This window comes from Pyrgilauda ruficollis, unplaced genomic scaffold (genome assembly GCF_017590135.1).
Source record: "Pyrgilauda ruficollis isolate IOZ18807 unplaced genomic scaffold, ASM1759013v1 scaffold95, whole genome shotgun sequence".
NCBI lineage: Eukaryota > Metazoa > Chordata > Aves > Passeriformes > Passeridae > Pyrgilauda > Pyrgilauda ruficollis.
In genome coordinates, this window is record NW_024531599.1 from 965183 (window position 1) to 1090086 (window position 124904).

The following is a 124904-nucleotide window of genomic DNA, read 5'->3' on the forward strand; positions in this document are numbered from 1 at the left end:
ATCAGCAACTGTGTCCCAAAGAACCAATGCCTGCTGAAGCCTCACACGTCAAACGGCAACACTGGCAGGAACAGAACAGGTTCTACAGTCCTGAGGCAACTGTGGCTTTAAAAAGCTGAAGAAGCAGCTTTATTAATTTCATGTGACACTAAATCAGTTCTGTAAAGCATTAAATAGGCTGCTGTGAAATACTTTGGTCAAATAACAGTTCCCAAGGAGGCCCATGTGCATGGTTAATTTCGAGCTCTGTGTGTGTGTGATTCTCCAGCTCATCCAATGCTGTGTCTGCAAACACATAAACACACCAAACACCCCACACAGCTCTGGGGGTGAGCCCTGTCACACCTGTGCTGGCTAAATCAGTAACTCTGCACCTGATCTCAATTCCTGCAACACTCCACTGTCTGAGGTGTAACCTCAGGCTGTGTATTTGTGTGCACAGCACACACACACAGAGCATCCCTCCTGCAGTGCAGCTCACACCCTAAACCCACTGTGGCATCAGCTGCAGTACCTTAACATGGCTTAAGGTGAAATCTATGCACATTAATAAACACAATGAATGCTGTTCCAAAGCCAGGAACTACACACACTGGTATGGGCTTCAGGGAATGACTGCTTGTGCGTTCTGGGATGAAATGATCCTCACTTACGTGACCTGAAATATGCACTGAAACCAGGTGAGCCCTTGGGCACTTCCACCTGGAATACAAGCTGATCCCAGACAGGATCTGTGAGTGTGCTCTGAATAAAAACCAGACATTTTATCATACAATTGCTGCCTTCATGAGTAGCAAATAGCAAAAGAAACAGATTGATATGTTAATCTTTCTTTTCTTTTTAAGTATTGTCTCATTTGGAGTGTTTCCTTGGCACTTGGTGGTCTACAGCCTTTTGATGTCCATGTGAAAACAGACATTTTAAAATTTGTATTTCTTATTAATGGAAGTATGTTAAAACAGCCCTTTCTGAGCCTCCATATTACTATTTGCCAGCCACACCTCTATGTATTATCAGAATTTATAAGGTTCTACGCACATGGCATTACAGAGACAAATCAAATCTTGTGTAGTTTTGAATTCTGCTTCAAGAGGCTCACACAGCCAACCAAAGAAGCACTGGTACACACTGAATTAATTGTTCATCTTTTAACTGAACAAATGATTGAAATGCATATCAAAGTGTTTCATGGTATTTCTTTAAAATGTGTTAAGAGAAGTTTTAGATGTGTCAACACTGATTAATTTTTAAGGACTGCTACCCACAATATTTGAGCTGATTAACCATCAGTGGGAAGGAGTTGTTACTATTCAGCTAAAAGCCAATGCTCTTGTCAAAAAGTGTCCATGGCAAAAAGAAGTAGCAGAAAGAAAAAACACAAGCTGAAAGCTGTACCTCACTGTCTGGGCTGGGCTGGATCACCTCCCAGGTCTGGGAGTCCACGTCGTAGCAGTGGAGCTCGTTGGGCAGCGTGTTGTCCGCAGCGCCGCCGAACACGTAGAGGTGCCGGTCGAAGGCCACCATCGTGTGCCCGTACCGCCGCTGGGGAGGGGGCGGCGAGCCCCGCAGCAGGTGCTCCGTGGGGATCCGTGTCCAGCTGGGACAGGAAACACGGGAGTTTCTTACAAGCTTTTAAATTTTCTAACTCTACCCTTCATCACCAGGAGACAGTGTTCTCCCTCACTGCCCTTAAGTATTACATTTTGCAACTCAGGCAGTCAAGGATTATGTGGATTTTGCGCGACTTAACTGTCTACACTTACATCTTTTCCTTGAATTCAAACTGGAAGAGATTATTGGTAATCTTTGCTCCACTCTGGCCAGAGAAAACAAACATCTTGTCTTTGCAAACCGCCACGGGAAAATTACAGCAGGAAGGAGGAATTTCACCACTTTGCTCAATCTGAAAGGTAATGAAGTTCAGAATCAGAAATGTACTGTTAAAGTGCACAATTCCACATGCTGAGGACACTGCAGGGTGAGGGGACACAGGTGCAGCCAGGGCGAGCACGTGGCATGAGCCCTGTAAAGCTGGAAATCAACAGGTAATCGACTCCGGCTGTGCTTACGTGTTTGATTTTCCCTGGATAAAAAGGTTGGGAGGCCACATTTTTAAAGCTCCCAGTACTTCAAGGATCAGGACTTTGGTCAGCTGGCCAGCAAAAGCTCCCAGTCTGTGTCAGTGGTCTGAGTGGGAATGCAGTCCCTTCCACAGGGGGCACAGCAAATCCCCACGGGAAGTCCAAGTCCAGTTCACAGATTCACAAGCAAAAAAAAAAAATCACTCTTTCATACACACTTGGTTTTCCAAATACTCAAACCAAATCAAATTTGAACTGTTTCTTTTCACTGTGGATCAAAAACACATTCTGGAACATAAGAAGTGCAGTCTAGAATGGGAAATTTTAAATAATTGTGCATTAAAACCAAAAAAGAGAATTTTATGTGTTAGTTAAAATTAAAGCTTCTTACCTCTTCCCAGCAGGTCAACTCTCTGTCCTGCAGACCTATTGTCCACATGTCATTTAATCTGTGCCATAACACAAAAAAATGCTTGATTTGAAACAGTTCATTTTTTCTAACAGTGTTGAACGGACAGAAATCCTACTTCATCAACATTCCTTCTGCACAAGAACATTATCCTACTTCCACTGACAGAAAAATAATTATTAGAATCCCTTTGTCCTATACCTAAATTTTACAGCCTCACCCCAGCTTGCTTCAGCAAGTACACTGCAGTTAACAGCTACATACAGCAACTCAATCTGGAGCTTAAGGATTTGAGCTATTTAATCTTCAGGATTTTTACAAAATACCCCTTTTTACCCTGCTCCGTCTGCTCATCCCTATTAACTACTGAGACTGACCACAACAATTATTTACGTGGCTGAATCCTTCCTTAAATACAGAAAGGAGCAGGTAACCTGACACATCTCTCACTGTGCTGTTCCCAGAACAAGTTACTCACAGTAACTACAGATGTTTCCTTTGTTCAAATCTGCCTGGAGGCTCAAGTTCCATAAAAAGACATTTTTTTAAAGTGATTCGACATATTTAACATAAATTAGACAGCTCCTCTCACCCACTCCTTCCTTACAGCTAGCCAAGGCCCAGGGGGACTCCCTAAAGCTGGCACTGAACAATCCCACAGAGTCATGCATCTTATACCAATTCCTCCTCCAGAAATAACAAAGACATCCCATCTGTATTCCCGACTGTCAGCAGTTCTCTTGGAGACTTTGTGGAGCTGGATACTTTTCTGAAGATTCTTCTCAAAAGAGGAGGCAACCCAGCACCTCATTTGTGACAATCCCTGTGTGCTCTCATTACGCAAATATTGTACATCAACATAAATTACTCCTCAAGCTCATCACGACAGAAAAAAAAGGACACGTCCAGAATTGACTGTTCCCTGACAGACCAACAGCAAATACAAGGAATGACTGTGAGACAAAGCACCAGGCTCCCTCTAACATCTCAGCACCACTCCTTTGCAGTCTTTCCCCATAAAAAATCCCACCTCCCTTCAACCTAAATATTACATCTTTCCAGAGATTTCTGAGAAAAAACTGACACGTTTCTCTTAGTTCTGTCAGATGACTTCATAGCAAATCCAGGCTTTGCTCTCTAAGTATTCAGCAACATCAGCCAGCCTGTGCTGGAGATCGTTCAAGAAATGTGCATTTGCCAAACTCCAAAGATGATTCTGCAGCCTTACAACCAAGCATGCTGTCAAATTACACATCCACAGCCACTCTGAGTAACCAGATCTTTAGGCTTTACGCACACACTTATTTGAACATGAACCAGTGAACTGCAAAAGTGCAATGCTCAACAACAGACTGGGTTTGCAAAGCTCCAGTTGAGTGTTTAAATCTCTTGGAATATGGAAATGTCTCTACGAAGGTGGAAACTGAGGGGTTGGGATTTCACAAAAGCAGTCAAGGAGAGGGTGATAGTGTCCCATACCGTGCGTTGCCATCGTATCCAGCAAAGATCCACAGCTTGTCACTGTACACCGTGGCACCATGAGCTGACCTGGCCACTGGCAACCTGCAAGGAAGAAAATGCAGACAACAATCTTCCCTCTGCAGCTGCAGAGGGGCTGCAGAAGGATCTAAGAGCTAAAATGCACATGTAAAAAGAAGCAAGTCCACTACACAAATTGTTTCTGCCATGCACCCTCCAAAACTGAGTGAGCCTCTGAAGGCATGTCTTAGTTTTGCACTCTGCTGCCTTCAATGCAGACAGGAAAAAAAAAGAAAAAAAGTCCCAACTAATTCCTTGCCAGGACTCAAATACTCTCAGAGTATTTTGCATAAAGTAGTTAAATAATGGGAAAATTCATAGCACCACTGGTAGAGCAAGGTGGCAATCAGCTCTGGCTATGAACATCCCACATGTGTTCCCACAAAAAAAGCAGGACAAACACAGAAACGAGACCAGGACAGAGCTCAGGATGCTCATTTGGGATCATTCAGAGTTGCTCCCAAGATGCAGTGCCCACAATGAAAGATCAAATCTATGATTTCTCTTCCACAATCTTTGTTGTTTTAACTAAATCAGCCGGGTTGAACAAACCTGTGATGCCACAAGGCATCTGTCGGCTTGTCTGAGGTCATTGTGAAGCATGAACACTTACTCTGGGGAACAAGCAAAATGTGAGCTTGTAAACTGAGTAAGAACTGCTCTCCAAAATGTCCCAAGTTACCAGAATTAACCAGAAATTACTAATACGGTCTCTGTTCTGAAATATAATATGCTCATCAGAGGTGAGCAACAGTAACACAAGAATGGAGGGGACATGCCTCATCCCTCTCCACAAATCACAATTGTTCCCTTCCCTCTCCCCACTGAAACCAGCATTCCAGAAGCTTCAGCCCTGTATAGGACAACCCTTACTGGGGAGTGGTAAACACAGAAATGTTTGGGGCAGAAAAAGACCTCGAAGTCCATCCAGCCCCACCCCCTGCCATGGGCAGGGACACCTTCCACTATCCCAGGTTGCTCCAAGTCCCATCTAACCTGGCCTTGGACACTGCCAGGGATGGGGCAGCCACGGCTGCTCTGGGCACCCTGTGCCAGGGCCTCACCAACCATACAGTCAAGACTTCCCTCCAAATATCCCATCTATTCCTGCTCTGCCAGTATGAGGCCATTACCCCTTATCCTGTTCAGGCCCTTGTAAAAAACACTAAGAGTTGGATCACAATCACTGTCAGAAATGGCATTCTGAAATGTGCACAGAGTCAACTTTAGGAATGTGCTAGTGATTTTGATTTTCCTTGACCACTGAATCTCAGGAGCCCTTTTTTTCATAAGGGATCCACTATTTCCAAGCTAGCCTTGAAACTGAAACAATTCAGAAAAAAACCCCAGCTCCCTTTGCTCCCATTCATTCTGTCATGGATCTGAAACAAGAAGAGGAGATTTTGGACAAATTTCCATTATAGTGCATTTTGGAATGGAGGCCTTCCAAAAAAACTCCTGCAGAACCAAAAAATTGAGAAAGCAGAGCAGCAACCATGCTGCAACCCTAACATCAGCACTGTAACTAGGTCTGACTGTGCCATGTGAAATGATGCCAAGCTACCCTCACTCCCCCAAAACACGAGGCAATGATACCAGCTCTTACCTTCCCTCAGTCTTCCACTCTGTCCACTGCCCAGTTGCAAACTTATACTCAAAGAGGTCGTTTTTATTCTTCAGGTTAGAATTGGAATAGATATCTCCAGTATAACCACCTGGACAACAAGAATTCCATTAGACTGCCAGGCAATGGAGCACACATACTCCCAGGCGTTGCATTAGGAGAAATTTTAGATTGCATTAAATGTTTGGCTGATGGACTACTACAGAAGGAGATTTCTTTTCCACTCATTCTCCTAAAGAATCGATGAGCTTCAAGTTGTCTTTCAACAAAACAGCGCCATCTTTCCAAACTTAAGTTGAAATCACAGCTATGAAAAACACTGGATTTGCAATGGACTACTACAGAAGAAGACTTCTTTTCCACTCCTTCTCCCAAAGAATCAATGAGCTTCAAGTTGTCTTTCAACAGCGCCATCTTTCCAAACTTAAGTTGAAATCACAGCTATGAAAAACACTGGATTTGCTACTGAATGCAATCTTTGACACCTCCTAAAGTTCTCCCATTCTTTTTTCAAACCAGTACAGCAGCACATCTACCATTTCCAGTACAACCTGCTGCTGCCTTACCAAAAACGAACATGCTGCTCCCGTAGACCACGGCGGAGTGGTGGTACCGTGGTGCCGGCGGCGTCCCCGTCGTGAACGCCCTGCACAGGTTACAACAGCAGCAGTCAAACACTCTGGTCGTGCCTTGGGTACCCAGAGCTACTGTGCAGACTCAGAAAATAAACAGCTATTAGAAGTTATTTTGTTCCCAAGTGTTTCCCTGGTTTTGGATAGTTGATTGCACTAAGATTTTATGGAACAGCAACATAGTGTAAATGGTTACAAATATGCTGCTGCGGAAATCTATTTGTAGAGCTGGAAAGTGAGACACAGGTGAGATAAGACAGACTGCCTACTGCAGAGCAAAGGAGCCAAGAAAGGTGTGAGGATCCCTAACACCTTCCCTGGCCCAAAGGGTGCAGCAAACCTGGTCCCTCTGCCCTCCCACAGGCTGCAGGAACAGAGGTGACCCTGGTCCTCTCCCTCGCTGTGCCACCCGGCCTCCCCTCGGGCAGCATCCACAAGCCCGATGGCCCAGCACACAGCAGGCTGGCAGGGAGCAGCTGTGACAGCGCTGGGCGGAGGTGACACTTCCTCTCGGGTACTCAGTAGTGCCACAAACTTCTACACCCAGCCCGAGGTGCTGAGGGAATCCGCGGCGAGTCCCGGCCCCGCCAGCGACCAGGGATGGCGAGGGGCCGCGCTGCCCACCTGCACCACGAGCAGTCCTTCACGTCGAAGCGCAGCAGATCGTTCAGCATCGTCTTCCTGCGGGCAGAGACGGGAGAAGTGGCTGAGCCAGGCCGGGGGTCGGACAGGGGTGGCCACGGACCCTCAGCCCTGCTCCCCTCACACCCATCTCCTCTCACACCCTGTTCCCCGGACACCCTCTCCCCTCACACCCACCTCCCCTCATACCCCGTTCCCCTCACACTCATCTCCCCTCACACCCATCTCCCCTCAACCCCACCTCCCTTTACACCCTGTTCCCCTCACACCCATCTCCCCTCACACCCATTTCCCCTCATACCCCGTTCCCCTCACATCCATCTCCCCTCAACCCCGGCGTTCCCGGCTCCCCTTACCCGTTGTCCCCGCCGAACACGTAGATCGCATCCCGATAAGCCACCACAGTGTGTTTGCTGCGCCTGCGGGCGGCACGGACAGGTCAGCGGCGCCGGGAGCCCCCCTCCAACCATCCCGTCCGCTCCCTAGCTCACCGGGCCCCCACGAACTCGTCGCAGGGTGGGAGGCGGCGCCAGCGGTGCACGGTCTCGAAGGGCCCGAAGTTGAGGGTGAGGTACTCGACGCTGTCCGAGCAGCTGTGGTCGAAGTCCACGCTCGGGGCCACCTTCGAGCGCCCCGCGCCACCCGCCGGGGCCGCGGCCGCCGCCATGGCCCACGCCTACCCACCCCGGACTACAGCTCCCGGCGTGCCCCGCCCCGCGCGCCCGCCTTCCGGCGCGCCTGCGGTCCAGCCGTCAGACCACAACTTCCGGCGTGCATCGCGCCCGGGCCGCCGGCCTGGCAGCTGCCAACCCCTGGACTACAGCCCCCAGCATGCACCGCTAGGTGGGGGTTGCGAACGCCCCCGCGGAGCCCCAAGTGCCGCGTTCGAGGCCGGCGCGGGGACCGAGCCTGACCGGCGCTGCCCGGGTAACGACGGGGAAGCCGGGCGGGATGCTACAGTACTAGGGTTTATTTGTTAATTCAAAAACCAGAACAATACTGATGAATATGCATAAAGGCTCATTCCAGGGTCCGAGCTGGGCGGTTCGCTGGTTAAACACGGTCCGTGGGCTCGGAGGCTCGTGCTTCTCCCCAGAGAACACTCAGGGAGCAAACATGGCCAGTTCATCCCCACGGAGGCGTCCGGAGCGGGATGTGCGTGCCACGCACCGAGGCAGCAGTGCCCTCGGCTGTGCAGTCCCCCACAGCCCATCCTTTGCTTTCCCTTAGTTTATGTTTCCTCACACGGTGTCAGTCACCTCTGTGACTATTAGTTTAGCTTCTTCCCAACAGCAGACAACACAAGTGGTCCTGACTCAGACGCTGCTTCACAGAGTCCAGCAGTTTCCATCCTGAGCAATCGCTGTGTGACTGGCCAGAGGTTTTTCAGCACAATTCCTGCAGCAAACACAGGAATATTGTGTATAAAGACACATCACAGAGTGAGCCTTCAGAATTTTATTAGGAAAGATGACAGTGGTTAAGCAGAAAAGCAACTAAGTCATGAGCACCAGCAGGACTTTGCTGAGGTCCCTCAAACCATCTCCCTCGTGCACTCTCAGATCCTATCCAGCCTCTTCCTAGGGACTGCTTGAGTCAGAGTATTTCTTGCCAAGACCACCCTGCACACGGTGAGGGTGCTGGCAACAGTTGCTGCACAACCACACCATCTGCCAGCCCTGCCCCTCGGGCTGGTCCCAAGCTTCAGCTGCCATGCAGCAGCACCATGCCCAGCCAGCTCAGGCTGCATCCGAGCTCAGGATGAAGGAGGGAGAGTGCAGAGCACCAGTTCAGCCAAGAGGAACAACTTTCCCACTTATCAAGCCATCTGTAAGGGACACAGTGCCTTTTTTCTGTCCATCTGTGCAATGCGAAACTCAGGTAAGTGAATCTTCACACGCAGAGACAATGCCACTTATCCCCCCGCATCCTTCCCTTCTCACACTCCTTGAAAAAGCACTGATAACTGCAAATCAAAGCTGTTTTTACCCAAAACACGGATGAGCTCCAGCAGGAACATGGCACTGACCCATCCCTTTTGGAACTTACAATGACACAGACACCTTCAGATGTTTCAGTTCAGTGTCAGTACTAATGTCAGCCCCATTTCTCATGGACTTGTTTAAATCTGCCCTCTGACCTGGCTAAAGCCCCCCCCGAGGCACAGGATTCCAGCTCCCACTGGAGCACACACGAACCCCAGCAGCACCTCTGTGAGCCCAGGCTAACCAGCCTTCAGTGTGCTCTTTGCTCCTGACACCCTGAACACACCTCAGTACTTCCAGACATTTGGCATCCACTTTTGTCCAAGTAGGGATGGCTGGGTTTGTGCCTTTGCTGCTGATGCACACGGCAAAAAAAGCTGGTCCTGCCTCTTCCCAGAGCTGGGACCAATTCCTCTGAGGACACTCCTGATCCTTCTGGAACAGCCATGTGGACACACCACAGCAACCATCAGCTTCTTGGTGGGTTTTCAAAATGGCACTCTTTGGTTTAACTTGTTGGCCCTTTCAGCAGAAGCTGAGAGACAAAGGCCTCAGAACAAAACTCCTTGTGGACTGTATCACAGGAGGGTTAGGGCACCCCTTTTGTTACATATTCTTATAGACCACAGAATCCCCAGGGAAGAAAGACACTGAGACACAATGGCATGGGAAGAGCTTGTACCTTATTAGACACATAAAAATCAGGCTTCAAACTCTGCTTCTCATGGAGTTAGTTAGGCACTAAAAAAATTGAGAATGGCTCAGAGGAGTCTGCAGGGGATGGGGGGATCCCCCCTGGCTCTGCCCACTCTCAGGCACAACGTGAGACCAGTGAGAGACAGAAAGACTCCAGGTTATGGAGTTTTGGATACAGTGACGAAGCAAATGATTCCACAAAGGAACAGCAAGTGCCTTTCTTAAAAGGAAACTGTAATGGCTCAGCCCATTTTAAGCAGCAGATACATACAGCACAGGACTCCCTTTCTGTCCAGGTGACTCCCATGAAACACCCCAACATCCTCTGGCAGCACGTACAGAACATGTCCTAAGGAGAAATATGTCTTTAAAAAGTGACTTCAGGAAACAAGCACAAGTTCCTTTTAAATCTGTTTTATAAGAAGGATACCAATGTCCATTTTAATAGTTTTATTTCATTTTCCCTGAAAGGGAACCAAAGGCAGAGAGGTGTTGTGAGATACATCACGCTGTTCTCATGGGGAAATAAATTTGCAAATGTTATTTTACCACTCTATAAAAATACACACAAGAGTGTGAAAAAAAACAAAGTAGTTCAGAGTGGCTGTCATGGAGCAAATCTGTTAAATACAATCAGTTCTTTATTTTTTTCCCCTAAAAGCTGTGGCTCCTTGTGTTCCAGAAAACCAGTCTTTCATAGCCACATGCCACAGGAACAGAAATTTAAGTGATGGCTTCCTCTGAGCATGTGCACACACAAGTGTTAGTGAAGAACTGCTCCCATGGGAGATGTGAGCGACAGAACCCCATCCACACCAGGAAAGAAGAAACGCACTCAGGTTCATTGTCTCAGCTTCCCCTCCAAACTCCTGTGAACTGGCTCCATCCCATCCAGGCAGCTCTGAAAAGAGTCTGTGGTTCTATAAAAGAAGTCACGTTGTAGGATCAAGACATTTACCCTGTGTTACGTGAGGAGGAACAAGAGCCAAGAGGAACAACCTTCCCACTTCTCAAGCAATCCGTAAGTGACCCAGTTCCTTTCTCTGTCGAACTGTGCTGTGGGAAACTAAAAGTGCCTCTTCACAGGTAGAGACAGTTTCCTTCAAAAATATTAAGGACACATTATTTCTTATCTTTTAAGAACTTCCTGGAAAGTTACTGTGGAAAATGAAAGTGCTCCTGTGGTGAGACCAATGTGCAATGTCCTTGCTGCTTTCTCAGGCTTCCTTTCCTTAGCATCCTTAGATGTGCGTTAAGATGAGGCTCAAAACAATGAGGCCATTGCCAACCTGGAACAAGGCAGGCAGACACTGGAAAATGTTTTATGTCCTATCATAAAACGTGGAATTAGCCAAAAATAACCTGTTGTTCAGATCTGGCAGGTGTGGTCTCTGGAGTGGGTCTATATCCCGATGGCCTGCAGCACTCGCTTCTCGTTGTCGTTGAGGTGGTCAGAGAACATGGCATAGCAGGGCTGCTGTGCAAACTGGCACAGGAAGTCGGTGAGATAGGCCTGGGAGGGACAGAAACACCCTGTCAGCACCACCCTCCTGGGAAACCCTGCTGCTTCCACCTGGCAGGACACACATCCCCACATGCAACAAGTAACACCCTGGGATTGGAGGGAACAGAAAGGAGCAGTGCAGGAGGACTGGAATCAGAGGGAAGGGTTGGAGCAGAGGAAAAGGATGGGAGCAGGAGGAAGGGCCCATCAACAGCTGCAGGTGGTGGGAAAAGCAGGAGCAAAGGGTAACACAGGGGGCTGACTGGGTGGGATCATCTCCAAGTGGAATATTAAATTCTGTCATATTCACTCTCAAACCTACTCCTGACTTCTGCCAGTAGCTGTGAAGCTCACAGATAGAAAAGTCTCATCTCCCTCTGTTCAAAGAGTTTTGTTCATTCACATTTCCACATTACAGATATTAATGATAAAGAAAAATAGCTCCAGAAATTCTTGGGACACTTGGTCCCTTCCAAAGTAATTTCAATTAAGAATGCCTTCTGGATGACAATAACTGGTGTTTCCACTGCTTACATATTTGTTAAAGTACAGCATTTAAAAAATTAAAGTTTATAGAGAATGACAGGAATCTGATAAAACCCCTCATTCTAGAGCATCACCTGGAGATCTATTTGGTAAAGAGGGTCCTTTAATGCATCTGGATCATCCTCTTCATCATCTTCATAATAATCTTCATCTGTCAGAGGCAAATCAGCAGATTTTAACATCAAAAAGAGCAGACTATCTCAGGAAATTTTCTATTAAGCTACTGAAACCCAAGGATCCAAAAGTAAATAGTTTCAGCATTGCTGGGAAAAAGAAAATTGTATCCAGAATATTCTCCTTTAGGTGATGTGATAGAAGCCAATGAAGCCCAGAACCAGGGTCAGTGGAGGCTCAAGGAACACACAGGTGAGCCAAGCACATGTGGGACACTCACAGGCAGGTTTGGGAATCCCATGCACCAGGATCTTCTGCCTTAATCCCATGTGAGGGTGACACTTTGCCAGTTCTGAGCTAATGTGAGCAGTGTCCCTCGCTGTTTCCCTGTAAAGTTCTCCCTTCTGAGGCTACATGAACCTGAGGGATGATGCACCCCCTCAGCTCTTCATGCAGCACTTGCTCCTCAAGGTCTCTCCACAAAGGAGCTCACCCACCCCTAGGACACCATCACACTGAGGTCACACCTACACCTTGAGCAGCAATTTTCTCTTTAGAAGAAATACCTGCAGGAACCTCCCAGGTGTGAAGCCTGTGCAGTATGTGGACTCCCAGGTGATGTTATTTATAATGCAGCAATTTAATCACCATGCTGCTCAAAGCCATGGCTTCTCCAGAAAGTCCTTATTCACAATCCCAGAGCAGAATTCCTTCCCCATACCTGCAGCCTTTTTTTTGCTATTGGCAAAGGAAGGAAACTTTGACTAGGATGTCACCTCCTTGTTTACTGCTTTGAAGAAGGACTTTCAAGCTGTTACTCACCATACTTGTTTGTGGAAAGAATATCTGATAAGAACTGTCCTGCTAAGCCTTCATCTTCATCCTCGTCTTCTTCCTGATCCTCCCACATATCATTTGAATCATCTGTTTAGAAAAACAAAATTTCTAGAAATTATCCAAATCCAAGAGGTCCAAGAGGTCTGTGATCACTCTATAGGGGACTGGAGTTTGTAGGTGGATGAAGAGAAACACCTACAATCCTCCTTATCCCTTTGGAATGATTCCAGAACAGGAGCCAAGCAAAATGGACTGGAGCAACAAGAATGGATACTTGAAGTAGGAAGAAAGGCAAACCAGATACCATGAAAGGGTAATTTCATTTGCATGTGGTCAGATTCCATCTTCCAAACTAGCCCTAAAGAATTTTTAGGTCTAAGGATACACAACACTGACTGATCTTATTCTTCCATTTTATTTATTTTTTCCTGGAAGAGATTGGTAGCACTTAAATACAGCACAGGGAAGGAAGAGATGTTGTCCTAATGAACTGTGCAACAAAACAAGAGATCTGGAGAGGGACTTGGACAAAGAGGAAAGGCTTCCCACTGGCAGGGGGCAGGGTTAGATGGGACATTGGGAAGGAATTGTACCCTGTGAGGGTGGGCAGGCCCTGGCACAGGGTGCCCAGAGCAGCTGTGGCTGCCCCTGGATCCCTGGAAGGCCAGGCTGGACAGGGTTTGGAGCAGCCTGGGATACTGGAAGGTGTCTCTCCCCACGGCAGTGGGTGGAACAGAATGAGCTTTAAGGTCCCTTCCAACCCAAACCAGCCTGGGATTCTGTGATTCCATGAGCTTATCCTTTGGATCACTATTCAAGCCTTTGTAGGATACATGATTTACTGTCACATGGTTCCTATACCACAAATTCTTCTCAAGAGAAGATCAAGTAGATTTAAGCCATGCAAAGAGAAAAAGCAAATACCTTGGCTCCAGTCTGCAGTGGTCTGTCTAGATGCATTTGCTTCCATGGCATTAGAGAGTTCATTGATTATTAATTTTAAGATTTTTACTAACAAAGGAATGTTTGTCCAGCGCTCAGGATCTTTAAGAGAAAAAAATACACACATTCATGTTGCTTTTAATTAGAAGTTATAAAACAGGCCCTTTTTTGTTGAGGTGGAGTTTTTTTGTTAGGGAGGTTGGGAGAGAAAACCAACTGACATAAAACCCCCAAAGCTTCTTTCCATATACCCTCAGAGCTACATTCCCAAAGATCTCAATGCAGTATCAACCTTGCCTCCAAGTGAAGAGGAGGCAGGGGGAAAATCTTCACAGCTGAATGAACGTGTGACGCTACTCCTGCAGGCTGCTTAAGAGTCAGCTGGAGTCAACCTTTCTTTCCTGAAGTCCATTTGCACATCCACCAATGCTTTCATGTAAATAAGCAGTGCATGCTCTCAGGCATGGCTATGCCCCTTCTGAGGCACTGTAAACTCCAACTTTTCCTTACCAGTGTTCCTGCAGGGCTTAACTATCCCACAGGGACAGCTAGACAGTGTATTTGCCCTTAACTGCTAAAGTAAAGATTCTATCAAATAAAAAATCTGGGAGCATTAGTTTTAGCTCTTACTAATGCTAGTATTAATCTTTGTTTAACTCAAATGGCAGTTGCCATTTTTCTGTCTGACCCTCATTAGTTTGGTTTTTTTAAGCCAAGAATAATCAGGTAGCAAGTGATTTGTGATCACCACTCACCTCTTAAAATCCCTAGTGCTTGCCCCTGTTCATCTCCTTAGCTGTCACCTTAGTCCTTCACTGCATCACTGCAGATCCCAAGCCCATGGCAGCTCAAGGAGCACTGACTGTCTGGAGAGGCTCCCAGTTTGGATCTGTACAGCCTCCACATCCCATCCCACCAGCAGTCACACACGAGCTCTAGCACAGCAAGTGGCACAACCAAAGTCTGACTGGGGACTGAGGACAGCAGACCCCAGGTGTCCTCCCCTGGAGCTCAGTCCTCAGGAAAAACTGCCCAGGGCTCTGCTCTCTCTAATTTAAAAGATTAATCTCAACAGCAACCTCCAGTCAAAGACCTTGGGTTCAGTTTATTAAAAATAAGACAAGTCTTATGCAGGAGACTGGTAAAGTTTACCTTAAAAGAAATCTCTTAACTTGTTGAATCATTGCTTTTTGTGAAAGTGTCTCATTGAAAAAGACATCCCTTTGTTTTAAATCTCTGCATGCACTAAAGACACTTTCCTCTCAGAGAAGCTACCAGGCATCCAGAAATATCAATTCTGTCTCATGATGCAAAACAGCAGTGAAGAACTCCCCATCCCATAACTGCCTCATCAGTTATATTAAATCAGACATCAGGAGTCCTCCAAAGCAGTATTTGGCAGAATTAAGCTAAGTAGATACAAGTAAACTGATATATTAAGTACATGATGTATGAATTAGCTCTAAAAACCAACATGTGCCTTCTGCAGGAACTATCTCCCACAGCTCTGTGTGATCTGCCAGACCTATTTAAGGCCTTTCATAGCATCTACTTACAGAAAAAAGCCCCGTTAAACACAGCAAAATGACTACTTACTTTTGGCCGACTTGGATCGTGTCCGAATTCCCTCATCCATATTAAATATTTCTTCTCCCTTCACCCGAATGTCCTGAAGTCTCTTGTCATCTGTGTTGATGCCATACTGCAGGAGTTTGCACAGTGCTACAGAGCTGGGAGCAGAGAATAGGAAAACTAGAGATCAGAATTTCCCTGAACTGTCTGGTTTTCATAGCCCCTTTGTAACAGGGAACACACTCCAGAGCAGACACCCCGATGCCCTTTCTTCAACATCTTTGCCAAGAACAAGCATGAGAGAATTTTCCCATGTCTCCTGCTTTATGTCAGCATCCAAAACTGGACTCAGCTCCTGACCTGCACAGCAAGCTGGGCACTGGTCAAGCTTTGGATTTAGCACCATCAACAGTACAGACATCCACCCACACATACATCAAAGGTTTCTCCAGGTCAGAAGGGCCACCAGGTTAAACGTTCCCCTGCAGCACCATGTGCACACAAGGATGGAATTAAGAGAAAAGCAGTAGCAACAAAGCAGTAATTTGGCTGATCTGTAGCAAAGATCTGCCCCTTTCTCCAGTCTCAATGCTCATTTTCACTTCTGGTCCTTCATGGCTCTGCCACACTCAGACCCTCCAGCTTGCTCCTCTCCTTTACATGTTCTTTCCATCTCTGGTGCTCACATTTCTACTCCACACTTCAAACCCTCTCCAGCTCCATGCTGTTTTCAAGCACATTGAGGATGATGCTGACTACAGGTCAAGGTTAACAATCTATGCTTGGCACCCCCAAATCTCTCTCTCTCCTGGCTCCACAAATCTCAAACTGAAATTCTGGAGTTCTGTGAAACTCTGTTTGTGATTTCACTTCTCACCCTCTCTCTCTCCCACACTATGGCTCTGATTCTGCTGGTTTGGACCCAGGTCTTACCTGCTGCCCAAAGTTTTCCCATAATTTCATCAAAACCCCACAGCCACTTCTTCAACCTGCCCCAAGTGGCTGGGGACTGTGCACACAGGAGGTGTCAGCTGCCTTCAGGGTCCTTCTACTAACCCTGAACCTCTGCTCCTCAGAGCAGGCCCTGCTTTTCCTCAGGACACAGAAACTCCAAGCATTTACTAATGCATGATAAATGTCACCACAACCAACTAAATCCAAGTGTTTAATACAGTGTGGAGTCCTGTTGCATCACTGTACACAAACATTTCTCATTTTGGACAACAGAACTCTGAGCAATCACCTTTAACCTTGTTCTGCTGGTCAGCCTTGGCTTCTCCCTGTGCCATAAACCTCAAGAGATCCTGCAGACAGGCCTGCACTGTCAAAATGGGGATAAACCACCAGGCTTAGGGATGAAACCAACAAAATATAACCAAAAAGAGCACTGGATACCCAAATCTGCTGCTTGTCCTTCAGGATTATTCACTAACTTCCATTTTGAATCTGCTTTTTCTCATTATTTATTTCACAGGCTATTTGACAGCCCATAACAATGACACAACAACACACACTACTGAGTTAACAGCTGGTGAGACCCCTAAGAGTGGTCTGTGAGGCTTCCTGATTAAAAAAAAAATCTAATACAGCAGCCGTGACAAAATTTAAATGAATACAGAGCATCCCATGCTTTGGAATACAGCACTCAGCCTCCAACAGAACACAAATATGCTCCCAAAGCAAAAGGGAGAGAATACTGAAATGAACTGCAATTGATTTCTTGATTGACTTTTAATAGATCAATAAATCCACAAGAAATCACCAGATTCTCTTAGGAAAGCCTCTACAACACCCCAGACCTCTACAGTAGCCTACAAAGGCAATTCCAAGTGTGGAAGCTCTTCTCATCTCATCCCATTCACAGAAATTCAATCCCAAAAGCAGCCCCGTATTTGCAGGAGACACCCCTTCCCCCTCGTGTCTCTGTTCCAGCACAGGAGCAGGAGGCAGCAGGAGCACTGATGAGGAAGATCAGAGCTTGCTCCAGTTACCACAGCTCTCCTGAGCAGAACTGACAGTGCAGGGAGCAGCAGTTCTGCCCAACGCTGGCACACCCTGCTCCCACCTGAGCCAGCTCCCCTTCCCTACGGCCAGCACTCAAGGGCAGTGGGATGAGGGCAGCTAACAGGAGTATCTGTGGGTCCCACCTGACTTTGCCTTCATACTGCCCGTAGAAGAGGTGCTGCCTGCTCATCCACTCGGCCATCACAAACTCTAAGGCAGGCTTGCCAGTGGGGCCAGGCAGGCTGCACAGGAATTCCAGGAGTGGCTCCAGTTGTGAGTGAACCAAGTGAGCAAACACCATGATCAGGGACTGCAGGAGGAAAAAGGCAATGTTAGCTGTACATAATTTAATAGCTGGAAATGTTTTATCAAATATTTAAGGAGCTGGAGTGAAGCTGTGCTTACTGAAGGAAGCTGAAGCTCCCTGCAGGAGTGAAGGCTGGGCTTACCAACCCCAGGAGGAAGGGAAAGTACAACCAGCTGCAAAACACTGTGCTACAAATGCAGGAAATAAACACTACAACATCATCACTCAGCAGCACCTTCCCAATTCTGAATGCATTTTGAACATAATTTTAGGGAAAGAACTACAACTTTTGAAAAGATTTCATAATAACATGCAATTTTGCAGTCTGCCTCCTAAAGACCAGGGCAGAACTCATTTGCTGTGTATGTCTAAATGTCCCTTTCCCAGTCTGAGGGCATCTCTGTAACCCTCTTCAGGAAAAAGCTGCCCATCTCCAGAGACCCATCTTCCATGCTAACACAGCAGATCCAGCATTGCAAAATGGTTGGCTACAAGGGCTGCATGGGACTGCTTCAGATTTAAACTTCCGTATCTTTTAAATCCAAAACCAAGCAAAGTGAGAGCCATTCCAAACAATTATCATCAATATATCCTGGGGTGAAAAATCCTAAAGCATGTGAGATCTGCTGACATTGAAATGGCCATTGTGGCACCACATGCTGGCTTGAAAAATGCACTTTCAAAAATCAGAGAAATAAGACAAAATGGTTAGAGCAGAGTGAAGCTCAGCTGAGTGCTGCAATGGGGGCAGAGATGGGATCTTGCTCAGCAGTGCCAGCAAAATGTCTTCCCCCAGCTGCTACCAAGGAACCAGGGCAGTCAGCATGAGCTGTTTTACATTGAGGGCACAGTCAAAAAAAAAACAGGAGAGAGAATGAAGACCACTGGGAAAAAAAATCCCTCCAGAAAACTGTGTCACTACAAGTAGGTCAAGGCTAGAAGAGATGGTGATGTGCTTTGTCTGGTCTCTCACCTCACTCAGGCCAACTATGTCTCCCATCCACAAAAAGCTCAAATCCCAGCATTTATCCTTGGAATACAGAACAAATCCCTCAAAAATAAATGCTGCCTTTGCCATAACATTTCTACTGAAGCAATTCCTATCCCTTCAAAGAAGGCTTGCAAGTACAAGGGCATGAGGGACGTACTGAAGGTATGTTACATGTAATCCAGGTGAATCTTGCTTACCCTGTAACCTAACAAAAAATTTTGGACCTGAGGTACAGCATGGAGCTGTGTCACAGGAGAGTCAGGTTGGGTGTCAGGAAAAGGTTCTTCTCCCCGAGGGTGGTCAGGCACTGAACAGGCTCCCCAGGGAATGATCACACCCCCAAGGCTGCCAGAGCTCAAGGAATGTCAGGACAGAGTGAGACTGTTGGGGTGTCCTGTGCAGGGCCAGGAGTTAGACTTAATGATTCTTTTGGGTCCCTTCTAACTCAGAAGATTCCATGAGTCTCTGAGCGGAGTAGGCATTTTCCTGACTACTTCAACAGGATACACAGACCCACCAATTGCACGAGGCATAAGTAAACAGGCATGGAATGAAAGAAAATTGTGACAGTTTCTTCTCCTGGTGCTTCTCCTTACTCTCCTGGGTGCCAAGCCTGCTCACCTGCATCACACTAAGTGTCTCTGCTTGCTGCATTTTACTCAGGATGGCTCTCAGGATCTGGTCCAGATTCTCTCCCAGCTCACTCCCGGCTTTTGAAATTAAAGTGGATACCAGTCTGCCCACAAAGGCAGCGGTGAACTCCGAGGTCCGTGGGTCCAGGAGCTGGCTCACCACCTGCATGACGTACCAGAGCCCGTTGTGGCCCTGCTCATCGTGCCACTGCGCGATCTGCTCCAGCGCCACCGACACGTACGCGCGCAGGCACTCGCCGCCGTTCTGCAGAGACAAGCAGGGGGTAAGGGAACGGGCAGGCACGGAGACATCCCCTTCACCATCCCAGAACCTCCCTGAACCACGATGAAAGCAAGGGGAAAACTGCTGCCACCTGTGAAAGATTTACAGGTAATTCTACAGACTCCAGCTCATTAACACATACACTACTCCTCACTGTCCAATCAGCAGCAATCAAGATAACTAACAAATACAACAACAACCTCAAGTAGCTGCAGTTTTGTGCCAATCTTGGTACATAAAGAAATTCAAAGAGTTTTAAACAAGTGAGAGATGAAGACAGAGAAGTGTGACATGACCAAAACACAACTGAGCAGCTAAGCTGCAGTCCTTTTGAATTCTTCTTAGCACAAAGATCCAGCAAAGCAACTAATATGCTGGTCTACAATTTCTCCCTGCTGGTCTCTCACCTATTCTTACTGGTCTGTTGTTCAGGCAAAGACCACATTCCCATAGTCTGTATTCACATGGCAAAGAGTAGCTGCCACTATGGAACTCCTTACATAAGGAATGAAACCACCTTTGTTATTCATATGCCAGTTAGGAGCTGGAATGAAAAGGCTCCCTGCACTTCTAGCCTCAGATGCTTTTTCCTTCTTGCTAGATACTCCAAAGACATCAGGCCATAGCCAAGCCTGCCAGCAAGCAGAGCTCAGGCAGTACTCATGGTGGAGACGATTCCCTGCTTTCCCTCCATCCCACACCTGGCTCAATCAAAAAGAAGTTTGCCTTCCCCTTCTCCTTCCCCCATAAATGAGTACAGCAGAAAGCTGCTAGAGGAGGAGGGCTAGGAGGACTTTTGTTGTTCTGTGCCTGTGAAAGTTCCTGAAAATAGTTCCTGCCATTGCCAGGTCTGATAAATGTTATGGGGGCAGAAAAGCATTACAAGTTTGCTTGGTTGTCTGTTTTTTGAGTCTTTTTTGTATTGTTGGGCTTTGGTTGGTAGGTTTTTTTAACATGCTCCAGTGCACTAAAATAGAAAAAACATCCAGGCTGCTGCCTTTCTCACTGTAGTTCTCCACGTTCAGGAATGATCAGGAAAAGTCACTGTAGGCTCTGAACAACAGGACTTTCATGGTAAACTGGAGGTGGCAGAGGCTCTGAAGGCTGCTGATACAGCAACTGGCAAGCACAGCCTGGGCTTCCTCAAAGGCTGTGTCACCTCTCTTGGACTGGTACAGCGTCACAATCCTCTCCCTCCCCACAGTGTCACCAGCCTCCTCCTCCCCACAGCGGTACCTGCATAGTAGCATTGTCATCTGTGTTCAGGCTGCACTGTGCCACTGCAGGGAATGCCTGGCAGATGAGGAGCTGGGACAGAGGGGGCTTTGTATTCCTCACAACTGTGGTCAGTATATCAATAGAAGTCTGAAAAGAAAGCACAAACTGTCACAGCACGAGCCACAGAATTCGAAGTCAGCGCTACTCACCCCTGCTGCAAACATCAAAGGTGTGAACTGCAGGGATGTGGCCGCTGCTGCAACCACACCCTGAACTCACAGTCTAGAATAATTTTTAAATGCAAGGACCCTGGAGTCACACACCCAAGCATCACTGCTGTGAGCTGCAGAAGTTCCCAAGACAGTTCCCACATCAAGAGCAGTGTCACCACTCAAACATGGCAAACAGATGCATGCTAATCAGAACAGCCAGAGAACTGTTCTAGCTGACTTGTTCAATTTCGGTTATATTGATTTAAATTTATTTTAATTACTCATAAGCAATTGTTACAGTCATACCAATTAACAGATAATATGCATATTGATATGGATGTTTATGGATTTAATTCCATACAAACATTCTACACAGTCCGTGCTCCATCTTTTATTAGGGCACCTGTATAATTTATCTCCAATTCATACATATGTGATGCATAAATCAGAAAAAGCCTTAGGAAGAAATGCAAGGAAAGTTGTACAGTCTGCTGGGAGAAGAGACGGTTCCTGCTGAAAGATGGCAATGTCACAGCAAAATGACTGGGGATGACTGATACTGTGGAAACTAGAAGAAGGCCAGAGGAGCAGTTTAAAGTAAACTTTTGGAAGCATCTTCCTGCACCTGCAGCTTGCCTCCTCCACAGAGAAACCTCCCCCAGTGACTGAAGCCATTGCTCCAAAGCATGTCCACAGCAGCCTTTCTGCCCTTTGCAGAGCAGCCCCCCCAGGTGTTGCAGAACAGGGAACACCTCCAGCCCAGGCCGTGCCCCACTGAAGCACTTACTGCACACAGCCCTGCCGGGATCTTGTCAGCTGGGGCCTGCATGATGCTGACAAGGGTTGGGATCAGCCTCATCTGCATTGGACCCTGGCAGGCTTCTATTTGAGCTAGCTCCTTAAAAATATCCTGGGCAAGAGAAGCAACAACAGGATCTGGAGAGAGAAAGCATCATTTACTAAAACACACACACGCATCTCAATCTTTGCCACCACTATTTTGGCTGGGCAAGGCAGCAACTTTCCCCCCTACCACAGGAATCAGTGTTCATTCAATTACCACTGATTAAGTTTTCAGCAGCAGGATTCAACAGCAAAACCAACTGTGCTTTGGGATGTAAATGGAATGCATACCGTTACTGTACTTGAGGAATATTGCAATGGTGAAAGGGCAGATCTTGTTCTCCATGCTGGCTGTGAATGCTGCATCCACCGTGCACACAATGCACAGTGTCTCCATCACCAGGTTCAGCACCTCGGAGCTGAACTGAGTTGCCAAGTGGATCAGGCCATCCAGAATGCTGGGAAGGAAAGGCTGCAACACGTGGGTGCTCTCAGAGATCTTCAGCTGGTCACAGTAACTAGACAAGAAATTTGTGATACAAAAATACATTCTTAATTTACTGAAGTAACTGAAATATATTCCATTCTGGATAATACATAAGGGGTTGTTCCATCCTGTTTATTCTTATTCCTTAAATTCACTCCTCTAGGACTTCTCTCCTTCAGCCCACTACTGCTTGACCTCCCAGCAGCTCAGCAGGAAAGAGGAGGAAAGCTCTCACCAGAAATCTTCCCTCTGCATTGCACACAAAGCAGAGGTGAGCCGAGTGATGTTGGAAGCTTCTACTGCCCCTCAGTGACAGATCTCTCCTAAGAGCTGCCCATCGATGAGGAAAGGAAAGAAGTCCAGGACAGACACTGCTTACAAAGTGTTTTGTTACCATGTTCTACGAGTGAGCTGGGGTGTGATAAAGCAATTTCAGGAATAATTAGGTCATAAATCTCTGACTTTATTTATTCATTAACATTTCAGTGCAAATAAGTCAAAGTGCTCTGTGTGGAAGTGGTGATCAGTTAGGTTTTAGCAGATTTTTTTGTGACAGTTTTTATTTATTTTACAGTAATGTTCATTGAGTACAGCAGAGCTTCCTTCTGACAAAAATGGGATAAGAAAATCAAACCCCAAACACTCTTTATTGCTGTGATTGGCTCTGTAGGCCTGTATGATGTCAGTCACCTTTATGACCAGACAGGAATAATCTGGGTTTCATCCTTGTGCTTTCCAACACTACCTAGTGCTGCTCCTCCCTGTGACCATATCCATCACAACATTTTACTGTAGCAAACCTTGAATCTCAATTCTATATTCCTCATTAGAGTTATTCTATTTTGAACTTGTTTGCCTACACTTTTTAAGCTGACATCTGTTTCATTCAAAGCAAAACCTCCCACAGCTCAGACAGAAATGCCATTTTAACAAACCAGTGTATCAGTGTGATTTACACCCCTGTCTGTGGAATAGCCCAGGGTTTGCTTACCCCCAGATGGCTCTGACTGCAGAGATCCGGACAGAGGGGGGCTGGGTTTCGTGCAATCCACTGACAGTGGCCTGCAGGAACTGCTGGATGAGCTCTGGTGACATGGCCACGGTGAAACGGCTGGCGGCCCACAGGGCCCGGCCCAGGAGGAAAGGAGACACTGCAGCAAAACAAAATACCTCAGTTGTTTCAGAATAAGCTTTAGGAGCTTAAAATCACAGCTGCTTCCATCCATTATTTAAAATCTTGCCATCCCAATAGGAAAACACTGAAATGTGACACACAAGACAAGTGTGCTGGCATACAAAGAATTTTTGTTTGTGGGCAGAATCCAGTTTATTTTCTTAGTTATTTCAAAGAGTAATTTCTCATTTATTAAAAAATCTCCTCCCTTCAACTATTTACACGTGAATTTGGTCATCACTGAACAAAAGCAAAGGAAGAGAACAGAGGCTTTGCCACTAATTCCCATTTATCCAGCTCAATATTCTGTCCCCAGCTGAAGAAAGCAGCATCTTAGGGAGAATCATTAGAATAACAGAGCTCATACCCAGGGACCTTTCACAGATTACATTACTAGTTTGCAGCCATCACCCTGCAGTTATAGAATGGAATTCTGGGGTTCACCAACACCACAGAAGCAGTGGACATTCATTATCCACTCACCTGCTTGCACTCACTAAGGTATGATATATCTTTATCACATTTAATCCTGCTGCCTTTTCAGACTATGAATCTCCTTACCTATCTAGGCTGGCCTCAAAGTGATGATGCTCTCTGTTCCTCAGCATCTTTACTGCCATTATTTATGCTCCTGCAAGTACTAATTTTAAGATGAGGACATAAAACACTCTGTGCAAGATGTACAGCAAGAGAAGAGCTTTGTTTTTTAAGGCAGTATCATAAAACACAACATTTCTTTGTCTGTACCATTACTGACCATTAAATGGATATCCTTGGAGAGCCATCAACACACTGATTCTGGGAGCCCTTCTAGAGCACAGCAGCTCATTTACAACCCAATGCCACACATGTAAATGAATGCAAATATATGTAAATTGCTGAGGTTGGTTTCTTACATGCATTGCACACTACGCACTTTGCACACTAGTTCTTCACCCAACATTAACACAAAGAAAAGAAAAAACCCTTCTTTGTAATGGGCTAAATAAGTGTTTCTTTGATGAAAAAGGAACCGGGGAACCGGTTTTTTCTACACTGACAACTCAATGTGGACTCATCAATGCTGCTCACATTAATGCCTTAAACTTCTAAAATTTTAATTTGCAAGGACTTTTGAGGTCTGACTTTCAACAATTCCTCTAATTTTCTTGCACATTGATGTAAGATAACACAGAGAGCAAAATCCTGCTGAGTTCCCAATAACAGAATCCCATTTAGCCAGGAGCATTACTTGAATTCATGTGCTACAACTAGTGTCAGCCTCAGCATAAAACAAATGGGATGACATGGTGCAGCAGGAATTCTGAAGGCGGTTAAACAGTGCTGGTGACTTTCCCAGGAACAGACACAAGACATCAGAACAGCTATTTTCCACCCAGCTCCTCGAGCCCCACAGGCTCATGCATCCAGCCAACACTGAGATCCAGCTGAAAGCACAGTGCCACATATAAAGGACTTACACCAGAACTGGGAGCATGTGGGAACTCACAAAATTTATTTTTTTCACATAAGCAAGGTGCACAAGTGTATTTTCCAATACCTCATGCACACATGAACCTGACTGATTCATCAGAGACTCCCAGTGTCTGGCACCCAGCAGTTATTCCCAGGGATGCAGGGTCCCACATACCTGAAAGGTTGAGGTCTGCCAGGACAACATTTGTCAGGAAGCCATGCATATCAAAGTGTATTCTCCCATTCTTCACACTGTCTGTTATTATAGACTTGACTGAGCCCAGGGCCAGCATACAGGCTTCATGTATTTTCCACCTGCAAAATAGTTCAGATGCCTTAAGACTTTTCCTCTGTCATCACTCAAGAAATAAATACATATTCTGAAGTGAAGTCACAAGTAATTTTCTGGTCTAAGCTACAACAACTATTTCCTTGATCCCAAAAGAGAATTTAAAAATGCCCTGAAAGAGATTAACATTCAAAAACTGCAAGATGGGGGCTTGGAAACTTCCTCAGGATGGGCAGCATTCTCAGACACTTCCTAAAATATTGCTGGACTAGTTGTTACTTGTACCAATTTTGTTCTCATAATAAAAAATAACTTCTTCCATGAAATCTTGGTTTCAGCCACGCCTTCATAATTTATATGCAGAAGCACTGGGATACCCCAGTACATTAAAGGTTTAAGAACACCTAATTTTGCATTAACATTTTGTTAATTATGATGATATAGAACTCTGTGCAAATACACTTCTCCTTGGTTTTATTTGTGAAGCCAAGAACCTACTTTACAACTTCTCACAGCTAAGGCAAATGGTCTGATTTTGCAGCCATTCCATTACTGCTCATTATCAGAGGGGCTCATCTGACACTAATATTCAAAATAAACACAAACACTGAACCAATGCCCTGTAAAACCAGGAGAGAATCACTGTGGACCAGGAACCAGGCACTCCTGCAGTGGAGTTTTCTTCTTCTATCCCCAAAGAGCATTAAAAACTGCAACTCTGAAGGTCTAAAATTGGACACATACATCTGCATACACCACCACTCTTCTTGACATCAAGTAAAAAAAAATGTTTATATATATTTCCTGAAAATTTTATCCCAATTAACCAAACATGAAGTATTGCAAATTTCTCTTCTGATTTTCTATAATTATCATTGCCCATGAGATGTTTTAAGGAACATCAAGCTCTGAAGGGAGGGAGCCTTGGCACAGATAACTTGTGCTAGGAACTGCCCAAAGTACTCCACATGAAGACTTCACCATCTGGCTCAAGAACTACTGTGCTGTCTTTTTCTTCTAATCAGAGCTCTCCAGCTCCATCCTTGCTCTTCAGTAGCATTTTCACAAATGAAATGTGATTAAATCATGGTGCACCCAGTGCTGCAGATGAGCTCGACACCCATCCCAGCACTGTCCCCTCTCCGCCCCAGCAGTCCCCTCCCGGCCCCAGCACCGTCCCCTTCCTGCCCCAGCACTGTCCCCTCCCGGCCCCAGCACCGTCCCCTTCCTGCCCCAGCACTGTCCCCTCCCGGCCCCAGCGCCGTCCCCTCTCAGCCCCAGCACCGTCCCCTCCCCCAGCACCGTCCCCTTCCTGCCCCAGCACCGTCCCCTCCCGGCCCCAGCACCGTCCCCTCTCAGTCCCAGCACCGTCCCCTTCCTGCCCCAGCACCGTCCCCTCCCGGCCCCAGCGCTGTCCCCTCTCAGTCCCAGCACTGTCCCCTCCCGGCCCCAGCCCCTCACCAGTGCTCAGCACCGCTGTTTTTAGCCTGCTCAGCTTCCTGCAAATGCCGGGTAGCTGCTGCAGCCAGAGCAGTTGCACTCTCATTCTGGAAATCAGCAGCCACAGCCTGTGCACAAGGAAATGGTAACACTCACTTGTACGGACTGTTAAAAGTTGGCCTTTTCTCTAAATGCCCTTCCTGAGGGCAGGTTTGATACTTGTTATTACTACTTCAGTATCTAAATGTGGAATACATTTCATACCAGCAGGAGATCCTGAGCAGCAATTCTCACTGTGTAGGAAAACGTATCATCATCTTCATCCTCCACAAACTGCTGTGGATTTGCAGTCCAAACTTTTATCTAGAGGAGACAAAAAGGATAGGGCAGCTGAGAATTCAGGACACCAATGTTTTACCAGGCACCTTTTCTGTTCCCTGCAACCTGTTTTGGAGAACTACTTTCAGAATTTTTCTCTGCCGTAAGAAGTCTTCACCCTCAACTGATTTTTCTTCTATTCCATTGGAGAAACATTTGAAAAGCAGAAACTCTCTTTGTTCTGAGCTCATCTTGCTCTTCTGCCCCTCATTTGAGATAAGAGTTTGACAGAACTAATGACTGACCTGGAATCAATGCTACACAGCTTTATTTTTAGATGAGGAATGGGAGAAGCAGATAAATCTTTTAACAGAGTGCTTGTTTTTATCAAATCTACCTAAACTAAAAGATGACGGTTGTCACACTTGAGAGGCCAGGAGCTATGCAGAATTTCAGTACAAATTATTTCACCCTACTAGTACAACATTTTTGCTTCACAGGAAGCTGTTTATTTCTTTCAGCATGAAAATCTTCATTTTCACAGCACATGGAAGAACGAAGGAAGAAAGCCTGAAAGAGCTGAGGTTGTTCAGCCTGGGGAAGATTCCAGGAGGATCTTATAATTGCCTTAAAAATAAAGCCCTATTACCAGGGCCTCAGGACAAGGGGCAAGATGGTAGGTTTAGATTAGAGAAGGAATTCCTTACTAAGGGGGTGCTGAGACACTGGATATGCTGCCCAGAGAAGTTGTGAATGTCCCATCACTGAAAGTGTCCAAGGCCAGGCTGGATGGGGCTTGATGCAACCTGGGACAGTGCAAGGTATCCTTGCCCAGGGCAAGGGGTGGAACAGGATGGGCTTTAAAGTCCCTTCTGACCCAAACCCTTCTGTGATTTGTGATTTGCTGTCCACCTTGTACCATTCTGGAAGCTCTAAGTGCTGCCACAGCAAAGTGATGGAACAGCTTGTTAGATTACAGCAGCTTCCACGCACTGAAACTCTTCCCAGGACACTTGCTGGTTTAAATCTCTCCTTTCCTTTGTTTCCTACACAACACAAAACATGCTCACCTGCTCCTCCGTGATCTGCATGTAAAGCAGGATGTAATAGATCAGGTCTGGCAGAGCCTTCTTCACTGTGCTCTTAAATTTGTTGTTTTCCAGCAAGGCGTGAACAAATTCAAATATGCTGAACACCAGATTTTCAAAGCCCAGAACTTCACCTGAACGAAGTGGAAAAAACCAAAAATAACGTGACTGAATATGCCAACACACAAAAAGGTACAAATGGATGTGAAAATAATTATAAACTGTTAGCTTCTCTGAGCAGATATTTATTAATTCTCCTGGACTAGCAAGTGCAGCAGCAGCCCCAGGAGGATTTCGGACCTCGTCACTTTCTGCTCTCTTCCCACCACACAACCCTCATTAAAACTTATCAAGCTCAACCTAAAACCTATTTGATTTTCTTTTGTCCCACTACTTTTACCTCAAAATTGTTGCCAAACTTACTCCTAAGCCATTAGAAAACTTAAATTGTGTGCCTTCATTGAAGACAATCACAAGTAATTTGCAAAGAAGTGATGGACACCGTTCTAACATGGTAAATGCACTTTTAGCACAATCTCCCATGGTGTTTCAGTCACTGTTTTGACAGCAATGTTTAGGTAACTCCATTCCTCTTCAAATAGCAGAAGTGAAGTGCAAGTTCTTACCATCAGAATCCACAGGATCCTCCACCTCTTCTGTGTAATTTACTTCTGTTCTCACATAAGTGGACGGAGTTAAGGAAATGCTTTTTTCTAAAGAACAACATCTATTTTGAATTAATCTGTTCCCGTCTTAAAACTGCTGATAACTTGGGAAGGTTCTTTAAAAAACCTTTGATTTTGTGTAGAATGCTGTGCTTCAGGACACAGAGACAACAACCCCAGGAGCTCTTGGCTTTGTGCATTGCCCAAGTTCAAAGACCAGTTTCCACAGACCACTCACACATCACTTCAGCACATCTTTCATATTATTTGAATAACTTAGATCAAACTTACCAAGGTAACCCAAAACTTCATTTATGTTAACTTTGCAAGAACAGAACCCCCCAGACTCGTTCTTTCAGGGGATGTGAGCCAATTCAACACCTCACTGCTGCCCAAGGGTGAGGAACCACCCCATGTTCCCACATCCTACCTTAGGGTTGGCTCTGCTCCCTACCAAGATTCTCCACAAGCACCAGCCCTGGAAAATTACAGAAAACTAACCTGGGGGTAAGAAGGAAGGAGCTATCTTTGCACATGGTGAACTGAAGATCCAACAAGTACCAGAACAAACACAAGGAAAGGAAGAACAAGACTCTCCCCTTTTGCAAACAAAAGCCCATTTTGTTTGCCCATACCAACAGGACTGTAGTAGGAGTCAGAACAGGAGAGGGAGAAATACACCATCAAAAATCCAACAAACAGCTCCTTGTATTTTCATAGATTCACAAAATGGTTTGGATTGGAAGGGATCTTAAAGGCCCTGTAGTTCCAATCCCCCTGCCATGGGCAGGGACACCTTCCACTGTATTTTAACAGGGGTCTGAAAAAACAATATGGAGAGATTTGAGTTGTCAGTCTTCAAGTACCAGGCAATGCACCCACAGACCACTCTGACACAGCTGAGTGTGCAGTGGAGCACTGACTGAAAATTCAAATAGAAATCAGCTTCTGCGGCAAGTGCAATCAGCCATTAGTTCTGCTGCAGCAAGGATTCTCCTTCTCCTAAAATCTTTACACTGTGACCAGCACCTTTTTAAGAAGACAATTTTTACCAAAAAATATCAGAAAAGTGCAGAGCTCGTGGCAGTTCTACAGGGCACATGCATCAATCAGCATACATTTTAAGCTAAAAGAAACTTAATGGAGCCTCCAGAAGTAACAGAAAGATCCTGTTTTGTCTGGCAGAGCAGAGCACTCCGTGTATTGTGCTTCTCCAGCAGTCAGGTCATTACTGGGTATGAGACTGAGCTTGTCTCGTTTGATTCCAGGTAAACACAAACACTACCAAGGATATAATGCAGCACTTTCCGTAAGGGTGTTCCAGACGATGGGCAGGATCTGCTGCATTGATGAAATCATGTGCTTTGGGTAGTTTTTCACAAGTGCTGTCACAGCCTGGAACCAAAAAGAACATCAGTCAAAAGTGAAACTGGGAAAGCCATCAACACACTCAAATCACAGGCCCCTGTTTCATTAACAACTGAGAGCATCCAAAGGCTTCCTGTCACCGAGGTCACCTCTCACTCCTGACCACACAATCCCCTCTCTTGCTCAAACACTCACCAACACACTTGGTGTTTCCCCTTTGGCAGGGAAGCAAAGGGATAACACAAGATGTGGCACTCTGGAGTGAAGACAATGCCATAATGCAGTGGGTAAGACAATGACTCAAATCCAAAGCACATCACTGTGCAGCACTGTCTGGATACAATTATCCTGCAAGTGTCTTGTCCCAGAAAAAACCTCTAATGTAATGTAAAACCAGACTACTGCCCATTTTCCACAATTCTGCTCATGCAAGCAACACATCCACTGTACATCCAAGGAGTAGCTGGAGAAGCAAACACTCACCCAGATCAATTCCCTTCCCATTCTGGCTGTGGGCACCAGTGGCTGTGCCAGCCAAGCACAGGGGCTGCTCTGGGAGCAGCTTAGCAGCTCCACAGGGGATTGTGCCTGGACTTTCATGAAGCTGATCCCCCTGACTTAGGGGAGCCCTTCCACTGACACTTGCCAAAAGCCTTTTGGGACCCACTAGGAGTGAGAGAGCTCTTACTCCCCCCTGTCCTTCCCAGGGGCACAGCTCCAGCTGTGTTACACTTGCTACGGAACAGCCCCTCACAAACTGCCGGAGAGGTGGCTGCTCCCAGACACACAGGTGTCAGTTTGTTTGGGCTTACACAATACAACCCACTCTGTGCCATTTGTTTGTTCTGGGTACATTAACAGAAACAAAAAAATAGTAATTCACCTTCCAGAAAAACAAGAGCAATCTAGTATCAGTATTGGAGATGAGCAGGCGTCAGGGCTAACCCAGCTACATGGGTTTGGGAATGAGTCTGGCAGGTGCTAGAAGGAAGAATTACAGAAAAGTCCTGCTGAAGTCTCCGGGAAAAATAATTATGCAGGTGCTGGCAAAGGATGTGAATCTGATCTTCACGACTGCTGCAAACTCAACACCCTGCCTAGGGCCACAGGAACATCCAAACAGACTTGTTCCATATGCCACTCCATATGAACCCCATGTAAATGTTTCCAAGCTCTACGCCCAACCAACTCTGCAGGAAGTGCTGCTGGAGTGCTAAGGGAGCTCTTCAATGGCTCTGCAGTTGTAACAATAGAAAGCTGCATTTGCAAGGTCACCACAATCCTGCATAGCAAGTCATTAAAAAACAGAGCACTCTCCTGTCAGATGTTGTACTTCAACCCCTGGCCCCTCATTCTGACAATTCCCACTGCTTGTCTGAACTCAAAGAACTGCTTCACAGATCCTCTGCCAATCCCCACGTATTGCTCCACCACCTATTAATCTTTCAAGAAAGCCCTCATCCTTCTCTCTTGAGAGCACTGCTCCTTCAAGTCACTCTATCAAAGCCTTTTATTGCTTCTCTTCCTGTCTGCATCCTTAAACAGAGAAGAAATCCCTAAATTTTTGGATAAAAAGCTTAAAATACACAGTAGAGAGCACACTAAAGCTGACTGTCAGTCAAAGTTCAGAAGTGGCAGGTGAAGTACTTTGTTCATCAAACTGGGAAGTTTGTCCCAAGACACAGATTCCACCTCATCTTCTATCCAAGAACCAAGAGGTTATGATTAATTATTTTTTCTAGCTACTTATTTGTTTCAGCGTCAGGAAAAATGTAAGGATAACTTCTCTGACCCACAGGTGTTGAACAGCTTCTAAGCACAAATGAAGAAGCACAACAGCAAGGCTGCAAGATGCTTTAGATTGTTGGTTAATTGGTGTTCCTGATATATTACTGCACACTAAGTACACCATTGTATTCCAATTTGTATTCCATTACTGTGAAATTTGCCTTAAATCTGTCACCTGTCATGTTTAATCACTCTGTTTCTCTCAAAACAATCAATAGTAGCATGTTCAACACTGGAATTAGGATTCAAGAACTGCACAGTTGCAGCTGATTCATCCTTAGAGAGACCAATTTAATTCATGCTGAACTATTAAACACAACAACAAATTACCCCATGGGTATTTCCTTCTAGTCCTCACACTTGGTATTTTTGTTGTAGCCAAACCTCCCATCTCCTCCAAGAATAAAAGGCCCTGATTTCCTGCTGATAGCTGCTTAAAAACTTGTAACTATACTGGGAACAACTTGGGAACACATTAACCATCAGTGGTTCCACTTGATGTGATCCAAACTATTCAGTCCCCTAACCAGGATAACTGTCCCAGTGAATCAGGCAGAGGTGCACACTGCAATAGCATTCCTTAAAGCTTCTGCCACTGTCCTGCAGAACATTCTGACATGGACAGCACAACAGTTTAGGTCAGGACTGCCTGTGACTTCCATCAAGAACTCCATGCACCTTGGAGTACAAAGCTCTCAAGTGACAGGGAAAGGAAAAAAAAGTCTTCCTATCATTTGCCGCACAGCACTTCATTAGAAAGAAGATGGAATTGAGTTTGCATCTGGTTGAAAATGTGCTATAAAAAGTCTCAATTCCCTCTTCCATTGCATCAGCTTTTCAAGGGGTTCCTGTAATGACCTCATCTGTAGAGCTGGTTTAAATAATCCCCTACGGTTTCTTACTTGTGCATTACAATGACTGTAAAATCCACTTCTCTGGAAGTGAAGGCAATTCATGGGTCTTTCACCTGAATCCCTTTTTCCTCAGAAAATTGCTATCATCAACTTAGAAACCCTAAGTTACAAAACCATGAATTCCCTTAAGTCAAAAGCCAGAACACTCATCTCTTCAAAAAGAGCCTCCTACAAACCACTTGTCAGCAGCAGATCTCCTGAATTTCCTGTTTAAATCCACACCGATTCTCTGCTGCCATCGATGCCACCCGACACACAGCAATGTATTCAGATCCAAATCCTCTTGTGCTGCACCTTCCCTGCAGAGGCCAAAGGCAGAGGCTCACACACAGCTAAGGAGCAGAGCAAGAGCAAGGTGACATTTCCTCAGAGACTTTCCCAGCCTGTCACATTGTTCAAGAACCTCCTGGTGGGACCAGTGCTGACATACCCATGCAAACAGCCCAATGCCAGCTAGCACTAATTTAAATAACAGAAAGGGCTGCAGAATGCATGGATGTAATGAGAACAGAACTGGCCTGGCCTGGTTTAGAGTGAAGCCATCAGTTACAACTGCTTTCTGTGGAGACTGAAAAATACCACTCATTAACAATCCAAACTCATGAACAATCCAAATGTGAGTATCTGGAGTAAGAGGTCCAAATATTCTTGAGTTGCAGCCTGTTCAAATCGAGATGATACCCTGCAGTGTTCCTTTCATGTCGGTGTTCCTATAAATCACAGCCCCAGGAATCCCAGTGCACAAGCAACCGAAAGGAAAAAAAAACCCACAAGAGACACTCTCTTAACAGAACTGCCTACATCCTTCCCCAAATTGCTTTCCAGTAGTGCTGCACAGCAACAACAGCTCCAGCTGTTCCTAGAGTATGAGACACGCAGCCCCTCACTGAGAAGCCACAGGATGCCCAGACCAGGTACTGCTGCCTTGAATAGGATTAAGACAAGTTCCACAAGACAGCTCAGGAACTGCTGGTTTGGTAAAACAACAGCACCCTCCCAGCATGTATTTTCACTACTTCACCACAAAGCTGGTCCATCCTGAAAAACTTTTGACACTTGTTTTCATAACTTCCTTATTGTTTCCTTCATGGAAGTGAATGGGCCTCAGTGCCCATCCTCAGAAACTGACCTGAGTGTTGCTCACCCCAGCACACAGGCAGGGAAATTAAAGATCTGGATTTGATCCTACATCTGATGCTTTTGGCTCTTTGCTCTCCCATGCTGCAGGCAGCACACCTTACAGCTCCAGTGCTTTCCAAGCCGTTACAGGGTCTGCACTGGCCCTCATCCCCATGCACACAGAGCTCTCCAATCCAATCTTCTGTCTACAGGAAACCAGCACAGCACAAAGACCTTCCATCTCTCTTTCTCAGAGATCATTTAGCATTAAAGAGCAGACAAGTTCCAGAAAAGCACCTGCACTTAATAAGCTTTTACAACTTCACTGCAGCAGAATTCTACAGCACCTTTAGAAAATATTGGTATTTAACTACAGATTATGATGTCCAAGATACATCAGATCAGCAAACGACAGAGACAGATGGTCCTATGGACCAGATTCCTGTGGATCATTTTACAGACAGATCCTCATGGATCTCGTCATAGGTATCTTCAGTAAAGGTGGACAACTTGTTTCACTGTTGATGGTGCTGGGAGCCAAAAGCCTTCACTGTTCATACCATGAGCATACTGGGAGATGTGCCACTTGAGTTTGTTTTCCAGCACATCTGAGTGTGTGTTGGTATTCAATTCTTTCTCCACTTAACCAGCCCTAAGTGACTCACCTTTAAAACTTCCATCTTAAACCCGCTATCCGATGTTGGTCCATCAGGCATCTGCAGGGCCTGGACAAAGGCTTCTGTGAACTGCTGCACCACAGGAAAAATCAGGACCTTGGCAGCACCCTGGTAACAGACAATGCAAGCACAGCATTGAATACCAGATATTGAACCCCCACATCTGACAGGTAAAGCACTAGAAGCAACAGCAAATGCACTTTTCTGTTACAAAACAGAAGAGGAACTCGTGGCAACTGCAGAATATTGCAAAGTCACATTAAAGCTGCTTCAGACATCACTTGGGCTCTCTCTTTAGCTAAGGAACTAAGCACAGTGAATCCCACTCTTCAGAAGCCCACAGCACAGGCTCCCACAAAACACACACTTACATCCAACTTATCACTTTGGAGTCTCAACAGAGATCCAGACAATCCAGTCTGGAGAGCCCCAGGAGCAGTGGGGCCCATCCTAGAGAGGCATTTCATTTGATGAGCTGAATCCTGCCCTGCACCCCCAGGCTTCAAAACCAACCTGGGGTGGTTCCATCACACACACAATCACCCCAAACCCTGCAGCTGGCATTTATCTCCCTGCAGAGCCTCTATCTCCCAAACCAAACAAGCTGAGTATCGACAGCTGGCCTGAAGATTAACAGGACGATTCTTCCTAGGAAAATGCAGCAAGTATTTTTCCAGATGTCAGAGCACTCCATAAGCAGTCCTTGGCAGAGCAAGTAATAGAGGACCAAAATAATTTTATTGAGATTATTCCTCATAAATCCATAGCCAGGACAGCGAAGTCCTATGTCTAAATCAATTAGGAAATGCCATTTATAAAAAGATTCCCTTTTTCTTTTTTTTTTTTTTAAGTAAAATTTCAACAGAAAAGGTTTAGTATTCAATGTAAAGGACACTTTCTCCAGAATAAGAGTGGGGAGCTACTACTATCTCTTAGATATTGGTATCAGCTGCATGATACAGTGCATGAATAACCTTGCCATGGCAGTACAGATACAATGTAATTACCAGAACTTTCCAAATGTCTGCACTGGATTGCTCCGCGTCCAAACAAGGAGGGAAGAGCCACTAGACTGAGAGTCACCCTTCCCTATCCTTACACCCCAAAAAGTTAAAAATAACCATTTATTGTCTGGGAGTGCTGGAAAAGCCACTTGACAAAGGCCATTTACAATGCAGATGTACTCAGTTAGAGCCAGACAGCAGACTCACGTCAAGCTGCTTGACTGCTGTGTTTGTTTCTTAACAGCTACTCTTCCAAAACCGGGCTGGGTTTGGCTTCCCCCACCCCTTCAGGAACACAAGGCCAAGGTGCCTCCTGAAGTACAGGGTGAAGCTCCAGGAGCTTGGAACCAAAGCCTCGCCCAAGGGTCCCCCGGCGCCCAAGGCCTGGGAGGTGACCGGGACACGGCTCAGCTGAAGAATGGAAGCCAAGTCACGGATTTCCAAACAAAGGGATGATACTCCATCTCTACACTTCCCCATGCTGACTCCCCCCTCTCCTGAGCTCTTACAAGCATGTCTGTTGATAAAGCATAAATTAACCTTAATTATGGAAACCAAGTCCCACTATCAAGGCATGCATGTAAAGCAGGGAGTCAGCTACTTTACATGTACTAAATTACAGCCTCTTCCCCTGAATTCCAGCTGACACAGTATGTAATTTTCCAGTATTCACTTCCATATTAACAATTATTTAGAACCTCACTCAGTTTGAATTCAAAGCATCTTGTATGTCAAGTTAAATTCTTGCCTTTTCCAGCTCCTCCATGTTACAGATCATGTGGGCACACGTGGTAAATATCTCCACTGCGCGTGACCTCGTGCGAATCCCATACACCTAGATAGAAGTTAAACATTAGGAACACAACATTCTTCTTACACAAGATACTTCCTTTAATTATCTTTTAATTGTATTTAATTTTTGCTTTAGCTTTATTCTCTTATTTTATTATTGGCTTCAACGTTTCTCTTGAAACATTAGCTGCCATCAACTATTATATCTTTAAGAAAATTCTTTAAGTCTAACTCATACTACAGTATGACTTAACCATTAAATCTGGAGTTTCTCTGTTCCAAGAAACATTCCCACTAATTTCATCCAATTTCAACCTCACTGTGAAGATCATACCTCTGCCATTGTGAAAATTTTGTACATCTCTGGAAGAATAACTGGAGCTACAAGTGGCATCTGTATGTCTGTCACTTCTCGGGTAAATTCTAAAAAACGGAAAAAAAATAAAAGAAGTTCTTATAAGAAATCCAATTTGTAGGGAACAGCAGCAATAGAACCATTGGGAAACATTAAGTCATTGAAACATGCTGATTTGCACTTCACTAGACTAGGGTCATCTGATCTACCTGAGGCAATCCTGAAAGGCAAGCAGAAAAATATCACACTAAAAACTGCAGGTATCTGGAAAACAGGGTGTTACAGTCAAAGTCCCTGCTGAGCTCTATCCTGCAGCACAGCACCTCCTTCCCCAGCTCTCATAACACCTGCTGAGCACAATTCCACAGCCAGCAATAGGCACCAGGCCCAGGGGAAGAGAGCAAGAAAAATCCAATTTCTTCAATTTGGATGAAACGCAACACAATACTGGCACAAGGAAAAGCCTAAACAGCTTCCTACAGCAGCCTTGCCCAGCCATGGCACCACAGACCTGTGAGCACTCTCATGGCTCCGTGCACGGCGTTGACATCCCCGCTGACCAGCATCTCCATGAGCAGGTTGAAGAGCTCGGGCCAGGCCTCAGGCCAGTCCCAGTGGGCGATGGCTGACACAGCGTAGGCGACGCTCGAGCGCACCTTGCTGATGGACTCCCTCAGCCCGTTGGGCAGCAGCTCCCTGATAGCAACTTTTGCCTGTAGAAAACAACAGCATTCAGAATAGATCCACAGCCACAGCACAATCTAATAAAAAAAAAAATCTAGACCTGTGACTGCATCCTGATATTGATTCAATGCTGGTTTTATAAAATGAACATCCAGGAGACAAAAACACTCCTGCACACTACACCCCGTAATTTTTTAGGGAAAACCGCATGGTGTCTTTTAACATAGCACCATCTCACACACAGCATTAGACAAGCACAGAGTAAATAGCACACAGCTGCAGCTACACAGGATGTACATGGAAAACATCCAGAGTTAGCTGAGATAAATCCCAGCTCCAGTGTCAGGGACTATGTTTGCTTACTTTGGAAGATTTCAGTAAACAAGAACAGTCACCCAGCCCTGAAGGGACAGGAAAAAATAAAAGCCACTTCTGGGACATAATTCAAGCAATTATCTCTGGATGGGATGAATCATATTCTAGATATGAAAGATGCTCCAGTCAACAGTCAGAGTGGAAAGGGCTGGAATCTCTGGCCATCTTAGCTGTTAAATACTCCTGCTGAACAGATTCTTAATGAAACCCAGCAGCTTTAAACTAAAATTTGTCATGGGAAAATAACCTTTAAGTCCCAAGATGTATAACAAAAGATATAGCAAATCTCCAAAAAAAGACTGCCAGAATCAGTATTTGTGAAACTTAGGAAGCAGCTTTTCTTCTAGTTTTGTTCTGAGAGTAGCAGGAGCATTGTGGCTGAACTTTCCCTACAGGAAGCAGCCCAAGCTTCTCAAGCCCAGTGTTGTTTTAAGCAAATGAAAACAGATTTTTGAAGTGCCAAATGTCAAAAAACCTTAACTGAAGCCATTAATCCTCAAAATACACATGGGTGCTGGTACTTCTTTAACTGTCTAAAGAATTCATATTCTTGATGGATAAAGTGTTTCAAATCAGACAATGTGAAACCAAGTCTTACCCTTTCTGTGGTCTCTGGAGGTCTAAACTTTTCAGACTGAGAGCACCAGTGAGTTTCCACATACTGTTTGAGAATAACAGACGCCAGCTGTATCAGGAGAGAGGTCAGGAATCAGGGACATATCCTGGAACCACTGCAAGGATCACCCCTGACCCATTTGCTCAGCCTACTATCCCATCATGCTTCTTTTAGAGGGGCATCAGGACTTGCCAAAAATGCAAAAAAAAAATCCATGAAATGGACTACAAAGTTACTGTGGTAAAAAGAACTGCTGGGTATCCATGGAGCAGCAATGGCCTGCACAGCACTGACCCAAGGCAGCTGCTCTAGAAAGGCACAAGATTCAGGTTGCAGAGTAACTAAAGAAATACTTCCTTTCCAAGTAGGAAAATACCTACAGAAAAAGTTTCTGAAAAGAGAAGCCACACTTCTGCTTGCTGATGTCTACCACCCACCTCCTAAGTTGTGTCTATTTCCAGTACAGTATTATCTCAGCACCAGGTTCATTAAGTCCAAAAAAAATTTTTCAAAAGATGTTAGAGCATAACACCAGAATAATGTTGAAAGAAAGACTCAGAAAGCTACTCCCAATTTTTCACCTGAAAACATGGAAGAATCTTTTAACAACCAAGGAAATTTATATTTAAATTCTTTCTGCAGTTCCAGGAAAACTCACCTGCCGGATAGCCAGAGCTCCCTGAGGATCCACAGTCAGTTCTGCTAAATGAACACCAAATTCTGCAAGGAAAAAAACCCAAATATTGGTATTGTAACTTTTATTGCCACACAGTAAAAGTCATTAAGATTTTTGGAGAAGGACATCATACCAATTGAGTGACTCATATGCAGGAAGGAGAAGGCAATTCCAAAGCACAGCTACTCAAATAAATCATAAGCATTAATTCTCTCCTGTGCTCTTCACAAAAATTTCATTTATTGTCTTGGCATCTTATTTTCTTCTCTCATGGGCAAAAAGGTTTGCAATACAGGCTAATAACAAGCAAATTATTTAAATACATATATAAAACTCTTATCTACAATGTAAAATCATTACTCGAGTTTCTACAGGAGAAATGCATGGAGCAGATCCAGGATGGAGTAAGACAGCAGCAGGCTGGCAGCCAGCAGTCCCGTTGTGGACACCCTGGGTTCATCCACAGGGATGTGCAGGCATCGCTTCAGCTGTCCCAGCCCTCACCCTGCCACTGCCAGGACACACAAACACCTTCCCGAGCAAACCCTGCCCAGGACAGTGACACCAGCACTGCCTGGACAACCCCTGGGGCTGCGGAACCTTCTCCTGCAGAGAATCTGCCCAGAAAAAGCAAGAGCTTCTTGTGGCTTCTTGCCAAGCAAGCTCCATGACAAAGGCAAAGTTCAAACACTTGTAACAATTCTGTTGATGCTGAGCACAGGAAATAAAAGCCTGGAAGAGCAGCTGTTCTGGTATGGTAAATCCATAGAACTCAATAAATTTGCTTAAAATTGCTATTTTAAGTTTCAGGCAGCTGATAACTGTCCTAAATACTTCATTTAATTTCACTAGTCTGCTTAAGAAATACATTTGTGATGTTTTAGTTCTTAGAAGCCGTGGAGCAGAAGTTATGCCCTGGGGTCCTGTCAGCACACCCTGCCTCCTGCAGACAGGCTAAACGTGCTGACAGCATCCCTGACAAACACAGACTAAAAATTCTTCTCAAAAGGAGTTCTGTGACTTTCCTCAGCAGCACATCTGAGTGCTTCACAAATGGCTGAGTGTCTCCTAATACTCACTTTACTGCTAAGAGGCTTTTCTGGGTTGGGAGATAATTGCCTCTCATTTTCACTGGCACACACTGAACATACCCAGTTCCTTTACCCTTTCTTCACAGATCATGTATTTAAGAAAGAGGAAAATAACCCTCTTATCCCAGCTGTGAAAGCAGGGAGCCTCATTCCATGACATACTTAACATAATACTTCTCTTAACTGAAGCAATCATTATTCTATGTGCTATCTATGATTTCCATGATCAAGTGTGGCATTGCATTTCAGCCCTGTCTTTAAAGGGTGAGTTGCAAGGGTACAAGGAGTATAAATGGAAAGCTTAGAAGGTTAGAAATAGGTATAAAGGAAGCCAGAGTAACTGCAACCGCTTCACACAGCTACAACTCAGTATATCAGTTCACAATCCTTAATTTGTTTACATATATGCATTTCATGTATTCTCTCTGCATACACTGGAAAGGTGGAATGGACCCACAAGGATCATCCAGTACAGCCCTGTTGAATGGCTTACACCCTATGGAGAGGATCAGTGTCTGCCACACAGTCCTCTAAGCTATGTGGATAAGGAGGTTTAATGGCAGGAGGAGGAGGTTTAATCATGGCCTGTGATTTACAATATTTAGTTTCTCCATTTTCCAACACCTTAGTTCTGCTCTCCAGGCAGACTGCAGTGCCATTGTTGGGACACCAGACCTACTCACTGCTGCAGTGACCAAGAGTTCTGTCCTACAAACCCCTTGGATCTGACAATAAGCCACTGACATCCCCCCATCAGGTTTCCAGCCTGATATCCTGCTTTAAAAAATATATTACAAAACTGCATCTTCCTAACTGATAAATTACCATTATGGCAAATTCTTATCAGGAATCCTGTTGAATTCAGATCACTCACACCCAGCACTTGTTTAAGGAGTAAGCCAGCTCTCCCGTCAAACCAAAATTAGATGGATTTATCAAGAACAGATCACATAAAAAAGTACTAGTTGTGTAGCAGCTATTTATCCTAATGTTATAGACACAGACAAGCTGTTTAATGAGCTGCTCCAATAATATTTCCAGGGACTGATATTACACTGATCCTTGTACAGCTCACTGGCTCCTCTTTTCTCAAAGGATGGTTTATTATTGGGTTCTTTCCCAGTTGGCTGGAAATATCATGGGTAAATGCAGTCCAAATGGACCTTGATAGGCGATTCCTTCACTTATATTCTGTAAATTTCAGATATGAAAAATACCAAGTCTTCTCCCCAAGATAAAGTCTGTAAACCACAAATACTACAAGCTTTTAATGAAGCTTTTTTTTACATGCTCTGGCAAAGACAGCACTTAGCAAACACATTTTCTCCCAGCTCTGCTTCTCCTCTTCATTAACCTCAATATTAATAAATTCAAACTCTCCTCCTTTATCTACCATGTAACCAGTTTATGTAACCTCTTCACCCCCAACATTTTTGCAAAACTAAGCCACATGAAACCAAAAATTACTTGTAAACAAGCAGGAAGGAATAAATGGGCAGAAGTTTCTACTGAATCTTTGCAACTACCTGCCTAGTCAAAAGGGGCCAGCACTGACCAAGTCCAGCTCAGCACATGCACGCAGAGCTGGCTCAGGAGCTGCTAAAGGTCCCTTTCGTTGTCTCTGCTGAGGGCAGAGACAGGGTGAGGTAGAGAAAGGACTGTGGCAGTCTGGTGAATCCAGGTGGCCCATGGCCACTGACACTCCAAACTAAAGCAACACTTGGTCTGCAGAGGCTGGATCTCACCACCACCACAGCAACACCAGAAACTGAGTTCCCTTTACCAGTACTTGCCCACCTTTGTGCCTCATGCTCCTCAGCCACACAGGCACAGATGTTTTCCACAGACCTGGCTTTCAATAACATCATCATAAAGCAACTTGGGTTGAAAGGGACCTTGGGTGGTCACCCAGTCCAATCCCCTGCTCAAAACAGGGCCAGCCAAGAGATCAGACCAGCACAGAATGAAATGAGGATCTGCAGACAGACTAGGAGGAAACACCAAGCAAGAATCTAATGCTTAACCAGAGTTCTGACACTCTACACATGTGCTGCTTTGGGAGCTTCTTCATCCTCCGTCATGATGCTCAAGAACTGCTCCAAAAGCACTCCTGTTGTTAGCCACCTCTAAAAACTGCATTCATATTTTCTTCATTTCTCAGCAAAAGACAGAAAGATTGAGGTCACTCTTCTCCAGAAGCTGGGCTGTTTTTAAGTATCTCCTTTGAAATCCTTCTTCACAACTTCTCCCTCCACTCAACATATCTGCAGCATTTCACAGAGCAAACACTAGTGTTTGCTGCTGGGAATAACCTTTCTTCCCAACAGGCAGTATCTTATGTTGCAATGTGGTCATTTCTTGTTTCAACTTCCCTGTTACAAATCAGTTCAATAATAAAGTTTACCCCTGTTAAGAATTCAGCTCAAGCCACACACAGGACTTCCACTCATCTCTGCCCATCACTCACTCTACTACAATTCAAGTTAGAGCCAAAAGAGCACCACAAAACCACATGTTGTGGTCATGTCTATATTCTCCATAATCTCTCCTTCCAAACAATGCTTGAGTTTATGGCATAAAATCATGTACTCACAGAGTACCTGATACAACACTGAAATCCCTCCTGAAGCGATTTTAAAGCAGTTCTGTTGGGAAAAAGCTGACCATAAGCAAAACCACACTGAACCAGGAAAGCTCAAGTGATGCAATATGTTTTGTGCCATTATGATACCTGTAGGTGCTTTGGTACAAATGGACAGCAAATTGTATCATGAAAATACCATCAGAGAATCAATGAGTTTTAAAGCAACAAACTGAACGTGCTGAGCCACCTGCTCTGGAAGAGGAGACAGTGAAGGAACATTTACAAGACCCATAAAGCCAATCTTCCATTCTGAAATCACATTCAAATCAAAGCACTGGTGGTCTTCTAGAAAGGACTAGTCTCAAACAAGATGGACAGGAGGGTCAACATGCCCAGACCGACACAGGTGTCAATCTGCCAGGGTCAGCACCATCTTCACAGCCACCTGCACATCTCAGCTTCTGGCAACAAAGAGCCTTGAAAAGGACTGAGCTGAAGGCTCCTTTTCACACACAGGGTGTCACAACATAAACCATGCTGAAGATGGCCTTATGATGCCTTTCTACCTGCAAAAAGGACACACAGAAATACATAAGACAGACAGACAAAAGAAAGGCAATTCTCCAGCCTGGAGCTATTCATCTCTCACCACCATGTTTCCAGAGCACAAGAGCCGACAGCTCAGAAATTAAATACTGTCCCCATAAAACATCAGACCTCGAATCTAACCTGGCAAGCAGGGAGCAGTGTTTTCCAACTGTCTTAGAAGCTGCCATTAAACCTCCTTATCCACATAATTTAGAGGGGGTGTAAGCCATTCAACAGAGTTGGACTGGATGATCCTTGTGGGTCCATTCCAACTCAGAAGTCTGTGATTCTCAGCAGTCTGAGCCCTCCTGCAGGACATGAACTCCTCAGTGTGCCACTGCCCTGCTCTGGCATTCCTGGAGATGACTTGGGCTCCACACATGTTCTCCAATACAGTAAGACCTAGAGGAAGAGACCATCTTCCCACAATGGGTAATTATCCTCAGGTGATATGACACTGGCAGTAGTGCACACCATCGGGGTGGTGCGTGGTGCTACCTGGATGGACCAGAGAGAGGGAACAGAAGCCCCACTTCACCAGCAACACACTGATACCACAGTGGAGCCAAGTCAGACACACAGCAGCACCACTCCACAGCTGCAGCTCTTATTTCTCTGCCTTCCCCCTGCAGACTCAGGCACTGCTTTTATTTATGTTCCACTAAAATCTAGAGACAACAAAGGTTACCAGGTGAACTCTCCTCCAGAGACGGACAGTAATGCATGTGCCATCCCCAAGCTGCCAAGTGGTGCCTGTTTCCTCAGCAGACAGAAGATGCAGGAGCAGGTGAGAGACTGAGTTGTTGAGATCTATCAGTTGCCAAAGGGTGACATGGTGGGAATAAACTTCTACCATGTCCTTAATCCAGATTAGACATCCCCTATTCCTCCAGAGCACATGTACGGAATCAGACAGGACACTCCCCTTGAACAGTTCAGCCTGTTCCAGAGGCTTTGACTGGGCACTGCTACTCATCTTGTGCAAGCACTGGCCAGATCCACTGTCACCATGCTGCAGGGAGCTCAACTGCATCCTCCAAACACCTGAACCATCCTGACCTGGCTAAAACCTGCCTGGAAGAGAGAGCAGCACACACCACACAGGAGAGCCAACAGCTGCATTGGCCAAACCACATTACACAACCCAACCCATGAGCAGCTTAGGAAAAGAGGTGGGGGCAGAGCAACGCTGCCCCAACACACCCAAGAAAATGGCATTAGGAACCTCCTGAAATGGATGTTATATCCAATCCTTGTGTTCAGTGGTTCTTGAGGAGTTTTTTTCCTCCACGAATGCTAAACCATTTTAAAACCACTTCTAACATCCAGCAGCAATGAATTCCACAGAATTTGCACACTGGGGCAACAGCCTAATTCTGTCTGTTTCAGATTAATTTTCCCTGACAGCCCAGGATATTCCATGATTCTGTGATCTCAGCTTTATGAAAAGTTACAAACAATCCCTCCTCACTCACCTTCTCTGTAGCTTAATTATTTCAGGGCCCCCATTTCTGCTAACCCTCTCCCAGGCAAAAAAGCCAATGAATTAGGTCCTTTGAAAATAGAAGCTTTTCTACACCTCTGTGAGTGTCTGTGCTGCCTTTTTGCTGCCCTGCTTGATCCCTGCAGGAGCAGCAGGCCAGTAATGCATGCAGCACTGGCTGTGGAAGCATGAGGAATTTATATGGCTTTGTTCTCTGTTCCCTCCTTAACGGTCCATTTGGCTTATTGGAGCACGACAAAGCAGTGATTGGGTATTTTCAGGGAACTCTCCACACAGACAATGGGATTTCTTCTCCCGAGGACAATAGTTAGGACCGCCCATAACTTTTTAGGGCATTATTTGGACTGGCTCCCCTTCCCCCAACACTGCTCTGCTGACCAACACTGACTAGTTACACCTTCTGTGTCTGCACTCAACACACCTTGTGAAATCATCCTGTAAGTTGTGTCACTGATTCTCACTCTGGCTGAGCAGCACTATCACCAACTTTGTACAACCACTACTCACTCTGCTCCACATCATTTACAGATGTGCTGAGCAGCTCAGCTTCAGCTGGGACTCCTGACCCTGCCAGTCAAGAGCTGTGGTCAGGAGCTCAGTTTCTGCAAAAGTTTCAGCAAGTGAACTTTCTAAGAGCTTTCTGGGAGTCCCAGGACTCCTTCAAAGAATTCTTCTGACACAACAATTTCATGTGGCTGTCTCTTCTAATTCCAACTGCTTGATTTTAACCATAACAGGCAGTGCAAAACCCACACCACTCCCCTGTACCAGCCCCTGGTGCTCTTCACCTTGGAGCCCTCACTAAAGGCTGTCCCATGTTTACCAGCTAAGTATTAAGCTGGTCCCTAAGTGGCAAGTTTTACAGCCCAACTTTTGCACAGTGATTGAATGTTTGAGTCCCTCTAAACTCTGAGAGATCCATTCTTTAGCACTTGCTGCTTATGGCAAACTAGTAAGTGGAATTGCTTCTACTCAGGCTTCAATCTGGAAGCCCTGGTGTGTCTCCTGCAGAGGCTCCTCAATGTTGCAAGTCAACATCAGCACAAGGAATTTGGCTCTGCAGTCCTTCTGTACTGAATGTACCTTCCCAAGCACCTTCGCTGGCTTTGAACACTTCTGAAACCTTTTCTGTTTCTGCAACATTTGAAAGCATTTTAAGTTTTTATGACTTTAACTAGTTCTTCCTCAATCTCTTTTTGCCCTACTTTCATTTGTTTTGCATTAGAAGTGCCAACACTCTTTCCTACTCCTTCACTTCTACTTCAGCATCTTCTTCATGGTGCTTAATGATACATTTTTTGCTCTTTTAAAGCACTTGTGACACACACGATCTGCATTTCTCTACTTCAATAATACGGTGCTGGCACACACCATAGCTCCTCCTCTTGGTTTTTGCAACCTTGTCCATATCAAAAACAGCACAGAAAGGAGAATATAGTTTATTCTTCCCATGCTGCCTGACCAATACAAGAGAGGAGGAATCAAAGGTCTGCAAAATAATTCCCTGAAAGAGACCTCAGGAGCTTTCCAGACAAACCCCCATGATCAAAGCAGAATCTGCAGCATTAGATCAGGGTGCTCAATTTTCCAGGCAGATCTTGGAGATACTCAAGGATGGAAATAACACAGTTTTTACAGACAATCTGCTTAAAATTTTTCTTATGTTCAGTTGGAACCTCTTGTTTCAAGTGCCCATTTATCCCTCAACCTCTCTCACCTCTCAGTGTCCCCACAATCTCCTCATAGTTACCAGAAGCTGCTGTCAGACCTACACCCAAAACCCTCTTGCTTCCCCAGTGGAAAACCCCTCAACCTCAGCATCACCTCAAGCAGTGAGTGCTGCAATTCCCCCGCCCAACCCCTGCCCTTTTGCTGAACTCACTCCCCTTTGCTGCTGTGTCTCATCCTGGGGGGTGGGAGCAAAACTGCCCAGGTATCCCAGGTGTGGTCTAACAAGCACTGACTGGACAGGGCTGATCACTGCCTCTGATCCTGTGCTCCAGGGCACACTGCTGGCCCTGTCCAGCTCACCAGGCACTGGTATTTCCTGGCCCTTTGTCCCAAGGCTGCTCCCTGGCCAGGCAGTGCCTGACCCACATCCCAGCAGTGGGTTCTCCTGTCCCAGGAGCAGAACGTGCTGTCTGTCCTTGCTGAATTCCTCTGGCTCTGCTCCTGCAGGGCTCTCTGGAGAGCAGCCCTGCCCTCAGGACATCAACTGCCTCCCCTCCAGTCTGGTGTCACCTGCAAGCTGCTTGTGCAGGTGCCCTGCAGCCTCCTCCAGGTGACAGGGACAGATCCTGCACCAGACCTCAGAGTTCTGGCACTACAACCACAGAGAATTATCGGGGACTTCAGCAGATTTGTAAAAGCAATAGAAGGGTGGATGACTCCATTCCTCTTACCATAACATCCACTAAATACAATTCTGCAATCCTGGGCTCTCAAAGGCACCTCAGGGACATCCATTGCCTAGAACCCTCAGAAAACATTATTCTCTGGGAATCTGTCACTCAGACTGTGGAAAGGTTCAGACTCTTTGGGGAGAAGCTGTCACTGAAGTAGTAGCTGTGAAGGCCAAGGCTCCATGGTCAATGAAGTTCCCAGCACTTCCAGACTTGTGCTGCTGCAATGTCATCAAACCACTCCATGAAACACCAAGAGCTGTGGGGGCGACCCACAGAATTCCTGGTAATGCCAGGAAGAGCTAAGCTGAGTGTGGTACAAGCACTTTAAAGGAATGCACAACAACAAACATTTTATCAAACAATCTGCCTGCCTTCACTCCCAGAGCAGCAAAATCACAACACCACTCTTGACCCTATCTCACCCTTACACCTTCCCTCTTTGTACCACAAACTGCCTCTGGTAACACTTCTGAGCTGAAGTTCAGGAGCAGAAAGAGTTCACAAAACACATCCAGAACAGTGCAATCAGACTAAAGGTAAAGCAAAATTTCCAGGAGGGTCCACAAACAACCAGCCCATCAAGCTGCCAGGCCACAGGCTAAACTTCAGGCCCAGGGTTGCAGTGCTGCACTATCCAGCTCCTGTCACAGCAGATCATCTCCAATCTTCCCATGGTTTCTACAAACTCCAGTGATTTGGGCAGAAGCAAAATAAAATGTTAGCATTAATAGGTTTTTTTAATGTATCTTCCACACAGAAAAAGCAGCCAGCGCATGAACTAACCTAGTGCCACCATAAAAAGGCCAAAAGAGTAATGAAATTATTAGAGACACTGCTTGAACTTGGGGTGTTTCCTCACTTAAAATCTCTCTTTCCAAAGCCACAGGCCAGTTGGCATCCAGCTCCACTGTCCTGCTTATCCTCAGCTTTCCATAACAGACAGTGGGGCTCTGTCACTGGAGTTTCACACTGGATGGGGGCACAGCTACATCCTGGCCACCCTCAACCTCAAACACACCATGCACAGATGACAACCTGCAGGACATGGGCACATGTGGGAGCAGGGCAGGGTCTCCAGATGGAAGGGCTCTCCATGACCCTCATGTGACCATCCTGGGGACTCCAGCTGAGGTGGACCAAAGTACCCAGAGCAACAGCCCTGCTGCTTCACCACCTCGGCCCCTCCAGAGCCTACCGTGGTGAGCTCAGAGTGCTCCTTCGTGCCCAGCTCTCACACAGCCCCCCAGACGCAGCCGGGGGCAGAGCCCTCCTGCCCCCCTGCCCAGAGCAGAGCCCCGAACACGCCCGCTGCAGGCGGGGGCAGCCCGGCCCTGCGGCACCGAGCCCTGCGGCGGGGCAGGGGCTGCTCGGGAGAGAGACACGGAGCTACTGGAGCGGGTCTAGTGAGGCCACAAAGATGATGAGGGGTCTGGAGCATCTCTCTGGTGAGCAGAGCCTCTGGGAGCTGGGCTTGTTTAGTCTAGAGAAGACTGAGAGGGAAATCTTAGCAATCCATACAAGTACCTCCACGGCGGGTGCCAAGAGGTTGGTGCCAGACTCTTCTCAGCAGTGCCCAGCGACAGGACAAGGAGCAATGGCCATAAACTAAACTACAAGAAGTTCCACCTCAACATGAGGAAGAACTTTACATTCAGGGAGGCAGAGCACTGGAACAGCTCCCCAGGGAGGTCGCTCTCCGCAGACACTCCAAACCCACCGGGACGTGTCCCTGTGTCACCTGCTCCAGGTGACCCTGCCTGGGCAGGGGCTTGGCCTCAATGATCTCCAAAGGTCCCTTTCAGCCCCAACTATTCTGTGATTCCGGGAGAGACATCGGGCGCACACCGACAGCCGGCAGGAAACCAGCCACAGCCGCCCGCTCCGGCCGGCTCGAGCGACGAGGCTGGAAGTTTCGGCCGAGGCCAAGGCGCAGCCATGAGGCGCCGGTACCGGGAATGGCTCTGGCGGCGGCCTGGGGTCCCCCCATCGCCTCAGCGCGGCCCTCACTCACCCTCCGTCACCTCCAGCACCTTCACCTGCTCCTCAGCAGCGGCTCGCACTGCCTGCACCGGGCACAGGATCCCCGTCAGCGTCTCCACCAGCGCCTCCTTCAGCCCCTGCGCCACCGGCCCGGCTCCGGGCCCGCCGCCGCCTCCCGCCATCGCCGCCCCCTCCGCGGGCCGCGCGCGCCAAACGCACCGCGCGCCGGGGGGAGGGGCCGGGCCGGCGCCCGCACACAGCGCTCCCTGGCGGCGCGGCGGACCGCGGCCATGGCGGGTCGAGGAACGGCGCCGAGCTCAGGAAGGGCCGGGAATGCCGGACCCGGGCGGGACGAGGGACGCTGCCGGGCCAGGGCACCGCTCCTCCGGCACAAACCTCCTGGCCGGGCTCCCGGCGGTCAGCACAGCCCGGTGCGGCCCCGCGCAGGGCGAGGCCGGCAGGGCCGTGCACGGCCAGCGCCCTCACAGCCCCGGGCCCGCCCCGCGAGCTCCGGCCGAGCGCGGAGCTCAGTGCACGGGAACGAGAGACCTGGGAAACTGGCCGGGAAATGCAGCCCCCAGGCAGGAGCCTGCACACCCCACGGGCCGGAGCGGACTGCAGGATCCCCGTGCTGGAGCCAGGACTGCTGATTGACTGATTGGTTGATTGCTCTCTCCCTTTAATTAATCTCCTCATTTCTCTCTTCCCTTTCCTCCTACCCCCTATCCAAACCCCACTGCCTTGGGCTTATAGCGTAGAGCAGAGATTAACAGAGCAATTTCTATGACAAGTGTGTGATTTACTAATAAAACTTTGATTTTTTGTGGACCCTCTGACTTTTGTCCTTTTCCACCAGGAGCATCCAGGGCTCTTGGGTGCTCGCTGCCCTGTAAGGGTGGGATGCCTCAGGGGCAGCAGGGACTGAGGCAGTGCCCAGGGTCCTGTGGAGCACCCGGAGCCCCCAGAGAGTGCAGTGAGCCCCGGGGTGCAGGGACCAGTCACAGGGAGGAAATCCCCACAACCTCTTTCCCAACACACAGATGTGGTGAACACCCAGTGTGAGTCTTGAGGAGCCCACCTGCGTTCTCAGCTCTGTTTATTTAGGAAGTATAAGCAATTTCACAAAGCATTATGAGTATTAAAAAGCAGTATTGACCCATACAAAGTGGGCTTCTTACCTGGGGATGGTGATGGAGCTGTGTTTTGGGATGGGGACAGCAGTTCCCAAACACTGTGAGAAAAACACTGTGACATTTTCTGTATCCAGTAATGGTTTGGTCACTAAGTCCCCAGAAGTATGACAGCAATTTGTCTACAGACACAGTCCAGTAGCGGGGATGAGCCTGGCAGCCACGTTCAGAGAATCACAGAATCACTCAGATTGGAAAAGCCCCCCAGGATCATCCTTGTCACCAGCCCAGAGCACTGAGTGCCATGTCCAGTCATCCCTGGGGCACCTCCAGGCACGGGGACTGCAACACAAGCCCCGGCAATGCTTCATCACCCTCTGTGTCCAAGGAGCCCTGTGCTGCTGCACTTCTGCACTCAGGCCACCTCCAGGCTGGGGAGCACCTCTTTCCACTGAGAGCCCACCAGATCCCAGCCCATGGGGAGGGATGGCTCTCCTTGCCCACAGCACCTCCTGTTTGAAAGCTCTGGAGGTTATCAAGGGAGCACCTGCTCACTGATGTGCTGCCACCAGCAGTACTTGGGGTTTAGTCTTGCTCTTGTACTGTCTAATAACAAATGTCCAAGGCCAGGCTGGACAGGGCTTGGAGCCACCTGGTCTAGTGGAAGGTGTCCCTTCCAGCAGCCCAGCGTGGAACAAGATGGGCTTTAAGGTCCCTTCCAACCCCAGTCAGTCTGGGATTCTGCAATTCCACCCATGTCACTTTTGCAACCTGAATTGAAGATTTTCTGTAAAAGCAGAGGGAGCAGCTTGAGATCCTACACAAACCCAAGCCTGGGCTCAGCTCCCTGCAGGCTCAGTGAGTGTCCTGCTGCCCCCCCATCCTGCAGCCCCACAGCTCCAGCCCTTCCCCTCTGCCAGCACACATCAGCACCAGAACCCAGAACCCACCTGCCCAGCACCAACCCTCGGGCAGGTCCTGCAAGGGCACCTGCAAAGCCAGCAGAGGGGACATGAAGAGCCTCTGGAAGCTCCTCTGTGCTCACCTGAGACACAGCCTGGGCAGCTGTGGTGAGAGCAATCAATTCCCACCTCACTCACACAAACTTCCCAAGAATGAGCTCGGATTTCCTTCTGCAGAAGTTGGGGTGGTGGGCCCCATCTTTCCCCCCAGATAAACAGGAGCAGGGGCTCAGGCCATGCCAGCACTGCCCACACCCCAGCCAAGCCCTGTTCTCCCTGGCAGAGCACAGACTGCACAGAGAGGCCACTCCCAGCCAGAGGAATGGCCACAACCACCACAGGCTGGGACTTTTGTAGCAGGACAAGGGCACATTTCAGCCACGCTGCTCCACCCAGACTGGGCCCTGCCCTGAGCGGCACAACCAGGGAGCTCCTGCCATTCCTCTGTCATTGCTGGCCCCAGAGAGGTCTCTACAAGGGGAATATTTGATTTTTCTCACTTGTTCTTCCCAATCCAAAATGCTGCTTCTGCTGGAGGAATAAATACCCGTTTATATAACGTGACTTGTGCAAGCTCAGGGTCATCACTCATCTCTGCACTGTCCCAGGATTTCAGCTCAATGGAAAACACAAGTGAGCTGCTGCTGCACCAAAACCAGTGAGGCAGGAGGTCCAGATCTCTTTTCCTGGGAAACAAGGGACAGGACAAGAAGCAGCAGCCTCGAGTTGCTCCAGGGGAGGTTCAGGTTGGATATGAGGGAAAATTTCTTCCCAAAAGGGTGGTCAGGCCCTGGCACAGCTGCCCAGGGCAGTGGTGGGGTCACCATCCCTGGGAGTGTTCAAAGATGTGTGGATGTGGCACTTGGGACATGGCAGTGCTGGGGGAATGGTTGGACTCAGTGCTCTTGGAGGGCTTTTCCAGCCCTGCTGAGTCTGTGGTTCTCGGATCCCATCACACCAGGCTCTCACTGCCTCTCAGCATCAGATCTGACACATCTCTGCAAGTGTCTGTTTGGAAGGAACAAAAATGATCACAATGGCAACAGTTTCCTCTGCCTTACAAACACATTGCAAAAACAGAGGACGAGGTTTAGGGAGAGGAGGGGTACCCCAGAGCAATGCCAGCCCAGCCCAGCTCCTTTTAGCTGAAGTGATGCATAACCACTCTGAAAGCGTCGACTCATCTTTCTGTACTTGTAGAAACTCCATTTATTTGAACCTTCCAGGCTTTTCCAGGTTTGAATTCCCACCCATGTGGGCACTGAACAGGCTCTTCACAGGTTTCTGCAGGGATTCCTCATGCAAAGTCAGCACTCAGAGCTTGCTGGTCAAAGACTTCTGCCTCCAAGCCCAATCCCAGTGCTGTCACCCCTTCTTCTGACCTTCTTTAGGAGGACAGTTCCCTCCCTCCCATTGGGAGGAATGTCCCAAAAAGACATTCTTGGCATGCAAAGGTGTTTTATGATGAACTCCCTGTTTCTGCTTTTGCTGTTTCAGCTCAAAGCACAGCTCTGAGCTCCCCCCACAGACCCATCCCCAGGAAGACCCCACAGGAAGGTGGCATGGGACTACTGGAACCAGCAAAAAGCCCCCTAGAAAATATCAGGGCAGCACATGGAGCAGGGAAAGGATTAGCCTGGGTTAGAAAGTGCTAGCCCAGCCTGACCCCTGCTTGGTTAAAATTTAACTCCAGACAGTAACAAAAACATGAAAAGCCAAAATCCCAACAGACACCAAAGCAGTCCAAACACTTGACCCACACTCTCCAATATTGGTTTTATCTTCAATAAAGCCTGGATGATGGAGAGACTCTTCAAGTGAATTCCATGTGCCTTAGACAGGGGGCTGCTGCTTTTACTTTTACATGTTTAGAAGCCCAGCTCTCACAGATTTCAACAAGCACCACACACACATATATATATATATAAAATCTGGCCCAGTATTATGATTACACAAACAGCTAAATTCCTTTAAAACACTACTGCAAACAGTTTTTCATAATTTGAAAAACTGAGATGCACAAGAAGGCTTTTTGAAGCTCCACCTCTGAATTTAGGGTACATCACTAGTTCTTTTCAACCACCTGGCAGCACTCCTCCCTCTAAGCAAGCGGAATTTTGGACCTGGCAGTCTATCACATGACCACACCTGCTTTTTGCCATAAAATATTTGTTCCTTTTACCCAAGGCCTTTTTGCAGGAACTCCCTGATGCCAGTCTTGTCTGTGTCTAAGAGCAGCTGTGTGTTGAACATGCAGTTCCATTATTCTCCTGTGGCTGCTTTATCTCCTCTTCCAGACAGACTTTTATCTCCATTGATGCTCTCGGTGAGGAGCTGTTTCTTCACAGACTGAGGTGTGCACATTCTCAAGGAGAGCTCTCAGTATGAGGCTTGTTTCCTTCTAAATGAAGTATTGCCATTTGTCAGGGCTGTACCTCAGCCACTCTCTCAGAACAGCACACTCATTTCTGGATTCACAGAAGAGCTGTCTCAGCTCCTTATATTGCTGTGTGTGCACTCTAGAGAAGGTTCCTTCCTGAATCCTGTGTGACACGTGTAGTTGTGTCCTACAGACATATCTCCTGCAGCCAAAACATTCATCATTCCCACGTGTTGGTGTTTTGTGTGCCCTGGCAGGGTCCTGGCAGCTGAACCCCTGCTGGAAGCCCCAATTCCCTGAGCTGCACTGACCCTGGAGCAGCCCAAGCACCCAGCAAATGCTCCCCAATGTTGGTTTTATCTTCCATAAAGCCTGGATGATGGAGACTCTTCAAGTGAATTCCAAGTTCTGTATCCAAAGGATAAGCTTATAGAATCAGAATCCCTGGCTGGTTTGGGTTGGAAGGGACCTCAAAGCCCATCCAGTTCCACCCCCTGCCATGGCAGGGACATCTTCCACTGTCCCAGGTTGCTCCAAGCCCCATCCAGCCTGGCCTTGGACACTTCCAGAGATCCAGGGGCAGTCACAGCTTCTCTGGGTACCCTGTGCCAGGGCCTGCCCACCCTCACAGCTAAGAATTCCTTCCCAATATCCCATCCAACCCCAGTCTCTGGCAATGGGCAGCCATTCATTCCCCCTTGTCCTGTCCCTCCATCCCTTGTCCCAAGTCCCTCTCCAGCTCCCTTGGAGCCCCTTTAGGCACTGGAAGGAGCTCTAAGATCTCCCCAGAGCCTTCTCTTCTCCAGGCTGAACACCCCCAGCCCTCCCAGCCTGGCCCCAGAGCAGAGGGCCCCATGGAGCACCTTTGTAGCACCTAAAAAGGTGTCAAAAAAGGAATCAAAGCCCTGAGTCTTCCTTGGGTGAGCCACAGGTGCTGTGTGAGCACCCTGGGCTGCTCTGATGCTCCCAGGGTGCGACACAACACAGGAACATCCCATGGACTAAAGGTGGCACAACAGGTACAATCTCAGAGTCTGGGCACATGGGATAGGCAGGATTTAAACCTGAGTTTTCAGCCTGAAATCCACAGGCAGGGTTAATTAACTTCATTTTTGTCCTGTTTTATGATTAAACAAATGTAGAAGCCATAAACTATTCTTATTAAATAATTAGGATCTGAGCAACCCAGGGAGGTTTGATGTACTTGGTTGCTACATTAGCAAAATAAATAAAATAAAGAAAAGCAGCAGAATGAGGTAAGAGAGACCTTTTCCCTGTTCTGGCTTAGCCTTTGGAAATCTGGGGTGCACAAAAGGAGGGGTGAAAGGGGCAGCTCATCCTCCCAGACTCTGAGCATGTTCTGCCCTTGTCACGCTCCCTGAGGATGAGGAATGTGCAAAGGGCACACAGCAGAGCCCACCCCAATGTGAACAAATCCCTCTCTTGTTTTGTTTAACAGAAGTCAAACCCTGATTTCATCAAGTCTGAGCATGCACACAGGGATGAAACCCAAGGGCAGAGTCTGTGGCATGGCAGGCACTGTCACCTCTTCCAGCCACTGTCCAGGGGCCACAGCTCCAGCAGGAAAGAAGACACCAATCCTTCAGCAGCCCTGGGCTGCAGGCACAGGTCACCCATTGACTGGGGGCTCCATTTCTTGAACAGTTTCAAGCAACAATGTGGTCATTTCCAAAAAGTTGCACTCCAATTCTACTCAGTCAATAATCCTGATAATGAATGCTGCTGTTGGGACCCCAGAAATCTCCTCTGACATCCCGAGCCCTCCAACTGACAATGGCTAGTCCTGTATGGAATTACCATGCTGAACTTAACTGCATCCCATTTCCTCTGGCACTTTTTGATAAACGGCCATTTCTTCAATGGAAAAAAATAAAGGGGACACAGAGAAACATGTAATGTTTCATGAATCTGTAATGATTCAGCTGCATCAGACACTGTGCCAGCTCCAGTTCCAGTTTTCTGTCTGTCCCCTCTGAAAGGAACTTATTACAGAGTACTGTTTTTCCCCAGCATTGCACAAAGATTCTTCCGAGAAAAAAAAAGGAAAAAAGCCCCATTTCTCAAAGCATCCTTTTGGTACTTAAATTAAAAGGACCAGTTACACCAACCAGTTACACCATGGAAGCATAGACACAACTCCTGTGCACAGGCTCTCCCTCACCCCAGCACTTTCAGACACATCACTTGAACCAGGCTGAAGATTCTTTTAACAGTCAAAAATTAATGTTTTTTTTTTTTTTTAAAAAAAGCCCAAAAAACAACTAACCAAACCCCTGTGGGATCAAATTTCTGCACAGTTCTGATCCCACCCACAGACCTTCCAGGTCACCATCAGCCAGAGATGTTCCAAGGCTCTGCCCTACCCGAGTGACTCTCTGCACTTCTGCCCATGGGAAAAGAGGTAAAACCAGCAGGGAAAAAACTTACCAGCAAATTCCTCCTGGTGATGAGTGGAGGGAACACCAAGCCCACCACGGTTCTGCTGAGAAGAAGCTCTCATGGAGAGTGCTCTCCCTGGGACAAAGATCTCCAGCCCTCCCGTCTCCCTGGGCTCCAGCAGCTCCACCTCTGGCAGCCCTTGGAGCCACATCCCTGTCACCAGGCCCCTTCCAGCTGTGTCCTGCAGAGTGATTGCCCTCCAAGGGGTTTGGGTGCAGCCCCATGAGGGAAGTGCCCTGTGGGCCTGAACACCAGGCTGTGCTGCTCAGAGCTCCAGTCTCCTCTGGCAGCAGCGAGGTGCCACACCTGCAGTGCCCCAGCTACAGGCCCTGAACAGCCTTTGGGAGAACCACAAATCTCCTTGTTCCTCAGGCTTCTGGGCTAAATGCAGGTGGAAGCAGCTGAAGGAGTCCACCCAGAGCAGAGCTTGCTGTGGCCACCAGCCTGGGCTGTGCAGAGCCAGCTCCCTGTGGGCCACACAGGAGGTCACTGTGGCCACCAGCCTGGGAGGTGAGGGAAGGTCTCTGCTTTGGTGCAGCTGGGCAGGGTTGGCAGGAGAAGCTGCCCCAAACCTTTGCTTCCTGTGTGAACCCTCCATTCCTGCCTCTGACAAGTCCCCAGTTGTGCCTTCAGCTCTTCATGCATTCAACTTGCAAATAATTTCAGCTTTGGAAAAGCTTTGAAAAAATCTTGGAAAACTTCTTTTTTTTTTTTCTTTTTGGTGTAACATTTTGATCTCTCTCCTCCTTCCAAACCTGAACAGACAAGAATCACCACAGCTTCTGCATTGCTTCTTTGGAAGGTGATTATTTCTTGGCTAAGAGAACCCAGCGATGCAGTGTGGATTCAGAGGGAAATAAAACTGCATTTCAAACTCTCTAAAAACACCAACATTTAATTTTATAACATAACCAGGGGTTTATTCCACAATATAAACTGCAACATTTGATACAAGCTACCCAAAAAAGGAGAAAGCCAAAATACAGCTGTGGCAATTACTTTACAGATTTTTTTTTCCTGTCTTCTACATCACAGGGCCCTCAGTGACACTAGGATCTAACATTTGCTGTCTGTACATCAACCAATGCTAGAAGCAACACGCTGTTCAGTTGTCATTCCAGTCACTGAAACCAGACATAGAAGTTATTGCTCAGATAAATAAACCTAGTCTACGAAAAACGAGGTGGAAAAAAACTAAAGTCTCCAAAGAGTTAACAGAGTAAACAGGGATTTCCTCAAAAGAGGATTATTGGAAAATTCATGGTGCAGGGGTTTTTTTGTTTGTTTGTTTTTGCACCCAAACCAAGCTGAATTAAATACGTCGGTAAATCCCAGAGGTACCTGAATGCTGTACAATAAAGGTGCATTTGTCAAATGCCTTCCCAATCGGTGGAAACCCCTGCAAACAGTCAGCATCTCAAACCTCAACAACCACAAACAGATCAAGGGAAAATACAAAAGTGTCAAAAATTGTTCTGAGTTCTGGAAAATGATCCCATAAGGATAGAAGTAGCACCATTTGCAATCTGGTTCTAAAACCAGCCCCTGTGGCTTAACTGGAAAACTGGGAACCTTCTTTACTCGAGTCCTGAAGGGTTTGTGGGGTTTCACTTGCGGCACTGGGCGTCCTTGCCGGCGCAGCTGGCGCAGATGTAATCCTCCTTCTCTGCCATCTCCGGGGAGATGCCCACACAGACCTGGTGGAACCACTGGTTGCAGCTGCCGTCGCACTGGACCCAGTCGACCTGGTGAAGAGCAGACACAGGGTCAGAGCAGGGCCAGGCAAAGCGTCCCACACTCGTGGGTCATCCTGGGGCTCCTGGTCTATTTACAGGAGAAATGTCTGATCCACAGCTGGCTGCTGCTGGATGTTCACTGTGCTCCCTGCTCTCCCGGGCTATGGGCAGGGCACACCCTCCCTTATCTCCCCACTGCTTTCCCACCTATCAGAGACTTAGCATCCCTCTTCTCCATTTCCAGCGTGGATGGGCCTGAGCAGAGCCCCAGGCCCTGGCCCCACATCAGAACCCATCCACACCTGTATCCCAAGAGCAGCCAGGACACAGTGTCTGCACAGCAGCCACCTGCTCCCTCCCATGGTGTGTAGATGTTCTGATGCCACACGGCTGCACCAGGGCAGGTGGGGTCGGTCCTGCCCATCCCAGCTGCACAGACACAGCCCTGGGTTAGCCAGGGCCTCTCACCCCCCTCATGAACAGCTTTTCAGCAGTCAAACAGTCCCAGGGCAGCTCCCTGCCCCAGATCACAGCACTAGGAACACCATGGTGGGTCTGCCCCTCCTGACCTCATCCCCCTCGGGCTGGAGGCAGTTCACAGCTGGGCAGATGGCATCCTCATCCTCGGAGTCCTCCTGCTCCGAGAAGGACGTGTCTGAGGGCAGCAAGTGGCTGTCGCTGCAACGCTGCAGCTCCAGGAGCCGCTCCCGCTCTCTCTCCAGTTTGTTACTGCACAGATCCTTTGAGTGACTCAGTTTCAGTTTCTTCTTTTTGGGTGTTCTCATCTTTTTTACTCTGGCTCTCTTCTCCCCACAGAAGGTCTCTCTCTCGAAACGCCGCTTCAGTTTTCTCTCCATGTAACTAAGCCCATCCTTCTTCCCTCGGCAACACTCATTCTATGGGAAAGACATTTGGCAAGGTTGGAAGTATGCAGCTAACACCCATTATCCTGTTATTTCATACCCTGATTTTAGGAATAGGTTTAAGTACAAGTGCAGTGTTTGACAGTGCTGCATTTTCAGTAGCATGAGATGTGTAAGAGGAGCCAAGGGTAGGGTCAGGCACCAGGGACAGAACTCAGAGAGAAAACCATCCTCATTTCCTGACTCCGAGCCCACAGCTTCCACAGCAGCTCCCTGGGAAAGCCTCAACATAGGACAAGAGTCAAGTGTTCAAGGCCAGGATGGGACTTTGAACAATCTGATGTAGTGGAAGTTGTCCCTGCCCGTGGCAAGGGGTGGAACAAAATGAGCTTTAAGGTCCCTTCCAACCCAAGCCAGTCTGGGATTCTGCAATTCTATGAAATCAGGACAGATGTATGTAAAGTACAGAGACTGACCATAAACACATATCTAAATTTCAAAAATGTATTAGGCCACAAATTGTATTCATTATTTTGTAACTAATTTATTGCCAACTTCTTGACTCCTATTGCACAAGGAAAATGTATTTTCATGAAGTGCAGCCACACTCACAAGGCCCAGTAAAGCCCAAGGGCTGAGGCAGAGCCCCTCCCCAGGGTGCCCCAGCTCAGTGCTGCTGTTGGACACTTGCCTTGTCACTTGTGGCTGTGCTGGGTGACCTCTGCTCCGGCTGCAGGGCCGGGCTCTGCTTCGTGAACAGGGCCTGGTACAGCTCCTGGATCTCGGGCAGAGAAACCTGCAGCAGCTGGGCTTCCATCATCAGCTCGTCCAGCTCGGTGCTAACGACTAGTGTGAAACACAAGGAGACACAGCAGCAATTCTTCAGTGACAAGAACTGCACAGATAATAAAAAATCTCTGGTATCACAACAAAAAATGGTGAAAGACTTTAAATCTGCAACTGTATGAATTAGTTCTTATCTGCTCCCTCTTGACTGTTCATTTTTAACAGCAGGGGTAAAAGGAAAGATCAAAGCTTGCACAGAAGCTCCTGCACTGTGGCTCAGCACCTTGCCATCTTCCATTCCCTGCTGGTTCAAAGATAAGGCATTGCCATCATTCCTGGCAAATTCTCCTGCTTCAGGAGCTGCAGGAGTGTGACAATCCCCTCACGACCTAAGGAGTGGGTAACATGAACAAACTGAGTGAGGCCTGCACAGGGAGCCAGGAGAGGAGAGGAAGGAAGGCTGAAGACAAGCCTGATGACAAGGTCCTGCTCTGTGGTCACTACCCACTGCTGCTTCTGGCTCCAAAGAGCCAAAGCTCATGCAGGGCTCTGAAACAGTTCCAGCTGGAGAGGCCAAAATCTTTGCATAAGTAACAGCTTATTAATACACTACAACTCAGACATGAAAAATAAATCTTGTGACACAAAGAACTGCCTTGTTTGATGTGAACTGTAACATTCCACTGAAATGGTTTTTCTGACACAGGTATGGACTGAGCTGCACAGATATGAAGGTAAGTCTAGACTTGTGTCCCTGGAGCATTATGCATGAGGAGGGAAGAAATGATAAATAATTTCTGTCACAGTCATAAAATGATGCACAGCTTGTCTGTTAGAGTCTGAGGTGAGGATGGCCCAGAGCTGAATGACCCCAGCAGAGCAGAGGAGCCCCAGGGGGGCTGGGGCAGCTCCAGTCTCTGGACAGTTGTGCTGCAGCAAAGCTCACATGGACTCCTGTGCATTAAGTATCCCATGGGCTCCAGCACCACATCCCTGCTGTTCCCATCCACTCCTACACTTCCAGTGGCCCCTCCTCTTTCCTTCCCTCTTCTGCAGCTGGGCTGGGGCACAGTCTGGGGGAGCTGCTCTTGTGGGAAGGGGCCAGCTCTCCTGATTCCTCATCCCATTGTGCCACAGCTTTTCATTACACATGGGAAATTTCTATCCTTGAGCAATGCACCCCTCTGCCAAAGCTGAATGCTGAGCTCCAAAGTTGCTGAGGAGATGGAGAAACAACCACCAGGGCTATGCAGTCACAGGCCTGCTCAGCCATTTCCTAGTGACCAGGACACCCTCCCTGCCCCACCAAACATGGGGAAAAAAGGAAGGGGCAGGGGGAAATCTCCCAGACCAAAGTGAAGATTACAAACCATGAAGTGGGATGCAGTGCTGTCCTGTAGAGAATGGAGAATGCAAATACATGGTTCTGTTATCCCAGTCATGAGGCATGGAGAATGACATTGCCCCAATTGTCTGTGACACCTAGAAAACAAAACACAGATAGTTTCACTAAACGTGGAGTTTGAAATGCAGAATAACTGTGATAGGATCAACACTTGCTTCTCTTACAGCTACTGAAATCTTGTATCTAGTCCAAAAGACTGCAGGGACATGCCAACAGCAAACCCTGCACCTCCTGACGCTGCCAGGGGCATCTCACCAGGAACCTTCCACAACACCCTCTGCCTCACTAGCCCAAGTGCCTGGGCCCCTTGCAGAATAAGGCTCTCCTCAGTCCCCACTGCTGCTCTCAAGGGAATTTTCAAACTCACCCACATTCCTCACTTTGGCCAGTGTCAAAGCAGCCCAACTCCAGTGGTTACTGAAGAGCTTCTTGTGTGGAAGTGAGTGCTGAATTAGCCCAGATGACAGTGAGAACAGAACTGGGACAGGACAGGACAAGCATGGTGAGACACCAGATTCACCAGAAAACCACCTCAGATCCATGGAGACTGAAGTTTCAGCTCACACCTGCTGGGGCCCTGGCTCAGGCACACTGAGGGACCCAGGCAGGGGGACCTGGTCAGAGGCTCTTCCACTGAGCTTCCCAAGGACCTCTGACTTGGGAAATGCAGTCACAAGGACCCAGACAAGCTCAGCCAGAAACACCCTGATTTGGAAGGTTTACTGACTTAAGGTCCAGACCTCTCAAAAATGGTTACACTGCTCTGGCGGGGAGGAACCTCACAGATCCACACTGAGCTAACACCATCAGCCAATAAAACGAAACTGTTTCAATTTCTTGCCAAAACATCAACTTCTGTTTCCAAAATCTTGGCCAGTCCTTTTCAGCTACACTAGCTGACCTCGCAAAATTATACTTTCAGACCTAAATGACCAAAAAAATATCTCTTAAATACCTAAACACATTTTAATTTCTGTATCTGGACTTGTCTGTTTGAAAAATTTGGTCCACTAGCCACTGGCACAGCTGGGTGACTGAGAAGCAGCTGCAATACCCTGTCAGGTGTTGTGGAGGCTAGTGTTTTAATCTAAGTTTGTGTTTTAACATAAGAAACACAGCCTAACTGTAGCTGGACTGGACTAGTTAAACTAAGGTGTTTCAAAATGTAAAACCAAGAGTACATTCTGTTTTAGGGTGTTTCATGTTCTTCATACAGCTCAGAACATTGATTTCTGCTATTTTTCTGTATTTGTTATTCTCAGGAAAATTCTTTACCTCCTTTCCTTGTGTGGGCTTTTTGCTGAAAGATCTTCACTGAAAAAAGACAAACTGCCTCACTACCCCACCTGAACAGCTGCTGTGGCTAAACCCAGCAATATGAGCAGGATATTCAGGTTGGGAGGTCTAGCAAAAGTGAGGAGAGGCAGCAAAGGATGAAGACACTTTGTTGAAAACAACTTTGTCTGAGAGCCAAGCTGGTAATGCACAGGACAGTTTGTGCCTCTGTCAGTAATTCTCAACACTTATTTGAATACTTGTAGGAGCAGAATATGAAGACCAACTGAATAGTAAGCACTCCAGAAACAACAACTCAGCAGCTCTGTCATTAGTGGTGTCACAGCAGAACACAGGAACTGGAAGAAGAGAGGGGAAAACAGGCTTTTCGGGAGGAGTTGTTCCTGGACTCCAGCAGAAGGGAGCACAAAGCTGCTGCTGGGGCACACGCACACCCTGACTGAGGAGCACAGCAGCACCCAGCTCCTGACAGCTGTAACGCAGGAACAAACCCTCTGCCTTGTGGGGATTTACTGCAGGGAGCTACGGCAGACCGAAACCCAGAGCAGTGTCACCCCTGTCCTCAGCGACCCCGTGCTCCCAGTGCCAGAAGCCATTCCCGGCCCAGCCTCACCTTGTTTGTCTCTGGCAGCTGGCCCGCCGAGGCTTGCCACCTGCTGTACAGTAATCCTGAGCCAACTTTGTCCTGGATGCGTTTTAGATTCCCTGAATACAACATTTGTTGTGCTCTGTGCTGCCAGTTCACAGTTCTCTCGATCATGTAGCGCAGGGCGTCCCCCTCGGGCAGCCGGACGCGGATGCGCTGCAGGGACGCCAGCAGCGGCAGGATCTTCTCCAGAGGCGGCTTCTCGGAGCGGCGGCACTGCGGGCACAGCCACACGCGCGGCCCCGGCGCGGCGCCGGGCACCGGCACGCAGCCCGTGTGGAAGAAGCCCCTGCAGAGCTCACACTGGATCATGGGAGCAGCCGGTTCCTTCTGGCACAGACACACCTTGAGCTCGGCGTCCTCCTCGCTCGACAGCGCCTTCACCTCGTTCGCTGCTCGCAGGGCACGCAGCGCCTCCATCTCCCTCAGCCGCGCTTCTCCCAGAGTGGCCATCTGAAAGGGAGGCAAAGGATGGCATCTCCAAGGGACCACTGCTTGTTACAAACAGGGTGCCCTCTGCTCCATCACCCCACAGACACATCAGTCTCCAGGGCTTCAAATGTCAGAATGAAGCAAGGATGGGGATGTGCAGGGGGGCAGCAAATGGGATTGGAGGGGCAGCACTGGGGATGTGCTGTGGTGTGACTTCAATTCCCTTCCATTTTCTCATGAGGCCCCGAGACAAAAAGCTTAACCCTTCATAAAAAAATAGCTCTTAACCCCTTCTCTCTGCCAAGCTTTTGTGTTTTGTAATACAAAAACACAGTCTGCCTTCAAGCAGCTCAAATCCTGAAGTGCAAGTTTGGATTGCAAACACTGCTCTGGGAATGTGTGTCTCAACTGTCTGACTTGGAGACTCAGAAAAGCTTCCTGGGCAGTTTTCACAAATGCAAATGCACCTCTCACCCTCATTTTGTACATGCTGCCCAGTGCTCAAGGCCATGCCCTGACCTATGAACTTGCTCTAGGGATTGTGAACAGCAGACAAAGTTCAGGTGTATCCTGGATGTGCTGTTTACCCTCTCTGCAGATGTTCATGATCCTTTTTTCAGGAATCTTTAGCACTAGCTCCTATAAAGACAGCTCCTATACATTTCAGTTCCATAAAGGCTGTGCAAACTAGCTGCAACCAACTATAATGTATATAAACATACCAAGGAGGGTTTATAGATATATACAAAGTGGTTATTTCTCACACCATAGCTTTCAAGCATAATTCCTGGACTAAAATCATCTCTGGAAAAATTAGACAGCTGTGTCCACCCTGGGCAGACGTGGGACTGGGGCACAGCACATTCCGACGTGCACACGGGTGCTGAGCTGGGCTGGGAGCGTGGGAAGGTTCTGGTTCCCCCTGTGTGTCAGAAGCAAACCCTGCCACACTGAGTGACCACCCTGTCCTGGGTGCAGCCCCTGGGACTGCCCTGGGTCTCCTTGGCTAGGGGTGCCAGAGTCACAGAGGGCTGAGTGTGACCCAGGGCCCAGCCTGTCCCCACATTACCATGACAGAGACACGGCTCCAGCTCTGGGGGTCAGACAAGAGGGGCCAACACCAAAGCACTGAAAGCACAAGTTTCAAGTAGTTGCCACAGGTTAAAACTTAAATGTTCCACATTAAATTACATCCAAGCCCCAGGCAATGAGCCCCTACTGCATCTCATGAGCCACAGGACATCATTACCTGGCCCAGGTGGAGGCTCTGCACTAGGTCTGCTGGAATGAAGCCCTTCCCCATCCGCAACTGAGTCTGGTCCACCCAGAGCAGTGTTCCAGTGACTCCATAACTCATGAGGCTTTCTTTAATTATTTAGAATGTTTGTTTTAATTATAAATGGTGCTGGATTATTGTGTTCTTTGAAAGGATCAGACTTGGCCAAACCCTATCCCATTTTTAATAAGATTTAGGTATGGTAGGGGAAAACAGATGTCCATTTTTTGTTTTCCTGTGCTTTGCTCAGCTACAGGCACTGCCTAGCAAACTGTGAGGCTGCTTAATGCACAAAGCAACAGATGTTGTTTCCACTGAAGGCAGTTTTGGGAAGTCTGAAGCAAACACAGCAAAGTGCAGTTCCAGAAATCTTGCAGAGCAGCACAGCAAAAACAGGGTGGAAGCCACACTCCTGCACAGGAGGCAAACAGAAACAAGGACTCAAGGAATTGAGAAGAAATTCCAGTTAGGAGAGATCTGACCACATACCGCGGACGCAGTGTCCTTGCTTTCAGAGAGTGCCCGCTCCAGGTCGCTCAGCGTCTCCAGCTTAGTGCTTTTCTTCTTGCCACTTGGCACTGGCTCCTTCAGCTTCTTCTGCTTCCTCTTCAGACTGAGCATCCCGATGTCACACCAGGGACACAACACCTGAGGGACAGAACAGCAGTGTCCCACATGCGGCAGTGTTACACCTGCACTGTTCCTAACACACCTTCCTGCCTGGATGCAGCCACAGGCAACTCATGAGAACTAGAGTTGCTGCAGTTATTCCATCAAAGATCTGAGGGATTAGGGTGAGGTTATCTGGAAGGTAGGGAGAGCTGGAAAGTTGGAACTTCAGTTTTGTAAAAAGCCCAGACCCAAACAACCCTTGTGTTTCACCTAGACTGCTGGGAGGGAGGGAGGGAGGGAGGGAGCAAATCCTGGGAAAGAGCAGAGATTCCAGGGACTGCCCTGCATTCCTGTCTGTCCTAACAGGAGGGGGCTCAGAGGGCCTCAGTGCAGGACAGAGTGTACCATTTCTCATGGGCTGCAGGTGTGACACAGCCACAGCTCCAGAAGGGCAGCAAACACAGCCCCAGCTTCACCCTGGCACACCTGAACCTGAGGAGGATCGAGCAGGTAGGAACCTGCTCACCTGCAGCTCAGCCTGATGCACTGGAGTTAATCTAGTGCCAGAGATTTGTCAGTATTGCCATATTCACACAGAAAATGTTAGACACTGGCACCGCCTGCTCTTGTTAGCCACTGATTAAGAAGAATAGAAAAAATACAGCTAAATCTTAAGCATTTTAGAAGTTTAAAGCTATTATTTAGAAGTATAGGTCACTGAAAATAGTTAGCAATAATAACTATTACAATAATAAAGCAATTCTGCAAATATACTTAATATTTACTGCTCCTTCCTGGGCACACACAGAGTCCCTGCACCATGCATGACTGAGCAGGCTGATCCCCATCCAGGCCTCTCACCTCCAGAAGGGAATACGGAGAGTTCTCGCACAGGAACGTGTTTGCTGCACACTCCTTCCACGCCTGCACTTCGCCCACCAGGGCCTCCAGCCTGGGCAGGTGATCCAGGTGCACTGGGATGGACCGACCCCTCGTGACGAGCTCCACCAGCGTGTCCAGCACGGGCACACGGCCCCCAGCCTGCCGGGTTGGAAACGAGAGGATGCTGGAGGCACAGGACACAGCACTGCCCAAGTCACAGCAGTCACTCAAGGAGTTCAGGGCAGAGCTTGTAAAAATGAATTTAATGCTCAGACAGCTCAGTGATCTGCACAATCAGTCCGACATTTGTGCTGCTTGTGCACTTAGTCACTGACTACCAGACAAAACTAACAACACATTTGGGGGCTGGGAAGCAAGAATACACTTGCCAAGTGACCCTTTAAAAAGAAAATAGAACAAAACCAGAGACTGCCAACAATATTAAGCAGTGTCCCAGTCTCACACTGCATTCATAGCAGAAAATCAAAATAATTCTGAAATCATAAAATTATACAGTTGTATTAACATTGAAAAAAGATCTCTGAGATCAATTTCAGCAATTAGCCCAGCATTGCCAAAGCCGCCACTTGTCCCCAGGTGTCACATCCACATGCCTTTTAAATTCCTCCAGAGATGGTGACTCTACCCTGGACAGGCTGTGCCAGGGCCTGACCACTCCTTTCAGCGAAGAAATTTTCCCCAACATCCAACCTGAACTTCCCCAGGTGCAACTTGAGGCAGTTTCCTCTCATCCTGTGCCTTGTTCCCTGGGAGGAAACGCTTGGTTCCCTGGCTCCAGCCTCCTTTCAGGTACTGCAGGGAGCTCCAGCACCAGAAGACAAGTTTAACCCAGGCTGTGCCATGCCAAGAGTGAGAACCACCCCCAGTATCCTGTGTGCCACACGGGAACAAGCTCTGACCATTCCCTTGGCACCCCACACCTCAGGCAATGCAGGTACCACACACCCAGAGGTAAAGCAGCACAAGAGTAATTCTAGAGGTAATTTCTAGAACAGGCAGTTGATGTGGGACTGGGGAAATATTCAGCAAAACAACCCTAACGTCTCTAGCAGCTTCAAAGTCCTGATGCCAAGAGCTTCTTGCAAGTCACAGTGATTGCAGGCATTTAACAAAACCTTCACAGAACCGAAGCAGAAGTTCTTGGCACAGACAGAACTAGTTTTCCATATTCAGGAGGCAGAATTTCAGAGTCCAGACCAAGAGATTAGCAAATGCCAAGAAAAAAAAAAAAAAAAAATCACTCAAATTCTTTCAAGACAGCCCTCAAATGAAAGTTAGTATTACATGAATTTTATTCCTTAAAAATATTTAAATCCAAGAAAATTAGTTTTTTAAATAAGAGCTCAAAATAAATTTTTATTGGAAGCTGAATTTAGGCCAGACGGGCCTGAAAATACCCCTAAGTTGGACAGAGCTCACTTTATAGAAAAAAAAAGAGGACAAACGAAAATATTTGGCAATTTACACCAAAACGTGAAATCAGAGGTATCTCAGTGCCACCCTAGTCTGGTCTGGGCAGTCCCACTGACCCCTGGCTTGAGCACTTGCAAGGCTGAGCCAGGAGCTATTCTGTATCACCACTCTGTACCTCAGTGTGGCACAAAAACGTGATTAAGGAGGAGTTGTTACTCAGCAACTCAGAAAAAGTGACCTCAAGGTGAAGTTCCATAATGGAGTAACTTTTTAACATTAGATTTTTGCTAATAGCTGTTTTATAGATTTTATTGCAGACAGCTAGTTGCAAAGGTGAAGGAATACAGACCAGAAACAGAAGCAAGAATCAGGGCAGTGAGTGTAGCTGCCCCATGGCTGAGGTAACCAATGTCCTGGACTGGGTGCTCCAAGTCAGAGGGACACCAGAGCCCTGGAGCACACATGGGGTGTGGGGTGGCTCTGGTGACACGAGCAGGGTCATTGTCTCTACCCAGCAGCCAGGCTCACGTACCTGCAGAGCCTCCACCTCCTGCAGCCAGTCCTTGGCCTTCTGCACTGCATCCTTCAGTGCTGCTCCATTTGGGAGGTAGGCTGGGATCTCCTCCAGTTCCTTCACTGCTGCTGCCAGACTGCTCAGGGACTGCCGGGGCCTGGGGAACACAACAGCCCAGATGGGAGATGCTGCTTACAGGGGGCCTCTTCCAATCACCTGGGTTGTTAAAACCAGAGGGCCACACCAACTGATGATGTTACTGATGATGTTCAGTACTGGTTGCATCCAGCAAAGCTGGGGTGTCAGGAGCAGGGGAGGTTTAGGAGTCTGTTTGCTTACTCCAGCCTCCTACTAGAAATATTCTCACTTTTGGACTTAAAGAAGATGTACCTTTTATTAACTTTTGGATGACAAACACCCACCAAACCCCAGACCAGCACCAGCTGAGAGATTCTGCATTAGAAGGTTAAAACCCTGAAATGGGCTTTTCTGTATTTCCCAGTTTGATTCTGAGGTTTTAGAGAGGTACAAACACAACACAGTTCCCTATCAAATGTTGAACCCAAGCTTAGTCAGTAATGTGCTATATGAAGCTGTCTTAAAATACTGTGGTTAGTAGTGGGTAAGAAATGTTCCAGTGCTTCAAGTATGACAAAATTAAAAAACAAGAAAGGAATCTTGAGGGAAGAAACGTGGCACATAAGTTTGTGCCACGTTCCTAATTTTAAGTACATGGTGCTCTCCCCTGTTTTACTTTATAAATCAAAAGGTAAAAACCACAAGAAAATTTTTCTTAGTATTTGGCTTATTTCCTTCTTCCTTGCACCAATTAATCTGGAAAAATCTCCTCCTTGTTAGTTAGAAATAGTCCTACATGGACCTCTATAGACTATGAAGTTTTACCTGCTGGTGGTACCTATCTGAGCTTGATGTGAACACGTGTCCTCCAGCCTGAAACTGGAGAGGGGAGAAGGTGGAAAAGAAGGAAGAGGCATCTTAAGCCCCGTTCCTGCAGCACAAGGAGAATTTACATAAGATGGTTGAGCAACACAAACACTGCAAGGCAACCCCAACACCTGAAACTGCTCCATCCCTCATCCCCCTCCTCCAGCCGTGTCCCTTCTGGCTGGCACAAGCTTTGCCTTCATGCTGGGAATGGATGAAGAAAGGGGAGCCCCTCCAGGAGCCAGGGCACTTCCATCTGAAACAACTCATGGAACTACAAAATGCAACACTGAGATTTAGCTCTACCTGGCCTTTATCAGGTTCCTGGCTTTGTCATCCCAGTGCTCGGACACGGTGAGGAGCTCCTGCAGCTTGGCCATCGCCTTCTCAACTGCTGGGTAGGGCGCGAGCCCCACCCCGGAGTCTATGAGGCGCCTCATGTCATCCAGGGTGAGGGAGCTCTGCTCTGAGCAGGCCAGCTGCACGTCCTCCAGCCAGCGCGCCTGCTCCAGCCGCGTCCGCAGCTCCGGCAGCTGCGGCAGGTCCACGTCGAAGTCAAAGCTGACGTCCAGCAGCTCCTGCAGCTCCGCAGCACTGGGCATCTCTTCAGAAAGGAGCTTTTGGCTTTGCTGTTGGAAAGCTTCCACACGGTCAAGGAGATCCTGAAATACACAAATGCAACAATAAATCAGATTGAAGTTCTCTGTCAGGTCACTTGACCACGGAAGCAGCAAAGTTAACCATGGAAGCACAGGGTTAACAATGGCAGCACAGGCTCCTGGCAAACCCCCTGCTGCAATGTCACAGTGCACATGGCAAATTATCCCAAGGGCTGAAACACTACAAGAGTGTCTTCAACACACAGTGTTGCCAGCACCTCCTCATATGTAGCACGGCCACAAGTTTGGGTATCCCAGAACAAGGCAATCCCAGTGACAGGGTGCCAGAAAGATGGCTCTGAAGAACAGAAAGGATGGAAAGGGAAATTGAGCATTCCATTAGTGTTGCTGTTTAGCTTTGTTTTGGAATGGCTCAGGCAGCTGAGGAACAGCAAGGTGAGGATTATGAAGGCTTTGCAAAGCACTGGGAAGGGCACAGAAGTTCTGAAGTTCATTTCTGCTGCACTGCTAAGGCTTTTGAGCCACACCCTACAGTCCCATTGAGCCACAGGCAGTTTACTCTCTCATGCAGGGGAGCACCTTCTCTCTCTCCATGCACTCAGCAGCTCATTACCCCAAAAGGTATTTCTGGGGCTGTTTGCACTTTCCCCAGGATAAAGGAGTCATCCAGAGCAACCCCACAGTGAAGGCTGGGATTATTCTGTATGAAGCAACCTGCCCAGTACTCCCAGTACTGCCTGAAATGCTGTTCCTGCAGGAAGTTCTTCCCTCACAGCTGACACCTTGGCATTTTGCCAGTGAGGCTGTTTCCCAGGGTGGGCAACCTCCCCCAGCATGGAATCAAACATTTTTCAGAGATAGACTGAATTGTGAACCCATCTCCAGTAATGTTGGTCATTTATATTAACAGCCTAATTTGCACAATGACATATAATTGAGGCTTGTTGAGGATGATACAAAGGAACACTCTGACCATATGTGTTTGTCATTTCCCTGTTCAGGAATGCCAGATGGAGAGGAACTGTTTGCATGTCTGGCATTTACAAATTTCTGCTTTTCAACCAGCAAGAAAACTTCACAGCTTCAGTGCTATAAACAAATAACTGTAAATAGGACTGCATCGAATCTGATCCACACACTGCAGGGCAGATAAAGCTTCCAAAGCAGTAGTCAAAGCTGAGTAGAACTGGCTTATTCCCATTCATTTTCATGGCACCATCTGGTGTCTCAGTGTTGGGTGGATACTTGAGGGACTGCTCAAGAGCTGGACAAGGCATCTCCTGGTTTCAAGTGTCACGAATATGCAAAGCCCTTCTCCTTTAAGACAGGAATTGCAGCTGCACAGAGGTTTGTTTTTTTTTGTTTTTTTTTATTGCCCCTCAGTGTGATATGGAACATTTTGGCAAATTCTGAAATTCTGAAACAAGACCTTAAATTACTTTCAGCTTGCCTTGAGGGCTCATCATCTGGGGAGCACAGAACCAGCACAGCTGGTGGTGGTGGGATTCAAAGTGATCTGACTCCAGCCAGCAGCAGGTTCTCTGCTAGAGAGAGGATTTGGCCAGCCTGGGCTGGGTTTGGCTGGAGTTGTCTGTGGGGTTTCCTGGAATGTGGGTTGAGAGCACAAAGAGGGATCTAATTACAAAACTGAGAAAGCTGATTCTGGATTAACAAAAAAGGAAAGTAGTAAGAACGAGAGAGCTGTCTCTCAGAGCACTGCGGAGTTTGGATGTTCTCAGATTAACCTGGCTTTACTCGAAAGAGCAGGCCAGTTAACTGACCCCAACTTTTAACTTTTAAGTTGCAGTTACCCAGGTCATCCTGCTCCTTCTCCTACAATCCTTCATACAGCATGAATGGTTTGATTTGCCTGTGCAGTATAAAACTCTGCTGACCACAAAAGGAGCTGGTCAGAGCTCCTTTCTTCAGCATCCCATGTGCATAAGTCACCCCAGCCTGCCAGTGCCCAGGTATTAACTCTTGGCTCAAACAGCAAGATGGGAGATGAATGCTGTGCAAACCCATCACTCTGTAAATGCTCCTGCTCCCTTCCCAAGGCTTCCCCAGTTACCTTCAGCAGTGGTGTCTGGCTGAGGACACAGGGCAGGGCGTAGAGCTGCCTCACGAAGAGCCGCAGCTCGTTGACCGTCAGCTGGTTCTGGCACTTCCCTCCCCCGGAGCGGTACCTGCAATGACACGTGTGGCTTTCTGGTTATCACTGAGAAAAACAAACATCAAACACTCAGCTTCGAGGCCAGGCTGGACAGGGCTTGGAGCAACCTGGTCTAGTGGAAGGTGTCTTGCAGGGAGTGGAACAAGATGAGCTTTAAGTCCCTTCCCACAAAAACCATTCTGTGATTTATTGATTCCCTGACATCTGCTTATGATTTTATGTCAGCCAGGCCTTCTTCAGGAATAGCAGAATATTCACAAGCATCCAGAGCTCACACACGTGGGAAACCTCAGTCTGCCACTGCAGAACTAGCTAGTGTTGAAACACTCATATTAAATAGGATTCTGGAACAACTACTCAGCCTTGGAAGGACACTGGTTGTTATGGAATAAAATTAAGCTTTTTTTTCCAGAACACAAAGCAACTGTGGGTAAACTATTCAGTTATGTTGCAGTTGCTTTGTATTCAGCTCTGCCCATGTCCACACCAAAAGAGAACAAATCCCAATTCTGAATGGGTTTTATATTGACAGGTTGTGTAGGCACTTCTGAAAAATCCTCTCTACACCGAAATCAGCATTTTTATTTTTATCTAAAAGCTTTGTAGCAAGTAAGTGGCTTATAAGTGTTAACAAATTGCCCAATATTAAAAGCCTCTCTAAACTCAAGCCAGTATTAATGAGGTCTGAGAACCCTGAACAGAAAAGGAAAGAGATCCCTTACAATGCTGGCTCCAATTGAATCCACAGTGTGTTATTTATACAAAAGAGGAGAACAGCCCAGCAGGATATGCCAGCATAACTGGAATGTGAACACTATAAAGTAAATTTTAATTTACCATTCTAAGTTAAAAATAGGTATTTTTAACGGATACACAGGATCACATTGAGAGTTCCAAACCCCACAGTCAGCTGAACAATAAAATGAATTCAAAGTCTCAGGTACAACACAGGTTTCTTTACATGCTGCTTTGTTCTACTGGTTTTTGAGTAAGCTCCACAGTGTCTTCCAAGAAAAAGCACAAGTTCTTAAATACATAAATATTTACATATATATACATACACATATCTAAATGGCATAGCTGTCACAAGATGTTTTTGAAAACCAGAAATTAGATGAGCCTAAGAAAAACCACCAACAGAAGCCAAACCCATGTCCATCCAGGATTATTAATCACAAAGGTCTCCAAGTACAAATTCTCAGAGACTCTAAGGAACAGAACAGGTTTCAGGAGACCTAGAGAAGGAAGGGGATATACACAGGAAAAACATGGCAGCAGGGCAGGAACAGTGTTGCCTTCCTATGCCAGGAGAACAAGGGCCACACTGTGCTCCGGCCCTGTTCAGACACTCACAGAACCTCTCCAAGCCAGCATCTGTGAGTGTTTAATCCCCCAGCACCAAGAGAACCAGAGGAAATAGGGATGTACAGTCCATTTGCATCTCTTCAGGTACTGCAGAGGAGCTGGTGAGCAGGAGTCACAGGATGTACTATGATTTATTACCTTCTGTCCTGGTCTTCTCCCCATGAACTGCTGTGTTTACTGCGCTGGAGAAGATCCCCCAGTGTCACTGACTGCTGTGACTGACAGGGACACCTCCCTCTAGGAGACAAGTCTCCTGCATGATTCCTCCAATCTTGGGATCAGACCAAAATGCCCAGTCCACAATAGAAAGTTTGCAAAAAACACAAATCAAATTTTAGGCAGAATCCACAATCCTTCCTAACCAACACCTGGCACTAGGTGTGATGGAGGTTGTCAAGCATCCTGCAGATGTGAGCTCCAGGCATATGAATCTGCATGTGATGTAACATGTATTAAGATTTTAAGCAGGTAATTATCTTCTTTATATTTTCCTTCAAAAGCTGTGAGCATTCCCCACTTCAGCGTTGTAAGAAAAAAAAAAAATCAAGTAACACGGGTTTTAAAACAACTAAAAATTATGAAGACATGAAACTGGACTTTTCCCAGAAACATGCCAAAAAAGATTCAAGAAGAAATTGTGAGAGAAGGACTAAAACCTCTTCTACAGCAAATAAGAATCTCAAGCACTGCCTCAACACTGTACAGCAGCAGCACAGGGTCAATTACCTGTCACAGTCTGGGATGCTGCAGGAGCTGGCAGACCCAGCTGTGTGGAAGGCTGAGAGCCTCTCATGGTGAGAAAAGAACAGACCTAGTCAAGCAGATGAAGATAAAAATTGCTCCCAGCTCTTCCCAGGCCAAACAAAGTCAGGGACAGATTCAGTGCAGGAAGGACCCATCTGGCACACAGGAGGTGGGAAGGGCCTGGCTGCTGCTCCCAGTTCAGCACTGGGAGACCTGAACAAGCACCAGGGATGGGAGAACACAGACTGGGGATGCCAGATGGCTCAGCACCAAATGAAGGAGCAGATCAGAAGTGGACAAGTCCTTTGATGATGGTGCCTAAAATCTCTAGGTTGGAAGTTCCTTATCTGGCAGAAATCATGCCTGTGGGAGTGCTGAATTTCTCATTCCTTGTTGCAGGATTTTTATGTTGCTGTTACAGAGGTTTCATCCTCCTGTGTGTGCAAGACAGCAAAAGTGAATTTTTATCAAGTTCATACCAAAGGCATACAAAGGCTTACAGAGGGAACACCAGGAAGGAAGACAAGAATCACATCTAAGTGTGACAGCAACATTCAGCAACAGACAGTGTGACAGAACATTCTGCCCCCAAATTCCTTCCAATCCAGTCTTCACCGTAGTGCAAGGGCCAGGAGTGAGGAGCTCCATGACCCTGCAGAGGCAGGTGACATGCAGGAACCACATGTGCACTTCCACCAGCACAAAAGGCAACTGCTCCAATAAACACCATATTGTTCAAAGCAGCAGAAATGAGTGAAAATTCTCCAAATGGGACAAATGACAATCAATTTTTTTCTGAAGTACATCACACTTAAGATTGGTGGACATGAGCCATAGTTCTCCACATACATAAACCAAACATTTTCTTAGAAACCACCATCCTGCAAGGCTCAGTGTGCCCATGGTGAGTCTGGGTGCCTTGACCAATGGCTTTAAGCTGAAGGAGGGCAGGATTAGATGGGATATTGGGAAGGAATTGTTCCCTGTGAGGGTGGTGAGGCCCTGGCACAGGTTGCCCAGAGAAGCTGCAGCTGGCCCATCCCTGGAATTGGCCAAAGCCAGGTTTTACAGGGTTTGGAGCAGCCTAGGGTAGTGGAAGGTGTCCCTGCCCATGGCAGGGAGGGTAGAATAAGATGGGCTTTAAGGTCCCTTCCAACCCACACCAGTTTGGGATCTATGGGTGAAGAATGACACAACAGAAGACAGTAATTAGTGAATCCTGAGAGAACGGCTCTTACATCAGTACAGGCACAACTAGACTTGTGCAATGAGGAGAACTGGCCTTAAGCCCTCTGTTCTGGCTCTTTTCAGCTAATTTCAGACATGGAATGCCAGCAGGACCAGGTAGGCAGCTCACAAAGAACACTGCCTTACTTCAAATCCCTTGAGCAAATAACCTGTCTAAAAGATTCAATGGAAAGAGCAGGTATTTTTTCAGAGCTCTCATACAACACTCCCACCAGCAGCAGGTCAGGGAGTTAAGGCACTTTGTTTTTCCACAGCACAGAGGGTAATGAATACAACAACACCTGCACTATGGACAGATTTACAGTGCCCACGGCACAAAGACAAGGGGACTGTATCTTGCTCAGTGTTACTTTGTCAGACATACCACACCATTCTTTCTTTTCAGGGAACACTGGAATGAATTTACAGACTAACTGTCAAACACAGGGGAAGAAGAGATTTGAAAACTCAGGATGTTTAACTTATTACATATAGTAAAGCTGAATCTCCCTGTCAAAGATGACTCTGCTGAGGAGACAAAGATTCTTTTAATTTTTAAGTCTTGCATAGTACTGGCACCCATCACTGGCCACTGACATCCATCCCTCGTGGCCCAGTTTTGCTGCAGACATGGAGTGGCACTTACCTGGTCTGTCTCTTGCCATTCAACAGCTGCTGGGCCACTGAGGCACATTTGTCCGCGTCCTGCGTCACCAGCCGGAGGTGTCGCAGCAGGTCATTGTCTGGGAACTTTTTCATTTCTGATTCTTCTATCAAAGCCTTGAAACTGATGAGACCTGTTGGAAAAGACATTAAGTTAAGAAGTCTCCCTTTGTGATGGATTTTCCATGGTAAGGCTTAGAAACACAACACATTAAATGTATTTCTATTTCTACTTCAGTTACACTTTGTGTCAAAATGATTTACAGTCTTGTCACACAGAGACAGCTTAGCATCATTTCTGGGACTGTAACAGCTAAAATATTTACTTAAAAACATGAAGTGATAAATGATTCTTTTGATTATCACACAAGAAAAAAGTTACTACAGTTTGGAAACTAAACACTGAAAAAATAGTCCTTTTAAATGATGTGCTACAGGCAGTAGGTAAAATCCTCACTTTTTTTGTTGTTGATCTTTGCCTCCAGGGCCTCGTTGACGTTGGAAGCCCACTCGTTGTAGGACTCAGCACGCATCTTGAGCGCGTTCATCATCGGGTACAGCTCCTCCAGGGTGTAGCGGTACCTGCGGGCAGCACATGACTCAAACCTCCAGCAGCACTGCGGCAGCAGGAGGGTGCAACGAGGGGCACCAGGAGGGTGCAACGAGGGGCAGCAGGATGAGGACCCAGGCTGGATGGGGCTCAGAGCAACCTGCACTGCTGGAAGGTGTCCCTGCCCATAGCAAGGATGGAATGAGAGGAGCTTTAAAGTCCCTTCCAGACCAAACCATTTGGTAATGCTAAGATGTGTTGGTCCATACAACACAGAAATAAGCTTCTGTGCACTCAGGGTTACACAATTAAGACCTTACAACCACACCATGTTCCTTTTGAGATAATTTCAGCGCTGTAATTGCTACAAAAAGCAATTTCTATGGGACAGTTAAGGAATTTGGACACTGTCTCAGAGCAAGCTACATTCACATTGGACAAAAGATGTACTAAAGAGCACAGAAAAGTTAACAACGGGAAGCAAAGCTCCAAAAAGCAAAACAATACTCCTTGGTAAGGACTGGATCTAAGGGACAATGACCTGGTTGCTATAAATAAAAATGCAAACTAACTTAGCCAGCAATTTTTGCCATTATAGAGCAAGAAGAGCTGAATGCTGAAGAGGCTTTGTGTGTGAACACAAAACAGTCCCATTGTTGTGGGGGCACTGGATTTGCAAAGGACTGTAACAGAAACAGAGAGTAGCCCCACTGGCAGCAGAGATTACCAAATCACAGTACCTATAGACAATACTATCTCCAGATCATGGTGTTAGCTACTACCTCAAGCTTACCCCAGTTTGTATTTGTAGGTGGGACAGGAGCAGAGGTCCTCAACGTGGTACAAGCACACCAACAACCCAGGTTTGCAGGGACAATAAACTGCTGACATGAAGCAGGTGGTTTTACACTTCAGGCACTGTCGCTCATCATCAGGGAACAGCTCAAACGTCACCCTCTCCGAGTCAGTGACTCCCTGCAAGAGTGTCACATCAAAGCCTAATGAAGAAGTGACTGTTCCAAAGAGGAGGCTATTCCAAGCTAAAACACCAAAAGGTAAATTTATCAAAAGAATAATGAAGTTTAGATATAAGATATTCAACCCAGGTAGACAGAAATCTTGGTTAACGAAAAAAATCAGCTTTTCTGACCAAATGACTGGAAGTACAAATATTACCTTTAAAGTGACATTCTGAACAACATTAAAGGGTAGGTACTAAAATAAGGTGCATGATCAATGATTCTTTACCCAGATGCTCCCCTAAAATCCACAACTTAGGAAGGGACTAAGTACCTCTAAGCCTCTGACACCCCAATACAAGAACCAGCATATTCTCACATCACTGTTTCAACTGTTACTTCATTCATTATAATGAATTCCATCCCTCCAAGTGCTCAAGCCCAGGTTGGATAGGGCTGGGAACAACCTGGTCTAGTGGAAAGTGTCCCTGCTCATGGCAGGGGATGGAACAAGATGACCTTTGAAGTCCCTTCCCACCCAAACCACTCTTTCCTACAACTCACCAGTTTATCAACCTTCTCACGCAACCTCTTCTCCTCTTCAATCATAATAGCCATATCTTTCTGGACTGTAGATGCCACCACAACGTCCAGGACATCTGCTTTGGAAGCCATTTTACAGATCATCTCGTCGTGGGAGAAGACGCAGTAGCGGTTGAGCAGCCGGTAATGCTCCACGCACTGCCGGCCCAGGGGCAGCTGCGGGGCAGACACGGCATCACAGGGTGCACTCAGGAAAGGACATCAAGGAGATCCCTCTGCATGCTACTACCCAGAAACTGCCCCAAGGAAAGGCCAAGACAAATCCTTCCAGCAACAATATTCATAACTCAGAGTGTCAAACTAGAGAAATCAGGATCCCAAGTTGTGCACACCAGGAATGCTTATGGCTCTTTCCCAGTGGACTCTAGGGGTGTGAGCTGAGGGAGGTGCTTTCTCTTGCAGAGATTGTAATTAAAGACTACTAAATCACTAAATCACAGTGGGCTCAGAAGATCAAGATAAAAATGCACTGAGGCCAAGGAAGCATCAAGCTTGGCATAAGCCTGGCCTGCACCCACCACTCAAGGGATACCCCATCCCACACCCCGGCCCTTTTCCCTGCTGACATGAACTGTGCTGCAGCACGAGAACCTGCTGGCTCAGGGAGCACTGATGTCCCTAACGAGGGATACCCCATCCCACGCAGGTGCAGGGCACCCCAGCCCTTCTCCCTGCTGACATGAACTGTGCTGCAGCACGAGAACCTGCTGGCTCAGGGAGCACTGATGTCCCTAACTGGCTGCAGGCAGAGCAGCTCATCCTGAGCTGGGCAGGTCACTCAGCTCTATTTTAAGAGCAGGCAGACAGGGATGCTCAGAGTACAATGAGGTTATGTGCTGGGTCCAGTGTGAAACTCATGGAAGGACAAGAGGAAAAACCAACTGACATGTGAGCACAGTCAAGTGCAGAAAGCTTTCTTGCAATATTAGTCATCTCCCTCTTCTAAGTAATGTTTATTACATCTAGCAGTGTTTTAGTTGGGCTATACATACAAATAGCCAAGATCTTTTTGGGAGAAAAAAAAAAGCACAAGAAAAGTGTGATTTAAGCTTATCAGAAGCTTAGAAGAACCTCTGTAAGATCAGACAGCACTGTGTGTCTGAGTCATTTTCTGTGAAGGTAAAATTACTTGTAACTTGGGAGCAACTGTCCTCCATTTGTGTTTATTTTTAAAAAGACAAAGATCTTATTCAATAACTGACCTAATGTGTGCCCATCTCTGCTGGTTCAGTGAGCTGAGTGAAGCTTACTGGGAATGATGCACTGCTCTGTAAACCTTCCATCTGAACTTAAGAACTTTCTGCTCTCTTCTCATCAAGGTGTTCTTCCCTAAAAACCTAGAGCACCTCTGCTACCAAAGAGGATGCTCTCACATTTGCAATTCCTACCTTTTTCCCCCACAAGAGGACTATCAATGTCTGTTAGTAATGTGTTACATGTACTATCTAACTTTATCACAGAAGCTAAAGCAGAAAAGATATCCAAGTTTCATATGGTTTCCAGCTCCAGAAAGCACCTCTTAGAGAATTCCCAGTGCAATAAACTAGGAAATTTTACCATTACAGCTTTTGATTTGAGATAGAATTCGGGGACACAAAAATAAGCAAACTCTAGCAGCACTGGTGCATCTCATACTCCAGGCATGCACGGGACTGTGCCTCCCTCCTACTGCAACAGCTACATCAGCCCTGATACATAATTCCAAACCAAATCTTCAGAACCAGAGGCAGCCTGCAGTTCAGTGCATGACAAACCTTCAGCAAACACCATGCTGCCAGTAACAGGCTCCTTCTGACCTGTGGCCTCGATGCGTGCATCAGCAATAAATCAGAGCTATACACTAGGCAGGAACAGCTTTGGAACTGCTCACTTAGGGAAAAAACTGGTTTGGAACATACCCAGTCCACGGTGCAGAAGTTCACAGCTTCAGCAAAGTTGAAGCCCTGGTTGAAGCCGCTGTGGTAAGCTCTGGGAAAGGTGATAACAAACTCCCCAGCACACTGGTTGGTTCTGTACACCTGGGGGGACAGACAGGCCAATGTCAGCTCACACCCAAACACAGCTGGTGAGGAGAACATGGATTTCCAACTCACAGTAACTTCTGTGAGGACTTCCAAGAGTTTTAAAGCACAAGCCCAAGAATTACAACTGGCAGCCGATAACGTGTCACATAAAACCCTGGAAAGCCAAGGGTGCCACTCAGGCACACCCCACTCTGAACAGTTCTAAGCTGCTGCCTGGGCCTTATGCTCCTCACACCTCAGGCTCAGGATCAACACAGATCCAGCTCTCTCCACTGTGCAGCTGAAGGGGAAGAGAAATTGGGAACCTTAACATTCATGTTATTGTTCACCTAAGACTGTTGGGGCCATACAGTCAGCATGAAAGCAGGCAGGTCTTCCTGCATTCTTCCATTTTGGAGGCTACTATAGGAGACACCACAAATTTTGCTACTTTTTCCAGATTTTCCTTTATGCCCCAAGGTCAGCTCATCAAAAGCCAATTAAGTTGTAAAGGGACATAATTCCCATGAATAACCTAGTATGGAATAAGATGAAATCTGATGAAAAAATGTTTTTTAAATACCTAAGGACTTATTCAGGAAAAATAAGAGAATGTGGATGACAAAATAAAGGAAGAATGGGGTTTGGGGCCTTGACAGAAACTCTATGCCAAAAAAACAGTGTCTGATTGAACAGACATACAAGAGCTCCTGCCATTGTTCCAAAGGTAAAGCCTAAGCCTTTCAGCTGAGACACAGAAATAGAAATATCCAAGATGGATCTCCAGAGAAGAGTCTGCCAGTAGATCCCAAAGGCAACAATTCCATTGCCCATCTGTTCACACTGGCACATTTTAGTGGATAAGGAAGATGCAACACACATGGAAACCACCACACCACCTCTGTAATAAAAGTGGCTTCAATTATCAGCTTTAAGTAGCGTTCCAATCAAAGAGGGTTGGTTGGGGGAGTAGCACAGGAGTCTGACACATACAGGCACCCCGTGGGCCATCAAAGTGTTCGGGTTCATTATGGTGACAAGTTGGTGCAAGAGATCTGGCTGGGACTCAAATAGCTCTGGAGCAAGTTTCTTCATTACATCCTCCAGCTGCTCAGCTGCGTACCCTGGGGCTCCATACCACGTTTTAGGCTCCCCCCTGCAAGATTATTAAAAAAAGTTAAATATAAGCAAACTTTAAGTTACATTTTTAGTCTTCTGCTTTAAAATACACCATGTCAAAGGAAGGGCATATCACCAGGAAGGAATGCAAAGGTTCTTTACGTTCCTGAATCTTCACATTTTACACAGGTCCCTTTTCTCCAGACCTGTTTTTAAATGCCTACACTTCCGAGCAGGTACTTCAAATATTGTGGGGGAGGGAGAAAAAGTCTGAAGAAGTCCTCAGTGAAGTGCTGCTGATTCCAATGCAACTTCAAAACATAAGCTGCCTGTCTTTTCCCATGAACACAAACTCCCTCTTGGGTCCAACAACCAAAGCCAGTTCTTTCTGTCTCATGTATAACTGCCATAAAAGCAACAACACATAGGAAGTAGAAATCAAACTTCCAAATTATGCAAGACTTCAAGGGAAAAAAATCCATATCCAGAGTAGGAACAAAGAACTTTCAGCACTCGATGCAAGCCAGCTGAGAGAATTAAGGGGATGCAGATGTGTTCCAGCAGATACTGTTACAAACTTACACTGACACTGGCTCACTGCAGCACTGAGACAAAACTGCCTCCAGGGCCTTAGAAAGAATGAACTTAGCAAAGGTATTTAGAAAGGAAAACAGACAAATCACCTTATTCCAAGACTTCTGAAGAGTTGGCAGACTAAAACTGACCCAACAGTATTCTTTGCTTCCATCAATCATGAAGCAATTGGGAGGATTCCAAAAGATAAGAGTGAAGTGTGAATCCAGAAGTCTATCTCTCATCCCTAGGAGCTCATTCCTGTACTTACACAGCCCCTGTGTCAGGGGAAGAGGACAGCCAGCAGGATGGACTGTGGAGGGACAGTTACACACAGGGAGTTACACAGAAGAAGTTGTTACAGAGTATTAAATGACTTTGCAGCCTTGGACCTAGCCATCATTCTGGGACAACTCTAGGCAGTTACACACAGGGAGTTATACAGAAGTTGTTACAGAGTATTAAATGACTTTGCAGCCTTGGACCTAGCCATCATTCTGGGACAACTCTCCAGCCTTGGACCTAGCCATCATTCTGGGACAACTCTAGGAATCCAGGAAGACCAGCCACAGATGCAAGTAAAAACCATTCTGTTTCTGGACTGGGCTGGTCAAGAGTTCTGCTCCCTGACAGACACCAGCACTGAGGAAGGGGAAACATAACAGATATGAACTGTGCTAAACTTGAAGCAGGACATTGGAACTGGAGATCTCTGGACCTCAGGGGAACCAGTAACAGACAGTTCTAATGCAGGTGCTGAACTGCCAGCAGCCTGAGGGAGCAGCAGCGGAGGTCACAGGTCTTTTTGCTCTGCTTCCTGACTGCTCCACATCCCTGCCTGTACAAATACTAGCAGCAATGATGGCAATTCATCCTCTGTCTAGGACTGACATCTTATTTATTTCCAAGAATCTTTAGAGCAAAGGTTTGGGGGGTTTTTTTCCCTTTTACCATTTCTAGAACCAACACAGAATTCAGAGTTCCATAGGAGGACTACTGTCTTCAACCCTAGGGAAGCTCTGCTGCTGCAGCCTGGGTCACTTGGGATTAGCTGCTCACAACACTGCACACAGGCTCCTCCAAGGAGCTGCTCACAACACTGCACCAGGCAGGACACAGGCTCCTCCAAGGCACATGGGAATTCTGAAGACAGACATGCCATCCCTAGGACTCTCTCAAGAACCAGTCCTGCTTTTTGGAGTCTTTGATTCAGAGTTAAGAGCACTGTCTCTGCAGAAGCAGGTTGTTCAGACTGTTCTGGCCAAGAACAGCTTTAACCTCAACTGCACATTGCTCTCCAATACAGATTTAAACCTCTGCACTGAAGGGAAATAAAGAAGAGTATCTGCAAATGAAAGGATATCAAGGACTTTCCAGATGGAGGATAAATAAACTGAAAGCAGGTCAAGAAACTTTTCATGTCTGGATATATCTCATGTATGGACAAATACACATATGCACTGACACACCTTTCCAGCCTCCTGCAGACAATAATGCAATTGGGGGCACACTATGGAGGACAGAAAGCCATTCTAAGAACAGTGAGGGAAACTCTCCTAGAAGAAATGAAATCTGTGCTGCAATCTCCTCTGCCACCCACAGTTTTCAGTCTGACTGAAGACTCAGACAAAGAAAAAAAAAATCAGTAACACATGACAAGAAAAATTGTTTCTGCCATGTAATACTGTCTCTCCTTTGCTCATCCCCACTCAAACATTTGTTTTTTTAACAGTAAGCACCATGAAAGCAAGTGAATTAAGTCACTGGCTCTTGGGCTGCACTGCAGAAGCTGCTATTTCATGGAGCAGCAACTGAATAACCAAGCAAAAAGGACCCACTGAACAGCAGCTGGGATTGGTTTTACCATTCTCCTTGAATACTCGTATGAACTAGGAAAGAGAAAGAGATTGACAGGTTTCAGGAAGAGTGACAACCATAATCCAGGCTCTAGAAAAGCTGTTGTAAGGTGAGAAGTTCAAGGAGTTCAGTCTATTTAGAATATCAAAGAGATGGCAAAGATCTGTCCTGATTACAGCTGACAGGTGTTGGCTTGATGAGAGGATTTATGACAGCATGATCCATCCAACAGACAAAACATGCCGGAACTGAGTTGCTAGCTGAAGTTGGATGATTTTTAAAAGAAAACTCGCATGGTTTTTAGTTTACATTGAGTATAATAAAACATTTGATGGAGTATCTGCTGCATCTTTCATGGATTTTTTTAAAACTGGGAATGGATGTCTCTTTCCAAAACATGACCTCTTGTCCAAAAATAAATCAACGTAGGAATTACACTGTCAGATTTGACCCTGCTGCAACAGGACAGCAGGTTACTCTGGCTGAGCTCTATGAATCTGCTTTTAGTCCACTAATTAAGGAGAATAGGGAAGGAAAGGGAGATTGTTTCCTAGATTTGGTTTATTCCTCAAACTCACCAATGCAGATAGTTAATGGAATAGCTCCAGTGGTCTTCTATATGCCAACAAAATGAGGAAAAGCACATTCCTACGTACAGCCAGGGCAGTTTCATCCCACAGATGTCCGCAGTGATGTGAGCAAGCACAGACTGCTCCATCACAGGCATGTTGTTTAAATTCCAGCCACTATCAAGGTATTCCTGAAAGTTGAACAGAACAGTCACAGGTTCATACAACAGGAAGGGAAAAACCCAAGAAGATAAAACTGCTCAAGAGCAATAGAAGAGAAGCACTTTTCCCAACTGAGGAATATAAGAAACAGGTCAATGACTCAAAGACTAAACCCTCCATTGTCTTTGCCTCTTTCACAACCCTGACCTGACCCGCTTTGTTAAAACGAGACCTTTTTTATTTGGTTTGGAAGTTATTTATTAACTACTAGAATAAACCTATGGCTTTGAATGGCTGATCACAACAAATTTTATTTATTCAAAATCCTGATGTAGCTCTCCTATTCAAATACTCTGCCAGATACACAAAACAAACTCTTTGCAATCCAGTTCAATTAGTGTGCTCTAAACCAAGGAGAGCTATTCCATGAAAAACTGCAATAAAAACATCCACAGTGAACTGAAAGACCTACCTCTTCTTCTGGTCTAACTTTGAACTTCCCACCTCTAACAGGGAAGCCACTGCCAAATTCCTTCGAAGCAATGTCAGCTCCGTACTCCACTGTCACATCCTCTTCAATGGTACTGACAAGTCTCCAAAATTCTTTTTCAACCAGCTCGGTGGGGACCATCTAGGTATGAGAAGAAAAGAGAGTATGTACTGAGGAATCAGTAGATGAGAAGCGCGTGCATCAAAGCTGTCTCAGGGAGGAACCTCCATTAGCTTGAAGCTTTTTCCCCATTTTAAAATTGTTTCAACAAGAGAAAAACAACTGCAGCAGACATGTGGTTCCAGGAGATGCTGCTGCCCTGTTCTCTCAGGAGTGCCTGACTTGTCACCGTTCCCTTCCCTACAGACACTTCTTCTAAAGTGGGAAAAAACCAAATAAAAACACAAGCAGCCAGAGGAACAAGAAACCACAACACCAGCAAGAAAAAGGACTTGGCGATGTAAATGAGAACCTCTGATTTGGGATTTCATCCCATTTAAAATCAGAATCCCTCCCTTCCTCCCTCCCTAGAGTTACCTATTTTAGCTAACCACACAAAATGAACTTTACACAACACGAGGATAAAGCAGGAACATACGTGTACTGGCATGTTAAAATAGTCTGACTTGAAGGCATCAGCCATTTCCCCGAACGTGCGCAGGGTGTAGTCTCGTGCTGCTTGCTCAAACCCAAAGGCTTCTTGAGGCTTGTTACACTCCTGCAAGTGAAAAGGTAATGGTTTCTGTAACCCATTAACAGAACACTGTGCTCAGATTTACACAAATGGGCTCCTGTAACAGGTTCTGAGCGGTAAGAAGGAAGTACACCACTGCAATGAAAACACTCTTAAAGGGCGGAGTCAGAAGAAGAAACTCTGCTTGATTCACCAAATTACAAAATTTATTTATAAATCTGCATAAATATTAATTAACTAATATGCCTAACTTCTCCTTACTCTAGTAGAGCTAAGCAGGATAACATCCAGAAATGACCTTACTGAAGCACCTAGTGAGACTCCAATTTTAAGTACCAGGGAAGATGTCAGTTAAAATCCAAAATGTTCTTCAAAGGCACACCAATTTTTGGCTCAAAACAGTAAGTGTCAGCTTTGCAATACGAGGCATTTCCAGCCTTCATTTTAGCTTTACCTCTATCACCTTGTTTGCCCAACCTTAAATAACAACAAATTGTATTTTCTATTCTTGTGATCAGATAAAAAAACCCACAAAATACAAATTAGCCTTTGGCCTTACTGCAGTGATTTGTCAGATTACCTGAGCCAGACACTGGGGACACCTCCAGTCCCCTTTGGGTACATCATGGAGGGGTGGAATTAAACAGAAGGTGTGGTAACTGTCATCACAGCCATCACACAGCAGGAGTCGGTCCTCATCATTCCCACTGCCACACAGGAGACACACATACAGATCCACCTGCAACACAAAATTCCACAGGAGCAATGGGAGAGCTGAAGCTAACTCGGTGAAAGCAGTTTGGTAACTCCCATCTGTGACACTTCCCAAAGCTTATCCTTACTTTATCTCTGCAATGGAAATGAGACAAACACACCCTGAATATTCTTTTAGAAGTTTAAATACCTCCCTCTGTAATTTAAGAACAGACCAAAAGAGCTGCAAGCCCTTCTATGCATTTTTTTTTTTCCCAAATGCCAGAAGACTTGACTGAGTGCCAGGACAGCTCACATCAGCAGCACTGTGGCCTTGGCAGGTATAACCCAACACCTGGGGCTGGGCATGAATAACCCAACACCTGCTGGGGGCTCAAACTCAGCATGGGCTTTTCCCATGTACAGCCTCAGGTGTTTCATTCCCCTCTGAGACCAATTGCACTGGAAGACAGAAATCTGGAGACAAAGGAGTTCCTATTGCTGGGGATGTTCCTTATTTTCTCCAGAGAAGGCTCCAACCTCCCAGAGGAGCTTTGGGTAGAGGGGCAGCTCTTAATTCTGACAGAGCAGCTCCCAAGCCCCAAGGAACAGGCACAGGCACTCCAACCTGGGATGGGCTCTCTGCTGCCTGTCCTATCCAACTTTCACCAGCAGCCTGGAAGGCTCTTCCCAAATACAGTCAAGAACAGCCAAGAGGACAGGCAGAACCTCTTGCCTTATGTTGTCCAAAAGCAGCATCTCCTGCTCCTCCCCACAAGCTTTTTTCATTTGGGGGGCGAGGGTGTCAGGCTTCTGGTATTTGCACCCTTCATTCTCAGGTACCAGCTACAGGTGTGGATTGAATGGGAACATGTTTGGTTTTAGAAGGTACCCAACTCGTGGCATGGGCAGAAACAATCTCAGCATTATCTTCTCAAAAGTGAGACAACTACCACTGCCTTCAGGTGGGGGTTTTGGGGGATGTTGGTGGCGTGTGGAGAGCTGGAGCAGGAACAGGGATAGTTTTTAAGATGCATTTGAACAATAAAGCTTCCAATTTAGTGCTGAAATTGTGGAATTAGGGGCAGGTCTGTGAAGTGCCATGTGCCACAGCCTGCATGGAGCTCCCCTGAGGTTCCAGAGCAGTGGGGAGGGATCAGCTCACAAGAACCACTTTCACTGACTATGCTTTCAAAATGCTTATTTTGAGACTGTACTCTGGAGACAGAAAACGAGTTACTTTAGTTATAGATAATGAAACTTAACCATCCTGCCATTTCCAGCTCTGTGAAGCAGGAAGCTTTGGCAGTGTTGATGTTCCAGCAGGCACAAACACTGCTGTGCTTCAGCCTGGGGCTCCAGGAGGAAGACAGGAGTCCTCCATGTGACAAAGTGACAACAGGTTTTACTACACACCCTAGAGAAATCCAGAAACCCCTGCAAAAAATGCAGCTGCAGGAAGGCAGGGGGTACTCACAGCACTGGTGGGTTTTTTAGATTTGACTTTGGATTTATCCTTCTCTGGCTCCCCAGAAAGTTCTTTCTTCTCAGGGAGTTTCACCACATTACGCATTTCCTTGTCTGGGCAAAGGAAAAAAAAGAGAGTACTGCAAAATGTTTCAATGCTTAGCATTCTTTGTTATTATTTGTTTTGTTTATTGCTTGTTAGACTGCATCATACCAAGGTGTTTGCTGAATTGTTATCCCCCCTACACTTGTTCCAGTCAGTGTAGGGCAAGACTTGAACTCCTGCCATGCCTCCAGAAGCCAGTGATACCCAAAAATCTCAGCACACCACCACAAGCCAGCAATGGCTATCACAGCCCACAGTTTTTCAGTACTTTATATGCCATTTCAATTCATTTAAATTGAATTACGAGCAGGTTTATCAGCTAAGGTTTTCTTTCCATGTGGTGTTAAAGAATGTTGTCAAGAGCTTTTTCCTTCTACTCTTGGGGGAGGGAGGCTAGTGCTTAAGAGACTCCTTGAAGAAGAAAAATTCAAATTACAGAACACCATAATCTAAACAAATTGTTGAAATAAAGATTCTGAAGGAACAATTGAGATTGACAGATTGCTCAGGTAATTTCAATTATTGAGTAGGTGTAAATGATTCCTGTATTTATTTGGCTAAATGATTTATCAACAAGCTTATTCTTCTGTTTGATGGCATTAAATACTGTTTCTCAGTCTCAAATAATTATTTCTTAAGGAGAGAAGAGACTCAGGACTGCTGATAGCAGCAATTTAATCATATTATGGAAACTTTATCATTAAACTCAAAACAGACTACCTTTTGCTTTCATGAGTTAAATTTCCAGATTTCAAGTCAAAATTCCTTCCTAGAAGTGTCTGATATCTGATGCATTCTTAAAGGAGTTTCTTCTATTTAAAGCTCATATACTGATGTTATTTAAAATACAAAACAAAACCATTGCTCCAATCTCATTTCTGATTGTTCCAGAAGAGACAACCACATTTGAAAAAGTGTCTTTTTCAAATGAAAACATCATCTTCAAGAAAACTCAACCACTTACAAGAAAACCCCCCCAAAAAATACTTAAAACCCATGAAAGAACTTTTTATCAAAAAATCCAATTTTAAAATTAACTGCAAGCTGGGTTTTTTTATAAAATACTTTGAATAGTTCCAAATGCTGATTTTAGCTCTGTTTTAAAACACATTTGTGCAAAGAAACAGAAACTGCATTTATGCTGTGTTTCACTCACCACCTTCACTCTTTGGAGGGGCACAGCCCATTCTGCGTCTCAGATTGTGAGTTCTGGCTTCTGGAGGGTCAGTCTCACTTTTAACATTGGTTGCCTTTAAAAAGGGAAAAAAACAAAACAAGGAAAAACCCCTCAGTTCTGTCCTTAGCTGGAAGACTCTGGTTTGCCACTTGTGTTTGGGAAGATGCTCACTGCCAGCTGATCTGGCTGCTCGCCCAAGCACAGAGAGATGAGTTTGGAATCTCCGGCTGGCTGTGGAAAGGCTGGCTCTGTGAGTCCCAACTAATCATTTCCTAAAGTCCCTTCCAATGCAAACCATTTCATGATTCCTTGGTGTAAGATACAAACACCTCTCTGAGGTACCACAAGGGTTCAAGACGTGTAACCCGCCTTGTTCCAGGAAAAAGGCAGACAGGTGAGAGTCAGAGAGACACTCCAAGGACTTCAGTTAAACTCAGAACCATCTGATACTTACAAACCACTAAATCTAAACAGACACCTGGAGTTCTGAAATACTTGTCTTCAATTATTTACAAGTACTTCAGAAAGAAACGATGCAGTGAACAACATGGAAGATTTGAAAGCAAATCCTCCAAAATGTCCATGCCAATGATACAAGGATTCGGGTTTGCTTTCAGTGGGACCCATTAAGAAGCAAAGAACAAGGAACTCTGTGCTTTCACAGATTTTCTTGTACTTCTGAGGAGCAGAACCTGCTCCAGTCTTCAAAGCAGGGACCTTTGTTGGTACATCCTGGAACTTTCATCACAGAATAATGCTCTTCCATTTAATTCTTACATTTCTTCCCTGACATTTTGAGATGGTGGGAGAACAATTCTCAAATCCCAGAGGGATACAAGAGGTTTCTCCAACACTCTAAGGAAATGAGGTCATGCAACAAGGCAGTCACTCTCAGCCACTCTCTGAAGCCCAGAAGATGGGATGTGTGGATCAGGTCTAAGGCAGGACTGGACACAGTCCCATGTACTCCACGGGGTGGGAACTGTTATTCAGTCTAGGGTGCTTTGGTTGTTTGATTGATTTTGATTGTTACAGAGCTGGCTTTGACCTTATTTCCTAATCACTTCTCGTGCTTTCTTTGCCCAAATGTCTCCATCAGACCACACAGAGGTCCCACTGCTTAAGATAGGCACCAAGAGAAGTTGTTCATTATGTGCAGCAGTCCTGCCTCAGGGCCAGCATGCCCTGAACTCCAAGTGCAGGGACAGACACCCAGCTTCTACATCTTCAGCTCCTCTGAGGTGTGCCTTTTGTGCTTCAGCTGATACTGATCTCCACAAGAGCAGCTCTTGGTCTGGCCTGAGCCTTTTATCACATCAGGTCATCTCACTTTCACCTCCCCTGCATTGTTGTGGTCTTTCACACTGAACTGCTCTACATCAAGCACCTAATGCTTTTGCATTTCAAAACCAGCCTAGACAGTCATTGCCCTTTTCCTTTCTCATTATGAACACTTTCTCCTGACTGTTTACTCACCAAGTAGGAAAGGGCAAGGAAAATCTGTGTGTCTCACAACTGCAAACTAATGCTTATCCTACAGGCCACAATAACTTAACAGTACTTCCCCGTGGCTCACTTCTTCAAAGTGTTTATGGTCAGCCTTTGAAAAGCAGGAAACATCAAACTGGCAAACATGAGAATGAATTTAACACTCACAGTTTAAGACAGTGACAAATCGTTGTGTATCTCATTAGAGCAAAATATTGAGATGTGAACCAAACATTACTCTTTTGCAACCAGGTCACTGTAAATGCAAACTGCTTGGAACTTCAATGTTGAATAAAATGGATTTAATCACCTCCTCTGACTGCACTGACATGGAACAGCAAAATTCACATTAACAAATCTTAACTTTGGGAAATTACTGTCTTAAAACACTACAGCTCCTGGCTAAGCCAGCCAGTCCCTCTGCTCAGTTCAGCCTTAGTGCTGTGTGTTCCAGTTATGTTCTTAATTATGGATTTTCTTTCCACAAAAATGAGGTACACAACATCAGTGGTGCTTGGGGCAAAAGCTGAGAGGGCAGCCTTGCTTTTTGGCTTAGGATGAGCAGTTGGTTTCCCCCAAAATGACAAAAATGTGCTCTCTCTGTCAGTGCCATCTGAAACCACTGTCAAAGAAACAGCTGGAATTTTAGGGTATATCTGCCCTACTGTCAATTCTTAAGGGATCCATGAGAACAAGTATCCTTCAATCACAGGCAGACACTTCAAATGGAAAGTTTCAGCCCAAACTACTGAAGTTTGCTCAGAATTATAAACCCACTTGTAACCAGGTATTTCAGTGGAAAAGCTTTAGAAACCCTTAACTGTAACTCATTAACCAAGCATAATTACAGGCAGAATTTGCAACAGCTAAGCTGTACTATTAGCACTAATAAAGACCAAGGCCAGAACAATGGGAGTTAATAAGAGTCTGAAACAAACTGTGACCTTCCTTACTCATGATGTCACCACTAATCAGACCCTCTCCTGGGAATATCCTCCTCTACTCTTCATCTGCTCAAACAAAAGAAATAGGAACTCTCTGGAGATACGATCATCAGGCTGGAAAGGCTGGAGCCAAAGCATTGCTGTTTTCCAGCAACAAAGGAGACACATGATCTCCTAAAATATGCCTTCACAGAAGATACTGAGATATAACCAATACATTTCATGCTTATCCAAATAAACATTGCTTCTTAGAAACATGTAAGATCATATAAAACCACACTGACTTGATGGTATACATTTTTTCCTTATATTGAAAGGGTAAATTAACACAAACTGATAGAACTCAAGAGTGAAAAATTAATTACAACAATGCTAATGTTATAACCAAAATCTTCCCCACTCTAATAGCTGGCTTCAACTCATGACAGATGTACAGAAACCTCCTGGTACATTTAGAGAACAAGGAGGAGGAACAACAGATCAAAGCTGCTTCATTTCCAGGATTTGTCAGCTGTATTTTAATCTAAGAGCCCCACAGTACCTACATCATGCTGAAAGCATAACCCTGCTGTACACGGTCACCAACAGCCCCCACAGCAGTGTCCCAGAATGCCAAACCTCAGTAACACACTGGGTAAAGTATCAGACAATTCTTACCCATAATTAATGATTTCTAAACGTTTAGGTAGCTCTGGCACAGCTGTTCTTAGCACACACACAGAGTGCCCTGCTCAGGGAGCCCCCTGCCCCCCAGCTCACCTCGGGCGTCAGGCGCTTGGCGCGGCGGGCGGGCGGGCAGCTCTCCGACGGCGGCACCGACTGCCGCTGCGGGATGTCATGGGGCTTGTACTCCTTGTCCTTCGTGTCACTGCTCAGATCTGGCTTCTGCAAGCACTAAAGTGACAATTTGATTACTTTGTTTCTGCCTCTCCTTGCAATACAAACCGTGTAGAATAATTTCCTGGCTCATGGAAAGAACACAGACAAGGCCCTAATAATTCCTGTGCTGAGTTAATAAGCAGCATGTATGACAATGGTAACATTACTTATCTAAACGGGGCACAAGATCACTTTTTCTCATCAGTTTAATGGCTGCAATAGCCATAATAATGGATCTTAAATAAAGCTGAAGTCATTCTTTAAGTGTTAATGAGCACCAAACATTTCTCAGTGTGGAATACCAAGCCCAGCTCTTCTGGCAGATGGGGCTTTGCAGACTGGATCACCAGCACTCTGGAACTGCTGAAGTGTCCTAAGGTTGAGTGGCTGTCATGCCAACACACAGAACAATATAATAGTAAATTACAACCTATCAAACATCCCTGTCCTAACTGAAATACAGCTCTGTACTACACACATTGCAGGAGCTCCCTTCTTTCCATGTTTTGGAGAGGACAACTGCTGCTTGAATTAAGGGCAGAAGGGAAAAGATGCAAGAACAGTTTTAGTTCTTTCAAGCTGCTGAATGAACACACTTAATTGCTGAAAACTGTGCATACCTCTGGCAAGAAACAGAATAATTAGTGACAATTCCCCATTTGTCAAGCCACACAACACTCAGTAACTGCAGACAAAATGTAACAGTTTTTAATGAGTAAACAACAAATCCTACAGGCAGAAAAAAAAAATCTCATGTTGCCAGGAAGTAATTCATGAAATTGCTGGATCCACATTTCCCCAGTTCCGTTAGTCTGTTCCCATCACAAGCATTTTCTCAGCAAGAGAGAGCAGTAAAGGACAGAGAGAACCACTGCAGTGGTGTGAGGATGATGATATTCTATAGACAGCACAGAAAACAGACTTTCAGAAACAAATGACAGCCAGAAGGGGGGGCAGGGAAAAGGAGAAAAAAGTGTTATTTTAGACGTGAAGTCTATGCTAAAAAACAATGTATTTAACAAAAAAGCAGTATCAGTCAAGGGAGGCAGGATGTCATTAATCATCACCCACAGACAATCTGTGATACTGACCAAAGAAACCTCCAGAACTGCTGTTTGTTTCAGACTGCCTCTAGTCTTAGACTTTGTAAACTCTAGCTTTATATTCTGAAAGAAATTAGTTGACTTAATTTCAGTATTAAATGCACAGTACCACTCAACTTTGCAGCTCATGCACATGACCAGTGAGTCCTGTTGATACTCAAAGGTTGAGTCTGGAGCCCCAGAGCAGTGCAGCTGCCTCTTCACTAGAGCCTGGTCCCTTAAAGCTCCCACTGGAACCAGAATCACAGGATTGCAGAAGGATTTGGGTTGGAAGCGACCCTAAAGATCACCTTGCCCCATGGGCAGGGACACCTTCCACTAGACAAGGTTGAGACCCATCCAACCTGGCCTTAAATGTTTCCATGGATGAGGCATCTACCAAAGATGAAAGAAGATGATGTGACATCAACATCAGTGGAAGATAGCAAAAAATAACAATTTCTCAGAACAGAAAATTGACAAGCAGAAAGAGCAAATGAGCAGGAAAAGGTTGTAAATGGGAGAACAGAAAAGAAATTCGATAAAATCTGGGTCCTTGAATCATTCATTTCCTCATGTGAAAACCAAAATTATCAGAAAAAAAAAGTTTCTACTGCTTCTGATAATAGAGGACATGGTTCTTGAAAACAAAGATCTAGAAGGTAAACAGCTTTTCCTAAATAAAGTGTGAGAAAACCTTGAAAACCAACATATTGTGCCTCATTTCAGTGCAGTGCCCAAACAAACCCAAAACATAAAAAAACCCAAACCAAACAAACAAAAGCCCAAAAAACCAAAACAACCCCCAAAAATCCAAACTATAAAAACCCCAAACAACCCACCCACAAAACCCCCCCAAAAAATGAAACAAACAAACAAAGAAAAAAAGACCACCCCAAACCCCACAAAAAAGAGCACTCACTGTTCCTTGAAAAACACCAGAAGACATTTCCTAAATAATGATCTTCCACCACCTATTTAGGCACAAACACTTCCCAGTGCCTCTCTAACCCGAGGCAAAGGCAGTGGTATGGAATGGTTGTTCATTCACAGTATCAGCTGTACCAAGAGAACACCTGGAATTGTTAAGTTCTAAGGATGAGAACTCCTCTGTCCCTCCTTTACTCCTACACTGACGATCAACTGGCTCCAACCAAGGACACAGCTGCCATCTCTCCAGTCCTTCCCTCTTCCAGGCTTTGGTGAGGTTGTGCTTCTATCAACCATTCCCCAGAAGCTCATCCCACACACTCTGACCATGATCTCCTTATATTCCAACAAGATGGTTGCACACATGATACTTGAACTCTCAGCAGTGACAGAGAGCAAGTTAAAACCCATCAGCTGAAGCCACAAAGGAGCAGCTCCTTTAGCAGACAAAGGACAATGCAGGAATGGTCACAAGGCCTTCAGGAAGATTGGGGTGGGGGGGAAGGGATACAATTCATCTCCTCCAGGTTTAGACATTTATTAGTAGTAATTAAACTGGTAGTAATTTACACAAAAGCCAGTCAGTCAGGCACCCTGTACCTGCAGAACATAACTGGTTTACCCCTGCTACACATCCATGAAGGGTAAACCCCACCAAGCTCTGGAGGTGCTCACTGTTCTCCAGCAACAATGAAGATGCCAGAGAAATATCTTACATTGAAATATCTTTATCAGAGGCACACACATATAAATCTTTGGAAATATGAATCTCACTAAAGCCACTAAAACCTTAGTTTGGAAAAGAGACCAAATGCACAATTACTGAGTCAGCTGGATTCACTGAAAAACAGAAGTAAGACCACCTCCAGGCCCCCAAAATGTAGCTGCACTTTAAATCATGAAACATCTGGGCAATGCACCACACAAGATGCACTGACATAAGATTCTGGATACCTCAGTTCATGTAGGGGACACTTGTCCCTCTAGGCATTCAGTGTTACTCTGGGATGACACACAGTTACTACAGCTGGGAAGAAGAGGTACAGGTGGCAGGAACCATTATCTGCCTACAGGTTCACTGCAACTACTCTAGAGACACCCAAGGCCTGTCTAGTCCAATTTCAAAATAAGAGAAAAACAAATACCCCCTGTGGAGATCTGCTTTGGGTATTAGAAACTGGCTGGTTTAAGGAATTTTTGCTGTTGGACTGAACATGAGCTTTAATGAAAACATGCTATTCCGGTCTATTCCCCTCTGAACAGCTCCAGAGAGTTTCGTTATTTCACCATGTAGATAGAACTATCTCCAGCTGGAATATCTGTCAAAATAACTCCTGAAGCCAGTTTAACATGTGTTGAAGCCACACAAACAGATAATGCTACACATAGATCTAGAAGAGATTAAAGTTATGGCAGAGTCATTAGTGGGAACTACATAATTTCATATTTTTGGCTTTTGCAGGAAAGAAGGCAACGACAATTTCAAGTATTACCAAATAAAGAAAAACAATATCAAAAGACTCAATGAATACAAGCAGTAATCTTGTCTGGTTGATCACCAGAGCTGCGTGAAGAGCTTCTCTAACAGGCTTGAAGGAGGAAGCACATCTCCTCCAACTGACAGCTGTCACACTGAACAGCCACAGCTTCTCCAAAAACACAGCTCAGGTGCTTAGATTACCAGGAAAACACTGAACAGACACACAGGCACAGACACCTACACAAGAAGCATCTGGGTAAGCACCACTTAATAAGAACATGTGAAAGGAAGCCAAAAAGAATCTCATTTGACATGATACTCAAAAAATGTATTGTAAAACAAACTCACTTGAAAGACAACACTGTCAGGAAAAAAAAATCAAATTAGAGTGAAAAGTGAGCTAAACCCAACTTACTTCTGTGAATTCTCTCAGGTCATTAAAAAAATCTGTGTCTGCCACATATAGGAGGGGAATATTTTAACTGCCTGGGGAGGGGAGGAGCTAAAAAATAAGTTAACCTTACGTGCATCACTTGTCTAGAACTGCCTCCACATCAGTTTGGACAGATGTCAAGTGCTCATTGCAAGACAGAGCTTGAAAAGTCATTTGAAATGAAGCATGTCCTCATCTAAGGAGGTTTTTCCTCTTCTAAAAGAGTTAAATACTGAGCAAATCATGAAGTGAGTGTTAACTGCGTGACAGACACTCTCAGGAAATTTCTATTCCCAGGATACTATGGTACCATATTCACTGTTTTACAATTTAAATTAGATCTTTCCCTCTGCAATGGCACCTCAAAAATATGGCAGCAAAGACAGGTGTAACAAACACACAAGCTCAATAAAAACCCAAAAAGAAATCACGGTTTTCAGACCTAATACAAATGCCAAGTTTTCAATTAAATGCCTTTAGAAAATGGTGCTGCTTTCCACTACCTAACATGAATGTTTGAGGGAAGCCAAATTATTTTTGATCCAGCAGTTTCCTTAGCATGAAGATTTTTATCTTCAACTCTATTTTGTTCTTATCCTGTTTGCAAAAGACCCCTTTTTTCTGAAGAGCCAGCAGAATTTAGCTGTTCTTCACTGAGAAGTGATTGTCACTACCTACAGAAAAAGTCTAATTCTAACCTCTCTGGACTTACATCAAATCCCTTCCTCATTTTGGTAGCTTTGTGTAAAGGCCTGTGTTGATTTCTGTACACAGAGATATTGCTTGTAACAGGATTAGGGCATTTATTGCTTAAAAAAGGTCAGCACTCCCGTCTTTGAAAGATCATCACGGAAAGAGCATTTCAAAGAAATAAAAACGGATGTTGGCAACTGCAACCAATTTTGGTTTTCCAAATAAATGACTGCTGCCCTAAAAGATCAGACCTATTCCTCATTAGACATTATGTGGCCTCCATTCTCAATCAACCCTGAATTTTGGTTTAATGGCCAAATCAAAGACTGATGACAAGGAAGAATGAAGATTTAAGCTAGAAAAATATCCCAAGTCATGCTGTTAACATCACCACAGCAGCCAGGAAGTTTTCTGCAACTTGTCCCCCTTAGTGAACATGCCACAAGCCTGCCATGGCTTGGCACAGTCCCTCAGTCACTCTAGGCATGTGCCCACTCAGGCCCACAGCACTTGTTGTAGCAGAGAGATAACCTGGAATGTTCCATGAATATAGCAGTACTTGGCCTTACAGAAATCATTACACTTATCATGAGGCTTTGGTAAACTAGGAGAGAGAATACCAACAGATACTGTTGGAAACAGGAGTCAGAGGTTACCTGAGAGGACTAATGCTAAAAACTTCACTTCTAATGAAAAGTTTGCCCATGGCTTTCTGAACTGCTGAGCACGGCATGTGGTCACCTGCATGACACCAGGCACAACACGCAGCTTCACAAACATTCCAGAAACCAAAAGAACCTTCCCAGACTGGCTGCTACACGAACTGAGCATTGCTTTCAGCACAGCTTACCAGGAGACTCGCCCCCGACTGGAACAAGTTGTAGGGGTAGAGAATTCGCTCGTAATGCGCGCGGATGTGCGAGCCCACGGCCTTGCCAGGAGCAAAGCCCATCCTCGTGGCTATTTTGGTCCATTTTCTCTCCTTGCAAACCACATCAAATCCTCCTTGTTCTGCAACTAGCTAAAAAGTGAAAATAAAATGGTCACATATTTAATGGTAAAACTACCAGTGTTCAAGGAAAAAGGCAGGACAACATCCCAATTGATATTTTAAGCCACAAAAATATAGATTTAAAAAACCACACACAACATCAAAGTTGTTTTAAGGCAATAACTGGAATATGTCACATATAACCTATTCAGGAATTACAGAGCTGTTGAATTGCTTTACAAAGAAGTCAGCACCTGTGTTCCATGTGCAGTCACTCAGCATACTCTGAAAACTTATTTGGCTGCAATTTGTCACTTTTTATCCCAACACAATTTTCTAGCACAGGACACTCAGCTCTTTTCACTGAACAAGTGCTATAAAATAAGCTCAAAAATTCCCAATAAAAACTGCCCTAAACATAAAAGAAAAAGAGAAAGACTATATCTTATTGGAGATTCCCATCTCTTACTACCAGTATACATGAAGTTCTCCACAAGTCAAACAAGTTTCATCCTAAAAGTAATTTGATTTTTTTCTTCCATATTTCTAATGGAAAAATTTTTTCTCTCACTTTTGTCATTGTTCAGGAACTTTCTCCAATTAAGCCTAAGTTTATTCTTGACCAGTATACTCAAGCTCAGTTTTAAAGAAGAGCAGTAAATTTAAGGTGATCTCGTAGCTCACAGGAAAACCTCCATGATAATGTATTACTTACAGTCTTTCCCTGATAATGTATTCTTATTCTTACTGTTCCATTAGCTATGTTAGCTTAAACAAAGGAATACTTTTTCCAGCTTAGATATACCCCAGAACCTCCCCTGACCCCCTGTGGTACCATCCCAGGAATTGAGGTAACAAAGCAGCTCTTCAGGACCCATTTTTCCATAATGGTCTTACTCTGTTAAGCTGAAATAAATCCAAGATCTTCCTCTCCACATGTGGAATTTTCAGTGTGCATCCTTGAAGCTCCCAAAATTTTGCAATCTGGTCCAGAAAATTCAGCTTTACACGAGTTTGGGCCTGAAACCAACCAACCAAACAAGTGAACTGCATGCTAAAAGCAGATGTAGGTTTTGTATCAGGTTTACAGCACTGCAGCTGGAGCTGCTTGCCCAGCTTTGCCCTCTGCAAGAGTCACTTTGCATTTATCCCTCTCATCATCTGAAGACAAATAAATTCAGATAATAATGCATATATCATTAATGGTATCTGCATCTTTCCTTGAGTCACTTTTGTTACCTTTTACTACACTGTGAAAAGTACTTTGGGAGAACAGCCAAACAGTAAATTATTACTGCAAAAAGCTCCCTAAACCAGCTGCATAGTCAGGATTTATTGCATTTACTACATTAATCGTTGCAATGGTTTATTACTATTTGGTTTATTTGCAATAAGCCAAAAATAAATAAGTTTTGGGTTTTTTTAATCATTACAAGTTTTTTTCTGTTATCCCTTCTCACTCACAACTGCATTTGTTTCACTTTTAAAGATACAAATGGGTCAGGGCAGGGAAAGTCTGGCTGGTTGCACAGCAATTACCACAGTTAGATCACTGCACTGCTGCTATGTAAGAGCAGTAACTTAAATTTCGACATATTTTATTTTCAGCACGTTTTCTAATCTTAAGGTAAAAACTGGCCACGTCTGTACAGATTAGCTTGTCTGCAAACTCCAGGGAGCTCTGAACAGCTTGTGGTTACACAAATCACCCCCTTAGCATTCTAAGCCAGCAGCTGAGCCCTTTCCCAGCGCTTCACATGACCACATCAGGGTATTAAAAACCAAGAATCAGGAGAATAATCATAGAGTCACCATCATCCCAAATGGTACCAGCACTGAGCCAAGCAGGACTCCTCACACTTCCCTTTAGTGTCAATTCATTGAAGCAGTGAATGAAAGTGCTTGTGAACAGCAAATTTCCACAAACTGAATCCAGATTTTGCAATTGTTTCTTCCAAAAGGCTGGCTATTTTTAAAGCACTCCAAGTGTTTAATCTCTTTTCCTTTTGAAAGATGCTGTATGAGTACAAAATACAGACACAGATCTATGGCCCTGGACAGTTTAACTACTTTGAAGCACCTGTGTGGAAAAGTCCTAAATTATGTTCCTTTAATGAGCATTAACATTACTTTTATGCCTGGAATGTTTCTAACCAGGTTCTGAAACAGATGAATTTCCATGCTAATTAAAAATTGCTGTTTGTGGTCCAAAGTACTGTCAGCTCATGGCCAACTCTGGCAAACATCACCTCCCAAAAACACATAGACACATTTGGAAGCAGAAGTACTGCTCAGCTTTCCAGTTTACCTCCAGTTCATTGAGCCTCTGGATCCTCGGTGTGAAGTGAAGCTTGTCGACATCGCACGCGAATGGAGGCTGCCAGTCCTGGAAAACAGAAGGGTTCCATCAAAAGATCATGAAAAGGAAAGGAGTTTCTGTGACAGTCAAAGCCAGAGGAGCCCGAAGCATGAAGAGGCTCCAGTGGCCTCCAGAGCCTCCTCAGCCCCGCCAGAAGATGGAACTCGGTGCAGAGGGGGCTCGACAGTCACAGCCCAACCTGTCATGGAGCCAGGGCTGCGCTGACACCCAAATCCCCTCACCAGGAACAAGTCCAGAGAGCAGCAATGGTGAGACATGCGGAGTGAGTGCCATTGTCTACCCCTCAAACACTGCACTGTGCCTCAAAAACAGACAATGGAACCGCAAAATCAGTTACATTTTGGAACTGAAGACCCGTCCTGCACTGTAAGCCTCCACAGAACCATGGAATCATTAAGGCTGGAGAAGCCCTTTAAGATCATTGAGTGTGACTTTCAACCCAGCACCACCACCACGATCACCACTAACCCATGTCCCCAAGTGCCACACCAAACATCTTTTGAACACTTCCAGGGATGGTGACTCCACCATTGCCCTGGACAACCTGTGCCAATGCTTGACAATTTCCTTGGCTGCAAACATTCAGGAAGAGCTGGAATATGACCAATTTAAAAAAAGATTATTATTATTACTTTGATAAAGTATCTGCAATTGAAGTGTTATTTATAAACACAACTATAAAGCTGTTTTATCTTTTAGATCTCTGACATCTACTGCACACGCTTGGTTAGGCAATACACAACTTTACAAAACCAAATTAGATTTGATTTAAACTTGACAGGAATGTATTATATATAAAGTTATCTTATTATCACTAATTACAGAATGAAGATAATGCACAAGTGAGCTACTGACAGTGGAGTAAGACAGAGCTTTGCTTCAGGAAAACAAAAACCTTTCTTCAGTATTGGGTGACTGAGGTAACTGAAGTAAGACCAGCATCATAAACACAGTATTTTTTTATTTTAGATTCACAGAGAACATGAAAACTGGAGTTAAAACCAATCACACATTATTTCCAAAGCAATTATCTTACAAAAAAAACAAGGAGCAAGATTCACCAAGAGTGTGGAGAAGCTCAAGAGCAAAGAGGGCCATCAATCCATACATTTTACCACGCTTGCATTGATTAATCCAGACCTCAAAATCAGTAATAGAATTTTTCTGATCCTGCAAGGCACTTGCAGCACATCACAACTTGACAATGCCAATTGGAATTAACATTTGAATTGGAAATTAGACAATGGTAGGGGGGCAGGATGACAAATTATCCAGAGAATACTCAATCCTTGACCAGTGGGACACATTTCTCAATTATTTTCCTGCTTTTAGCCACAAGACTGCCTGGTGCTCAAAGAGAAACTTGATAACACTAACCCTTCTATGACTGCCTACTCTCTACGCCAGAAAACCAAATGCAATGAAACCACCAAATCTGAGGAAGAGAGCTGACATTCTTTTCTAATATCCTGTTGTCTGATGAGTCATTTAGGGCCCTCAAGCTGTAAGATGAGAAGTACAACTGGGAACAACTGGGCAGGATTTGAAGTATTGTACTTCAACAGGACAAATCTGACTCTCAAGCTGAACCAACTGGTTACATCATGAGTCACAACTCCAGAGTCTGCTCTGTACCAAAGACAGGGAGACAGGAGACAGGCACCGAGACCAAGAGGGGACACAGTGGCAATGACACACAGGACCCTTGAGACACTGGGGACTGAATTAAACTGCCCAAGGAAGAACTGCAGGGAGCTTTGCTTAGACTGAGAGTAAATGAAACCAAGAGCGCTGTGCTGCCTCTGGCTTTGCTAAGCAGTGAGCCAAGACTGTTCCCAGGTGGACTGTGCATTACCCCAAACCAGACCCTCTAACAAGGCTCTGCAAGGGGCAAGAACCAGGAATAAGATGAACAGGGGCAAGAATTCAGCTCACGTAGGCAATGACACCACCTCTGAAACTGTCACCAGTCTAGGCTGTACTTCAGGCCCATCACCTGCAGTTACTGCACTGGCAACACATCAGGGAAGCCAAGGAAGGGAGGGCACAGCACAGGAGACTTCTGGTCGGGCCACATGTCTGCTGGCACAGGCTGCTGCTCTGGGCAGAACCCAGAGGAAAGCCTGCCTGCCACTGGGCACAACAGGAGGAACAGGATCTACCTGCTCCTACAGGCTCTGGCTCATGCTCAGACTAAAGAAATCCAGCTCCAAGGGTGCCTAGGGCAGACACAGACCCAGTCTATGTCAGACAGCACAGAGCTGGCTAGTCCCCTTCTGCTTATGGAAGCAAATGAGGAAGTTTATGTGCAAGATCTTACAGAAACACCTCGTTCACAGCCTGGCAAGCGAAACATCCTGCTCCAGAATTACCTGATTATCTCCATGATATCCATGTGTCTATTTATTACTGACTGGTGCATGTCTGGGGACAGTCTTTCCTGTTTGGCCAAAGACGGTGCCTCTGGCAAAGCACCAGTCACCTACTGTGTTGGAAGAGTAACATGACTCCAGACAAGACAAGCTGCCACAACAGGCATTTCCTGCTCCCACAGCTCTGAAGTTTACCAATGACTGAATGACCAACGCACACACCAAGGCGCCCTGATGGCACGTCAGCTGCTTCTCAAGGAGAAGCTTTGGGAGCTCCATTTATTCAACAGCACTTTCAGAAGGTGACTTTTCAGCCTATCAGGCAGATGGGCTCATCAGCCAGAATCAAACATTTAACAGCCTTAAAAGTGTTTAATTTTCAGCAAGGAGAAAGTCTTTGCAAGAGCTTCTGCTGGGTGATGGTAAATTGGCTTAATGAGAGGCAACACAGGATTGACTCCAGCTTCTGAGGTTTTACCCAGGAATCATAGAATATGCTGAGTTGCAAGGGACCACCAAGTCCATCAGGATCATCACATCCAATTCCTGACCCTGCACAGACACCTCAACAATCCCACTCAGCGTCTGGGAGCGTTGTTCAAACACTTCTTGAACTCAGACAGGCTTGGAGCTGTGCCCATTTCCCGGGGAGCCTGTTCAGTGCCCCAGCACCCTCTGGGGGAAGAACCTTTTCCTTACATCCAAGCTAAATGTCTCTCAGCTCCAGCCATTCCCATGAGTCCTGTCACATCATGAGAGGAAATAGATCAGTACCTGCCCCTCTGCTGCCCCTCATGAGGATGCTGAAGACCCCAGTGAGGTCTCCCCTCAGTCTGTTCTAGGCTGAACAAACCAAGTGACCTCAGGTGCCCCTCATGAGGCTCCTCCTCCAGACCTTTCACCATTCTCATGGCCCTCCTTAGGATGCTCTCCAGTGACTTCATGTCTTTTTTTATACTGTGGTGCTCAAAACTGCACCAAGGACTTGAGATGTGGCCGTAGTAGTGCAGGCAGAGCTGAGGGAAAGAATGCCATACATAATATATCACATTAGATTATCATAAAACCACTCCTGGCTTTACAAACACACTACAATACATCCCACTGAACACAAACTGTGTCAGAAGACACTGTTGCAGACCCACAGCCATTCACCATCTGGAGAAATAAGAGCAGGTATAACAGACAGTCCATCCTGACTGTCACCGAATCACTTAAAGTCACAACAAGTTTATTTTGGAGCATCCAAACTACTCGAAGTTGATACAACAAATAAGGCTAATATTTATCTTTCTCTATTCCACAGTATGGCAAGTTCCTCAAGTCCTAAACAAGATACTTTCAACCCTTCTTTAATAAGTGCATTATTTACTCAACAAAAATCCTGGACACATTTTGAAGCACAAGTTACCAAGCCAAATGCGATGCTCACAGGCCCATGAAAAGACATTTCTGTGAGACAGAAACGCCTTTATGCACTTGGAAAGGCAGTAGCACCACGAGAGGGAGCTTTATTGTGCAGGATTCACTTACCAAGCTGCTGAGCCACATGAGCAGCTTTGCTGGGGAAGAGACCAGCCCCCATCCCCAACTCTCCAGTCCCTCTTCCCTAAAGCTCATGCCTGGGAATCAGTAAGACTTGCCCTCTCAATCCAGCTCCTCAAAGGAACTGGTAAATTAATTTAAAAAGCTTAAGAAGTTCAGTTTGAAGTGTCTTCCAACAGCCATGCCGAGCATTAAGATTAAGTATATACAGAGAGCAAGAAAATGCCAATTTCCTAAAAAAAACAGGAGTTCTTACTCCACCAGGACTCTACATCTGAAATGACTTATTGTGTTCTCTTGTCCATTCCTGACTGTTATAAGCCTACAAGGGACAAACAAAATCCTATGCTCACCTTAACCTGCAATTGTTATAAACCTGTCATCAAATCCAGGCAAAAATGAGACTGACTTCAAAATTCCAAACTCTTCTATAAACTTAAAGGACAAATCCAGCCATGCAGAAGGCATGCTGTAAGGATCACATAAATATTTCAAGCAGTAATGCAAACTACAAATGGTCAGCAGAATTATTTCTGTGATTCCCATATTCCAGCTCCCAACTGAGCTGTTCCAGGGATGTCAGGCTTCAGAGCACTGCATTTCAGCTGGCAAACCTGCACCTCACCCAAACTCACTAATTAAAATTTAACCACCCCCACGCCTATGAATTCAAGTGAACAAGAAATTACCAACCTCCCTGCTAAGCTGTTCTACAAGTTAGTTGGCTTCAGCTTTTTTCCTTCCCTTATCCTCATGTCCTTTATAACCAAATCCCTTGTCTACTGGCTGCCAAAGCAGCTATTCCTGAATCCTTCCTGGCAGAAATGTTTCAAGACATTTTTCAATAAACAAATACCTTTTTCCTTCTCTTTACAGAACCAGCTTTCCAGTCCTGCAAATAAAAGAGTTTTTTTCCTTGGGCTTTTTTCTGAAGTCTCTTATATTTTTTCAACATCTTTTGAGAACTGTAAGTAGTGTTTTACTTGCAGTCTCTCCCATGTCAGACACACAAAAAAAAGACAGCTCTTTCATTATTTTGCTAGACAGCAGCTCATAGTAAGATCCAAGGGAATATCTTAGCAATTCTTGTCAGAGAAACACATTCATTCAGTAAACTGCAGCAATTCCCCGCTTCCCGGGATGCCCACCCTGTGAGCCTGACCTACATTCTTTGTTCCCACATCTATGATCATGCCTTGCCAAAGGTGTTCCATGATTGCTGCCTCTGAGAGGAAGGGAGCACACTCGGTGACTCAGGAGGTCCCTTTCAGTCTCCTGGTTTTATACCTACATTAAAAACACACTTGGAGCTCAGATGGCAGAATCCACACAAACCCATTATCAGCCGGCAGTGGGTCAGCCACAAAGCTCCTGTCTAACGGGAACTAATCCCTCTGTGACCCTGTTAAAGGCTAACATCAGCTGGAAACTCCAATCATCAGCTAACCCAGTTTGTGATGAACAGTCTTTCCTTGGTCGTTTTGAATGGTGCAGATTTTTTCATCAAACCCCCTGAATTCCTCCTTGCCAGTAAGGGACCCTGGGTGCACTAACCCACCTTATGTGCACAACTCTCCAAAAGGAGCCTGGTAGAGCATTTCTTATTTGAGACAAAATTGGGCTCTGTCATGTATTGCAGACTAGCAAGGGAGAACAGACCCAACCACAGATCCTTCCCATCTGAGAACCACAGCAAATGAAAATGAGTGTACAGCGGGAATCACCTCTCCAGATTCCAGTGTTTCTGTGCCAGCTCCACACCTGGAGAGAAATAAAGGCTCAGGTAAGCTGGAGATGATTCTCAAGCGTCAGGGCAGGCTTCTCCTTGGGGCCCAAAGGCAGAGAGGACAGAAAAGACACAGGGTTTGAACCTCTAAACACAACAGGCATCTGGGCTCACACACAGCAGATGCTAGGCTCTTCTCCATGGAGGCACCTGCATGCAAGGAACAGATACCACTGTACCACCAGCACTGCAAGTACAGCTGGGGATGGATGGGGTGTTGGGATCAGCAAATCCCAGACCCCTAATTCACTTCAGAGCATTGACCAAAACCCTGACAGAGAGCATCCATCAGGCTGGGGCCAGACCCAGCTGTGGGTATGTGAGGGCACCAGACCCCAAGAACTGCTGCCACCTCCCCTTGAGGCACACTGTATACACAGAGGTCCCTCAAGGCCTCTGTGTATTATCAAATCTGAAGGATCATGGATAGACCTTTGCTCTGATCCCCAGTACATTCCCAGAGTGTGTGATCAGCACAGACAGCGCACTCTCTTCCTCAGGCTGTCCCATCACAGTCCTTGCAATTATTCCATACCCTCTTCAGACCTGTAACTGTAAGCTTTCAAACCTCAATTTCACTCCCAATGTAATCAGATTAGGAAAAGACCTGAATTTCACAGCTATCCAGAACAGCTATGGACAACTCCACCAGCCTCAACCACAAGCAGCTGCAGAGCCTCGGCTGCCCAGGGATTCCCTGTGGCTCCCACCATCCATTGCCCTGGCTCTCCACAACATCCTCCCTTTCCAGCTGCTCAGATTCACCATCCAAGTAAAGCACCTCCTCCCAGGAAGACCTTCCACTCAGGCACTCCTAAGGACAGCAGGCTGGAAGATCCCACAAGTTCTTCTTGACTTCTAAAAACACTCAACCTGGTCTCCTGGACATGGACACAGCATTCTCCCTCAGCACATCCCAGCCACCTGGGATTGAAAGGAAGCATGTCCTAATGGATACATGGCATGGCTTGCTTCCATCCACTGGCAGCTTTTGTTTCATTGTGGGCAAGGGAGCCATGTTTAGTTTTAAACTAATTTTCAGCTATTAGCTATCTTAAGTTAAACAAAAAATGATAGAAATTCTACCTATGTTATTCTTGCCCCATATGGAAAGGTCTGGACTAAATTGTTTCATCTTGAATTTTCAATGAGTTGAAGAGTGTGTGTTGAAAATCCCTCACTGAAAGAAACTGAGGCAAGGCAAGGAAATTCTTATTGTTTTTTAAGCCTACCACAATGTTTCAGTGTTTCTGAAGAGCAGAAACCACTCATGGTGACCACAGCAGCCCTGTGCATGGCCACTGCCATTAGTAAAATAAATAATAAACTAAAAAGAACTATTCTTTTGCATATTTTCTTGCTAATTAGAGATTGGTAAACAACCTACTCTGAATTTACTTGATTCCACAACACAAACCCTGTGATGAATATGACACGTTCCTCATTTAAAGCCAATATTTCCTAACGACCTTTGGTAGCAGATCTATTTTTCTTCACATGAATTGACAGCAGGGGAACAGGAACCTCAGCACTAAAATATCTCTTCCCCTCCCAAAACTTCATTCATTCTTGAGCCCAAAATTCCAGAAAGCAGCAGATCCACCACTTTCCATCCTCCACTTTCCCCTTCCAGCTGATCCTCTCAGTCAGAAATGCTCTTTTCCTGACTCACCTGAGCCTGGCCCCTGCTCAGCCAGACCAGGGGCCCAGGCTCGGCTCGCCAGGACTGACAGACGTGGCAGCACCTCAGGTTTCTCCCACTGAAGCTCATTTACGTGTTGTAATTCAGTTATCTCTGTGTTTTCTTTTTGATAAAATCAACTGACTGAGCCTCTGTGTATTATCAAATCTGAAGGATCATCACCATCAACTTCCTGTTTCAGACAAAGTATCACAATTCTCTGCATTAATTCCTGTTTTAGTGGTGGTTTGTTTTACGGCTCCAGGACTAGATTGCCAGAACCCTCAGTCAAGCTGCTCCAAAACTGAACTGGTTTTTTGTTTTGTGTTTTCTTTTTCTCCATAAAAATGAAAATAAATCAAGCTGAATGAGAAGCCTAAACAGACCTTAAGAGGTCTAAACACCATTTAAATCAATGTTGCTCCTCAAAATATGTTCCTGGAGGAGCAGGTCCATTTCTCCCAAGCCCTGAGCCTTTAGGTTTAACCATTCAGGCTCTGCTAAGGTTGAAAATTTCAAAATTCATTATTTCATGAGCCGAACTTTTCTGATGCTTCCCTGTGTCCTCTCCAGTTGTCAAATATTTTTAAAATCCTCCAATGAGTGCGAGATCCTGAATGCAGAATTTTCTACTCTCGTGCTGCCACAGAGGTAAAATCCCCCCATTTATCACTGAGAAACTCCAGAGCTGCATGCACTAACTTACCCAGAGCTCCCATTCCACCATTACACTGCTTTCCACAGGGATCCACAGTCATTTTTCTACACTCCTTCCTCCTCTAAGATGCTCTATGCTCCTTTGTTCCAAAGGTAAACCTTCTCATTGAGTCCTACTTAAGTGATTACTGTTTCATAATATTCATTGTTTATTGGGCAACTGGGATCCCTCTAAAGCAACGAGCCACCACCATAACGCCATTCAGAATCACAGCTTTTGCTCTTCTAGACTTGTAAGGAAAATTACATACCCCTGGCTTGAGGTTACGAGACACCATTAGAAAGGGATCCTTCATTACAAACAATCATTAGTAGTTAAAATAATTCGTGATTTGGTGTATTAATTTTGCACAACAGTCATTTCTGTAATTAGAATACTGAACACAATTTTTAGATCTCAGACAACAATAACACACAAATACATGGAATCATGGAAAAAAAATAAAACTAATATGACCACATCAGTGCCCATACAATTGTATTCCACACTATCACCTTCCAAGTTCCTTTCCAGGACTATTCCAGACATTCTTCCACTCTGGAGCTAGAGGGGGTCAACTCTTGCACCCCCAAAGAACGTAAACCACTAAGGAAATTAATTTTCCCCATTTTCAAGTTCACCAGTATTCCAGGATTTACTGAAAACTGACAGTCAATAATTTCAATAACTCCAGTGTCAATTCCTTCAAAATTCCAGCTCTGCTAATACAGACTTTCTAATCTTTAAGTGCTTGGTTTAAGTTACTTGGAAGCCTAAACAGTACTTCTCTATATTCACATTACTTAAAGCAATGAAATTTAGCCTGGATGTTCTCAATTTTCATGCTCGGCCTTGGGAAAGTTATGATGTTTCAAGTACATTGTACAATACTGTGTATTTTGAAAAGCACTTATACGTTAAGTAAGGCTTAAGTAATCATTATTTATTATTTCTTCACAGCAGCAAAGCAACAATGCAATGAAGGAAGAGTCCATCTTCAAGAAAGGCTTGGAGCATTTGATACCACTCCTGTTCCACATGTTACCGTTAACTCTTGAATCTAAGCTTCACATTTGTGAGACTGTTTCCTTCCACTAATTACTATTAACTACCTACCTTGAAGAACAACTCCATTCTCAAGCAATTCTTCATTTGACCCCCTATATGCCCCCCATGATTTGCAGAGCTATCACAAGCTTCTAGAATATAAGTCCATCACTTGACACGGCAAGTTTTGGAGTAAACTTAACTTATTCCAAACTATCAGATACTGTTTAAATGAAGAAATGCTAATGAAAGATGTTTTTGGTTCACAGAAGAAAATTCTAACAAGATGGCACATGATGGACTGCAAGCAAGTTGTACCCCACCCACTTTCCTGCATCCAGCTGCCCCTTCCCCCACAGATCTGCAACAGACTCAAATTTAAATCTCTACTTTATGCAGCTCATTCACTACCAGGAACAACCCCCATCAGAGCACTCAGCTGCCAATGGGACTCTCTACTCATACCCCACACTGCTGACAAAAAGCCACAGAGAACAGTGCCAGTGAGCTGGTTACTGCTGCACCCTCCACCAGTATCTTAGAATCCCCAAATGAGAGCAAAACTCAGTCACTGGTGATGGCTGGAACAAACTGAACTGGAATGAAGGGGAAGAAAACTCCTTGTGAGTGCTCAACTGGAAACTGCCATGCAGAAATTGCACCTCCTGTTATATTCCTGGATGTTCTTTCATCTTGTGAGCATGCAGTGATCACCCCGAATCCTTTCTCTTCTACCCAGATGTCTTCTGCACATCAGCGACCTCAATATCTCCTCACTAAACAGGCCACTGCAGGTGTGGTTTTCTCTGGGCCCACCTGGTTCCCAGCTAATGTCAGCAGAAAGGGACCAGAGAAAGCCCTGCTGCTGGTCCTTCAAAGCCCAGGCAACTGTCCTGTGCATGCTCAGGTGCTGGAGCATCAAAGCCAGCTCTGGAGCAAGGACTTGTTCATAAGCAAGTGTAAAAGCTACAGCTGGGCACCACCAGTCTCACACAACATAATTCCATTCTGCTGCTCATATACAGAAACACAAATTCAGCTGCTGATAACTATACAGCAGAGTTTAAGCTAAAATAATGCCAGTCCAACCATCAAGTTTTCAATTCCTCTCTCGGCACAGATCCTGACAGTTCATGGTGCTGCCTACCTGCTTCCCGGCACGTAACCAGACTGCGCACGCCGGCAAGAGATTCCCTTGGATGCAGGAAGATTCCAAACCTCAGCCATCACCAAACAAGGCATCCAGCTGGAACACACACACTGCTGTGCAAAGGGCAGCACAGTCTCTAGCTCACGGTATTACAGACCCCTCAACTACACCAAAAGAACAATAACTGAATATTCACTGCGGCTCCTGATCGCAGGGGGAAGGCCAGGAACTACGTCAACTTAAAGGGTTTTCTGGTCGCTTTGGAAGAGCTCCCTCTATGCTCCAGGCCGCTGAACCAACCACGCACTTCACAAGTCATCCCAGGCATTATCCAGGGAAGATAAAGCCATGGGAGCTCAGCTCTCCCAAAGCCAGGCTCCACAGAACTACCCGTGCTCAGCCCTCAGCAGCTCCAACTATTTTCATCCTGCTTCTAAATGCGCTCAAAGAGCTGATCACACGGCCAGGCAGGCACAACGCCTGGTGTAATATCTGGTGCAATACCTGCCCCTTCAGGAAGGGGAGATGAGAGCGGCTGAAAATGCAGCTGCAGTGAGTAATTCAGTCCTTTGGAGGGCTGTTGATTTATGATCTCCAACAGATAACCACCTACAAGCAGCTTTCTGATAAGCTTTTGGTTTTGTCACACAAGCAGCCGAGAAAGATGGGATTTTTTTAGACGAGATGTTTCTAAAACAAAAAGACACCCCCATCAAAAACACCTAAACAAATGAAAAAATACCCCCCCAAGAAACCCAACCAAACAAAAAAGCAGTTCTGGTCACAGTTGCTGAAACATTGTTGACAATTTGGCAACTTAAAACTCCAAAACATCTACTATAAAGTACTACAGAACTTCAGTGGTGACTGTAACAAAAACCATCTTACCCTCTTAACTCTGAGCATCTGGCTGCCCTGCATGAAAAGAAGCCCTGGCACATTCTACCAGGACACAAATTCAAGAGCGATCTTCACACAGCAGTCAGGGATTATTCCTCTAGAGAGCTGGAACACCTTCCTTCCTCTCCAACAAGATTCACATTATTCACTCTGCTACAAACATTTCTGCCACCTCATACACTAACTGAGCAAGTTACTACTATTTTAATTCAGAAGGAAAAGAATGGACACAACAGGAGTCCCAGCAACAACGAAAACACAAAAGTCAGGAGTGTGTGTTTCTGAACATTATTTCTTTGAAGTCAAAGTCTCACTCGCAAAACTTCAAACTGTTCAGTCAGCTTCTCCCTTTGCTGGAGAAGATGTGAGCCCAGTGCCTGTTTAACATTCTAGCTGTTGCCGTCATGTTAACTGCCTTACCTGGCTGCACCACCCCAAGACTTGCACCACGCTCCACTTAGGGGAAGAGCAATTCACTCAAAAGAAAGATGATTCACACATTGTTTAATTAGATTTTTACTTCCAGAAGCCCCTCTCCTCACCAGTGTGGGTGTTCATACCTTTAAACTAACTAACAATTCTGACTACACAAAACTATGGTTCTAAGATTGTTACAGCATTTCTTAGTAAATTGAGTCGAGGAACAAGGGGAAATCAGAATTCATTCCCTAATTTTGAGCTTATTACACCATCGGTCGAGATGATGATGATGAAGATGAAGGCTTACTACTTCTTCCCACTGTGGATTGCATTCTAAAATGGTGGCCATGTCTGTCTAGGCTTCAGCTCGCACAGCCACCAGCCAAACTCACGGCTGCGGAGTTTGGTCTTGTCCAACTTGAGAAACAGTTCCCTGTGGCTAAAAGTGCGCCGAGGCCAGGGAGGCCGCGGCAGGGCCGGGGGCTGCGGGGAGCGGGTCTCCCCGGCCCCACACCGCCACAATGCCAACATGGAGGGCAGCACCCCGGGACCTCCTCCGGGGCTCGGCGGGGCCGCTCCGGGCGCGAGGCCCCGGCCAACCCCTGGAGTCGGGGAAAGGCCAGGCCCGGCCGGGGCAGCTGCCCCCCGCCCCCGCTCCCTTCACGGCCGCTCTGGAGACTCCCCCACCAGGAGCTCCGACACTTAGGAGCCACTTCGCGGGGGAAGCGGTAGCTTCCTTCGGTTCTCTCAGACCCAGCCCAGTGAAACTTCTGAGGGGCGGCGGGGCGGCCCCGCGTGCCCGGGGTCACCTGCGCGGCCGCGGGCCGGGGGGAGCCGGGCCGGGCCCCACACAAAGGCCGCTCCCGGCGGCGCCATGCGGGCACTCACCGGCGGCGGCCGCACCTTGCAGATGCCGGTCTGCTCGGCGATGGGCCGGATCTTGTGGATGAAGGCGAAGGGGTCGGCGAACTCCTCCCAGCTGGGCTCGAAGACGGGGCACTCGGGCGGGGGCAGGAACTCGGCCATGGCCCGGCCGGGGCGGCCGCTCCGCTCCGCGCTCCGAACAATCTCCGGAGCCGCCGCGCTCCGTGCGCGTCCGCGGGGGGGCCGCGGCTGGGAAAAGAGTCCGCCCGGCCCGGGCAGGGGAGGGGGCGCGGCTGCCCCGCCCCGCCCGCGCCTTTGTGCGGGGGCCCGGGGCCGGACCGGGGAGGGCCCGTTGGGGGCGGGGGGAAGAGGCAGCGGCGGCTCCTCTGGAGCGCGGCCTGGCGCGCGCGGCGCCGATCCCTCGTCCGCTACCCGGGCCCCGGCGGAGAGCGAGGCCCAGAGAGCGCCGCTCACCGCGGCCCCTGGGGGTCCCTCCCGGTGTCCCCCGCCCCGCCGGGCCTCAGCCTCGCGCCCCCCGCTCCTGCCGCCTTTGTGCGCGGCCCCTCGCCTCGGGCGCGCTGCGGCCGCTCCCCCCAGCACCGCTGGTTCGGGGAGCCCCCGGGCCGCGCTCCCCGCCCGCCGTGCCCCCCGCGCCCCGGCCGGTCCGTCCCGCCCCCCCGCGCGGGGCCGCCGGCGCTGTGTTTACATGCGCGGAGGGATCCGCACAGCTGACAGCGGACCACGGCCGGAGCTTCTTTTTTTAAAGAGCCTCTCCGCGTGCCGCCATTGGCTGAGCACGGGTCGCGTCACGAGCGGGGCGGGGCCGTCCGCCTCCGCGCGGCCGCATTGTCTGCCCCGGCCGCGGAGCCCCCGCGGCCCCGGCCCGGCCCCTTTGTTCGGGGGGAGCCGGGCCATTGTCCTGCGCGCTGGCCCCGGGCAGCGCGGGGGTAAGGAGCGCTCCTGTTCCCGAGGGAGCGCCGCGAGGTGCCCCCCCGCGCCCCGGCCGTTACCGGGGCTCCCCCCGCCGGGGGTCCCACACTGGGCGGTCCCGGCCCCAGTAGCGGGGCTGGGGGGCGGTGCCGGGCGGGGGAGGGGCGGCCCCGCGGCACCGCCCCCGGGCCCGAGGGACCCCCGGCAGGGACCCCCGCACCGCCGGAGCCGGGGCTTCCGCGGCCCCTGAAGGCACAAAGTCACTCTCGGTTCTTCAAGTCACCAGTCCAGAGCGGAGCCAACGCGGGTGCCGTCACATCCGACAATGAAACAAACAATTGCAACTTTTGAGACGTGCCCACAATGCTCAAGGTGTCATTTCTTGTAAAACTTCACTTACCGGCTTCAAATTTCCACTAAAACTCAGAAAAGCGTCCCCTGTTAGCTGCCGTGGCCGGAGAAGTAACACCGAGTTGCAGAGCCAGGGATTCGGCAGCAAGGCCCTCAGTTTATCCCACTGCACGCTGCCACAGCAGGAATGCTCATGGAATCGGTTCCATGTCACGCAGCCGCTCCCACCGCAGAGGAACACCTTACCCAGGGATGGGATGAGGAGGAAGCTGTCAGCTCTCCACTGCTGCTCACGGTTACAGTGAATCGAAAATTTGTACAAAGTGCTCAGGGCCTGTTTAGGACAAACCTAATTGTTCTCACTTAAAAATGGAGGAAAAAAGCAAGCAGACAGCTTTTGTAAAGCATTTGTGCAGGCGGTGTCACAGGGAGAGATCCTCCCCTCTGAGCTGTCCCTGCTGGAGCCTCCCTGGGGGGATGAGAAGAGCTGGACCCACTTCCCCGGGGGCTGTCCCTGCCAAGGGCACAGGACAAGGCACCACCTCTGAGCCTGGCAGCACAGGCTGCTCTCCATCCCACCTGGGCTGAGGGGCTGTGCTGGGCCAGCCCCGGTGCCAGGCCGAGCTCTGAGTCAGCACCAGCGCTGAGCTGAGCTCTGACAGTCCCACCCCTGCAGGGACAGGGTGGGCCTGGAGTCACACCCAGATGTGGCTCCAGGAGATGAGGCAGGCTCAGCTTCTGGGCGCCCTGGAGGGTCTTCAGCCAGCAGGAGCATCTCCAATTTCCATCCCCAGTTTCCAGGAGGCTCCTGTCCTTTCCTTCCCCGAGTTTGACCTACATCTGATAGAAGTCACTATACCCCTCTCCTTGTACAAAAAGGTTTAGACAGGGAGCTTTAACCATAGATGTAAAATGCACCATATCTGTTTGTATTTCCATTGACACCAAGAGACCCGACAGTACAAATCACCAAATACCAGCATCTGGAGAGAAAACTAAGCTGGTTCATCATCTTCCAACAGCTGGTCTGCAGCACATCCCAAAATTGAGGGGCTCTGGCAGGGAGCAGAACACTACCTTTGAAACTTTGGGTCTGAGTGTCCCTGGGGGCAGGGATGTTTGAACAACAGTGGATTATGGTGTTCCACAAATAAATCCATTTCTGCAATGATTCCCTGAGGACTCCTTTCATCAGAACTGAAGGACCACATTCAGCAGAACTGTTTCTGCTACTTCTGTCACATCTAAAGGCCTCCCATGGGGCTGTGATGAAAAAACCACTCAGACACAGGTGTTTTACTTAGGTACTTCTGATGGAAGAGAAAAAGTATTTGCTACAAAGATCTGAAGATGGGCAGAGGAGGGAGATCAAGGGATGACCTAGGGATAAAAAACAGGTGCCTTGAAGGGAGGGCAAAGTGGCTCAGGGGTGGATAAGATGGAGATTTAAGGTAAGCAGGAAGCCCTCGAGGGTCTGTGCATCCCATCAAGCATTTTACTTGTCTTTCCTGCTAACCTTGCTACCCGCTAATGAAAACACTTCACCACCACAAATGTGTACTTTTGCACGTTGCCTTCTCTGTATCTTCCCTCTGCTGTGACATCTGCAGTATTTGTTCTGTTCAGGGGATTAGCGTGGCACAGCACTGTCTGGCTTAGAAACCCAATTCCCCAAGTGTTAGAGGCACAAGCTGCAGGAAGAAAATCTGATTTCCCTCTGCTGGAATGAGAGTGCAGACATTCCTTCTTCATGGTTCAGTTGACTGCCATTAATTAACCTTTTATTAGATGGGCTTTCTCCAAGCCTGTTCCATTTGTGCCCTGTGAGCACAATTCCCCCATTTGCTGCAGCTCAGTGTTAACCCAGGAGCAGCTGCAGGGCTGGCAGGGACTGAGCAGGGACAGTGAGAAATAAGGGAGCAGAACTCCAACACACAGTGCAAAGGCCATCCAAAGGGTTGGCCCAAGGTGAGGAGTGCCAAGGCTTCCAACTGAAGCCAAACATTCTTCACCGCATCAGGGATTTGTTCTTGGCAGCTCCTTCATCCTCACCCACCTGTGAGCTCCAAACAGAGTATGTGTCCAGAACATTCACATCTGAGTGTCCCTTTACACGCTGCTGCAGCACAGCTCTCCTCACACACCATCTAACTACAGGAGTCCCATCAGCCTGGAGGAATATTTAGCAAATCTTTTGTGTTTTCTTGGATGGGCATCATACCCTGAATTTCCCTTCTAGTGCAAATCCTCCTGCACCAGCCATCACCTGCCTGGAGCACCCTGTTCACACAACCTATACTGACTTGTTTGCATTTATGTATCTGACTCAGACACTGCAAGGAAGATCACACAATACCAGACTGGTTGGGTTGGGAGGGACTTCAAAGCTTATCTTGTTCCACACTCTGCCACGGGCAGAACACCTTCCACTGTATCTCAGGTTGCTCCAAGCCCTGTCCTACCTGGCCTTGAACAATTCAGGGATGGGGCAGCCACAGCTCCTCTGGGCCAGGGCCTCAGGACCCTCATAGGGAGGAATTCCTTCCCAATATTCCATCTAACCCTGCCCTTTGGCAGTTTGAAGCCATTCCCTTGTAAATGGTCTCTCTTCATCCTTCCTGTAGGCTCTCTACAATTAGGTCACCCTAAAGTTTCTCTTCCCCATGCTGAACAATCCCAATTTTCTCAACCTTTCTTCACAGAAGAGGTGCTCCATCCCTCTGATCAGCTTCATGGGCTCCTCTGGACTCACTCCAGCAGCATCACATCCTTCCTGTGCATGGGACCCCACAGCTAGATGCAACTCTGCAGCTGGTGTCTCATGAGAGCAGAGTAAGGATAATCAAATTAATCTTTCCCCCTTCTGTGTACTTGCCCTTGCCATTCTAGACCAGCTCTCCTCTTCAGAAAGGTTGGCTACCAGTCCCTTGACCCAACACCTTCCATCCCAGTCTGGGTCTCTTCGGTTTAATTCTGTGTCACAGCAAGAGCTGCCACTGCAGCCACTTGCTCCAGCACCCACCGAGTGCTGGTGCCATTGGCCTGGCACAACAGGAACACTGAGAAGAGCAGCTTTAGGAAACACCATACCCTGGACTTTTGAGCAGACAGAAGATACTTGCTCTTGGGACACTGGAAAAGCCAAGCAAACAGCTGCCAGAGGCCCTGCAATGAACAATACTCAGGAAATGTGGTCACATTCCACAAGCTCCACTCCAGAATAACCCAGAACTGAGCTGGAGTTCCTGCCCACGAGGTGCACTACCATGTCCAGGGACCATCAGCACCACTTGGGTGCTGAAATTCCACTGAAGCCAAAGCCCTCATTTCATCAGCACAGTCTGGCCTAATTAAAGCTCTACATGTTTAGAGGAGTATAGGGCAGGGAGAGATGTGCTGAGCTTCTCTGCTCTTTAAGAAAATAAGTTCCTGGGAACAAACATATTTAGTGAGCAGAATCTCTGACAGATCAAACCAAACCAGTTTTCCTGGGCAAACCAACAGCCTGCACAAACCTGCAACACAGTCCAAGTGTCATCATCAAGGCTAGAGAAGGGGTTTACATTTTCCAGTTACTCCCAGAGATGGTGATGCACATCAGTCCTTGAGAAACAGGGCTGTTAGTGACAAGGCACTGTGATCTTGGGATCCTGGTAAAAATTATGGAGTATTCTGGATACACCAGGCTCTGGACATTTACAGCATAGCTCCCAGCTCAGACACAGCACTGGATCTTGCTCTGATGCCAGGCCAGATCGCCTGTCTCACACTGTGCCCTGGGTGAGGCTCAGCAGCAGCACTCAGATGGGGAATTAGGGACTTTGCTGGCAACTTTTGCTACAACAGAACCATTGGTTTTAATCTACAGATGCCCTGGTATGTCTCTGCCTTTCCTTCAGAAGCTGCCCCTATCCACACTGCTCCCTGTGATCCCTTCTGCACTCCGGGGGAGCCAAAGAGCCCCAGCAGCTCTTAACTCCTCAGGCTGGAGTTGTCAGTACAGGAAACCCTGCTGAGGGGCCTGCCGAGGGGGCAGGCAGGAAATCTGAGCCTCGGCTGTGGGCTGGAACAGAGTGGCCGAGGACAGAAGTCCCCCAGCTGCACAGAGGTCCAATGAGGACTGTCAACAGCCAGGTAAGAACAGCTGGTGAGCATGTGGAGCCAATATGGAAGCTCCCCTGCAGTTGTGCAACTGCCTTCAGCATTACTTTTATTAATAAAATTCCGTAAGTCCCTTACCCTATCATTAGCTGCTATTAAAGCTGAGTAAAGCCTTACTCCAAATCCTTGCCCAGACTACCCTAAGAACAAGGATAAGCAAACCACAGCTGTTGGAAGTGCTGCAAAGGCAGAGCTGAGGTGCTGTTTCACACGCCTCACCTTGCTCTCGGCAGTCGCTGACTCACACTCGAGCAATGTGGGCTGTACCTTCCTGTGCTCCAGCACGCAGGTGACAGTGTGGGACACAATCTGCTTCCAGGCAGGACGTGCAGCGGGTGGGATTCTCATGGTGTGGAGGCTGGCAAGGGACCTGGCACCAGCGTAGCACTGACAGGCAGTGAGGGTGAGGCTTTGAAGTTCATTATCTTAAGGCAGGTGCCTAAAATAGGTCAGAGTAACCTCACCCAACCCCCCCTGCTGCTCTGCACCGACTGTACAGGGAGCCTGGGGTGACTCGCTCAGCCCCAGGCCTGTGCTTGAGAAAGTGAAGCCCTGGCAACAACAGAGCAACTTGGGAAACACAATTTGCCACAATGTATAAAACCACAAAAGCCTATCTTTTTTCTTAGAAAAAACACTAACTGAGAGATGAAAATGCAGCTCCTCTGCCCCAGCCCCTCGATTGAGTGAAACAAAGTATCATCACCACTGGTCCCCCAGGAGGACCTAAACTCAGCTGTGGCTTCTGCCAGGGCAAGGAGAAGCAGCAGGAAGTGCCCCACAGCTCAGCCGGCTGTGCCCTGTGCCAGCCCTGCACAGCCCTCTGTGCCACCTCAAATGCACCCCTGCCCCTCCCGCAGTCTGTGACACCCCCAGGCCGAGGCAAGGAGAGAAGCTGGTTCTGCAGAAAATGTTTAATTAGCAAATCTTGTTCCTAGTCAGGCTTCCTGCCTCTGCTACAGCCAAAATCCCCCTTGGTTACCCAGACGTGCTCCAGGACTCGCTTTCAGACACACCAGGGGTGGCATTACCGAGACAGCCAGGACACTTCATTAGCTTGGGCAATGGCACAGGATCCTTGTACCCAGGTACCTGCACCTGCATTCCAGAGGGATTCACACTCTCAAACTCTCCCACCAAGCTAATAGCCAGGTTTCAATCAGCAAGTACACACAAAGCCATCTAAGCACCTGTGGATCACTTAAATACACGAAAAATGTACATTCCAAGGCCGAACAGACAAGGAGTTGTCTGTTAAAAGCAAAGTTAAAACCTGGGTTTTAAACCACTCATTCACTGATAAAGAACCATGCAAAACCTGCTCCTAAAAGGGATCTAAAAGTGCAGAAATAGTTGCACTTGAGTAAATGGAGAATGTGCAAGAGCAGTACCAGGTCCCTTGCCAGCCTCCACACCATGAGAATTAAGGCAGAGAAGACATTTCAGTCAATGCTGATGGCAAAGGTGACAATGACAGCAAAGCAAAGGTGGCAAGAACCCACATGAATCATACCAAGGAAGACTGATAACGAGTATGGAAGATGGCACACAGGTTCAAAGCAGCTGGGGAGTCAGCAGGCATTCAAAGGGGAAAGAGTGACATTAAACAATGTCAATGCAAAGAATTTAGGAGCTTTACAGTCAAAAAATTAGGCCTCCAAATGTTGAGTTCTGAGGGAGCTTCACAAAGGAATTTTAGCTTACTGTCTTCGTACCTGGAACCACACACATCTGAGGAAGATGATATAAAAAACTCAAAGTCTCCAACAGACATTAGAGCATCTTTCACAAGGAAGTACAAGACCAAACAAGAAAAGCCTTTAGTGACCACAAGTACACCAGTAAGGGTTACTCTTCATCTGCCAGCACCTACAATTAGCAAGTAAAAAAGAGGTGCATCAGCACACAGGTCCTTCAGAGAAGTGCCTGCACTGATCATGTATGAATGTTTAAGACAACCAGTCCAAAGTAAACACAATCTAAACCAGTATGGGGTCAAGCTGCCCCCCTCAGCCTCATCAGACAGATCCAACACATGCAGACACTCAGCAGACATTAAGTACTTGCAGGCAGTGACAGTAACGAAGCCAGTGCACATATGCTCTAATAGACAAAGCTGGAGCCAAAACACTCTGCCAGGATCTGCAACAGCAGTGAACAAGCAAAGAAACAGGCACAGAATTTGAAAACACAGAGAGGAAGATAAACACTAAACACAGCAACAAGTAAAACAAGAAACAGGAGTACTCTGCATGGAAGTGCCAGTAACTTGCTGGAATGATGAGGGAAGTTAGGAAGAGGAACCCCCATCTCTGGGTGCCATATGTTCATATGTTCACAGCAAGGCATTAACAGATTCAAAAGCATTTGTGGACAATGGCAGAAACTGTTCTATAGCATACTGAGACGTGACTGGGACACTTCCATGCACGCATGGGCTCTGCCTTCCACATAAACACATCACAGAAGTTGTGAAGAAAAAAGACAGAAACCATTCAGTCCCACTCAGCAGAGAGCAGAGGAGTCTGTGGGTCCACAGCAGCTGTAGCTAAGCCCTGGTACCCCAGTTCCCTGGTCCTACAATGAGTTTGGGGAAGCAAAAGAAAACTGGGCCCTTCTCGCAGGAAGGGATTTTTTCTTTTCCCCAATTTAACACAAAGCTCAGTGCCAAGGGCAGTGTAAGAGTGAAAACATGACTGCATGTGTGAAACAGGGACAGTGATAGCCAGCAGATAAGATATAAAATATACATATTTATGTGTGTGCATATATAATATATACACCATATATTAAAAAAAAGTAACTCAGCATAGGGCATTGCTGTGGTAACTTGTGAAGAATTGCACAGAATAAATTCCTGAACTGCTGGAAGACAGCACCAGGCTCAATGTGGGACATCACAATCTCTTGAGAGCACTGCACACCAGCAGCAGCCACCCAAGGCACAGTCCACAACAGGGTTTGGAAATAACTGAAAAGCCACAAAGATCCCCACTCTCAGCAGAACAAGTGAAGTGCAGCTTTTGCAAGTGGTGGTGAGGTAAGAGCATGAAATGCATTTGACAGTTGGAGCCACAGAGCTCTAACAAAGGAAAAGCAACACAAAGATGCTGAAGGTCTTTGCAGCCTTCTTGAAGAACACTGCTTGGAATTCCTCCCTAATTTGAAGTTCTGCAACAAGTCCCTCACAGCAGCCATCTCTGAAATAGGAGCTGGAACACTGACAGCCAGTAACCCCAGGGGTTCTTGTCCAGAAGAAAGGACAGATGAAAACTGCAGGGTAAAAATCACAGAAGCACTGAGACTGAACAAAAACAGAGTCCAGCTATTCCCCCAGCACTGCCATGTCCACCACTAAACCATGTGACACACCCAAGTGTCACATCCACAAGTTTTTTGAACACTCCCAGGGATGATGACTCCACCACTATATTGGTCAGCCTGTGCCAGTGCTTGACCTCCTTTTTGGGAAGACATTTTCCCTAATACTTAATCTAAATCTCCCCAGTCCAACTCAAAGCTGTTTCCTCTTGTCCTGAGCCTTGTCCCCTGAGAGCAGAGCCTGACCCCACCCTGGCTGTCCCCTCCTGTCAGGAGTTGTGCAGAGGCAGAAGGTCTCCCCTGAGCCTCCTTTTCTCCAGGCTGAGCCCCTTTCCCAGCTCCTTCAGCCACTTCTGAGCTCAGTCTCAGGAAGTTTGAGCCACTTCAGACAGAAGAATTTGTCCCAATTTAAGCCTTCTGAAGTCAAATGCAAGTTCTGGACTTGACAACAACAGGCACTTGCTGCCTGGTGTGTAAGGAGCAGAGACAGGTCTGCAGATCGAGCCCAGCCATAGCCTCTCACCACTTCAATCCAGAACTATTTAGAGATGAAAGAACTGCAGCTTAGGAGGAAGCCACAAACAGGCCCTCAGCACAGCGTGATGGCAGCTCAACATCACCCATCACCTCCTGAGGGGAGCAGAGCTGAAGGGGCAGAAACGCCTAAAGCAGCATGTTTGGGGCAGCCTTTCTGGAGCCCTGATCAGACCCACATGGACACAAACCTAACTCATCTGGAACTTTTTTTTTCAACTTCTCTCAACATCTGATCTCCAGTCCCAATCCTATAAAATGAATTTCAATATTCCTGCCTGTGATCAGGACGTGCTTGCCGCTTTTTGAAACTCAAAAAGAAAGGCTTAAACCCTTGTTCCCCCCTCAGCTTTGCAGCTGACGTATCAAAATCACAGCTGCACATATTGAGCCAAAATTGAGAGACCACTCACACACTTACTCGTGTCACACAGAAGCCTGGAATAGTTCTTAAAGCCAAGATGAGCACATCCAGTGGGCTGCAATGCTTAATTTTAAAGGGACTTAGATCCACTTCCTTTTTTCTTATAAAGAGTACTTCACTTAAGACTTCCCAAGTCTCTCTGAATTTTTAATTAACTCTTCAGCATTAGAAAAAAGTAATTCCTAAATGTTTCCAGAATGTTTTCTGGATCTTCAAACATAGCATTTACAGCTATTGTTTTCTAGCAAACATTTGAAAAGAAGAATTTAAGCTTTTGTGCCCATGCACTCCAAGCTCCTGACACAGACTAGAGAAAACAAAATAATGCTGTAGAAAAAGTGGGAAACCTGCTCCTGAAAGACGGCCAGAAGGTTGCAAAAACAGGGTAGAATCTCAAGATCTAAGAATATCTTTAGACAACTCAACATATTTTATATCACATGAAGCTGGCCATGCAAAGGAGGGTCTGCAGAAAGCCAAGAAACAGGGACATGACAGCAGAAAGATGGAGACCAGGGTTTGACTGACTCAATTCACTGAAAAGTTCCACAGACAGCACTGCTCCTCATTGACTCTTGACCTTTTTTTTTTTTAAAGTTTTTTAAATTTAGTATCCTTGTATTCTCAGCATCTTGTCAGCCAACACCTACAAAACCTTCAGAGCAATGTAATTTTTCCCATTTCATCATGCTCTCATTCCTCTCCCCATTAACAGCCAGTTGAGACTCCACATCTTTAATCTACTTGCCCAACTTTAAGAAGAAATCTGTAGATCAAAGTCTCTGCACAGCCTGAAGTTACACTGTTAGTCCTCCACCCAGATAGAGCCAAGGGATTAATCATTATCACTTCCCCAACACACAGAGAAACCCCTACAGCCCTTTCCAGGGAGTCCTGCAATGTGATGGAAAATTGTTCTTTAGGTCTTTACTGCTGAATTTACTTATAAGCCCAGTCCTTGTTTTTGGAGTTCAAAAGAAAACACTTTTTTATTTGAAGTAATTCCTTATAAACATGACAAAACAGGCAAGATCAGAAGTCACCTAATTCAGGATCTTTTTCCTGACAGAAGACTCTGTGTTTTCCCAGCCATAGCAGCTCACAGCTCCTATCCAGGATACGGCATTTCCATATTTAGTGCCAGGCTCATTTTTCTTCCTAAATTTTTTGGAGTTATAAAAGAAATGTGACTTCAAAGATGTTGCTGTGAGGGTGGTGAGGCCCTGGCACAAGGTGCCCAGAGCAGCTGTGGCTGCCCCATCCCTGAAGTGTCCAAGGCCAGGCTGGACGGGGCTTGGAGCAACCCGAGATAGTGAAAGGTGTCCCTGCCCAAGGCAGAGGGTGGAGTGAGATAAGCTTTAAGGTCCCTTCCTTTTTGTTGCCACAAAACTTCAGCAAGGCCAGTGAAAAGCCCACCCCCAGCTGAAATAGCTCTGCACTATAAATAGTGACCATGGCAGCTTTGTTTCCGTGCAGCATCTCCTACACACAGGAAACCAAGCCTGCTGCAAAGGCAGACAGGTTTATCTGGCAGGAGAGGCAGTGGGCTCAGGGCAGCACAGCAGCAGCACTGCTGCAGCTCTCACGCTCTCTGCTGTTACAATGCTCACAGGGACTGGACTGCAAAGCAGAGTCAGAACAGAACCATGCCAGCCTGGCTTGTCTTGGGGAATTTGCCAGAGAGGAGCAGGATGCCAACAGGAATGCCAGCAGGTCTAGCAAGGCTGAAGGCCTGGCACAAAACAACCAAAAATTGTGCAAAATGGTCCTGTAAGAGCAGCTCACAGCTCCTATCCAGGATACGGCATTTCCATATTTAGTGCCAGGCTCATTTTTCTTCCTAAATTTTTTGGAGTTATAAAAGAAATGTGACTTCAAAGATGTTGCTGTGAGGGTGGTGAGGCCCTGGCACAAGGTGCCCAGAGCAGCTGTGGCTGCCCCATCCCTGAAGTGTCCAAGGCCAGGCTGGACGGGGCTTGGAGCAACCCGAGATAGTGAAAGGTGTCCCTGCCCAAGGCAGAGGGTGGAGTGAGATAAGCTTTAAGGTCCCTTCCTTTTTGTTGCCACAAAACTTCAGCAAGGCCAGTGAAAAGCCCACCCCCAGCTGAAATAGCTCTGCACTATAAATAGTGACCATGGCAGCTTTGTTTCCGTGCAGCATCTCCTACACACAGGAAACCAAGCCTGCTGCAAAGGCAGACAGGTTTATCTGGCAGGAGAGGCAGTGGGCTCAGGGCAGCACAGCAGCAGCACTGCTGCAGCTCTCACGCTCTCTGCTGTTACAATGCTCACAGGGACTGGACTGCAAAGCAGAGTCAGAACAGAACCATGCCAGCCTGGCTTGTCTTGGGGAATTTGCCAGAGAGGAGCAGGATGCCAACAGGAATGCCAGCAGGTCTAGCAAGGCTGAAGGCCTGGCACAAAACAACCAAAAATTGTGCAAAAATGGTCCTGTAAGTGGGCATAAAGTAATGGAATGAGTGAATGGGTGAACCTTGCCTATTTGACACAATTTTAAGTAGCTGAAGCACAAAAGTTCTTCATGATATTGTTTGAGATCAGTTTATCTGTAGTAAGGAGGCATGTGTAGCTGTGGGCTTATGTTACCTCTGCTGCCCAAACGAGATTTTCACCACACAAATACACTGTGGCATGCTTACTATAGAAATTAGAAATGTACATAATTATATATATAATATAGATATTAGCACATTAAAGGGGATTCAGATTCCTTTTTCAGAGGGGAGAGTGGGTGGAAAACAAATTCTGCTGCATTGCATTCTCCTGGAACAGCACCAG

At 46.5% G+C, this 124904-nt stretch overlaps 3 protein-coding genes across 4 annotated transcripts in view; all 3 read right to left on the bottom strand.

The window, feature by feature from the left end:
* LZTR1 (leucine zipper like transcription regulator 1) overlaps nt 1-7618 on the bottom strand; it is a 34234-nt gene extending 26616 nt beyond the window's left edge. Inside the window, exons 1-9 of the mRNA XM_041489612.1 lie at nt 7419-7618; nt 7284-7346; nt 6910-6966; nt 6220-6299; nt 5636-5744; nt 3970-4053; nt 2473-2530; nt 1764-1903; nt 1396-1597 (exon numbers count right to left, since the gene is read on the bottom strand). Coding sequence (XP_041345546.1) covers nt 1396-1597; nt 1764-1903; nt 2473-2530; nt 3970-4053; nt 5636-5744; nt 6220-6299; nt 6910-6966; nt 7284-7346; nt 7419-7594 — 969 coding nt within the window. The 5' untranslated portion in view covers nt 7595-7618. The remainder of the gene's footprint in view (nt 1-1395; nt 1598-1763; nt 1904-2472; nt 2531-3969; nt 4054-5635; nt 5745-6219; nt 6300-6909; nt 6967-7283; nt 7347-7418) is intronic.
* Nucleotides 7619-10006: 2388 nt separating this feature from the next.
* On the bottom strand, nt 10007-49258 carry IPO9 (importin 9). The gene is made up of 24 exons (XM_041489611.1): nt 49081-49258; nt 38880-38941; nt 38204-38290; nt 37058-37259; nt 36526-36614; nt 36148-36234; nt 34384-34503; nt 29824-29924; nt 28491-28549; nt 27847-27998; nt 26723-26821; nt 26480-26586; nt 24905-25044; nt 23092-23251; nt 21905-22131; nt 21558-21706; nt 20577-20705; nt 19047-19322; nt 17271-17437; nt 15148-15281; nt 13534-13653; nt 12595-12696; nt 11733-11809; nt 10007-11121 (listed from the first exon to the last, which is right to left on the bottom strand). Exons 1-24 carry the CDS (start codon nt 49229-49231, stop codon nt 11011-11013), a joined length of 3108 nt encoding a protein of 1035 aa, XP_041345545.1. The 5' UTR covers nt 49232-49258; the 3' UTR covers nt 10007-11010.
* Nucleotides 49259-56874: 7616 nt separating this feature from the next.
* On the bottom strand, nt 56875-113071 carry KDM5B (lysine demethylase 5B). 2 transcript variants are annotated; one of them, XM_041489610.1, is made up of 27 exons: nt 112409-113071; nt 99851-99928; nt 98440-98562; nt 97402-97572; nt 91814-91948; nt 88605-88695; nt 87350-87453; nt 85760-85918; nt 85084-85203; nt 84468-84626; nt 83843-84024; nt 80709-80871; nt 79611-79730; nt 77674-77868; nt 76944-77125; nt 76058-76182; nt 75584-75734; nt 71500-71614; nt 69115-69470; nt 67882-68020; nt 65895-66074; nt 64911-65069; nt 62681-63166; nt 60737-60848; nt 59272-59426; nt 58287-58613; nt 56875-57726 (listed from the first exon to the last, which is right to left on the bottom strand). In XM_041489610.1, exons 1-27 carry the CDS (start codon nt 112544-112546, stop codon nt 57589-57591), a joined length of 4563 nt encoding a protein of 1520 aa, XP_041345544.1. In that variant the 5' UTR covers nt 112547-113071; the 3' UTR covers nt 56875-57588. The 2 variants fall into 2 exon arrangements, with proteins under 2 accessions (XP_041345544.1, XP_041345543.1); XM_041489609.1 differs by having other exon boundaries at nt 88602-88695; nt 112409-113060.
* Nucleotides 113072-124904: the final 11833 nt, after the last annotated feature.

Excerpts from the sequence above, each read along its gene's own strand:
- KDM5B (XM_041489609.1), bottom strand. The coding sequence starts at position 112,546 with ATGGCCGAGTTCCTGCCCCCGCCCGAGTGCCCCGTCTTCGAGCCCAGC. Across the intron at positions 75,735-76,057 it reads AAAGATCAACAACAAAAAAA|GTCTCATCAGTTTCAAGGCT; the intron begins GTGAGGATTTTA and ends CTTTTCCAACAG. Across the intron at positions 69,471-71,499 it reads GCCAGACACCACTGCTGAAG|GATCTCCTTGACCGTGTGGA; the intron begins GTAACTGGGGAA and ends TGTGTATTTCAG.
- IPO9 (XM_041489611.1), bottom strand. The coding sequence starts at position 49,231 with ATGGCGGGAGGCGGCGGCGGGCCCGGAGCCGGGCCGGTGGCGCAGGGG. Across the intron at positions 34,504-36,147 it reads ACATGGAGGAGCTGGAAAAG|GGTGCTGCCAAGGTCCTGAT; the intron begins GCAAGAATTTAA and ends GTCTGTTACCAG. Across the intron at positions 26,822-27,846 it reads TGCAGATCACGGAGGAGCAG|ATAAAAGTTTGGACTGCAAA; the intron begins GTGAGCATGTTT and ends TGTCTCCTCTAG.